A 144,179-nucleotide genomic window follows, 5' to 3' on the forward strand; every position below is an offset into this window, starting at 1 on the left:
TACTATCTATCAAAGCTTATAACTACTTGAAAAATGTAATTTAAACCCTATTTTTTTTTATGGTGGCCTACAAGCGTCATAATTAATCTCCCTTTTCTATTTCTGACATGTGCTTGCTGTCAACAAAAGTTAGTCCATATGGGTACCGTACCTGAAAAATTATATTCACTCATAAGTAAGTTTACTTTTATAAATAAACCCCTCGACAAATTTTCCATTTTTTTTTTTTTTATTCTCTTAAAGAAATACATGAATTTTTGATTTAAAATATTTTATTTCTCCTTAATGGAATGATTTTTTTTATATTTCTAAAATAAAACAACATTGAATGAAATAGAAAAAATTAATGTAAGTGTTCAATATTTACTGGGCCATATTTTCAAAATATGAGGTTCCACTAGGACTAGGATATATAAATCCTAATCCCATTACAAAAGAAAATAATGGAACAAATGGAATTGAAGGAAACAAAAACTCAATTGATGGATAAGATAAACTTTGTTTATTTACTGTTGAAAGAATGAATGCTTTAGATATAACATGTGTTCATGTCCGCGCTTGTGTGTAACCATCGTTTGTTGTGAGACTGGTGGTGTAGAAAGAAAAAGGAAATGTGTGTTCATCTCACGTTCGGGTCACTGTCGTTTGTTCGCGCGTGGGAAGAGAAGTGAGTAATGTAATGGAACGAGAAATGGCAGTCCATCGTGTAGACAAAGAAAAGGATAGAGGGTTGAAATCAGTTAAGCTGTGCGCCATGTTAGCCGTCAGCTACGCAGTGGTGTTCTCTGGCACAAGTAGTAGATAGAGAGAGAAAGAGTGAGAATGAGAAAAAGTCAGTCCAGGCCATGGAGAAAGGAAGCATATAAAGTGTACGTACGGTCTGTTAGCTTTTTTTTCCCACATAGTAGCAAGTGGTGTGAGGCACGCGCTCGAAAGCTGGTCCTAAAAGAAAGGGTTGGAAACAGCTTGTGTCTTCCTTTTATAGGTGTTTCCGGTGTGTCTTTTGCGCATGTGTGGATTTCCTTTGAAAGGGGAAGTGACGTTGTCCTTGTGTGCGTACGTGTGCGCATGTGTGAGTACATGTGTGTACGTTAGCGTGTGTGTATACACATGCGAATGTGAGTGTATGTACGCGAATGTGAGTATATATACGTGTGTGGATGTGCGCGCGTATGTTTGTGTGCGCGTATGTTTGGTGAGGAGGGTGGCTAGTCTCCCTGGAGGATTAAAAGCAAGACCTTCCAAAGGGCGAATGAACTCTTTTTCTGGGTCAACGGCCTACTAGCACCGTGTATATTTGTGTGTGTGTATATGTGTATTGGGGTAGAGAGGGCTCCCGTAAGCCGTGGTGAAGGCAAACTTCTAGGAGAAGCAAATCTCTGATTTAAAAAACCATAAAGCGGAAGACCAGTACCCGCATTAAGCTGGTCTGCAGTTTAATTTGTTGCTGGCTATCTTGCTCTTGCTTGTTGCTGGATCTCAACATTTTGAACCAAGAGAGAAACTTAGCTGTCGTACAAAGCTAAGACTCTTTAACATCATATTTGTATAGATACTCCCTCAGACATTTGGGCTCATGGATTTTAAATGTCTGAGGGAGTGGCACTCGTCTGACAAGACGTTGCAATCAATCATGTATGCGACAAGTAATATAGCTTGAAATGTGACCGTGTTTTTGTGTGAGACTAGGAAATGCTCGCGGACACTTAAAAAATAAAGCAACGTTGTTTTTTAAAAAAAGGTTTTAAACTTTTGACTTTACAGGTAAATTTGCATATAATTATTCCTTTGTTTTTGTTTTAAATTAGATTATTTTATTTATTGGTCTTTTATCTTCAATTTGTGATATATAAAGTTTAGATAAGAAAATTATTTTCATTTTAATAGACATTTCTAAATGGGGGGGGATAAAAAAAACCGTTTGTCTAGAATATTATATTCGGTTTATTGGAAAGAGCATTAAATTTTACATCAAACCTGCAAGTATCGTAAAAATTGAACCAATAGAATAATTTTGATAGATTTTTAAATTGAAAAAAATTTAACTCGTAAAATTCAATTCATTTCATTACGTGGAAAAAATGTCTGCATGTGCGCGCGCATGCACTTTGTAAACACTTTTTTTTTTTTTTAAACTAAAAAATAATATTTCTATTATTTTAAAAAAAAACTTTAATAGTTTATTTTGGAAATATATTCCATAAAGAAATTAAAGAACCCACTTTAAAAAGAGAAATTACGAGTTTTTTATATTTTATTCGGAGTTTCATGTTAGGGGTGTCAAAAATTCCCCCCAAATTATGACACACCTACAAAAAAATTATTATGCTAAATCGGCTTTCAAAACTAGGTCCCCTATCTTTGTCCGCACATTTTTGCCCGTACCTACTTACTGTCTGTTTCGTTACCGGTGTCACGCGATTAAAATGTTATAACTAGAAAGTGAATCCCTTCTTAAAAGTCAATTAATTAATTTATTTTTTTCAAATTCTTCTATTATGATACTTAAGTTTGTAATCTTTGATAATCGTCGGGGGACAAAAAAAACTTAAACACGAAAGGTGAAAACACGCATTTTTACAGGGTGGGCACTCTAGTACAGGTTCGCCAACAAGTTTTTAAGGTAGGTTTTGTGCTGATCTACCAAAGAAACCATAAAGATTGTAAGAAACCGGGGTTTTTTTTCGGCGGTGCACTAAATAGGCATTCACCGGTTTTATTCTGTAGCAGGGACATACTTCTTATAACACCGGCGAATTGAATTTTCCAACTTCAAACCGTTGCATTGCGCCTTCCTATATTTAATCATTAAAAAAGATTTTTTTTTCTTCTAAAACGAATAGAAGTAAGTATTTGCATTTTTTTAAATACATATGTTAACTTGGTTATAGTCAAGATTGTGTTCTCGTTTTAACATCCGATTTTTTTGTGCATATGCATTTATGTTATCGCGCTTCTTTTTTTTTTTAAATCGTATTTTCAAGTTACATTCAATTTGGGTTCGTATTACTGTACACAGATTCGAAAAAGTTGTCAAAAAACAAATATATAACAAATAAATGTTATCAAAAGCAAGATAAGTTAATTTTCTACCTAACTGTATATATTTTTAGTGTTTTTATTTAATGTAACATGTTTATTCAGCTCGAAAAAAAACACAGTATTTATTGATGTATTGGAAAATTAAAAATGGCGCTCGACTCTCTCTTTGACACAGTAAGTTTGGGAAAAGGAGTTAAAAATTAAAAAAAGGACTAGACAAAATACTGTTAGAAACTCGCTCAATATATGTTACCGTGACAGGCTGACATATATTCGCTGGGGCTTTTTACGATATAATTGTGTATTAAATTGTTAGGTGAAAGTACAGAATAGTTACGAAAACACCCTTCCCATCTTAAGAATGGGTTTCTAAATATACACGAGTGAGAACCCTCTAGCGAAATATGCATCGGCTCCGATGTTGCACGCAGCAGGGCGTTCGAGGGAGCGTTCATTATTCAGAAAAGGAAAGAAGTTTGGCGTGTTTTTTTTTTTTTAACTTTCATTTTTGTGTGATTATTGTGTTTTCTTTCTTATATATATATATATATATATATATATATATATATAATTTTTTTTTTTTTTTTTTCTTTTTTTGTAAAATTTTACATTAAGTCCCGTCTCACGAAATATATTGGGTATTTTTTTTTTTTAGATTAGGTTCACCTCAACAATTTTATTTTAAATGACAACTTTTGTAGGTTTGCGACTATTCTGACTACGAAAATTGCATTGAAATTTTGCAGATAATTAGTTATCGAGATATAAAAAGTATGCATTGTATTTTTTGGCGGCCATCTTTTTTATGCGCGTGCAATATCAGTCATAGATGAGTAGATATGTTTATGTCGCACGTGCGTAAAAAGGTGGGGTAGGGGCATTTAAAAAAAAAAAAATTTTTTAAGTGTTTATTGGCTAAAAGGTTTCTTCGATTTCTTTTTCTTATGGGAGGATGGAGTATAGTTATAGGAAAATTGGTGCGGGTCCAGATTTTGTGGCGATAAACAGAAACCGGGTTTGTATTACTGTACACATAGATTCGAAAACGTTGTCACAAAAAAAAAAAATATAATAAATAAATGTTATCAAAGGCAAGATAAATTACTTTTCTACTTAACTGGATACTTTTTTTAATATTTTTATTTAATGTAACATGTTTATTCAGCTCGAAAAACAGTTTTTACCGATGAAATGGAAAATTCAAAATGTCGCCCGACACTCTTGAACACAGTAAGTTTGGGAAAACGAGTTAAAAATAATAAAAAAAAACTATACAAAATACTGTTAGAAATTCGTGTTTTTAACAGTATTTTGTATAGTTTTTAAACTTTTTTTTAACTCATTTTCCCAAACTTACTGTGTTCAAGAGAGTCGGGTGCTAGCAGTGTCAGAAGCCGCCATTAAAAATGCGTGATAAGAACTTGAATAATTCAACTTACTATCTTTCAAAGCTTATAACTACTTGAAAAATGTAATTCAAACCCTAATTTTTTTTCAATTAAAGGAGCAAAGACCAAATTTTAAAAAAGATATGCCCCTTCCCCGCTTCCTATTAAAAGCGGTTGAATACCGCATAGGGTGTATTTTTTTTTTTGGCATTCCGGCAGTTGGAAAGGTTGGACACATTAGTGCTTCCAGACCTTAGAGGTCGCAACAGGGCAACCTGTTTCGAGCCTCAGCAGAAGGAAAATCGCCATACTTTACATCATCAACGCTCTGATCCCCCCGTCTGGCATCAATTAAAATGAATGGCGTTCGTCTTGACAAGCTTCTGGATCTGACCTTTACTCCTGATCTGAAAGGGAACACTTACATGAAATCTGTTTCTAAGCTGGAAAAATGGTACGTTCTACTGCTCCAGTAGATATCTCACTGCTGATGCAATTCTCTACCTGTTAAGAGCCAAGCACATCCAAGGATGGATTGGAGTACTGTTGCCACATTTTGGCAAGAGCTGCTAGAAAGACCTTTTCCTGCCTTGACTTCGTAGCCTAGTGGGGCGTGCCCTTTTCTCTTCCCTGCAACCTCTGTCCCACAGAAGAGATGTTGCAAGTCTGTCTCTACTTTATTTTCATGGCAAGTGCTCGTCTGAGCTCCAATCTATTGTTCCCCTTGCCAAACTTTCATGGAAAACATTTGTCTAGCTGAAGCCATTATCAATAATTTTCTCCACTTTTTATTTGTGCCAAAACCTAAACGTACTTTCCATGAACAAAGTTCTTAGAACTGCACGCCTGTGGAACTCTCTTGCGTTTGCTTGCTGTCAGGCTGACTACAGTTTGGTCGTGTTCAAGTCCAATGTAAAAAATTCTTGATGAGCCGTCTCCTTAAGTACCAATTTATTAAATTTCCACTACTAACGATTACTACGATATTGTCCCATTGACTAATGTACACTCATTAACCGTTATCCTCGAGTGGCCCCCGGGCCTTGGTAAGTAGTGGTTCCTATCAAAAAAAAAAAAAAAAAAAAATCGGTTGAACTTGTTAGTTTCTGAATGTCGCCGTAAAAAGTTTTCATAACTTTTTTTTCTTTACGTGTACAAATATTTTTGTAAATTTTTATGACGTGCCCCAGCATATTATAAACACCCCAACTCTTTCAGAATAAACATCCCCAACCTCGAAAGCCATTCTTAACATGGGGTGGTTGGGGTGTTTATACTACGCTGGGACAGGTCGTAAAAATTGACCAATATTCTTTTTAGAAATTAACTTTAGGCTTTAATCTTTCAAAATAATCAGAAACAAAAATTATGATAAATCGGCAGTACTTGTACAGTTTAATGAAGACGTTAAAAAATCAAAATATCGAAAAAGGGTATCCGTTTTGAACTGAAAATCTCAAAAAAAAAAAAAAAAAAAAAAAAAAAAAGGGGTTTGTATTACTGTACACATAGATTCGAAAAAGTTGTCAAAAAACAAATATATAACAAATAAATGTTATCAAAGGCAAGATAAATTACTTTTCTACCAAACTGGATATAATTTTCGTGTTTTTATTCAATGTAACATGTTTTGTTTACCGATGTATTGGAAAATTCAAAATGGCGCCCGACTCTCACTTTAACACGGTAAGTTCGGGAAAAGGTGTTATAAATAATAAACTAGACAAAATACTATTAAAAAAACACCGAATATATGTCAACTTATGTCACGGTAACATATATTGAGCGAATTTCTAACAGTATTTTGTCTAGTTTATTATTTATTACACCTTTTTCCGAACTTACCGTGTTAAAGAGAGAGTCGGCCGCCATTTTGAATTTTCCTATCGGTAAACACTGTATGCTTTTCGAGCTGAATAAACATGTTAAATTGAATAAAAACACGAAAATTATATCCAGTTTGGTAGAAAAGTAATTTATGTTGCCTTTGATAACACTTATTTGTTATATATTTGTTTTTTGACAACTTTTTCGAATCTGTGTACAGTTAATACAAAGCCCCCCAAAAATTTCGGTAAAACTATACAAACACCGTGACAGCGAATTAACCCTAACCCTAAACCCTAACCCTAAACCCTAACCCTAACCCTAAACCCTAAACCTAAACCCTAACCCTAACCCTAACCCTAACACGGTGTTTGTATAATAATACCAAAATTTCACTTAATTTGATCGAGTAGTTTTTTTTTTTTTTTTTTTTTTACAGCGGAAAAACACGTTTTTATGAGAGTGCATTGAAGGCAGACATCTTGGATTTTTTCTTAATTTTTGTTTGGAGTTTAGAAACGCCACGGAGAGATAACTCCATGTAAAGTGCCGACACTCCCTCCCCATCTTTAATACTAGCTTTTCTTCTAAAAATCCAACCTTTTGCTCGATATCATAAATTGTTTTTTCGCGGTAAAACAAAAACTTGATGAAATTAAGTGATTTTTTTTTTCGGAGAACATCACGGATACGTACAATTTAAACTTTTTTCGATATTTACATTTTTTAATGTCTTCATTAAACTGTACAAATACCAAATCGGCTTTCATGTTCCCCCTTATCATTTTTCCGCCATTAATTCATTTTGTAGATGACAGCTTCGCGCAAAACCTTTGTAGGCACCGTGTGACGAAACTTGAAGATAACACGAAAAAAAAAAAAAAAAAAAAAACCCAAAAAACACAAACATTACTATTAAAAAAAAAAAAAACACTTGGGAGGGATTTTGGGATTTTTTTAGATTAGGTCCACCTCCACAATTTCCTTTTAAATGACGACTTTTATAGGTTTTCGACTATGCTGAATACGCTAGTGCAGAGAGTGATCCGCGCTATTTTTTTTTTTTTTTTTTTTTTTTTTTTTTTTTTTTTACAGTGATCACCATCACCACTTATCAAGACCCGGAAACCACTTAGGGATAAGGGTTATTGCAAGTACATTACGTTAGTGTGGAGATTTGATGAAGTGTTTACTTAAGGCTGCGGTTCATTAGGAATTTGTTAACGTTGGACTTGAAGACATCCAAGTTGTAGTCCGCTGGGAAGCAGGCAGATGGAACAGAGTTCCACAGGCGTGCAGTTCTAAGAAAGAAGCTTTGTTCATGGAATCCACATTTTGATTTAGGCACAGATAAAGAGTGGGGGAAATTTTTCACAGTGGATTCAGCTAGACGAGTGTTTTTCGTGAAAGATTGGCGAGGGGGGACCAGAGATTAGAGTTCAGACGAGCACCTGCCATGGAAATACCGATAAAACAAGGATAGGCTCGCAACGTCTCTTCTGTGGGAGAGAGGTTGCAGGGTAGAGAAAAGGGTATCCCCCACTAAACCACGAAGTCTATTTTGTACTCTGTCAAGGCAGGATAGGCTGTTTTTAGCAGCTCCTGCCCAGATATGGCAACAGTATTCCATCCTTGGACGTACTTGGCTTTTATATAAAAGTATTCCAGGTCGGTTTTTAATGTTGGGAAACTCCAGCTCCCCCAAAAAGGGCCATTCTGAATAGGAACAAAAAATAAAAATTATCCCAGTCTATAAGGATTTCTCCTTCACTGATGGAGATCAGAAAAGGTGAATTGTAGTAATAGATCACATACTACGCTTTGGCTTTTATATAAAAGTATTTCCAAGTTTAATTAAAGTTTTTTATTTATTTTATTTATCCAATTGTAAGGTTGAAGTAGAATAGGTACAAAACACCCTCCCCATGTTAAGTATGGCTTTTAAAATAATAACGTTATTATTTACGTCCGGATCACCCTCTCTGCACTAGTACCCTATGCTGATTATGGAAATCGCATTGAAATTTTGCAGAAATAAGTAGTTATCGAGATATAAAAAGTTGTTTATGCATTGTACTCTTTCGCAGCCATCTTCGTTACGTGCGTAGATTTGTTTATGGCACGCGCGTAACAAAGATGGCCGCGAAAGAATACAATGCATAATACAACTTTTTATATCTCGATAACTACTTATTTCTGCAAAATTTCAATGCGATTTCCGCAATCAGCATAGTCGAAAACCTTTAAAAGTCGTCATTTGGAAGAAAATTGTAGAGGTGAACCTAATCTAAAAATTTACCGGGATTGTCCTCAAATTCTTAAAACTTTAAAAACTTGAGCATGCGCAATACGTTACAAAATGCGCGGCCATTTTTTGTGACGTTGAATTAAAAACTTCCTACAAAAGCAGTTTCTATTTTTAAAAGCAAGTTAATATCAGTAACTTGAAACATGCCAAGAAAAAAAAACAAACTTTCTTTTGGTAGTCAGAATGTTTTATACTTAAAAAAAAAATATATAGAAAATTCTTTATCCGTAACTTAGATGCATAACTTATTTCTGTCCCTTAACATGTCCTGTGACCTGATTAAGTTGTGAGGGACGACACCCTTTTTTGGTAAGTTTTAACATTTCTATATTTGTTGGAAAAATAATTGATCAATGTCGGAATTCTTTACAATGAGGTATTTTAAGGTTTTTAGGGTTGATGAAAATGAATATAACATTTAAAGATGACGCAGAAAAATAGTTGTTTTTTTTTTTTTTTTTTTTTTTTCATGATATGAAGAAATTACTTTTTACCAATATTTTTTTTTTTTTTGGCACACTTGAACGAGACCCCCCCCCCCTCCAATTTGAGCAGTTAATATTTTTTTCCGACCTAACCCAGTTTAGGTAGAAAAGTAACTTATCTTGTTTTTGATATTTATTTCTTATATATTTTTTTTTTTTTTTTGACAACTTTTTCGATTCTTTATTATTTCAGCAAGGTTCGAATTAGCAACAATTAAACAAAGTTTTTGGCCTTTTGGCTAGGATCAAAGTGTAGTATGTGATCTAATACTACAATTCACCTTTTCTGATCTCCATCAGTGAAGGAGAAATCCTTATAGACTGGGATAATTTTTATTTTTTTGTTCCTATTCAGAATGGCCCTTTTTGGGGAGCTGGAGTTTCCCAACATTAAAAACCGACCTTATGTCTAACTCTGCCATTGTGGGGAGGCAAGTAAATGGGAAGAATTATAATAAACAAAAAATTGAAATCAACTTTTGCAATTCCCAATAAAAATAGCACCAAATCAAATACATTTGATCTTTTATTACAAAATAGTTAAAGAAGCCAACGCCCTTCCCATTGTTACTCGTAGAAACAGTTTCTAAAATTAGAAAAACGTTTTGTTAATTCTTACTCACTTTTTTTTTTTGTTTTTTTTTTCTTCCCTCGTCCGGTGTGAGCGGAAAATCACCAATATCGGTGATTATATTTATTTTTGGGTTTGTATTACTGTACACATCGATTCGAAAAAGTTGTCAAAAAAACAGAAAACAAAAAAAACGGTGCTAATCGAGGCCGCCGAGATATTAATGTTAATATCTCTTGCTGATCCGCGCTATTTTTTTTAAATCGTATTTCCAAGTTTAATTAAAGTTTTTGGGTTTGTATTACTGTACACATAGATTCGAAAAAGTTGTCAAAAAACAAATATATAACAAATAAGTTATTAAATTTACCAAATTTTCATTACTAATGATTACTATATTGACCAATTTCTACTGTACACTCTTTAACCCTTATCCTTGAGTGGCCTCTGGGCCTTGATAATGTGGTGACGCCTTTGTAAAAAAAAAAAATAAAAAATAAAAAATAAATGTTATCAAAGGCAAGATAAGTTACTTTTCTACCAAACTGGATATATTTTTTGTGTTTTTATTCAATGTAACATGTTTATTCAGCTCGAAAAACATACAGTGTTTACCGATGTATTGGAACATTCAAAATGGCGCCCAACACTCTCTTTAACACGGTAAGTTAAGGAAAAGATGTTATAAATAATAAACTGGATAAAATACTGTTAAAAACTCGCTCAATATATGTTACCGTGACATAAGTTGACATATATTCGGCGGGTTTTTAATAGTATTTTGTATAGTTTTTTATTTATAACACCTTTTTCCAAACTTACCGTGTTAAAGAGGGTGTGACACGCCATCTTGAATTTACGAATACATCGGTAAACACTGTTTTTCGAGCTGAATAAGCATGTTACATTGAATAAAAACACGAAAAATATATCCAGTTTGGTAGAAAATTAACTTATCTTCCCTTTGATAACATTTATTTGTTATATATTTGTTTTTTGACAACTTTTTCGAATCTGTGTACAGTAATACAAACCAAAACTTTTTTGTTTGTTTTAAATTAGAATATTTTATTTATTGATCTTTTATCTTCAATTTGTGATGTATAAAACTTCGCCGAAGTTTTAACTTCGGTGCGTAAATTATTTAAATTTTAAGACATTTCAAAATGGGGGGGGGGGTGAATTTTAAAAAAAAAAATATTTCTATTATTTTTTTAAACAACTTTAATAGTTTATTTTGAAAGTATATCCCATACAGAAAATCAACAACCCACTTTAAAAAGAGAAATTACGATTTTTTAAATATTTTATTCGCAGTTTTGTGTTAGGGGTATCAAAAATTCATCCAAAATTCTGATACACCTAATGCTTCTTCTTCTCTACATTAAAAACCGCCCTTGTGGGGATGCAAGTAAATAGGAAGTAATATGACGTCTGAAAAAGGTTTTTCGACCACCATGAAAGCATTACAATACATTTAAACCCTGAAGAATTTCCGCCATGCGCACTTGTTGTTCTAAGTTAACAACGAGCCACTACTTGTGTTTCAAACTTTAAAAAAAGGGGGGGGGGAGCTCTTTAAAATAGTAAAAACACTAACAGCTTTTTTCATCTTTGGAAGGGAGGTTTCAGGCGTCCCTATTATCCCAAAGAACCAGCTATTTTTCAATAATTATTTTTTGGGAAAAGGAGTTAAAGAATAAATAAAAAAAATATATACAAAATGCTGTTTCAATAATTATTTTAAAAAAATTCTTTATAATCAATTTTTTTTTTTTAAATTAAATTATTTTCTAAAATAGTTTGTTTATATATGTTTACATTTTGTTTTTAAATAAACTTGAGAAATTAATAAAATAAAAAAATATATATTGTTTATATCCATCTCCATTCAAAAGGGTTACTTTTCGAGAGCCTGTTAACCTAAATTGTCCGAATGTCAGAACGAGGCTTGTCTGCGGGACCTACTTATCTAAGCTTCCCCCATGGCTGCCGTACACGAACGCTACCCCACGAGCGAAATATGCATCGGCTCTGCGGGTGAACGTTGTTCGACTGAGGGGGAAGTTATTTTTACAAGGAAAGAATTTTTGCGTGTGTGACTTAGTTTTTCTTTTTAGGTTTTGTATTTTGGCTTGAAATTTGCGCATGATTTTTGTTTATGAAACTCGCTTAATGTTACGTGACATGGGCGTTTTTTTTTTTTTTTTTTTTTTTTTTTTATTTTTAACCCCTCTTCCCAAACTTACCGTGTCAAAGAGTCGGGTGCCATTTTAAATTTTCCAATATATCGGTAAACACTTTTGTGAGCTGAATAAACATGTTACATAGACACTAATTAACCAGATTATGAAAAAAAAAAAAAAAAAAAAATCATTATTTCGACATTTGAAAGAGGTGCTCACTTTTTAGTTACAACGTTCTGGTAAATCAGTCACCCATTTTGTAACCAATAAAAACGGGTAAATTTATACAAACACCGTGACAGCGAATTAACCCTAACCCTAACCCTAACGCTGTCACGGTGTTTGTATAATAATACCTAAACACCGTGACAGCGAATTAGTAAAATCTTTTACGTAGTATTCTGTTACGTTTCGGTGTGCTGAACACGAATCTGAAAACTGGGTTAGGGTACATTTTTTTCTACTAATTCGCTGTCACGGTATTTGTATAAATTTACCAATTATTTTTTATGTCCCTGTTTTTAAATTAGTTTTTTTTTTTAATTATTGTTTGATATTATATAAAAATCATGTTACGCCGAAAGTTTCACATTCTTGCGAGCAAGGAAATTATTAAAATCTTGCATATAAAAAATATGCGAAATTAAAAAAAAAAAAAAAAAAAAAAATTAAAAAAAAATATTTTTGCTATTATAATTTTTTTTGTGTGAAAATATTACATAAACAATGCTTAATTCAATGGTAATATCGGTAGTTCAAAAAATTCATTTTTCTTCGGGTTGTATCGAATTCATTAATACAGATTTTAGGGCCTTTTTCGTAATGTTCCTGTAAATTTTTTTTTTTATTGTTACAAATTACAGCAAAAATAAATTTGGGTTTTATTATTGTACACATAGATTCGAAAAAGTTGTCAAAAAAACAAATATATAACAAATAAATATTATCAAAGGCAAGATAAGTTACTTTTCTACCAAACAGGATACATTTTTTTGTGTTTTTATTCAATGTAACATGTTTATTCAACTCGAAAAACATGCAGTGCTTACCGATGTATTGGAAAATTCAAAATGGCGCCCGACACTCTCTTTAACACGGTAAGTTTGGGAAAAGGTGTTATAAATAATAAACTAGACAAAATACTATTAAAAAAACACCGAATATGTCAACTTATGTCACAGTAACATATAATGAGCGAATTTCTAACAGTATTTTGTCTAGTTTATTATTTATAACCTCTTTCTCTTTAACACGGTAAGTTAAGGAAGTGTCGGGCCCCATTTGGAATTTTCCAATACCTCGGTAAACACTGTATGCTTTTCGAGCTGAATAAACATGTTACATTGAATAAACACACGAAAAATATATCCAGTTAGGTAGAAAAGTAACTTCTCTTGCCTTTGATAACATTTATTTGTTATATATTTGTTTTTTGACAACTTTTTCGAATCTATGTGTACAGTAATACAAACCCATAAATTTTTGCGTTTTTTATTTACTACTGAAAACCATAACGTTAGTAAAGGTATTTTTTGTTTAAACAAAATAATACATTTGCATTAAGATTTAAATAAAATAATTAGTTTATTATAGGCACCGCCAAAACTGGGGGGGCAGGTCAGTACTTTTTGACGGACCGTCTTTTTAAAAATCTACCAAAAATCAGGTAATTATCCGATCAATACAAAATTTTCAGCGATTATTAGAAGAATGAACTTTATAACAGTGTACTTATTTTTCATAAACGATATTTATATATATATATTTTTTTGCTTACAACCTCCCCCCCCCCCCGTTTTGAAGTGGGAACAAATATGCTTAAAATAATCATCTGAAACTGCACAAAACATTGTGTTGTTGTAAGGGACAGAATTATAGATTAAAAAAAAAAAAAAAAATTGTTTGCATACCTTATTTTGACGTCTGAATATCAGAACTTCGATTATGTTTAATTATCTCGCTTTTGAGTTTTGAAGTGTGAAATTCGGTGAATATGTTAAGTAAAATAATTAATTTAAGTTAAGCAAAACAAAAAAAAAAATTTTTTTTAATATTTATACGAAAAAAGCCATTTTAAAATTTTTGATAAATAAATTAACAATTTTTTTTTAGCGAGCCGAATAATGCATGACCATTATTAAACAGGGCATGCTTTGAATAATCGATACAAAAAAAAAAAAATTCGATAAATATTGTGCCCTTTGTGTTTAAAATAGCATCATTTTTTTCGATCTCGTTTGAAAACGTTTGCCGCCTTTCGACTACGGTGGACCAAACGCGCTGAAATAATTTTTTTTTATTCTGCTTTAAATTGCCCCCCCCCCCTCATTTTGGGGAGCCTGGCCCCCACACACATACACATTAAAAACCAAACTCATACAAATGGTCACCCATCTGGTACTGGCCAGCTAGCAGTGTCAGAAATTTTGTGAAAATAGTGAATAATTCCACCCCATCTTTCCAAGCTTATAACTCCTCGAAAAATTTAATTCAAGCCCTCCTTTTTTTTTTTCAATTAAAGGAGCAAGGACCAAGGTTTTATTAAAAAAAAAACAAAAAAAAAACAATGTGTTTTTTTTTTTTAAAAAGTTTTAAACTTCGGACTTTACAGGTAAATTTCTAAAAAAGCGATTTTTTTTTTGTTTTTTTTTGTTTTAAATTTGAATATATTATTTATTGACCTTTTCTCTTCAATTTGTGATATATAAAACTCCCCGACATAATTATTTACTTTTTAATAGACATTTCAAAATGAGAGGCGTGAATTATTCGACCCCCTGTCTTTCCAAGCTTATAACTCCTCGAAAAATGTAATTCAAGCCCTAATTATTTTTTCAATTAAAGGAGCAAGGACCAAGGTTTCATTAAAAAAAAAAAAAAAGACAAAAAAAAGACAAAAAAAAAACAATGTGTTCTTATAAAATAAGGTTTTAAACTTCGGACTTTACAGGTAAATTTCTAAAAAAGCGATTTTTTTTTTTTTTTTTTTTTTTTTAAATTTGAATATATTATTTATTGACCTTTTCTCTTCAATTTGTGATATATAAAACTCCCCGACATAAATTAATTATTTACTTTTTAATAGACATTTCAAAATGGGTGACACTTGGGGGGGGGGCGTGAATTTAAAAAAAAACGTTTGTCTAAAATATTATATTCGGTTTATTGGAAAGAACATAAAATTTCACATTGACCCTGAAAATATCGTAAAAATAGAATCAATAGAAAAATTTTGATAGATTTTTAAAGTTTAAAAATTGAAGAATATTGAGTTCGGAAAATTCATTACTGTTTAAAAAAAAAAAAAAAAAAAAATATTTCTATTACTTTTAAAACAACTGTAAAAGTTTATTTTGGAAGTATAATCCATAAAGAAAATAAATAAGCCACTTTTAACAGAGAAATTCCGAGATTTTTATATTGTATTCGCAGCTTCGTGTTAGGGGTGTCAAAAATTCCTACAAAAATTCTGATACACCTACTGGCCAGCCTCAGCATTGAAATTTTCGTCACTGAAAAATAAGTTTTTTTGGCCTGTTTGGTCTTCCATAGTTTTCTTCTTATAAAACGCAAACATAAACAGAGTCGATCTAGACTCTACATTGACGCAAAATATCTGGTTACCTATATGAATAAGTGGAATTATTTGAAATTCAGGTACTTATATTATAATATTTTTGCATATTCTTTTAGAAAATCATCCTAAATCTTAGAAAATAAATAAATAAATAATTTCAAAACCCCTTTTTTTTTTTTTTTTTAAATATTTAAGTACGTTTTTTGTGCAAGACAAAAAATGTCAATTGTTAACTTTTTGGGAAAATTTAACATTTAAAATTGAATTAAAAATAGTAGAAAAAGTTTTACATTATTCTGTTTTCTATATGATAAAATTCAGGGTTTTATCTTTCTGGGAAAAAAAAGTTACTCAGAAATAATGGATTTTAATAAATGTAATTTAGTTTTAAAAAACAACTTGATTTTGCGGCCATTTTTGGCGGTGCCTAGTTTATTATATTCCGCTATCATTATTTGATAAATACTGAAAATTCCATTAAAATTGGTTAATTTCCTGATTTTTGGTGAATTTTTCAGTAAAGGGAGGGGTCAAAATGTTTATACATTTTGAGCAGCGGCATTCATTTTGCCCGTACCTAACAGAAAAACATATCCTTCTAAACAAAAAATATCCCCCCCCCTCCCTAAAAAGAAAACATAAAATAATCCGAAAAGTCTAAAGTTCAAACCAAAATAAAAAAAAAATTTCTTTCCTTTTCAAAATAATAATCACTCCTTCGAACAAACTGCGTACAACATCGGAGCCGGTGCATATTTCGCTGTAGGGGCTCTCACTCGTGTACGTCCGGCAAAAAATTTTTTTTTTTTTTTTTTTTAATTGAAGTGCCAAAAAAGTAAGTGCCTTTTCGCTAAGGGGGGGGGGTAAGTTTTTTTTTTTTTTTTTTTCAAATATAAATGGGGTTGGATCTGAAATTAGCGAACATATGCTAAAAAAAAAAAAAAACAATCGTCTATGATCACGATAGAAAATACTTGTTTGGCTATAGATTATAAATGCGAAGATGGATCTTACAATTAGTAACCCCCCCCCCCCCCCACACACACACACACACATACACGCACCTTTTTCTTTGTGTGTGTGTGAAAATATTCTTTCGTTTTAAATTCCCTCTATCTAAAAATCAAAAATAAATAAAAATTTGATCACAAAAATATCATTCCAAAAATCACAAATTGATTAAGTAGTTTTATTTTTAAATAAAATCAAATTTTATGAATAACAAAAGTGCGACTGATTTTATTTTATTTTTTTTCACTGTTTTGAAAACATCTTTTAAAAAAAAAAAGGGGAGGGTAACTCAACAATTCAAATTTGCAAGATTAATGTTGTAATAGGTGTATCAGAATTTTTGTAGGAATTTTTGACACCCCTAACACGAAACTGCAAATAAAATATAAAAAACTAGTAATTTCTCTGTTAAAAGTGGGTTATTTATTTTCTTTATGGATTATACTTCCAAAAGAAACTATTAAAGTTGTATAAAAAGTAATAGAAATATTTTTTTAAAAACAGTAATGAATTTTCAGAACTTAATATTTTTCAATTTTTAAACTTTAAAAATCTATCAATTTTTCTATTGATTCTATTTTTACGATATTTTCAGGATCAATGTGAAATTTTATGCTCTTTCCAATAAACCGAATATAATATTTTAGACAAACGTTTTTTTTTATTCACGCCCCCCCTCCCATTTTCAAGTGTCTATTAAAAAGTAAATAATTAATTTACTCACCAAAGTTTTATATATCACAAATTGAAGAGAAAAGGCCAATAAATAATATATTCAAATTTAAAACAAAAAAAGTAGTGTTTTTTAGAAATTTACCTGTAAAGTCCGAAGTTTAAAACCTTTAAAACAAAAAAACACGTTTGTTTTTTTTTTTTTTTTTTTTTTTTTTAATGAAACCTTGGTCCTTGCCCCTTTAATTGAAAAAAAAAAAAAAAAAAAATTAGGACTTGCATTACATTTTTCGAGTAGTTATAACCTTGGAAAGACGGGGTGGAATTATTCACTATTTTTCACGAAATTTCTGACACACCTAATGTTGTAATGCTTATAAATTCCCAGTAATCGCTTAAAAATGATTTTCTTCATAAAATTAGAACTACTTTATCAATTTACATGATTTTTGTAATATTTTTGTTTTGTCACATTGTGCAAATTTTTCTTTATTTTTGTTTTTTCATGTGTGGCGGGGGGAGGGATGAAACAATAACTGTATTGAAAATTTTATTTAGCTCAAATAATTCTAATATTTATTCTGAAGAAATGCAAGCTATATTAGATATTAACCTGGGTGCCCAGCGTTGCCTGGGTGTTTGGAGGTGTGAGCAAAAAGAAAAAGGTGGCTCAGACCCGTACCGCGAAGGAGGAAAAGAAAGTGAAACAAAAACGTGATGCGTTAGCTGTTGCGCCCATTGCCAAACCGGAAGTGACATAGGTTTAAATCGGGGTTAGACAATCGAAAAGATGCAGTGACTCGCGAAAATATTGACGAAAGAAGCGACCCCTGCCTGTAGAAAAGTGCCCAGTTGAGGGTGAAGGAATTAATAGTTTTGGCCAATTTTTCGATATTTATCGTCCGAAGGGTTGAGCTTCAAAACGATAACAATCTCGTGAGAATCCATTGCCTCTGTGAAAGTTCTTGCGAGATATACATACATACATACATTTAAACAGACAGGTGAGATTTATATTATAGATTAATCTGCAAACTTCTATTAAGTTTTTTTAATTGTATTTTTTAAAATTCATCTTTTGACAAATTATTTCAGATTGTGACACCCAAGTGCAGCGGATTGCAAATGTCTGAGAAGCACGAAGGTAAAGTTAGCAGCACTCTTGGATCCGATTCCATGAAGGTGATTGCTGAATCGATTGGAATTGCTGGCCTTCCTGATGATGCTGCGAGCCAATTGGCTGAAGATGTCGGCTACAGACTGAAACTGCTCATTCAGGTAATATTCGTCGATTTTCATTGCTTTATAAGATCCAGGTTTGTACGGTATAATCACATTGACACGCCTATTCCCGTTGGATCACCAAAGTTAAGCAACATTGAATCTGGTCAATACTAAATGGGTGACCATTTGGGACTTCTAGGTGCTGTATGTGCTCTCTGCTTATCTCGGCATTGTTTCCAATCGTCCTGGACTTCTCCTTGTTACTGGACTCAAGCAATGCCGATTCAGGAGAGGTATGGTTGGTGATTGCGCAACCCTTACCTCACAATTACACGCGCAGCTGCACCTACAGGGGGTATCCTTTGTCTTTCGAGACTGAATGGAGGCATCGGGATTAGACCCAGGTTTACAAACTTTTTTTTTATTTTTTTATTCGCGTCCACCCTTAACAAGGCATATTGCCACTTGGACGTAAGGATCATACCAAGGAAAGATTAACAAGATGTTGGTTTACATTACATTTAAACTTCTGCGTATCAGTACAGCCAGGGAAGCAGGTAGCAGGAAGGGAATTTCAAAGTCTACCTGTTCGAGAGAAGAAACTATTAGAGTAGAAAGCTTTCTGGCATTTAAGGACTTCAGCAATGAAGGGGTGTGATTTTGTTGCTAAGCAGGTTTGTTGGTATATGTACGTCAAGGGAGTACAAAAAAATATTTTTAAAACAGACACTGAGATGCAACATTGCAGCGATGGGACAGGTGTTGGAGCTTAGTTGACAAACTGGGACCTATTAGATTAAAAAAAAAATTTTTTTTTTACCATATCCAAGAGGGAGAGGCTAGTGGTAGCTGTACCAGCCCAGATATGACAACAACGTGTATTGGTGAATGGCGGCATTGTAGAAGTATGGGATACTCTCAAGTAGTTGCCCGAGTGTTTAGAGGTGTGTGTGCTCGGGCGGGGTGTTAATCAAAACATAAGTAAATATTTTAAAACTTTAAAAAATCGAAAAAGCAAAAACTAATGTAACGATGTTAAATGTAAAAATGGGAAAAACAAAAAACGTGAAACAGAAAAACGAACGTTAAAACTTCGTCAAAAAATCTGCCCCCCCCCCCCCCAAAAAAAAACGTGAAAAATGGCTTAAATAACCCTTTTTCAATATTAAAATTTAAAAAATCAGAAGAAAAAAGACATCTCACACCACAATTCGAACCCAAAACGTTTAGATAATTAGGCCGCGCTCTAAGCAACTGAGCTAAGACGACAAAATTGTGTCGCTTTTTCAAATATTTAAAGTAAATCAGGTTATGACGCATGCGTAGAAGTGAACTCGTCATGAAAGGACGGTTTTTGCTGACCCCTCCACCCTGTAGAAAACTACTGATTTAACGTTTTTGGCCAATTTTTCGATATTAGTCGGGTGAAGGTTGGAAGTTTAAAATGATACCGATCTGGCGAAAATCCGTGACTCGTGTCGAAAGTTTTCGCGAGACATACAAACACGCACGCACGCATACATACATACATACATACATACAGACAAACACACTTACATACACACATTTTCACTTTTATATATATATATATATAGAAGACTAGCGAGGGGTACCCGGCGTTGCCCGGTGTTTGGAGGTGTGTGTGGAAACTCCGCGAGTGGGGTGGGGTGTTAAAAAAAAAAAGTAAGTATGAGGATCGAACCCGAACCCTTGAGGCAAAGTTGTAAATTAAAGTGTGAAAAAAAAAAAAAACGTGCGACGTTAACCATTGCCCCACCGCGAGATGCTAACGGAAACACGTTTGAATTTATTTAATTACTTGGATTTGGCAGGTGCCCATTTTAATGAGTTAATGAGGTCAAGTTTGATTGCGGGATAGTATTTTCCCAAGATGTTATAGGAAAAAGACTAACCCACATGCAGCGAGCGACAAATGTTGAATATTTATCTTCCCGAAATCGAGCAAATTAAATAGATAGGCGAGCTTCATTGTTAACTGAGATATTACGATTTATATGTGATATAAAGTTTTAAAAAGTTGTGAAGCGACCGACCGCTTCTCTGACAAAAGCCTTTTGTAGACATACAGAAAAAGCGAACACACATACATACATACATTTTCGCTTTTATATTTATAGATTATTTTTTTCTATCTTTATCTTGTGATTTTTGAATGTTACTATTTACGCCATCACAATTATGTATTTATCACTTGTTTCATTTGAAATTGAATATTTTTTTTTTGTTTGTATAATATAGAAGCGCGAAAAAATTTAAAGATTTTTTTATTAAAATTTTGTAAAATTGTTCTTTTAAAAAACTTTGTTTTTTTTTTTTAATTAAAATTTTTTTTTATATTAACTTAAAATATATATATATATATATATATACACACACACACACACACACATCTACCGGTTCTAAAATTTATTCTTGTTTGCAGGAAGCTGTGAAATTTATGCATCATGGTAAACGCAGCAAACTCTCCATGACTGATTTTGATATGGCTCTAAGAATCAAGAACCTGGAAGTAAGTTGCTTTTTAAGTTAACACAATAATTGTATCAACTTGTCATTGCCCCCTTTGAAAGATAGTGCATATGAGTGCGTGGGAAGATGTCGGCAGTAGCAAAGGATGGCTGGCTGGCTTGCGAGGAGTTTAGCAGCAGCTGCAGTAGCCGGAAAATGTGCATATGCAAATTAGGAAGTGTGTGCGAGAAGGAAAAATGAGAGAAATACAGCATGTGCTCGAGGTTTGGTTGTTTTACGGCATATCAACCCTTTTGAAATTATTTAATGCCGAATCCAGTTATTTTAGAAATAGGATTCATGTTACATCCAGTTAGTTTGGAGAGGGTGTGTTTTAGGAATCCAGTAGGGAAGTAGGTGTGGAAGAAGAAAAGGGGAGGGTGGAAGGGGACTTTTGTTTTTGGGCTTTGCAGAACATGGTCAAGTTGTGCAAAAGAGAAGAAAAAACAATAACATTTATGTGCGGTGCATTTGAGTCGGGAAACCACTGTTTTTCAGACAGCCTGATCTGGTAACACCATTGGATGCAGTTTAACGTCTTACCCATGACAACGTGCTCGAGGAAAAACAAAGTCAGCGTCAAAGAGAATGGACGTGTTAAGACGCAGTCAAGAAATTACTGGCTATGGCTGGCGTGAAGTCGGAGAAAGAAAGTCGGCGTCGTAGAAAATAGACGTGTAAATAGCAAGGGCGAGAATGTGACCAGCATATGCGGTCGAAAGGAAGAGAAACGTGAGTTAGGCTAAAATGGACATGTGGCAGCGAGATACTTTTTAAGTCGTCTTGAAAGAAATGGTAATGCTTTTGGTACTTGTGCAGTTTAATCAAGACATTAAAAAATGAAAATATCTAAAAAGTTTATATTGTACGTATCCGTTATGGAATGAAGTTCTCCAAAAAAAAAAATTTCATTTAATTTCATCAAGTTTTTTTTTTTTTTTTTTTTTTTTTTTTTTTATTGCGAAAAAAAAACAATTTGTTATGATACCGAGCAAAAGGTTTGGTTATTAGGAAGAAAAGTTAGTAATAAAGATAGGGAGGAAGTGTCGGCGCTTTAACTGGGAGTTATCTCCCGTGACGTTTCTAAAATCCAAACAAAAATTAAGAAAAAATTCAAGATGTCTGCCTTTAACGCACTCTGCTAAAAACGGTTTTTCCGCTGTAAAACCAAAACTACTTGATTAAATTAAGTGAAATTTTTTTTTCAGATCTTCAGTTCAAAACGGATATGTACAGTATAACATTTTTCGATATTTTTTAATGTCTTGATTAAACTGTACAGGTACCAATGCTTTTATTAAAAAAGAAAAATGTCGACCCAAACTTTTATTTATTTCTTTCCATGAATTACTAAAGTAAAATGTAAACGGAAGAGATGTATTCCTCAATCGAGGCCCCCTTTTTTTTTTTTTAAACTTTTCAATAATTATTCATGTAATACTAAAAAAATAATTCATTGTATATTTATGAAAGTTACATATCAGCGAGAAACTCGCACAGACAACATGTGTTATTGATGTGCTATGATTCTTAGAAGAAAGTCGAAAAAAAACAGCACAAAAGAACTGTGCTTTTATGTTATAATAATTGAAAAAAAAAAAATTGAATTTCAAGTAAAACAAATGGTACCTACCTCCTTGTCATGTCGCAAATAGTAACATATCCAAAAATTACGGAAACTGATAAGGTAGAAAATTATTAATGAAAAACAATTTAAAGTTCAGATGAATAAAATATTAAAAACTTTAAGCTCGTATAACAAAAACAACCAAACTTAAGGATGATATTGTTACAAAATAATTATATCTTTGCTATCTTTTCATTAATTTTTTTTTTTTAGCCATTGTATGGTTTCCAGTCGAGGGACTTTGTACCCTTTCGCTATACAAGCGGAGGTGGCCGTGAGCTTCATTTCCATGAAGAAAAAGAAATGGATTTGAATGAAATCATAAGCAGCCAATTTCCGAAAATTCCTTTGGATGTTTCTTTGAAAAGTAAGTTGATCCGTTTTTCGAATAGCTTTAAAAAAGAAAAAAAGCACTTAAACTTTTTCTCTTTGCTTTGTACTTAAAAGAAATTTTTTTTTTTTTTTTTACATAGTCATCACCACTTACCAAGACCCAGAGGCCACTTAAGGGTAAGGGTGAAAGAGTGAATTGGACAATCATTAGTAATGGAAATTTGTTAACTTAAGGGGAACAGCTCATCAAGAACTTGTTTACATTGGACTTGAAGGCAATCATATTGTACCTATTTACAATGCCTCCGCACGGGACAGTTAGATACCAGGATCGTTTAATGTGGAGAAAAGCTACAAAAATAAAAATTGTCTCAATCGTGAAAGATTTCTCCTCCACTGAAAGAGAACGAGAAATGGAAGTGCCGCATCTGAAGAACAGATACTACACTTTCATCTTGGCCAAAAGGCAGTGCAGTTCTAAGAAAGGTGCTTTGTTCATGGAATCTACGTTTAGGTTTAGGCACAGATAAAGAGTGGGGGAAATTATTGATAATGGTTTCAGCTAGACGAGTGCTTCTTGTGAAAGTTTGTCGAGGGGGGGGCTTAGATTGGAGCTCAGTCGAGCACTTACCATGAAAATAACGATAAAGCAAAGACAAACTCACAACATCTCTTCTGTGAGAAAGAGGTTGCAGAGAAGAGAAAAGGACATCTACGAGTCTACAAAGTCTATTTTGAACTTTATCAAGGCAGGATAAGTCCTTTCTAGCAGCTCCTGCCCAGATGTGGCAACAGTACTCCATCCTTGAACTTACCTGGCTCTTATATAGATAGAGAATTGCATCAGCAGTGAGATATCTACTGGATCGATAGAAGGATCCCAGCGGTTTTGGGAACGGATTAGATGTATGTGTTCTATTTCAGATCAGGAGTAAAGGTCAAGCCCAGAAGCTTGGAAAACGGAGGACAGTTCCACGAGTTTGTAACATGGTTATTACATTTTTATTTGAACTGAACATGTATGTAGAGACCGTTGCAAAGAAACCAAGGACAGAAATTGGAATTGACTTTTTTTTTTTTTTTTAACAGAGGAAGATCAAATTTAAATAAGTTCAGTCTTTAAACTGTGATAGTTATTTCCCTTGGCATCCCTCTCCTTGTTTGTGAAATAGGTAAGATGGCAAGATAAAATCGATCTCGTTAAAATTTGATTTTCCTATGTAAACCCCCCACCCCAAATCTACTTGATCAAATTAAGTGAAATTTAAGAACTTAATTCTATAACAGATACGTACGATATCATTTTTTTTTTTTCATGTCCTGATTAAACTAAATTAGTCTCTACTTTTTTTTCTCCAAGTTTTAACAAAAGGCATTTATTAAAGAGTTTTCAATGTAAGAAGTCCCACTTTGTCAACTAAGCTCCAACCTCTGTCCCATCACTGCAATTTTGTATCTCTGTACCTGTATCATATCAGAAATATCTTAATGGAATGTGCTCAGATGAACTCTGTGCTCTCTCGACAAATCTGTTTAGCAACAAAATCTCACCCCTTCACTGAAGTCGCTAAATGCCAGAAAGCTTTATACTTTAATAGTTTCTTCCCTAGAACAGCTAGACTTTGGAATTCCCTCCCTGCTTCCCTGATTATACTGATATACACAAATTTAAATATAATGTAGACCAATATCTTGTTAATCTTTCCTAGGCATGCCCCCAAATAGTAGCCTCTTATGTCCAAATTGTGATATGCCTTAATAGGGTGAACGTGAGTAAAAAAAAAAATAAATAAATAGTGGTACTTTCCAGACTCCGCTTGCGTCTTGTTTTTTAAAGTTCATTGTTTCATATAAGTCGATAGTTTTTAAAAAAAAATTTTTTTTATGTGCAACAAGAGCTATAACAATAACAATCTGACACTGCAAACTCCATGTACAACGGATGTAGAATGCAAAATTGCTTTCTGTCTTTTTGTATGTTGATCCCCTGACAAAAAGAGGGTGGACCTATAAATGCACCCTTGTCCGTTGGTCCGTCTGCACTTTTCTCAAAAACTACTACGCCTGGGAATTTTTGGAAATTTTGCACAACCATTAAACATGATATGAGTAAAAAAGTAACAATGGATTTTCTGGGAAAACTGTGGTTGTACCCCCCCCCCCCCATGGGTGCCTTTTCAGGTTAAAATGGCTACAATTTACACTTGTGCTTATTAAAAAAAATTGATGCCTTGGATTTTTATAAACTTTCTGAAAAGTTGTAGCTGATTTCTATATAATTTTGTTTCTATACTTCGATAACTTTTCGGTGTGCCCCAGGGGCTCTTTTAGGGCTTAATACAAACACTCCATTTTTGGGACTATTTTATCATTTGTTTAAAATTTTCTGTGTATGTCTATTTTAGCAGTTTTCCATGGTGCAGAACTCAAATTTAAATATGTTAAGGCCTTGGGGACTTTTGAGGCTAAATGGTGGGGGGGGATACAAATGATGGACTTAGTCATTTTGCATGGTGTAGAACTCAAATTTACATATGTTAAGACCTAAAACTGCATCGTTTGTTCATTTTCACCAGGATTTAACGTCCGCTGGGGGCTAAATGAGGTGGGGGACAAATGCTGAACTTAGTCATATTTTTTCTTTTTTTTAATGCTTCATTCACTCAAAGTGGACCATCAATCTCAGTTCGTTAATTCAAGTCGATGTTATATAGTTCGCTTTGACAATTGATTTGATGGGCCTCATCGGTTTGATGACGTCAACTTACGAAAAGTTCAATAACCAGGACGAATCGTTCTCATTGATTTCTTTTTCCGATTTATTTTGGATTCTCAGTGTTTATAAGTTACAAAAGGGTTTTGCCATCCAAACTTAGGGTTAAGGAGTGGGAGAGGGCTTGCAATCAGATTCAAAAAATTTTCATTTCAGATTTTTTGCCATTGGCCACACATTTGATTTACCAAAAAATTAAAGATGCAACAGAACTTGTCATAGAAAAGAAAATTGGTTAACTGTCCTAAAAAGTTAGTGGCATGGAAATATGGAATGATTTTATGTTAAATCCATATGTGAAACTAAAAAGTTGACTGTTTCTTAGTAACGTGACGCATATTATAATTTCCAAGGCGTTTTACAAAACTTTTCTTCTCCCTCGTTTATACCGTTCCATGTTTTTTTTTTTTCCTCCAGTTCATTGGCTGAGTATTGAAGGTGTACAGCCTGCAATTCCTGAGAACCCTCCACCTGCATCTAAAGAACAGCAACAAAAGGAAAGCTTTGATACGTCGATCAAGGCAGTTATCGACCGATTGCATAAACCGAAACCTCACACGGATTTGGCCAAAGCGAGATTAAAACACAAGAGCGCGAATACTGCCAAGCTGAAAAATCTCATCATTCATGAACTCTCTGTTGTACGTCATCTTTTCTTTTTATATCAGTTGTATGGCATAGTGGATATGCATGTAAACAGACTAATAGAAACTAGCAAGACCTGTGGAAATTCCACAGAATAAGAAGTATCAAAAAATCTGATTGCACAAAAAAAATAGTTTTTAGATAGAAAAACCAATAACACGCAGCAAATGAGTTTTATTAACATTTCTTTAAAAGTAATATTGTGCTACATAGTTCAATACAAATTGTAAGAGAAAAGCTTTAATTCTTTCCTTCAGTCCAGCACTTCTTGCCGGACAATGTTACCCCATTTCTTTTGAATGTTTAGTCTTTTTATGTAATGTTCCACTTTCTTCAGTGAATAACCGCTGCATATTGAAATTATGAGTTCTTTTCTCACACCATTAGAACAATGATCATATATTTTTCTAATTATATTAAAAAATGAGGCTATATCCAAGGGGAGGTCACTCATATTTTTGTCTAGGGTTGCCAGATTGGTCTTCTGATAGCCAAATTTCTCTCTACACTAGTGCCCTCTACTCGTTTGCTCTCCTTACCCCCCCCCCATGCCTTCCACTCTCCTCACTCGAGCCCTCTCTTACCTGTACCACCCTCTTCTCTTTGTGCCCCCCCTCTCTCTCTCATCCTATCAGTTTTGTGGTGTATGGAAAATTTCTTTTAATATCACATGTACTACATCGTTGTTTATTCAGTGGCCCAAGTTAATGTTTTTTAATTCTTCAGTGCTCCAAAGACAAATTCATTTGTAAAAATGAATAAATATAGAGAATTAAAACTGAATACATCATTAAAAATAATTAAGTTAATTCCTAAATTCAACAAACCTCAGGTGAATGGTCAGAGGTTACTTCAGCATGAAAATAACCCAGGTGAGAACTGTAGTCCGAATAAGACTCCATTTAAAAAAATTTCTTTTATTGATTTTGTGACTCTGTTAAATTTTTTTTATTAACTCTGTGACTTTAAATTCTTTTTATTGACTCTGTGACTTTAAATTCTTTTTATTGACTCTGTGACTTTAAATTCTTTTTATTGACTCTGTGACTTTAAATTCTTTTTATTGACTCTGTGACTTTAAATTCTTTTTATTGACTCTGTGACTTTAAATTCTTTTTATTGACTCTGTGACTTTAAATTCTTTTTATTGACTCTGTGACTTTAAATTCTTTTTATTGACTCTGTGACTTTAAATTCTTTTTATTGACTCTGTGACTTTAAATTCTTTTTATTGACTCTGTGATTTTAAATTCTTTTCATTGACTCTGTGACTTTAAATTCTTTTTATTGACTCTGTGACTTTAAATTCTTTTTATTGACTCTGTGACTTTAAATTCTTTTTATTGACTCTGTGATTTTAAATTCTTTTCATTGACTCTGTGACTTTAAATTCTTTTTATTGACTCTGTGACTTAAAATTCTTTTTATTGACTCTGTGACTTTAAATTCTTTTTATTGACTCTGTGACTTTAAATTCTTTTTATTGACTCTGTGACTTTAAATTCTTTTTATTGACTCTGTGACTTTAAATTCTTTTTATTGACTCTGTGACTTTAAATTCTTTTTATTGACTCTGTGACTTTAAATTCTTTTTATTGACTCTGTGACTTTAAATTCTTTTTATTGACTCTGTGACTTAAAATTCTTTTTATTGACTCTGTGACTTTAAATTCTTTTTATTGACTCTGTGACTTTAAATTCTTTTTATTGACTCTGTGACTTTAAATTCTTTTTATTGACTCTGTGACTTTAAATTCTTTTTATTGACTCTGTGACTTTAAATTCTTTTTATTGACTCTGTGACTTTAAATTCTTTTTATTGACTCTGTGACTTTAAATTCTTTTTATTGACTCTGTGACTTTAAATTCTTTTTATTGACTCTGTGACTTTAAATTCTTTTTATTAACTCTGTGACTTTAAATTCTTTTTATTGACTCTGTGACTTTAAATTCTTTTTATTGACTCTGTGACTTTAAATTCTTTTTATTAACTCTGTGACTTTAAATTCTTTTCATTGACTCTGTGACTTTAAATTCTTTTTATTGACTCTGTGACTTTAAATTCTTTTTATTGACTCTGTGACTTTAAATTCTTTTTATTGACTCTGTGACTTTAAATTCTTTTTATTGACTCTGTGACTTTAAATTCTTTTTATTGACTCTGTGACTTTAAATTCTTTTCATTGACTCTGTGACTTTAAATTCTTTTTATTGACTCTGTGACTTTAAATTCTTTTTATTGACTCTGTGACTTTAAATTCTTTTTATTGACTCTGTGACTTTAAATTCTTTTTATTGACTCTGTGATTTTAAATTCTTTTTATTGACTCTGTGACTTTAAATTCTTTTCATTGATTCTGTGACTTTAAATTCTTTTCATTGACTCTGTGACTTTAAATTCTTTTCATTGATTCTGTGACTTTAAATTCTTTTCATTGACTCTGTGACTTTAAATTCTTTTTATTGACTCTGTGACTTTAAATTCTTTTCATTGATTCTGTGACTTTAAATTCTTTTCATTGACTCTGTGACTTTAAATTCTTTTTATTGACTCTGTGACTTTAAATTCTTTTTATTGACTCTGTGACTTTAAATTCTTTTTATTGACTCTGTGACTTTAAATTCTTTTTATTGACTCTGTGACTTTAAATTCTTTTCATTGACTCTGTGACTTTAAATTCTTTTTATTGACTCTGTGACTTTAAATTCTTTTTATTGACTCTGTGACTTTAAATTCTTTTTATTGACTCTGTGACTTTAAATTCTTTTTATTGACTCTGTGATTTTAAATTCTTTTTATTGACTCTGTGACTTTAAATTCTTTTCATTGATTCTGTGACTTTAAATTCTTTTCATTGACTCTGTGACTTTAAATTCTTTTCATTGATTCTGTGACTTTAAATTCTTTTCATTGACTCTGTGACTTTAAATTCTTTTTATTGACTCTGTGACTTTAAATTCTTTTCATTGATTCTGTGACTTTAAATTCTTTTCATTGACTCTGTGACTTTAAATTCTTTTTATTGACTCTGTGACTTTAAATTCTTTTTATTGACTCTGTGACTTTAAATTCTTTTCATTGACTCTGTGACTTTAAATTCTTTTCATTGATTCTGTGACTTTAAATTCTTTTCATTGACTCTGTGACTTTAAATTCTTTTTATTGACTCTGTGACTTTAAATTCTTTTCATTGATTCTGTGACTTTAAATTCTTTTCATTGACTCTGTGACTTTAAATTCTTTTTATTGACTCTGTGACTTTAAATTCTTTTTATTGACTCTGTGACTTTAAATTCTTTTTATTGACTCTGTGACTTTAAATTCTTTTCATTGATTCTGTGACTTTAAATTCTTTTCATTGACTCTGTGACTTTAAATTCTTTTTATTGACTCTGTGACTTTAAATTCTTTTCATTGATTCTGTGACTTTAAATTCTTTTCATTGACTCTGTGACTTTAAATTCTTTTTATTGACTCTGTGACTTTAAATTCTTTTTATTGACTCTGTGACTTTAAATTCTTTTTATTGACTCTGTGACTTTAAATTCTTTTTATTGACTCTGTGACTTTAAATTCTTTTCATTGACTCTGTGACTTTAAATTCTTTTTATTGACTCTGTGACTTTAAATTCTTTTTATTGACTCTGTGACTTTAAATTCTTTTTATTGACTCTGTGACTTTAAATTCTTTTCATTGACTCTGTGACTTTAAATTCTTTTTATTGACTCTGTGACTTTAAATTCTTTTTATTGACTCTGTGACTTTAAATTCTTTTTATTGACTCTGTGACTTTAAATTCTTTTTATTGACTCTGTGACTTTAAATTCTTTTTATTAACTCTGTGACTTTAAATTCTTTTTATTGACTCTGTGACTTTAAATTCTTTTTATTGACTCTGTGACTTTAAATTCTTTTTATTGACTCTGTGACTTTAAATTCTTTTTATTGACTCTGTGACTTTAAATTCTTTTTATTGACTCTGTGACTTTAAATTCTTTTTATTGACTCTGTGACTTTAAATTCTTTTTATTGACTCTGTGACTTTAAATTCTTTTTATTGACTCTGTGACTTTAAATTCTTTTTATTGACTCTGTGACTTTAAATTCTTTTTATTGACTCTGTGACTTTAAATTCTTTTTATTGACTCTGTGATTTTAAATTCTTTTTATTGACTCTGTGACTTTAAATTCTTTTTATTGACTCTGTGATTTTAAATTCTTTTCATTGACTCTGTGATTTTAAATTCTTTTTATTGACTCTGTGACTTTAAATTCTTTTTATTGACTCTGTGACTTTAAATTCTTTTTATTGACTCTGTGACTTTAAATTCTTTTTATTGACTCTGTGACTTTAAATTCTTTTTATTGACTCTGTGACTTTAAATTCTTTTTATTGACTCTGTGACTTTAAATTCTTTTTATTGACTCTGTGACTTTAAATTCTTTTTATTGACTCTGTGACTTTAAATTCTTTTCATTGACTCTGTGACTTTAAATTCTTTTTATTGACTCTGTGACTTTAAATTCTTTTTATTGACTCTGTGACTTTAAATTCTTTTTATTGACTCTGTGACTTTAAATTCTTTTTATTGACTCTGTGACTTTAAATTCTTTTTATTGACTCTGTGACTTTAAATTCTTTTTATTGACTCTGTGACTTTAAATTCTTTTTATTGACTCTGTGACTTTAAATTCTTTTTATTGACTCTGTGACTTTAAATTCTTTTTATTAACTCTGTGACTTTAAATTCTTTTTATTGACTCTGTGACTTTAAATTCTTTTTATTGACTCTGTGACTTTAAATTCTTTTCATTGACTCTGTGACTTTAAATTCTTTTTATTGACTCTGTGACTTTAAATTCTTTTTATTGACTCTGTGACTTTAAATTCTTTTTATTGACTCTGTGACTTTAAATTCTTTTTATTGACTCTGTGACTTTAAATTCTTTTTATTGACTCTGTGACTTTAAATTCTTTTTATTGACTCTGTGACTTTAAATTCTTTTTATTGACTCTGTGACTTTAAATTCTTTTTATTGACTCTGTGACTTTAAATTCTTTTTATTGACTCTGTGACTTTAAATTCTTTTTATTGACTCTGTGACTTTAAATTCTTTTTATTGACTCTGTGACTTTAAATTCTTTTTATTGACTCTGTGACTTTAAATTCTTTTTATTGACTCTGTGACTTTAAATTCTTTTTATTGACTCTGTGACTTTAAATTCTTTTTATTGACTCTGTGACTTTAAATTCTTTTTATTGACTCTGTGACTTTAAATTCTTTTTATTGACTCTGTGACTTTAAATTCTTTTTATTGACTCTGTGACTTTAAATTCTTTTTATTAACTCTGTGACTTTAAATTCTTTTTATTAACTCTGTGACTTTAAATTCTTTTTATTAACTCTGTGACTTTAAATTCTTTTTATTAACTCTGTGACTTTAAATTCTTTTTATTGACTCTGTGACTTTAAATTCTTTTCATTGACTCTGTGACTTTAAATTCTTTTCATTAACTCTGTGACTTTAAATTCTTTTTATTGACTCTGTGACTTTAAATTCTTTTTATTGACTCTGTGACTGTCAAGCCTGATGCGTGATTTCCACTGCTTTGCACAGATGGAAGACAGGATTTGAGTTTTGGTGGTGAGTGGCCGTCGCTTGTTGGTGTCTAGGTGTGTGACCCTCCGTAGCTGCTCACTCATGCTCGTTGAAGGCCATGCTGCTATCACATATGGAGTGCCAAGTGTCTCTGTCCGCTGTCAGTGTCTCCAAATGATTAAAGGGGATATTGCAGTGCTTGAAGGTGACTTTGATGCAGTCTTTATACCGTTTCTTTGGGCAGTCGACATTTCACTGGCCATGAGTGAACTGACCGTAGAGAACTTGTCGGGTAATTTGTTTGAGGGCATCTTGATGATGTGGCCCAATCAGCGAAATTGGCAACTGATAAAGAGTGACTTTAACGTGGCAACTCCAGCTCTCCGGCGACTCTTTGAATAGATCATCTTGTACCACGAATGGAGGCTAAGGATCTGCTTTTGTTGTTTGATGTGAAATAACTCCAATGGCCTGATGTCATATGCAGACTACTGGAGTCTGAATAATACAAATTCAAAAGCATGTGGACCCGATCTCATCCTGCCTGTGCTATTAAAAAAATGCTCTGCTGAAGTAGCTCCAGTTCTCTCCAAACTTTACAAATAATGCCTTAATGAATCTTGCTTTCCTGCTGGAAAACTGCTTCTTTCGTACCAGTTTTCAAGAATTCTGGTGAAAGAACTGACCCACTAAATTATCGCCCCATTAGCCTCCTCCCACTTTTGACAAAAGATTTGAGTCCATAAATAACCAAGCTCTAGTCCATCACCTTACTGATGCTAAACTTCTAACGGACCAACAATATGGATTTAGGCAAGCCCGTTCCACAGCAGACATCCTAACTCTAGTCTCTGAATGTATATACCATTCACTGGACAAAGCGGGGGAGGGTAGAGCGGTAGCTCTAGCTATATCTAGGGCTTTTGACAGGGTATGGCATGAAGGTCTTCTCAGGAAAATTAGATAATACGGTATCACTGGAAAAATATGTAACATAAATAAGAGAAAAATCCAGGTTGTCCTTGATGGTTGTACATATAAACAATGATATGAGTGTGGGAGTGCCTCAAGGGTCTATCCTTGGACCTCTAATATTCATAAATGACCATGACAAAATTGTTAGTGAGATGGGTATATATGCTGATGACACCATGCTCTATAAGAGACATGACAGGAAAACAAATGAACACATATCTAAAGAAATGGCAGAAACACTAGAGGATGACCTCCAATCTGTAGTGGGATTGGGAGAAAAATGGATAGTCACATTCAATGCTGCCAAGACTAAACTTGTTTCCTTCAATAATTACAAGAAATCTTCTCTACCACCAATAGCAATGGCCAATGACTCTTTATCTGAAAGTACATCTTTTAAACTCTTCGGCCTAACGTTCACAGGAAACATGAGTTGGAACAATTACATTGAAAGTATTGCCAGGATCACTGCGAAGCTACTAACTCCTGAAAGTATCCTGTACCTCTATAAGGCCACCATTCGCCCATGTATGGAGTATTGTCATATTTGGGCTGGTGCATCTGCTACTAGCCTCTCGCTCCTGGACAAGGTTCAAAAGAGTCGCCAACCTAATAGGTTCAGAACTGTCATCTTAGCTTCAGCCTCTGTCCCATCAACGAAATGTTGCATGCTTCTGCCTGTTCTACAAATACTTTAATGGTGAATGCTCTGGCGAACTGCAGACACTTGTACCCCCTCAACGTAAATATCCCTGACAGACCCGACAAGCAGCTAAATCCCACCCTCTCACAGAGATCCCTAGATGTAAAAGAGCCTTCTATTCCATTAGTTTTTTCCCCAGAACCACTAAACTTTGGAATTCCCTTCCGGGACCCTGCTTCCCCAACTGTACTGGCATGCAGAACATCATCTTGCTGCTCATCTCCCTACATAGTACCCCTGTAGCTTATGTCCCTGATAGTAGCCCCAAAGTGGCAACGTGCCTTGTTTGGGATGAAAATGTAATAATAATAAAAAAATTATCAATTTTCATTTAAAAAAATTCCGAAGTGTAATAATTGATTTTTATTAAGTGTCAAATAATTTTTTTTTTGTGCCCAATTATTTATTTTTTTGTGTCATCATCTCAAAATTTTCCTGTTTATTTTTAGGAACAACAATTATATTACAAAGAAATTACGGAAGCGTGTGTTGGTGCTGATGAACCACGAAGACAGGTAAGAAATATATTTTTTTATCAAATCCAAAACATTGTATTAGAAGATTAAAATGTTTGAAAATGAAGAAATTGAAAATGCCAAACTTGAGATGTGGTTAACGTTTGTACGAAACCATTGAAAGCGCCTGGAAAACAAAAAAAACAAAAACAATATACAAAATGCAAGATCTCCCCTCCCCTGCCCCAAGAAAAAGAAAACCCATCACCCATGAAATCCATTATATAAAGATTAAACGTGTGTATTTGTCTTGCTAAAACTAATAAAATGTAAATCAAAATGTTGCGGGTTTAGTATTTTGTTGATCAGCATTGCCCCAGTTGTATATTTGAAATTGAGAAAAAATTATTAATGTATTGGGTTTGAAATAGCCAATAGTTCATTATGGAGGTCAGCTTTCATCGTACTTTAATTGGTGCGTTTGATATATGCATGCGTAGATTCCCTTCTAAGAACGGAAAAATTTTGAATGTTTTCTAATGATCGTTGCAATTCGAATGATGGAATGAAAGACTGTATACCTAAACGTTTTGGTTTTGATTTCAAATAATGACGTCCCCTTCATTTTTATATTTTTTGCTTTTAAGACTTTAAAAATAACAAGAAACACATTTTAAAACCTGTAAAGTGGTGACAAGGCAAATCAGTTTGTTTTCTCTCTCGCACTTATATATCTCCTCAGTACATGTACTTTTTTTACGTTTTCTGAATTGTTCTTTTTTGATTTTATTTTGATTTCAATAATTTTATTTTTATACTTTCATAAACATATTTATTATATAAATTCTAAAAAAAGAAATACTTTTAAAATTAAAAAAAATTTTTTTTATAATTTCATTAACATATTTCTTATTAAATTTCAAATAATATAAAAGCTTATTTTTAATTTAAATTTAACTTTTTTTTTACAAGAACACTAGCGAGGGGTACCCAGCGGTGCCCGGGTGTTTGCAGGTGTGTGTGGTTTTGGGTAAATCAAAACTCTGGGGGTGGGGGGTTAAAATAAAAAAAATGTTTTGGTAGGTAAGTAGGAGGATCGAACTGGAACCCTTAAGGCAAAATTGTAAATTAAAGTGTGAATAAAAACCGTGCGACGTTAACCATTGCACCACCGCGACATACCAACGGAAACACGTTTGAATTTATTTAATTACTTAGATTTGGCAGGTGCACGTTTTAATGACTTAATGGGGTCAACTGTTGACTGCGGAGTAGCATTTCATTTACTGCGAAACGCGGGGGTAGGGGGAAACCGGAAAATGCCGCCAGAATTAATTATAGGAAAAGGCTTAATTCACATGCGGCGACCGAAAACTGTTGAATATTTATCTTCCCGAAGTCGAGCAAATTAAATAGACAGGCGAGCTCCGTTGACAACTCTGAGATATTACGATTTACATGTGATATAAAAAGTTTTAAAAAGTTGTTAGGCGAGTGACCGCTTCTCTGAAAAAAGCCTTTTGTAGACATACAGAAAAAGCGAACACACATACATACATTTTCGCTTTTATATTTATAGATAATTTTCGACTGTGCTTTCGGTCTTCTTCGATGTATGTATGTATATATATATATATATACATATATGTATATATCTTGTTTTCTTCTATTCTTGTAATGATTTTATTATTTAAAGTAAAAAAAAAATAAATTCGATAGAGAAAGGAGGGGAAATTTTTCATATGCTTACATCTATTTGCCCCAAATTCAGTGCAATTGGAAACGTTTACATGTTAACAGTACATCATGCCTGTTATTTGATAATATAGTGTAGACAATGCATATCTATTTCATAAATTTTCACTGGAAAAAGAAGGAGTTAACTCATCTTCGTTTCCAATATAATTAATATTAGTATCATGACAACAAAATTTGCTGATAAATCAGCATTAGAAAATTAATTTGCCGATTATCGAACGGGAGATGCTCTTCCCTGCAACATTAACTTTACAATAAATGCCTTAACGAATCTTGCTTTCCCGACTGCTGGAAAACCACCTTTGTGGTACCAGTCTTCAAGAATTCTGGTGAAAGAACTGACCCACTAAATTATCGCCCCATTAGCCTCCTCCCACTTTTCGCCAAAATATTTGAGTCCTTAGTTAATCGAGCCCTAGTCCAGCACCTAACAGCTGCTAAACTCCTGACTGACAAACAATATGGATACAGGCAAGCCCGTTCAACAGCAGATATCTTAACTGTAGTTTCTGAATGTATATACCGTTCACTGGACAAAACAGGGGAGGGTAGAGCGGTGGCCCTTGATATATCTAAGGCTTTTGACAGGGTATGGCACGATGGTCTTCTAAGGAAAATTAGATCATATGGAATCACTGGAAGAATTCATAATGTAATTAAATCCTTCTTAAGTAATAGAAAAATCAAAGTTGTCCTCGACGGTCGTACATCTAAACAATATGGCATAAATGCGGGAGTACCTCAGGGGTCTATCCTTGGACCTCTATTATTCCTGATACTCATAAATGACCTCCCTGATAAAATTGTTTCGGAGATGGGTATATTTGCCGATGACACCACTCTCTATAACAGATATGAGGGGTAAACAAATGAACACATATCCAAGGAAATGGCAGAAACACTAGACGATGACCTCCAATCTGTAGTGGAATGGGGACAAAAATGGTTGGTTACATTCAATGCTGCTAAGACTAAGCTTGTTTCCTTCAATAACTACAAGAAACCTTCTTTACCACCAATAGCAATGGCCCAGAACACATTGCCTGAAAGTACTTCTTTTAAACTCCTCGGCCTAACGTTTACAGGGAATATGAATTGGAATAGATACATTGAGAGCATTGCCAAGGCTGCTGCAAGGAAGGTTGGCTCCCTCTACCGTGCTAGAAAACTACTTACGCCTGACAGTATCCTATACCTCTATAAGGCCACCATTCACCCATGTATGGAGTACTGTTGTCACATCTGGGCTGGTGCATCTGCTGCTTGTCTCTCGCTCCTGGACAGGTTTCAAAAGAGAGTCGCCAACCTGATAGGTCCTGAACTGTCATCTAGGCTTCAGCCTCTGTCCCATCGACGAGATGTTGCATCCCTCTGCCTGTTCTACAAATACTTTAATGGTGAATGCTCTGACGAACTGCAGACACTTGTACCTCCCCAACGTAACTACCCCCGACAAACCACTAAGTCTCATCCCTTTACAGTAGAGATCCCTAGGTGCAAGAAAGCCTTTTACACCAATAGTTTCTTCCCCAGAACTGCGGGTCTTTGGAACTCCCTTCCGAGATTCTGCTTTCCCAACTGCACTGCTATGCAGAAGTTCAAGTGTAATGTTAACAAACATCTTTCTACTCATCTCCCTTCATAATGACCCCGCTAATTAAGTCCCTGATAGTAACCCCCTGCTTCAAAGTGGCACTGTGCCTTGTTTGGGGTGAAAATTGAATTTAAAAAAAAACAAACTTTCGACGAACTGAGTCAAGATCTTGAACATTCTCTAAAACAATAACCACTGATTAACGTTTTGGTATTAGTAACATTTGCTCCGTTTCTTACTTTCTATAGCATTCCTCTAACTAGCCATTCCGCCATTTCACAGACATTCAACCATCAAAATACTGTGCCCCCCCCCCTGATTTGTTTTTCCTCTAATTTGTACATATTTTTCCTGTGCGATACATGACTTTTTTTTTTCTTCCTGACACTATTTCAGCAAGCTCTGCAAAGTTTGGTATCCGACCCTGGACTTCATCAAATGTTGCCTCGCTTCAGTACTTTCATCTCTGAAGGCGTTAAGATCAACGTCGTCCAAAATAACCTTGCCCTTCTTATTTACCTCATGCGAATGGTGAAATCGCTCATTGACAATCCGAATTTATACTTGGAAAAATATGTGAGTCTTTTTCTATTTGATTTTAAATATTCATTTTTATATATATATATAAATATATATATATGTATATTTTTTTTTTTTTTTTTTTTAATCCCATAAAAAGTCTCCACCCTCAAGGATGGGCACTGTTTGTAGTATTATAACTAAGGCAGTCAATGTTCACGACGACTTCTGCTTGTACGAATACGCTAGATTATCTAATGTAATCGGCCAAATTTTTAATTCCCTTCATTCCTGTGGCAATTGTTTGGTAACCCTGGCGTAGAAGCTAGGCAAGTGAATCAAAAAGGTGGCTTTGTGGTTTGGTTCGAATTTCATGACCAGCAAGAATTTTCACACCTACACTGATTGCGTAAGCATGAAACACTATTGTATATAGGTAATACATATAAAGAATAATTATATGTGGACAAGGAACAAACCAAGTAATATGTCCGTCAACGTTTCGTCTTTTTTGTAAGACTTCATCTAGATGAATGAATTTAAAAAAAAAAAAAAAAAAATACCAGTACAATATTTGAAATGATACTTTTTGGAATGAAATGTGTGACTTTGTTCTATTTCAGAACGAAAAAAAGTTGTTAGAAATTGAAAAAGTTATAGCGGTGTGAAGAGAGTAAGATTTTTTTTTTTTTTTTTTTTTTTTTTTAACGTCATATAGCCGTTAATATATTTAAAAAAGATATGATGTAATTTATAATTCTTTTTGGTATAATTATGGCCACTATAATTAAATATGTGGATGTCTAACTGAAATGAAATGAGTGTATTTTGTGTAATTTATTGATTATTTGTATTAATTGTTATTGGTAATGTTTTAAATAAACCGCAACAAAGACTTCTCGAATCGGTGTATACCATAAATTCAAGCACAATTAAACAACGTGGAGGTTTCTATAATTTATCATCAGTAATAAGTAAACTTGTATTAAAAGAAAATAATTTAATTTTAGACACAGGTTAACTCTCTCTCTCACCATAGAAAACATCTTTTTTGCAAGTATAATTTCAAATATTTCAACGACATTTTTCGTTCTGAAATAAAAGTCATACTTTTCATTAGAACAAAATATTTCCAAATATGTATTGGTGTTTTATTTTATTTTCATGCATCCAGAAGAAGTCTTATAGTAAAGATGAAACGTTACTGGACATATAACTTGGTTTATTCCTTTTTCATCTCTCTATCTCGTCAGAATACTGTTTCCATTATTCTCATTACATTGAAGATTTAGCGATTAGAAAGACCAGGCGAGTGAAATTATTTTTAATAAATATTGCTATTTAATAAAATAAAATGGAATTTTTATTTTTCAAATAAATTATTCATCTTCAGGAAATGGGACAGTTTTTTTTTTTTTTCTTATATACCACTAGCCTGGTTGCTCGGTGTTGCCTGGGTGTTTGTAAGTATGTGTTAAGCAAAAAAAAAAAAAAAAAAAGTGGTAGCAGGCAGGCTCAAACCCATACTGCGAAGGAGGAAAAGGTTAAAAAAAAAACAGGTGACGTCTTTGCTGTTGCGTCCATCGCCAAACCGGGAGTGGCGAAGGTTTAAATTAAGGCTAGTCAATCGAAAAGAGAGGATGACTTTAAAAAATATCTATGAAAAAAGCGACCCCTCTTTGTAGAAAAGTGCCCAGTTGAGGGTGAAGGAATTAATGTTTTTAGTCAAGAGTCGAGTGTCAAAATGATATCGATCTTGTGAAAATCCAACGCCTCTGTCGAAAATTTTAGGCAGACATAAAAACATACATACATACATTTAAACAGACAGGTGAGATTTATATTATAGATGGTTGTGGTAATCCCTGGCATGACTTGATGTTTTGTTAAATCAAAATGATTATATGTCAGTTTTTGGCGTCTGTCAAACACATGTAAAAAAATAACAAAAGAGGAATAAACAGAAGAAAATAAAACAAAAAAACAAACTGTCCAATTTCTTGAAGATGAATATTTTATTATTCAAAAAAAAAAAAATAATAATAATCAGATTAAAAAATGGTAAAAATTATACAAACATTCACAATAGGAATGTATGAATACATGGCTGGTGTAGGGGGTGGGGGATAAAACCCAACCTCCATCTCATCACCAAAATATGGCATCCCTGTGTCTGTTTTACAAGTACTTTAATGGTAAGTGATTGGGCGAATTGAAAGCACTAGTACTGTTACATATATGAATCGGCTATGATCTTCAAGTTCTCATGGTTGTATAAACAAAAAGCTATTTCGTGTTAAAATGAATACGAGACACATTTTTGTTTTCAATACAGATTTTATTTACACTTTTACACTTCAAAGTGAAGGTGATAACTAACATTGGAGCTTGGAGAAGGTGGGTCGCAGAACTCTGTTGACCTGTATTTTCGCTTTGTGTCTCCTCTCTTTTCTCTCTGCTCTTTTATTTATATCACTTTGACCTGTTGACCTTTTTCTCGCCAACTTGTTTAATGTTTTGCAAGTTTTTGGGGTCAGAGTTCCTGTTGATTGACCTGGTTTACCTTATTTTCATCAGCTTTTGTTGTACTTTTTGCTGGTTTTGGTCTCACCCATTTTTAGTATCGGTTAGCTTTCCTGGCTGATTGACCTAATATTTACGCATTCCCTGGCATCATGAATATAGGTTGCTTTGAATCCAAGGTTTTCTCATTGTGTTCTTTTGATTGCCTGGACACACCTCCGTAACACTATTACAAGTCACATTTCCTGGGATTGACTTAATGTGTTCTTTGATTGCCCAGACACCTCTCCATAACAGTAACCCCGTCGATGTAAGTACGTCCAAATAACCAAACAAGCAGCAGAATCCCACCCCTACCCTGTAGAGATCCCTAGATGCTGTAAAGCTTTCTACTCTGTTTCTTTTGTCAAAATGCTAGACTTTGGAATTCTCTTCCTGTTTCCTGCTTCTCTGACTGTACTGACATTCAAAAGTTCACGTGTAATATGAACCCAACTCCTTACTTGATATCCTAACACAGCCGGTCCCTATTAGTAACTCCTTACAACTTAGTGGCACTGTGCCCTGTTTGGAGTGAAAGAAAACTAAAATAATAAAAATAAAAAAAATAGGTTTTTCATGTCATTTACCTTTTCTTCTTCCAGCTTCATGAAATTGTTCCTGCTGTAACAACCTGCATTGTCAGCAAGCAGCTCTGCTTACGACCTGATCTTGATAATCATTGGGCACTTCGCGATTTTGCCGCCAGACTTATGAATAATATTTGCAGGTAATTTCTGGTTGAAGATAATCAGTGCTTATTTAAAATTATACTTATTTAGAAAACTTGCTAAATTTTCACAAAAACACTCGACTAGCTACCACCACTATATTTGATTTCCCTCACTCTCTGTGTCTAAATCTTAACTCAAATTTCATGAACAAAGCTTTTTTTTCCAAAACTGCTTGCTTATGGAACACTGTTCCACTGGCCTGCTTTCCAGTTGAATACAACATGGTTGCCTTCAAATCCAATGTAAACAAGTTCTTGCTGAGCGATTCCTAGAAATAATCAGCCTACCAAATTCATACCATGATTGATTACTACACCACCACCTTACATTCATTAACCGTTATCCTTGAGTGGCCTTTGGCCATTGATAAGTGATGCCCCCCCCCCAAAAAAAAAAACTTGTGGTGTAATCTGTCACAGCATGTTACATTCCAAAAATCATAAAAATTGATCAAGTAGTTTTATTTATAAAAAAAAAAAAAAAGAAATATCAAAATTTACGATTTTTAATTAAGTATTTTTAGCAGCCATTGTTGTGGGTTAAAAGGGAGGTAACCATGGATGAATTTTGAATCAAATATGGTGGCAAGTTATAACATTTGGTTTTCTTAACTAAAGAAAAAACTGCTTGATCAAATTTCATTTCATGATTTTTGGAATACGCCATCTTTGTTCTATAATGGGTACATACATCATAAGGACTTTTCTGCATTTTTTTTGCTTATAATTTACATTGTACACGGAATGATAAAGTTGCTGGCCTAGAGAAAACAACACTACAGCTTTATTTTAAAACTTTTATTGAAAAAACCAATTCAGGTAACTTGATTATGAAATAGAGCTGACATCTGTTCAATGTAGCCGCCTTCAACCTCAATCACTGCCTCAATACGGGTCCGGAACTGGGTACATGCCTTTTTCACAAGCACTGGCAGGAGCTCGGCTAATACTCATCAATCAGGCTGGCTTTGGTGTTGTGGGAGGTCGTGTTGGTGATCTTCTTGATGTATGACCAAACTAAGTAGTTCAGGGGAGGAGGAGGGGGGCAGTGAGAGAAGGGTACCAAGTCATAGCACTCCTTCTGAAGCAAAATCTGGAAAAAGAAAAAAGGAAATTGTAAAAATTAAACATTCCTTAAACATCACCTACCCAGAAGTAAGGAAAAAGTCAGTAACAGCTAAATATTCCGAAATAACAAAAAAGAATACTCCCAACAGAAATAAACACAACGACAATTATTGCACAACAAACCTTGATATTAAAATCCAAAACCTCACCAACCAAATCAAAATATTGATAAATACAATTGAAGAAAGGAAGAAAACCTCACTGGAACCAAAAATCCAAGTGTCACACCCAGTAAACCAGAAACAAATCCAAAAAAACAAACCAGAACCAAACTTAACTAAATAAAAACTACAAATAAACCCACAAATTCCACTCTCCAATAGCTTTAAGACATTGGAGATTGAGAACTCTGAGGAGCAGAATACCAACAATAAGGAGAGTCCCTTAATCCCCCACAAGAGTTCTAATATAAAAACAGATAACAACAAGCAAAAAAATAAAGATTCTCCAAAAACATCCGAACAGACAAGAACAATAAATGGGAAAAATTCCTCAAAAAAAAAAAAAAAAAAAAAAAACAGCCCCACAAAAACCAAACCACGATCTCGCTCAACGTCTAAACCCAGAGATAAATGAAGCATAAAAGCTAACAAACCAATTGAACACAAAGAACCAGAAGCCATGGAAACAGAAACCGAATCTACCAATGATAAAAAGCTCACAAGTGCTCAAACGCACATGAAACAGTCCAATGATTCAAATACAAGAACTACAGACCAAAATAAATTTAAAACCTCCTTGGAAACAACGGAAATAGAAGACAAAACTTCTAAACCCCCCCCCCCTAAAAAAGAACCCCCCACCCCTATTCTCAAGACAAAAGGAAATCAAATACATAAAATTTAAACTATGGCCAACAAAATAATCCAATGGAATTGCAGAGGTATAAAAGCCAACTGGAATGAATTACTTCTACTAATATCTGATCTATGTCCCACAATAATATGCCTACAAGAAACCTTTTTAAAACCATCTGAAAATATCAATCTCCAAAGTTTTACTGAATACAACTACACAACAAATAACCCAAATAGAGCTTCTGGAGGAACATCTGTTCTCATTAACAAAAACACGGCACAAAGCCAAATAAATCTACAAACTAACTTACAGGCAATTGCTGTCACAGCCACCCTACATAGAACGGTCACAATTTGCTCCATTTTTCTGCCTTCAAACGACCGCATAGATGAAACTGAAATAGAAAAACTCATCAACCAACTCCCTTGCCCCTTATTATTAGGCGACTTTAATAGTCATAATGTTAGTTGGGGATGCTCAGACACAGACAGAAAAGTAATCACTATAGAAAATATTATCAACAACAACAACCTATGCATATATAACAACAAAAAGCCCAACCTTTATTCACTTCGCTACAAACTTGTTCTTGGCAATTGACCTCTCTATAAGTGATCCTAGTATCTTTATAGATTACAATTGGACAGTACATATGGATACCTGTGGAAGTGACCACTTCCCAATAATATTAGAACACTTTAGTCCTGAAATAATCTCAAAAATTCCTCGCTGGAACCTTAAAAAAGCTAACTGGAATAAATTCAAATTACTATGCAAACACAAACTCCTACCTGGAAAACATGAGAAAGACCCAATCACTCACTTTACAGATACCATTATCTCAATAGCAGAAGAATGTATTCCTAAAACAAAATCATCAACCAAGTATAATCGTCCCTGGTTTAATAATGACTGTAAAAAGGCTATCAGGCTACAATGTGCTGCATTAAGAAAATTCAACAATCAACCAACTACTCAGAATTTAAACAACTTTAAAATATGCAGGGCTAAAGCACGCCGAACAATAAACGAAGCGAAAAGGGAATCATGGAAGAATTGTGTCTAAAATCAATAACACCACGAAAGACAAAACTGTATGGAATATGATTCAGAAAAAATCAGGAAAAAACACCAGTTCCCCTGTCAACCACCTGTATAAACAATAATAAAATAATTAAAAAAAGAGGACTTGGCAAACCTGCTTGCAGATACTATTGCAAATAATTCATCTTTTAAAAATTACGATAAAAAATTCCAGATCATTAAACAGAAATCAGAAAAAAACAAACTGAACTTTAAAAGTAATAATGAGGAAGAATACAACAAACCTTTTACCGTCCATGAACTAAAGGATTCATTAAAAAAAAAAGCCAACAACACGGCTGAGGGACCTGATAAAATGACATGAATTTCTAAAACAACTACCAGATGAATCATTAAAGTATTTACTTTCTATTTATAATGACATCTGGCTCAATGGCAATCTTCCAGCCATATGGAAACAAGCCACAGTCATTCCTATACCAAAACCAGGAAAGGATGCATCTGACCCCTCCAATTATCGCCCCATAACTCTAACAAGCTGTGTGTGTAAGATCCTGGAGAGAATGGTTAACACCAGGTTAATTTGGTTTCTGGAAATAAATAAAATAACAAATTTTCAATGTGGCTTCCAAAAACATCAAGCTCTTGAAAAGGCGTACGATACCACATGGAGGTACGCTATCATGAAAGATCTCAAAGAAGTTGGAGTAAAAGGAAGACTACCCATCTTCATCAACAACTTTATCAACAATAGATTATTCAATGTCTGTGTAGGAACATGCCTCTCGGACATCAAGGAACAGGAAATGGGAGTCCCACAGGGAAGTATTTCGTCGGTAACATTATTCAGCCTAAAAATTAACAGTATTGTTGGATGCGTAAACCAAGGCGTGGATTGCTCTCTATATATTGATTTTTTTATTGCATACAGCTCGAGACGTATCCATATAATTGAGCGTCAACTTCAACAATGCATTGACAAAATAAAAAAATGGACAAGTAAGAATGGCTTCAAATTTTCCATTAACAAAACAAAATGTATGCACTTTTATTAACTAAGAAAATTGCACCCAGATCCTCTTTTAAAACTAAATGATATTCCGATTCCTGTTGTAAATGAACATAAATTCTTAGGGTTAATACTAGACAAAAAAACTTACATTCAACCCTCACAAAAAACACCTAAAAAGTAAATGTAATAAAACTCTCCAGCTAATGCGGGTCATTGCCCACACAGACAAACCCTATTAAAGTTATATAGATCACTAGTGCGATCGAAATTAGACTATGGCAGCTTCATTTACGGTGCCACCAGAAAGTCTTACATAAAGATATTGGACACCGTTCAACATCAGGGCCTCAGGCTTGCGCTGGGAGCCTTCCGAACTTCCCCCCATTGATAGTCTCTATGCAGAAGCCAATAACCCCCATTATCAATTCGATGCGACAAACTAGCCTTGCAATACCTGACCAAAGTTCTCTCTTGCCCAGACAATCCTGCTTACGACTGCATTGCAAACTCACTAGATTACTCACTCTATGATAGGAAAAAATCACAACCAAAAAATCCAACCTCTAACTGTACCTTCAATCCAAATTACCAAAATCTATATGACCAAAAAGTAAAAGCTATAAAACCTTTTGGGCTCCGTACAAAACCACTAGTAGAAGATGCAGGTATCACAATCACCATGATGTCAACCAACTAAGCTTTCCACCCTGGCTACTAAAACAACCTGAAATTATCTTTGAATTAAATAATCTCCCAAAACAATCAAACCCATCCACTAACCTATCAAGAAAAACTCCTTATCATTCAGGAAAAATACCCAAACCATCAGTACATATACACAGATGGGTCCAAAGACAGCAACAAAACCGGATGCGGAGTCATATCCACTAACATTACCTTACAGAAGTGATTACCAGACCATGCCTCAATTTTTAGTGCCGAAGTCACAGCTTTAGATATGGCACTAGACCTCATCACTAACCTTACCCACAACAAATTTATAATTTTTTTCAGACTTCCTATCGGTACTCGAATCCTTAAAGAATAAAAATTTAAATAACCCACTACTCCTCAAACTGCTACAAAAAATACACACTCTTTCACAAAACAAAAGTATCAAATTCTGCTGGATCCCCAGTCGTTCTGGAATTCAGGGCAATGAAAAAGCTGACATAGCTGCCAAAAATGCTTTAAAACTCATTAAAAGCAATATAAAAATTCCACATTCTGACTACAAACAACAAATAATCTCATTATGAAGAAATGGCAAGAAAGATGGAATAACTGTCCAAATAATAAACTTTTCAAGATCAAACCCACAATAGAAGAACAATTACCAGATGCCAGAAGATCACGTATAGAGGAAGTGATTTTGTCCCGTATTCACATAGGACACACACACATCACCCACTCCTTCCTGCTAAAAAAAAAAAAAAAAAAAGACCCTCCAGAATGTTTTGCATGCCAAGAACCTTTTACAGTAAAACACTTTCTTTTGAATTGTGGCGATCTCGCGCATATCAGGCAAAATTATTACAATGTCAACAATATGAAAGAGCTATTTAAAAAAATAAATTCCTACAAAATACTAACATTTCTGAAAAAAGTAAATCCATATAAAAGAATATAACTTTAATTCAATCCAACTCTACCCCCCCCCCCCCCCCCAAAAAAAAGCACATCACCTAATGACGCAAAATGTCTGATTTGACTTGCTGATTAAATTGAAATATCTAATCCACAAAAAAAAAAAAAATGGAACTCTGCATTAAATAAGCAAAAAAAAAATAAAAGGTTGGTATGCCGTAAAACCAAATGATTACCATGTTGTCATCTTCAAGTCCAAAGTAAACAAGTTCTTGATGAACTGTTCCCTTAAGTAATCTAATTTACCAAATTTCCACTACGTATGATTACTACACTATTATCCCATTGACTACTGTACACTCATTAACTCTTATCCTCGAGTGGCCTCAGGGCCTTGATAAGTGATGCCTTTGGTAAAAAATAAAATGTTCTGCTTGCATAATTAGACAATTACACCATCTTTGATGTCAGAAGTCGAGCTATATTATTGCTTGGTATATTCTTTATTTGTTCAAATCTGTATATTCTAAATTCTTCGAGCTGCATTTATAGCAAGCCATTCAAATTGATTACATTGATTTTGTAGAAGTAGTTCTTTTGATAAAGAAAAAAAATATTAAAAAAAAAATGATTGGAACAAATACAGTGAAGACAATGCCATGGTTGTCGCAAAGTCGAGGGGGCTATCTCTACAAGGCCACCATTTGCCCATGCATGGATCATTGCCACACCTGGTGCATCCACTACTAATCTCTCACTCTTCGCCCAAAGAAACTCTCCAACCTAATTTGTCCTGCATTGTCAACCAATCTCCAACCCCTGTCCCATCACTGAAATGTTGAACACCTTTGCCTGTTTTACAAGTATTTTAATGGAATCTGCTCCAATCAACTCATAGTACTTGTGCTCCTTTGCCGATGAGCAGAAGAATCTTACTTCCTTTAATACTGAGGTCCATTGATGGCGAATAGCCTTCTGCTCTAATAGTTTCTACCTTCAAACTGCGAGACTTAAGAATTTTCTTCCGATCTGCTTTCCTGACTGTATTGACACACACAAATTGTAATATAAACATATCTCGATGCTCAACTCCCTGCACAAAGTTTCTGTAGATATTAGTGATGGGACGATTCCAATATTTTTCCCCGGTTCTAATTCTTTACAAAACTCTGTTTAACTATTAAGTTTTTTTTTTTTTTTTTTTTTTTTTTTTTCTTTCTTCAGGATTACCATAAAAACACAAGATATTTTCTCAAACGTAAAAATACGCTTGTGAGAGACGATCTACAGATTTTAATTCTACTGGTAGTTTAAAATCAATAAATATTGATTATTTTATCATCTATATTATAAATCTTGCCTGTCTGTTTAAATGTATGTATGTATGTATGTATGTATGTATGTATGTATGTCTAAAACTTTCAACAGAGGCGACAGATTTTCATGATAGGTATCGTTTTGAAGCTCGACCCTTTGGACGACAAATAGTGATAAATTTGTTATAAACATTTATTCCTTCACCCTCAACTTGGCACTTTTCTACAAGGAGGGGTCGCTTTTTTCACCGATATTTTCGAAAGTCCTCCTCTCTTTTTGATTGACTAGTTTTAATTTAAACCTCCGCCACTTCCGGTTTGGCAATGGACGCAACAGCAAAGGCGTCTCAGGCTCCCCCCCCCCAATCAACACCCAGGCAACACAATAATATATACCAGCAGTAGGAAAGTTTTTTTTTTTTTTAACAAACTCAAATAAAAAAGACAATTATTTTTGCTATCGGGGAAATAAGCAAAAAATTTCCCGGTACCACCAAAAACCTCTAATTTTTCTGATTCTGATTAATCGTCCCAGCACTAGTAGATATTGTCCCAAATACTATCCCTGTTATGTCCGAGTAGCAAAATCCCACCACTTTCACTGTTGAGGTCCTTAGATGCCAGAAAGCCTTCTAGCTTCTTCCTTAAAACTACTAGATTTTAGAATTTTCTTGCAATTTGCTTTCCTGACTGTACTGACACTAAGAAACTAATGTAAACAGACATCTCGCTGCTCAACTTGCTACATAATGTTTCTGTAGATATGATCCGAAATAGGATCCCTGTTATGTCCAAGTGGCAATATGCCTTGTTCACTGTTGAGGTTTCTAAATTCCAGAAAGCCTTCCACTCTAATAGTTTCTTAGACTTCAGAATTCTGTTTCCTGCTTATCTTGACTGTAATGACCCGCAGAAGTTTAAATGTAATATAAACCAACATCCTTTTATGTTTGAGATAAAAAGCGTAATTTTTTTTTTATATTCTAAATGCATTTGTTTTGTTGTAGGACGTTCAACACTTGCCGTAACAATTTACAGACAAGGGTAACAAAATTATTTAGTAAGGCATTGCAGGCAGAAAAGATTCCGTTGTCCACCCAATACGGTGCACTTGTTGGGCTTGGAGAGCAAGGACAAGAGGTAAGATGATTCTCTGAGATAAATGCTTTTTTGAGAGAACTAGCACGCCACTTGGCGTTGCCCGTTTGTATGATACGCTTGAATATGTATTCATTTATATTGTGGGCTGTTATCTTAATCTTCATAGTTGTTGTTCACCACGTTTAGGCCAACTCATCCTCTGACCTTCTTCAGGTAGCTAACAGTTACGGGATAGGGATGCTGAATCTTGTAACTGTATCCGTAGTAATTACTGTCTTCCATAGATGTTATCTCGCCACGTTTTTGGCCAACTAATCCTCTGACCTGCTTCAGGAAGGATTGAATGAATATACAAACTCTGAAGCCTCATCTCCAAACTGACATTTCCATAATGCCAGTTTCTTGTGGATGTTGATTTTTTTGGATTCCTCGGAGCATTTTTATGGTTAAACAATGTTGATGACGTTTGATTTTTGTAAGCATCTGTCCTGAGATAAGGATTTGAAAATGCCTTGAATTTTGTCATGAAAAGGCCTTGCTTGTATTATTACCTTGAAAAGGCCTTGAGAATCATTCTTTATATTCAGTAAAAATTTGTCAGAATATTAAAAATAAAATCAAAATAAATACTATTAAAATCTTTATAACTATTAAAATATTTTTTATTATTAAAAATAAAATAAAAATACATTCTGAAATTGCATCATTATTTTTGGTATTCTCAATGCAAGAGTTAGTCTCCTTTATCACAAAACTATCTAATTTTATTCATATATTTTACAAATGTAACCAAAGTGAAATTCAAAATAAATACTATTAAAATATTTTTTAAGTATTAATTAAAATATCATTAAAATATGTTTTTACATATTCATATATTTTACAAATGTAGCCAAAGTGAAAATCATATTCAAAATAAATACTATTAAAATATTTTACAATTTTAAAATGCTAATAGATTTTTGGTTTATTATATATCATTCTTTATATATCAAATTTTGTTTATAAAACTTGAATTTCCTCTGGAAAACGGCTGGAAAAGCCTTGAAAAGACATTGAAAATCTGTATAAACTCTGCCAAAATCTTTCCTATATTGCCACTGCGCCAGAAGAACCGATTTTTTGGCAAAGTACACCTTGTTTTTTTTTCTTTCTTTTTTTTTTATCCGCTGTTGAATAGTATAACTTCCAGTTTAATCCGAATTGATGATTAAAAAATCTCCAGGGCTGCTACCCCCCCCCCCCAACCCGAATAATATAAACACAATTTTGAAATGAAAAAGAATAGGGTGCTATTTTCTTGCCAAAACTCTTGACAGTTGGTGGAAATACTTATAAAATGCGTCCATTTACCTTGATATTGAATATCCAAGATGAAGGAATTTTTCTACTTTCTTTGTCATATTGATTCCTTTCTATACAGGATGGAACGATAAAATTGTCACGCTAGAAAAGACATGATTCCATTTCCATTTGATGAAAACCGGTTTTCTTTTTTTTTTTTCTTTTTTTTTTCTTTTTTTTTTTCTTTTTTTTTTCTTTTTTTCTTTTTTTTCTTTTTTTTTTTCTTTTTTTTTTCTTTTTTTTTTCTTTTTTTTTTTCTTTTTTTTCTTTTTTTTCTTTCTTTTTTTTCTTTTTTTTTTCTTTTTTTTCTTTCTTTTTTTTTCTTTTTTCTTTTCTTTTTTTCTTTTTTTTCTTTTTTTTTCTTTTTTTTCTTTTTTTTTCTTTTTTTTTCTTTTTTTTTTCTTTTTTTTTTTTTTTCCTTTTTTCTTTTTTTTTCTTTTTTCTTTTTTTTTTTTCTTTTTATTTTTATTGCAGAATGTCCACTAGTTGGCTAGTAGTGTACAAATCCTAAGAGCGGTAGGAGCCCTCTAACATGTCTGAAAGTGACACAATGTTTAACGAGTGAGATTAGAGATGTGCTGCTGTACAATTCATGCTCTCTGTTGATATCCACATTCTGACAATAAGACCATTGCCAGCATCCTTAAAATGCAAATCTGGATGGTTTAACGCTTGTGGGCACAGCTTAATGAAACTTCCTGCCAGTGTTATGGTCTTTGGTGTGTTTTCGAGTGAGGGCCACATCATACCACCTCACATCTTCATAGCTGGCTTGAAAGTTAACGCCAAAGTGTACCTGGATGTGCTGAAGAGTGTGGTGATCCCCAAGAATTAATAATTCGTATTATTTAAATTCTTCAGATTAGTGTTTGCTTTTCCGCAAGTGACACAACACTTGATAAAATTTACTGCTAGTTCTTTCAAAAACTTGTAATTAAATCGAACAGCAGTTGGTCAGCTTATTTTTCTGTTTACATAGAAAAATAAAGATGAGGACAGCAGTTTGAAGAATCCAGATAATGCAAACTTTCTTTTTTTTTTTTTTTTTTTTTTTTTTTTTTTTTTTTTTTTTTTCCCATGTTCGCATCCAATATTGATAGAATTATACGTTTTTTGGTCCCCAGACTCCAGAGAGATTGGACCTAGTAATTTGCTCCCATTTATTTGCACTTTTTTCAATAATACGCCTTGGATTTTTAAATTGCACAAACATTAGTCATGGTGAAAGTAAGTTTTTGCATGCTCAGCTTGATTTTTGTTTAACAATTGAGCTTGTTTTGTTTGTCACTATTTGATTAAATAATAAAATGTTAATGTCTAACGTTAATATTAGTTTTTCAATCCTAATAATAAAAAAGATGACTCCTTTTTGTTTTCTTCACCCCAGGTTGTGAAAGCATTTATTGTTCCTCATTTAAAAATTCTTGGTGATCGTTTAAAGGCTGTTATCGACAGTCCGGTTGTTAACAGTTTGGATAAACTTGCTGTTGATCACGTAAAAAAGATTTTATTGGTAAGTATATATATATTATTATTATTATATTTTTTTAATTTTTTTTTTTTACTTTGATTTTACTTAGTCCATTTGTGGCCAGTGTCAATCAAGGCGACATGCTTTCAGACGTGTGTATGATGTGATGATATATTGAAATGAAATCAGTTAAGGATATGCGTTGTATGAAAAGAAATAATAGAATTGATAGACGTGCAGTGTGAGTTTTATAGAGAGGCTTACTTGTGATGAACTGAAAATTTAAATCTGGGACAATATGTTCCGTAGTTGATCGTGTATATAAACACTGTCTATTTAATGGATGCCTCTTAAACGTTGTGACGTGTCAATATTTGTATAATTATAAAACTCTGTGGACCGCCCGGGCATCCTTGCTTGCTTGAATCTTGTCAATCAAAAACATTGTTGTCATGGAAATCAGGTGGTCTTTAATAAAATTCACACTCCTTTCTACAGTGCAACCACCCATCCATCCAGCACGGCCATAGCAGAGATTGAACTCCCTACACGAGTTTGTAGTGTAATTCAAATCTTGTCTGTAGCTGAACACTTGATGCTTCGCCAGGGCTATCAAGGGTATTTTTTATCGTGACGCCATCACTAAATGGGGTGCCTACCACAACTTAAGAGAGTCCCATCCACCCTCGAAGGATAGACCGCGCCAGTTTCTCAACCTGGTATTTTATGTTGCGCTACAAACAGTGCCTCGCCTTCCCAAATATTCACTCACCTAGTATTGGCCAGGCTCAACGTTGCTTAACTTTGGTGATCTGGCGAGAACTGGTGTGTCAAAGCGCAACCGTATTGAGTACAAAAAAACTTATCTGATGTAGAATTTTCTATTATGAACCTGTATTTAAAAAAACAACTTTTTTGTTTCTTGCTTTGTAAGGTGAGAATTTTTAACTAAGACATTAAAAAAATGAAAATATGGAAAAAATTTATATTGCACGTATCTGTTATGGAACAAAGTTCTCCGGAAAAAAATTTCACTTAATTTCATTAAGTAGTTTTTGTTTTACAGCGAAAAAACAATTTGTTATGATACCGAACAAAAGGTTCGATGTTTAGGAAGAAAAGCTAGTTTTAAAGATGGGGAGGGAGTGTCAGCACTTTAACTTGATTTATCTCCCCGTGGCGTGTTCAATAAATTTCATAATGGCTGACTTCAACACGCTCTCATAACATGTTTTTCTGCTGTAAAAATAACAAAAAACAAAAAAATCTACTCGATCAAGTTAAGTGAAATTTTTTTTTTTTTTTTCAGGGAACTTCATTCCATAATGGATACGTACAATATAACCTTTTTTTTTTTTTTTTTTTTTTTTTTTTTCTCTCGATATTTTCATTTTTAATGTCTTGATTAAACTGTACAAGTACTGATTCTTCAGATTATTGATCGCATTTTGAATCTCATTTTCGCAAGTGGTGCAACGGATAAAGTATATGTTAAAATTTAGTGGTGGTTCTTTCAAAAACTTGTAATTAGATCAAACAGCAGTTGGTCAGCTTATTTTTCCAATTATATTGAACCAGTTGCAGAGAAGTTTTAAATGAAAGACTAAACAACTGATATTTATTATATCTATTCTTCATCATGTGTGCCATTCTCATCTAATTAGATTTTCTCTCTGGTGTTCATTTTTATTTATTTTTTATTTTCTAGGAGTTTCGTAAAAATTGTCCAATAATTAAAAAATATTTTCATTTTTCAATTAATTTTCCAGCATTTATGCAAAAAAATAAAAATAAATAAATAAAAGATAGGAAACTTTTGTTCTGCACTTTCCAGCATTTCCCATAAACTGCCCGGACGATTCCAATGATTACATGTTCCTTGCACTGCATAAGTACCATAATCGAGTTAATGGGTTACTGGTGGTCTAGTATTGATTAAAATTGTTTTTAATTTTGTTCAGATCCGTCACAAATTGTCCTTTTCAGAAAGTGGTTCCGCCAGTGTTGAAGAACATGAAAACTGGAAACGACACAATAGAAGACTTTATAAAAGAATATGGATACTTGGGTCAGCCACTTCATGCGGCTGTTCTTCAAGAGCGACAGATTCCGATATCGTTGCCCAGTTTGACACCTGCTATCACCACAACGATGACGACCAGTGTAAGTCAGATTTTCGTCATCCATTCTGAAAATAGACAAATTACCCAACTCTCTTGTTTTTATAGAAAAATGTTACTGAAACAAAATTTCTAAAAAAAAAAAAAAAAAAAAGGAACTTTGTGAGTTCTTTTCTTAGGGACTTGAAAACGCCTGAGCTGATTTTTATGAAATTTCACACAAAGGTACTTTACGTGCCTGGCAGTGTTCCTAGATAAGGTTTTCTAACTGGATGTTTTCTATAAATATCGAAATAATCTAATGAATAAAATTAAATAATCTAATGAATAATCGAAATAATCTAATGAAAAAAGGAACAGGTGATTGTGACTAAAGTTAATATTTTACACAGTTAAACGTCACAAGTGCATTTGAGAAGTGTTATCACCACACAAGCAGAAAGGTCCGACCTAAAATAAACAATAGGTTCTTTGATATGACAGGGGCAGGTTTGAAATGTTTCCATTTAAAGCACAATTGCACCATGATCCTTGACTTTTTCATTTTAAACTTTATTTCAAGCCATTATCACCGCACAAGCACTAAAGCCAGGCATATAAAATCAACAATAGGTTCTTTGATATGGAGCACAATTGAAGCATGATACTTGACTTTTGCGTTTTAAACTTTAATTCAAGCCATTATATATAAAAACTAATCATAGATTCTCTACAGTGCAATGTAGTATAATATATTGTGGACTATGTCACTGCAGGGAGACAAAACTTCTTCCTGATGCACTGCGATGGGTCCCCATTCATTTGGTTGAAAAATAGGTGATTGCATTGATAATAAAAATATGGGAGTGTGAAATATTCGTTGATCATCATTCGATTCCAGGCAACATCGAGTGTCCCTGTTTATATATCTCATAATTTAGTAACTTAAATTTTATGATTTGAAGCGGTTAAATTTCAAATCTAGAATTTTTATTATATGCAAGAGAATAATAAAAATTCTATATTTGAAATTTAACCGTTTCAAATCATAAAATTTATGTTACTAAATTATGATTTATTTGCTCTATCTCGTATATTGAGCAATTTTCATTTAGCTGGGATTATCTTTATAAAATATTACATCCAATAATATTTTGTAATACTGATAATCACTGGATTTGCATACCAGTAGGTTTATGGCATTACATTATTCTGAAGTGTGTGTATAGGTCTGTGTGCTAGAACATTTTCATCCTAAAGTCTACGCAATTATGCACAATGTAAAAACTATGCATTAAAAAAATTAAGCATAATTGTTTAATGAAACCGATCATCTAATTAATGCTTGTTTTTTTTTTTTTTTCTTTTTCTTTTCTTTTTTTTTTTTCAAAGAATATGCAAATTAGTTAACCTTCATGTAGCCACTCGCATGCCCATAACTGACTGAGGATATTAAAGTTTGTTTCAATTTTTTAATACAAATTTCAGCGCAAGAAAAACTTAACTTTATAGGTGTGTGTATATATAAATATATATATATATGCACACACAGGCAGCTATAAAGTTGAGTTTTTTTTTTTTTTTTTTTTTTTTTTTTGATTTACATTAAAAGCCTATTTTATCTATTAAGACATGTTTGCTGCAAAGCTATAAATTAAAACACAAACCAATAGCTATTATGTTACGCATGCATATTCGTAATACGCATGCGTAATCGTTGTTTCACCTTCATCTGGCAAATTACATTTTTTTATTTTTTTATTTTTATACTTTAATAAATAATTGCAAATAAAGACTGATTATTTTTTCATCTGTACAATTTTAATTTTTATTGTATATTTTTCAATAATGTCGTTTCCTTATATTTTGTTTCAATAAATCATTTCACAATAGAAAAACTGAAAAACAATAGAAATAAAGGAACTGATTTGTCTTGTCATTGCTTTCAGTATCGCTATGCTGGGAGCTCGGAAGTATTTTAGCTGATTGTAATCAACCTTGGATATAGTACATCAAAGAAAATCATAAGGAGTTCGTCAAAATGAAAAGAAAATTGTAGTTGCATTTAAAAATAGTGACCTTTTGCTAACTTACTGAAATTCTACCTTTTTAGGTAATTTTAGAATCGGAACCCTGAATTTGGAACGGAATCATTAATTGTATTGGAATTTGTGGAAAATGTTGAAATCCTCCCATCATTAATATATTAGGCTAGCCTTGTCTGTGACGAAAGTGATTTTTTTTTTTTTTCTTTTTTTTTCTCTAGGGAAGACAACCCATACTTATCCAGTCAGGGTGTTCAACACAAACCACGATGTGTACAAGCAGTACGAGCACTCGTTTGGTCACGCCTTCAAATAGTATGGTGCGTACACAAACTCCAAGTCAAAACAAGTTGGTCATTGTCACTCCGCAAAACAGACCCACTGTATCGGTATCTTCAACGGCCACTTTCAGCAGCACGGGGAGCAATACTTCACAACCAACCATCGTCAAACTAGTGACCACTCACAGTACCAGCACCACAAGTTCTGTCGTTGGAGCACCCCCGCAGAAGATTGTTGTAGTCTCCCTGCCTTCAGGCGCCAGTGCCACCACACAAGTGTGTACCTCCGTAATGCAAACGAGCAGTACGAGTACGACACCGGCAATATCTACGGCATCGCTTGGCATGGGAATGAAAAGTGTTTTTAGCTCGACAGCAGCGCCAGTAAAGAAAGACACGCCACCCCCTTGATCCTGAGATACTTCTTTTAATAGATCTGGCTTAATAAGTGTTGTGAAAAGCATTTACACTGAAACATCTATGATGTCGACTTTGCGGAAAGAAGAAACACAAGATGTGCGCAGACCTGTATGTAACTGGTAACCTGGTAATGCCCGGGAATCTTTTTATTTTATTTATTTTTTTTTTTTAATCAGTTTTTGACCTGTTATTAATAATAATCAAGCTGAATTGTCTTTTTTTATTATCAGCTATGGTCAATTAATTAATAATCAAACTGAATTATGTAATATTTCCTTTTTTTTATTTAAAAGAAATTTTTATTATCGGCTATGGTCAATTAATTAATAATCAAACTGAATTATGTAATATTTCCTTTTTTTTATTATTTAAAAGAAATTTTTATTATCGGCTATGGTCAATCAATTCAGGCTGAATTATGTAATATTTCCTTTTTTTTTATCAGCTTTGGTCAATCAATTAATAATCAAGCTGAAGTATCCACCCTTTTTTTATATACTATAATTTATCAGCCTATTCTTACCTAACTGATGGTCAGGTATTCCTCAACTTTTGCTCTGTGTGAGCCTTAGGATTAGTAACCTAATCTAATTGTGACATATGCCATTGGTTTTTTTTTTTTTTTTTTTTTAAGTGAGCATTAATTATTTGCATTATTTGATTTCTTCGGACAACTGTTCTCTTTAATGCTGCCTTCGTAACATTTCGGTCAAGGTAAACCTCCCTTGGAATTTCTTAAGGTGTATTTGGGCAAACTGTGGAATTTGCATTGAATTGTGAAAAGAACCGTTTCTTTAATCCATGTAGGTAGCATTCATATTTTTAGTTATAAAAGTCAATTTTAATAAAAGGTACACAAGAGTAAAAATCAATATAGATATAGAGCCTACACGGCAGGAAACGTGAAAGTAGATGAAATAAATACAGAATAAGAGGTGTGTTCGGAGAATAGTTAAAATTTCTTATCTATCCTTGCTTTCGGAAAGTTTTTCTTTACATTGAAACCACCAATCAAAGGCTTAGGGCACAACATTTTTTGGATTTATCACTTTATGAAGACAATTTGCTTATCGACAGGTTTATTGAAAATAGAAGGTAAAAACTGAAAAGGACAGAAAAAAAAAAAAAGAAATACAGTGACAGTTTGCTAAGAAGCAGGAAACACTTAAAAGTCCAAAACAATGAAAATGTGAATCCAAATAACAATGTGAAGAAATTGAAAGTCAATAAATTCTGTCAAAAAAAACAAACAAAAGTATTTGTTTCTTTGACGGTGCACTATAGCTAATTTACTGGTGACAAAGCAAAAAACTTGTCCCTTTGAAAAATAGAATTTTTTGCTGGTTGTGGGTTTTGTAAAATTGTTTTGTCAGTTTTCACGGGTGCGAGTGGAAAAAAGATAAAACAAATCTAACAAAACCAATGGAACGAAATAACTTTTTATTAACTTTAAATAAAAAAAAAAATTTAAAAACAAAACTAAAACAAATGTAATGAATTAAAAATATAAAAACAGAATTTTTAATTTTAAAAGAAAAAATAATATTGTGGATAGAATTGCTTTCTTTACTGACGTTGTTGCTGTTATATCTCTGATTTATGCCTAAAAATATTAATGAAAAATAAAATAAATTCAACTTTGTGAGCATGTACCACCCCATCTCCGCGTGGAAGTTGTTGTTCTCCTCTGGTCGAGTGGTCAGCGTTGATCGTCTTTGGCGTTGACTCGTCGACAATCGTCCACCGGTCTGCCTTCGCCGTCCACAACGCAGGCGCCAGACAGCTCGAGTTCCTCCAGTGAAGTGACTATACACTGCCCCACCCCACGTTGTGTTTCTTTAAGTGATAAGGCAGCAACGTCTCACCCCTGCAAGGAAAAGGTTAAACACACGGACGACCGGAGACACTGGCACACTTGTAAAATAAAACAGAACACTGTTTTCTATCTATAGATAATAAAAGTCTTTATCCTGTTTCCAATGTTCAAAATAACTGCACAGTCAAGCGAAGTGAGTGAGTGTCTAACTGGTAATATGGCGACTTGGCTGTGGTTCCGATATCAGGGCAGCTTATCTTCGGGAATGATCGGCAACGATTAGGATGGTGAATTCGTTTTTTCAATCTAACCGACCGGGAGGCTGGCTGACCAGTTTGAAAGTGTGCGCAGATCCGAAAAACGGTTTGTTTAAATAAGAAAACCCTGCCTGGTAATTCCTTTCCGATGTCATTTTCTTGCCAAATTACATTACTCAGGGCTCTTATCGTATAGATCTGCTTAGGTAACCAAAACGCTCGGTACGGGGGGAAATTCCCTCTTAATGTCTATTTACGTCATAACCCTAGGGGCGGTCCCCTCACCTCCAACTACCCTGGAGTCGATCCTCTTACTATCACCGGTGACGTATGCTAGGGGCTGGTCCTGGTTCTCCAACCACCTTGGAATTAATCCTCTCACTATTCCCAGTGACGTCACCCTGGCGATTCTCTATTTCCACCCTAGATCCTCGGATCGTGTGGGCGAACAGGCGGGGTCTATATTAATACTAATTAATATTTCCTTATCTGATTTCTACAGGGAAATACAGTTCCCCCAAACAACATTATTCGGTGGCCGACATATGGCCATTACCTGTCAACACGCGTCTGCCGACGAATCTTTTTCCAAAATATCTTTCCAAAATAACATTATTGCAATGACTGCCCTCTGGCCATTAATTATATCAACACGGGAACATATGTCCCAAGAAGAATGAAAAAGACCTTTTTCAAAACAGTCATTATCCATAACTTTGGCTACCTCAGCATCTGTCTCGTCAAATTCCATTTCCTCGGCCATTCATCTCAATTTTCTTATCTTATTTACCCAGGATTGGCAATGACTACCGCCATCCAAATTCTGTTCTGAACCTAGTCACCCAGCCAAGTAATTACTGTCTGTTAACTCTTCCAGACCAGGGTCCTACCCTAATATTGTCACGTCACTCCTTCATTTTTGTCAATTGGCCATAATTGACACAGCAATCAAATTACAATATTAGTCAATATCCAATTCATGCAAAAAAGTTCTCAATGAGTAATTGTCCTGTATATTTTTCCAAAACAATGTCTCCACATGCAAGATCAGAGGCTCTCAACACCTCTTACCAATTATTGCAACTGTTCGCCACTCATTTTCTGTCTCCTTTAGTTGTTTTCTCTTTTTCAATTGTCTTTTTCGAATCAGGGGTGGTCACAATTCCACCCGAAGATTTAATTTCCACTTCTTCTGCATTCTTTTCAAATAGAACACCAATTGGCTCCCCTGTTCCACCCAGGAGAGTACTCGTTATTGTCCTGCGTTTTACCATTAATTCTCTACGCTTCATTAGTGCTCGTACCACTAATATTACCAGGATTATAATAATCAAGGTCCCAATCACGGTCGACCAACTCAACAAGATATGGTACCACTAATCCAGCCTATACTGGTTTTTCCTACAGTATTCAATTTATCTCTTAATTGTTCAAATCCCATCTTCTCTATAGGCTTCAGTATTTCGGGAATCTTACTCAATGTTACATCAGAGAATCTTTTTACTATCGGTTCCCACAATCCTGCCCAATCACTGAGATTATTTTCCATTAATTTCCCAAAGGACTTTTTCCTTTCAAACTTCTCCTCAGCTTGGTAATAAGGTGGGAGGGACATTGACGTTCCAAATGCGGAACAACCTAATGGCAACTCTACCATTGTTAATGGGGGCATTGCCCTTATTGTTGTCGTAGTCTTACTCTCACAAACCATCGATAATTCTATTTCTCCCTGGGTTGCTACCGCCCAGACTCCATCCGATACACTAATTGCTTGTGGTAATACTACATCAGCCAAGATTTCCACTTGACAATTCCTCCTAATACCCTCCTTATCCCCTTTAAACAGTTCTAACACACATAATTCATAATTATCAGCCACATAGATAGGGCTGGTAGAAGTACAAGTCTTCTATGCATCAGCCCTGCATGGGCTTGCTTCTCTCTCAGGTAACATCATGAACTTAGTTCTTGCCAAATTCAAAGCTATTTACTCAGTTTCCAACCTATACCTTGCCACAGCCCCCAGCTTCTGGTCTGCTTTAGGATAGGGAATAGGAAGGTTTATGATCTGATATATTTCGAATGTACTATCTCTATCCAATAATGGAACTGACATTACTATTATTAGCTTCTCGTTTTCTATCAGTCACACAACCCAATGCATTATAGTATTTCCATAACTCCTCTGTAGGATCTACAGGTAAACGTAAATGATGAGGTAGTTTGGTCTGTATTTTTATCAATATTGCCTTCAGATAGCTTGGGGTCACTATACTAGGTGATAGATGTCCCAAGGATAGTGAATCTAGCTGGGCTCTAACATGCTCTAATAGGGTTATCAATGATTGACTAGTTTGTCGCGCCCTAGCTGTAATTGACAACAATTGGAAATACTGCTGCATAAAACTGCTTACCTCTTGCAATTCAGATTTCATTGACTCGGTAATATTAGATACTTCTACTTGTAACTCTTGTAGATTTCTCGTTAGCTAATTTATACAGGGTGTTCCAAAAGAAACAGTGCAGTAGGAATATGCTAATAACCCAAAGAAACAAAACTCACAGAAACATACTATTTATTGCAAATACTCACAAATCCAATACTTTATCAACTAAAGTACGATTGAGGATTGACTCGTGCAGTAAGATATGATCTACAATAACTGTTGAAAGTGTGCGCCATTCACCTGCAGACATAAACGAGCGCAACGCTGCATGTTTTGAAAAACACACTCAAGTTCATCAGGTTTGATGTTTTGAATAACACTTGTTATTCTCTGCTTCAGTTCATCCGTAGTTCGAGGATTGTCTGTATACACTGAGCCTTTGAATTTGCCCCACAAATAAAAGTCAGGAGGTGTTAAATCCGGTGATCGAGGTGGCCACAAACCACGAGAGATCACACGATCCCCAAAGACATCACCAACTGCAGCCATACTGACACGAGCCGTATGTGCAGTTGCACCATCTTGCTGGAACCAGCCTTGTTGCTTTTCTTGCTCCGTCAGTTGATCAAAAAATGGCTCCAGGATGTTATGAATGTAACACTCAGATGTGATGGTGTTTTCAAAAAAGATAGGTCCAATTATACGCCGCCTTGACAAAGCACACCAAACACCAACTTTTTGATCGTGGAGTGGCTTCTGAAACAGAGCATGAGGATTTATTGTAGACCACACTCTAGAGTTCTGACTGTTCATGTACCCGGACAAATGGAACCATGCTTCATCACTGAAGAATGTATGGTTTAAAATGTTTTCACCTTTCTCTAGAATAAAATTTTCAAACCACCGACAGAAGAGTACGCGTTTTTCTGAATCCTGAGGCTTCAGTTCATGAACAGTGCACTGTTTCTTTTGGCACACAAATATCCTTTCTTGTGTTCAGTGCACTGTTTCTTTTGGAACACCCTGTATTTACTTGGTTTTTGGCTAATTCCATTCTTGTGACATTTAATATCGATACGCTCTCTCTAGCCATCTGAGTTAAAGTTTTCTGATTCCTTTCCACATCAAGTAACTTTCGCCTGATAATTTTCACATCATCCTCGGATACTGTGCCGAACAACACACTTAACGCTTTTCCCACTATAGGAATTACTGCCCTCTTTGATCTAGCTTGTAACAGCCCAATGCTTTTTAGATACAAATTCATCTCCTTCCATTGATATTCCATAACCCTAGCTTCTTGCTCTAAGGAAGATAATAGCTTCATGTACCCTTCCTCCTGTACATAGTTACTGGCTACTCGTGCTCTGGCCTTACCCAATGCAACGATCTCATCTTTTAACCAATCCAACAGCATTCTGTAAGGTTTAAGGTCCACCACTAAGGTAATTAGCCACTTCGACCTGGTAATTATGACTTCACTAACTTTCTTAAAGATAGTATTTCGTTCATTCCTCCACGCATTTGCCGAGCAAATCGCAATCACAATCATCAGCAAAATTCTTCGGTCCATTTCTGCAACGAGATGCAAGAACAATTCATTCTTCATTTGTGTACACCTTTTTATTAAGTATTTATCTTTCCCTAGCCGGCTAAAATTCTCTATAACACAGTTAATTTATTTTGAGACATAGTCAAGGACCAGATGAGATCCACCACACCCGAAGCAAAATGAATGGAGGGGCCCTTCTCCACCCACCAGCCTATCCGAGCATCGCCAACCCCAACCGATCCAAGACGCGTCTACTTTGCAATACCTCACTCACTCAATCTAATCTTGGGGCTCAGCATTCTTGGCTCCCCTCAACCGATATTTAATGGGTATCTCCCCTGTTTCAGGGATCCCTTTTTCTTTCTGCCACCTCTCACGAAGTTGGGCAAGAGGTATCTCATCCTCTGACTCTCAATCACTTCCACAGGTTCTATTTCCAGTATTTGACATCGGCGGCTGTTCATCGACTTCTTGATCTCCAGGCTTTATCACTTTATCTCCTTGTTCCGTTACTTCGAAGACTCGTGGGTCTTCTATCAGGTTATAATCACTTTCCTCGCCTGATTCTTCCTCCTCAGAATCTGCTAAAGTGACCGTTCTCCTTTTTCGTCGTGTTGGCTTTAACTCTGGTCCTTCCCAAGTATCTATTCTAGCCAACTTTAACTCATTTGCATGGGCTCGTTTCACCTTCCCTGAAACTTGGTCCCATATCACAAACGTGACCGGTCCGGTCTGATCTACTATTCTATAATAAGGCTCCCATCTAGCACTCAATTTGCCCTGTCGCAGATTAACCTTATAATACACTGGGTCTCCAATTCCCAGCTTTACGTCCTCTCTTCCTTTATTAATTCTGGCATTACGCCTTTTCTGAGCACGGGCGAAGAATCGCCTCGCTTGCAGGAATATTCTATGCTGCTTCTCAATTATCAATTTATGGTGATCCTCACCCATGTACTTTCGTTGTGGCTTTAGCAAATTGTCCACTGGCAGCACTACATCTCGCCCAAATATCATATAGTATGGCGAGAATTTTGTAGTTTCATTTTCACAAAATCTCACTGCAGCTAGTGCCTGAGTCAAATATAAATCCCAATTCTCCTCATTGTCCTTCACCAATTTGGACAATACATCAGCTAAGGTTTTATGGAATCTCTCCACCTTAGCGTTACTCTGCGGGTGATATGGAGATGTCGTCACATGCTCCACCCTCAAACTCTCCAATGCCTCACGCATTATTCTATTTACATTCTCGGGTCCATTGTCTGTGACTAATTGCACAGGTGACCCATAGCGAGGGAAGATTTCAGTTAAAATCACATCTGACACGGTCTGTGCCTTTTTATCAGGGAGGGCATATGCTTCTGGCCAATTAGTTAGCCAATCTACAAAACTCACTATATATTGATTTCCCCTGGGGGTCTCTCCATATGGACCTGATATGTCCATACTGACTTTTTCAAACGGAAAATTCGGTATGTCAGTCTCCCTCAAGGGGGCCAATCACTGCCTCCTACCCTGGACTTGACATACCTGACAGCCATTCACATACTCTGTGACTTCTACATACAATTTTGGCCAGTAGTACTTTCGGCCGATTAATTCATGGGTCTTATCAATTCCCATGTGTCCCATCCTCTCATGACACTGTACGAGGATTTCCCTTCTAAGCGCTCTCGGGACAACCATTCTCAGTCTGGGCTCTTCCTCAGCCCCAGATAGGTAATACAACACATCGCCATGCACTATCAACTTCCTTGCTTTTCCAGCCTCCGCATCTTTCCTCAAGGTAGTATCTCTTCATCCCTCTGACTATTCTCGATTACTTCCTTCCAGTGTGGGTCACTGACAATCACTGAACTACCTGTTTCATCTTCCTCTAACTCAGGTCTACCCTTCAAGGTATGCGCATTTAAGACATTCACCTGGTAAGCCCTATTTTCTTTTGTTTAGGTATTCGGGATAATAAGTCAGCACAAGTATTATCCTTACCCGCCAAGTACTCAATTTTACAGTTATAGCCACTCAACTTCAGCGCCTATTGCTGAATCTTCTTGTTCATCCATTCTGCCTCCAGCAGATATTTCAAGGGTTTATGATCAGTTTTGATCGTGAACACGGCTCCACTAAGGTAGTAGTCTAATTTTTGTACTGCGTACATAATTGCATACGCTTCTTTTTCTATCACTGGCCATCTCTGCTGTGTCTCCGAGAGCTGATGTGACAAGAAATACACAGGGACCTCCTCCGGTATATTTGGCACCGGCCCGTCCCTGTCTGGACAAGGTTGTGTTAATACCGCACCTATGCATCTATCACTGGCATCAGTGTATAAGACTAAGGTCTGCTCAAATCTGGGTAAGTCAAAAGTGGAATCGCTGTTAACTGTTCCCTGAGACAAACAAAGGCTTGCTGACAATCCTCCGTCCACCTGAATCTAGCACATTTCTTGGTGAGAGCTATCAGCGGTCCGGCCAATCGCGAGAAGGCAGGGATAAACCTTCTATAGTACCCAATGGCACCTATAAATCCCCTCACTTCTCTAACACTCTTGGGCGCAGGCATTGTCCTGATTATTTCTACTTTATCCAAATCAGGTTTTATCCCTTCCTTATCGATTATAAATCCCAAATACGTAGTCTCGTCTTTCATAAATTGACACTTTGGCAATTTTACTTTCAGGTTGTGTTCTCTCAACCTCTCCATCACCTTCTCTAAATGCTTAATGTGCTCGTCAGGTGTTTTGGAGAACACCAACACATCATCCAGATAGGCCATAGCAAAGCCCTCTAATCCTTCTAAAACAATAGACATCAATTGGGTGAATATCCCTGGAGCATTAGATAAGCCAAAGGGCATCACCCTAAAATTGAACAGCCCTAAGTGACAGGTAAAGGCTCCCTTCTCCCTGTCTACTTCGTCTAAGGCCACTTGCCAGTAACCGGATCTCAAATCCAATGTTGAGAAACAGACTGACTTGTCCAACAATGCCAATATATCGTCAATTAAAGGCAGGGGAACGGCCACAGGTTTAGTGATAGCGTTTAATTTCCTAAAATCTACGCAGAACCTAAGTCCCCCGTCCTTCTTTTCCACTACCACTATCGGGAAATTCCAAGGCGATTTGGACCTCTCAATTATACCTGCCTCTAACATATCATTTACGGCTTCTTCCACCACTTCTCTCTTATGAATGGGAGTCCTATAAGGCTTTAACCTTATGGGCTGATTATTACCAGTATCGATTTTCATTGAGACAGTCTGAGTCTGTCCCAATTCTCTATCATCATTAGCCACCACATCCCGATTTCTTTTTAACAGATCTCTCACTCTATTTCGATATCTCTCAGGTACTAGTATCTCCTCTTCCCTAAGTTCTGTCAATTCTTTTCTTCCCTTCCGGTCCCACCGTATTTGACTAACGTTACGTAGTGGTAAAGCGTACTCCATCTCCTCACCCTTCAGTATCTTTACGGTTTTACCGGACGTATTATCTAACAGCACAGGGATTATCTCCTCCCCCTGCACCACCGATTCACACAGCATTATTCCTTCTTCATTATCACTGTATTTATCTACGGGTATTATTTGATGGGTCTCACCATCCAACCCATACCCCTTATCTGACCTTCACAGGATACCACCACCCTCGGGGGTATCTTTGTATCTCTGTTCGCTACTACCACCAGAGTACCATTTTCCTGTCCTCCCAAAGGAACTTCTATCTTATCCAAGATTAGCTTCGCTGGTTCAAACTCCAGCCGAGCCGGTCGGGCTTTCAACCAATACTCTCCTAGGATTAGTTCTTCACAAACATCTGGAGCCACATACAGGGTGTGATCAACTTTCACACCCCCTACCTTTATGGGACATATTATCCTCCCAATCTAGCCTCATCTGGTTGCCATCGGCCTGGCTAACATCCAGATCAGGTTGTAACAGAGTTCGTTTAACTCTCAACCTCTTTATCACCTCACTATTCACTAGCGAGACTGAAGCGCCCGTATTAATCAAGGCCTTTACTCTAAGACTTTGAACATAGGCTTCACAACTTAATTCGCTCAGCTTTGTCAGTGTCGAATAGACCGTTGCTCTATTCTTCCTTTTCCTATATTTCCATACACGTGACATAGGAGCTGGCAATAAGAATTTCCCAATTTTCTTTTGCACGGCAAGTCTTTTTCAGGTGACCCACTCCTCGACATTGCCAACATCTCTTTTCTCTGCAAACTCTGGCTACGTGGTCAGTCTGACCACAAGACCAACACTTTCTGACTATATTACACTGGGCTACCCTCGCTTCTAGTTCTGGGGAGGCAGCCCCTTCCCGTTTCCCTGGTTTCTCTGTTTAGAGAGGGGCTTAATTGAGGAAGGTTCTCTCCTTCTCTCAGGTTGTCTATTTACTAATCTTCCTCCTCCATTGTTCCTCGATGGACACTCCATGGAGCGATGACCCTCTCCCCGACACTGCCAACATATCAGTCCGGAGCATCTCTAGGGTGGATCATGGAACCCACGCCATCTTGACCAATTCTGGCACCTTGGGTCAGCCTCTTCCTCCCAATTTACTGCCGCCTATATCCTACCCGCTTCCTTACTGGAGGTTTGTAAACTCTCTGCCTATCTTTTGGGGTTTTCCTTGCCCCCGAACCCCCATCACGTGCCCTCTCTATCACACTCACACTCTGTCTGGCCATCTGCACACGTCTGGCCACATCGTCAGGTCTATCTTTTAAGACTTCACTCCTGATGTCCTCATCTAAGAGGGCATCTATGAAACAGTCAGCCATCCGGGTTTGAATCCAGTACATCACGTTACCAAAGAAATTGCGTGTAACTTTTCGACGAGGGTAGCTGCTAAAGTTGGCCGAGCTAGTACCTCCTCTCATGGCTCTAAGTTTTACCTTACTAGTGCTCCAGGCCCCTTCAATTGTATTTGTGTGGACTGTCGGATCATTCGGATCCACAAAAGTATATTTGTGTTCCAGCACAAAGTGGTTAGGAAGGGCATTATACGCTCGCCAACGATCCGTTATTATGCGTGTTCCAGGTAAAACATACTGTTGAATGATTGGCAACAGAGTTCCCGCATCTCTAGATTCTACTGGTACCATCATTGTTAGGTTTGTTCCACGTTCAACCATACCCAGAACCCATTGTCCTTGTCTGTATCGTTCACGGTGATATTTTCTATGCATATATTTGCTTTCATCGATTTCAACTGTCCGAAATATGACGCGCGCGCGCGTAGAAAAACTTTCCTTCGTCTAATGTCTGGTGGTTCTGAAAAATAATTTCATGCATCTCATGTCATGCGTCATGCAGAAGGAAAAATATTAAAATACAAACACATGTATGGTATTATATATATATTTATTATACTATAATATTGCAATTACAATAATAATTCCAATAATAGTAATAATAATAGAAAGGACAGACATTAGATAGGAAAAAGTTTTTTGGCGGCCATGACACCTTAGACTTAGACCATAGATGGATTTCTTTTTTATCAGTCAGTCTGTCAGCAATTCTTCGCAGTACATTACCAATGTCTGCAAGGATTTTGTTTGTTTGTGCGTTATGTGTATGCGTGTGTGCAGTTCCCTGTCCCGTATTAAAGTGAATTCGTTGATGTTCTTTTTTTTTTTTTTCGTCGTTGTTTTCTTTATCGTCGTCGCTGTCAGTTATTATTATGAGGTCTTTATTGTCAGTGTCTGGTGGCGCTGACGGTGAGTTGCTAGGTGTCATAAGTTCTTCTAGGTCTGAGTCTGTGAAAGGTAATATTGTATCGGATTCGTTCGGTGGTGTTGGACAGTTTATGGGGTGTCCGTGTGTCAGACATACCTGGGCTGGTTGGTTAGGGCCTAGTTCGCAGTGATTGTTCATCTCTGGCAGTAAGTTTCGACGTACGTCAGGTACCCGTAGTTTTTTGGACGGACTGTGCTCGTCCTCCTCGTCTCACGTGTACCTACTGGATGGTTTCGGTTGTACGGTCGTCTTGCCTGCCTTCGGGATGTATCCGTCACGCTGGTATTCAGTGATGTGTTTGCGCCATATAGTCAGCCACATCAGCGGGTTCAGTTCCAGCGTACCCCATCCTTTGAGGTCGTCCATAGCTGTCCGAGTAGTAAACAGGAACATTCTGTTGATCATGGCCTGCTTTTCGTTGGCCACGTGTCGCCATGGCTCGTCGTTGCTGGTGGACAAGCAGGGCGTGCGTTTTAGGATCCGCTCGCTCTGATGTTTCACGTTCACGTAAGTGTCGGTTCCCTCGAGGATACATTTTGCTTCCTCGACGTTCTGTGGCGTGAACCACATTTCCTCTGTGAATATGAGACTCTTGTCCACACAGCTGCCGAAAGTGAAGTTATCACTTGCCTGGCATCGCATTCGCCCGGCGTTCATCAGACCGTTCCTGATGCTTCTTAGGATGTACGATTTGCCCGAATTGGATGGTCCCGTGATTTGCAGTGCGTTCTTTTTTGGTCGTATCTTATGACAAACCTCGAACGTTCCCGTAGCCAACTCGTCTGCGTCTATCTGGTGGTACTCTAGCCATTCGTCGTATATGTCTAGTGACTTTTGTACCGGCCAGTATTGGTGAGTCATTGCCGAGAACAGCTCGTGTTTTTCTCGTATCTGTTCGTGGATCGGCGTGACTCTGCTTTGTATCTGTACGTCGGTAGCGGCTGCCGCGATGATGTTTGCGAGGTTTGCCGTGTTCTTGTGAATACAGTGATGATCATATTTATTGGCACGGTAAAATAAAAGTTAAATTTTGTCTAATAAATTCTAAAAAAGGGATTAAATTAAAGAAAATAACAAAGTATATTATGTATTTTTAACTGGCCTTTCCGATGCAGCAATCGGATTTTAGAAAAAATAAATAACAAAGGAACAACAAACATAATTGCAAAAAACCCTTGTTCAAAATTATTGGCACGATTTATTTAATAATCAATTGTATAGCCTTTGGCCTTGATTACCTTCCTCAGTCGCTTTTCCTAGTTTACAACCAAGTTGTTGCACTCTTCAGTAGTAATTTTAGCCCACTCTTCCTGACAATAATCCTCCAATTGAATAAGATTCTTAGGCTTCCTTTGCATTACCCTGAATTTTAATGTTCTCCATAAATTTTCAATTGGATTAAGGTCTGGGCTTTGTGATGGCCACTCCAAAACATTAATATGATTGTCCTCAAGCCATTTCTTAGTCAGTTTAGCCGAATGCTTTGGGTCATTATCTTGCATGAACCACCAACGACGATCAAGTGAGAGCTCTTTAGCAGAGTCTTTCAGGTTTTCATCCAATATTTTAACATAATCTTCCTTTTTTATGCTACCTGTGACCTTAACAAGTCGCCCTGGTCCAGAGGCAGCAAAGGATCCCCAAAACATCAAACTGCCTCCACCGTGCTTCACTGTGGGTATGGTGTTCTTAGGCAGGAAAGCTTCGCCAGATTTTCTGTAAATATAAGACACTTTATTATGGCCAAATAACTCTATTTTCGTTTCGTCAGTCCATAGAACACGTTTCCAGAATGCAACATCTTTATCAATATGACGTTTTGCAAAGGCTAGCCTTGCTTTCAGGTGCATAGGCTTCAATAAGGGAGTCTTTCTCGGACGACATGCTTTTAAACCAGCTCTCTTCAAAACTCTACCAACTGTATGTCGAGATACATTCACTCCAGAGGTGCTCTGTTCATCAACAATCTCCCCAACAGAGATCCTTGGGTTTTGTTTTACTTGTCGAACAATTTTCCGTTCATCTCTTGGGGAAAGAATCCTTTTTCTCCCTCTACCCTCTAAACTCATAACGTGGCCTTGCGATTTGAACTTGTTTATTATGGCTCTAACAGTGGATTTGGGAAGGTTTAGCTTCTTTGAAATCTTATCATAGCTCTCCCCATTGGTATGGCATGCTACAACAAGCTTCCTGACGTCTTCGCTGTGTTCCTTAGTTTTAACCATGGCGATTGAAAATTATAATTTAGTCACTTATAATAGTTTAAATAAATCGCTATCTAAAAATTATCTGAAAAAAATTATTCACTGAATTAGCGTTAAACAAGCATAATATGGCTATAAAAAAGTTCAGAAAGCACGTAAACCGGAAATTGATTGATATTATACTGATACTAAAAGAAAAACAAAGCCGTGCCAATAATTTTGAACAAGGGTTTTTTGCAATTATGTTTGTTGTTCCTTTGTTATTTATTTTTTCTAAAATCCGATTGCTGCATCGGAAAGGCCAGTTAAAAATACATAATATACTTTGTTATTTTCTTTAATTTAATCCCTTTTTTAGAATTTATTAGACAAAATTTAACTTTTATTTTACCGTGCCAATAAATATGATCATCACTGTACTTGCCCAGGTCTGTCTCGTCGATGGTTTTGCTGTTTTTGCACAGTAGATCATTAGGTCCCCGACGTCCGTAGAATTAGCTTTTTTCATGATTTTGGTCAAGAAGTCGTATTTTTGACCACGGAGACTGTCAGATTTGTTTGCCAAACGAGACTCCTCTAATTCTGGACTCGGTTCTCTGATGGTCTTGTCCGTCAGCTGACGCAACATTGCCAGTTGTCTGTCTGTTGTCAGGTTCCCTGCCGATAGAACCGATCGAATGTTTGGATCTGTCGTTAAGTAAGTACACAGCCCGTAAGGACTGTATACTTTTGGACAAGTCATGGTATACGGCTGTTCACCACGGTCCTGCAGTGTTTTCTTTAGTTGACTGAAGCCATATTCGCTGGTAGGATGCTCGAAGTGCCAACTGATAACGTGAAAGTGGTCCACGTCCGAACAGTTCTTCAGTCAGCTTGGTCCGGCCTTGTGGTATACCACAATGTTCGGTCGTTGGTCGAGCAGGTTCGCTAGTAAGGAATTTTCTCGATCGTTCTCATCGAAGGTGCATGATTTTCGGAAGGGAGGAATGTGCTGCTGTTCTGGCTTTACGACGAAGGAGTTGGTCCGTCTCCATCTGTACACCCAAGTGTACGGTGTTAGTTTTCGTCCGACGTGGGTGTCGGATAGGACGTAGTCGTTGAAGCGGGCCTTCTCCTCGTGTTGTGTTGGTGCGTCCATCGTCGCTGTCTGCGGAGCCGGTTCCAAGCCGTCCTATTTATAATGATTTTTCCCTTAGGTTTGCACATTTTTGTGGGATCCGATTTCGCTGATGTGGCATATGGTGTAAGTGTGGCGTAAATGAGATTTTGCTGACTCTTTATAATTTTTAACCAAGTCAGCACTTTTAGGGAACGCCTCCTGAAGGGCGTGTCCTATTATTTGTTCACAAACCTTCCGTGGTTGTAACCAATCGTGACACCCGTGTGGGTGTCCTTTGCAATGTATGTGCCATGTCCATGCAGCATCCCTTTGGGGATCTGTCCGTGCAGATGCCTGTTCGGTGCGACTATGTTGTGTAATTCGTAGTGCCAGTCGTCGTCCACCCCTATTTGCGCACAGTTGTGGTCGTTTACAGGAAGTTTGCTCGGGTGTTTGTACGATTCGTACCAAATTTCTAATTCCAACATGTATGTGAGTTCGTACATAAAGTACAGGGCAGGATTGCAGTTTACAGGGAAATCAAGGGACGCAACTCCTGCCAAACTAAAAAGGACGCAAACAGAATCACCGGGGGGGGGGGGGCACCTGTTTCAATTTTTCTTTTTCTTGTTAATTTAAATGAACTGTTTGAATAAGTTATTTTTTTAACAAAGGAAGAACATAGAACTTTATAAAACAGTTATAAATTATTTTAAGAAAGAATTATTTTAATAACATAGAATTATTTGAAGAACATAGAATTTTATTAAACAGTTAATTTTTAAAACGAAAAACAGTTATGAATTATTTTAAGAAAGAATTATTTGAAGAACATAGAATTATTTTAAGAACATGGAACTTTATTAAACAGTTAATTTTTAAAACGAATACTGTTCGCGGATGCATCTGATGATTCGTGGAAAACATTCACCCTTCTCTCTTTTTCGCCATAAAAATTCCATCAGATGCAAGCCGAACATATTTTGTCGATTCCCGAACTTTCGTATATGTTTTTTGGCGTGTGACCATAGTCCTTCAATAGTCTGTGTGTGCACTGAAGGGTCCAACGGATCAACGAAGTTGTCTTCGTGGACGACAGTGTCGTGCTCATAAATTCCTTGAGCGAGTCGATCAAGTCCTTGGTAAGCCGCCCAACCGTCAGAAATAATTCTTGTTCCTGGCAGGCACCATGAATTTATGATTGGAAACAGGGTATCTCGATCCCTATTTTCCACTATTGCGAAATTGCACAAATTCGAGCCTCTTTCCACTGCGCCAAAAAGCCAAACGCCCTTCCTCACACGTCCCCTATTATACTTTCGTCGGAAAAAATATGACTCATCCACCTCCACTTCTTTAGGTGTCGAATGTTCGTCTCTCCCACCTAACATGATTGGATGGTCCAGCATGTCCTGTTCACAGACTTCTCTTATGAATGACATCCAATCTACGATTGTATGGTTACTCACACTTGCTTCCTGTTTAATTTTAATCTGCGGCATCTCCATGCTCCAACTGAGCAAAATAACTAAAATCTGCTTTATTGTCAGATGACTTCTCTGTAAGAAGGAACCCATCCTTGGCAAACCACCCTTCTTACAGACAGGACACTTCCACGCAAAACCATCCCCTTTGGCTCCGTTTTTATAGAGAATTCGATCTCTCTCACACGAGCTGCAGAAACTCCTATTCGGTATGAGTCCCACTGAGGCCGCTGTTTGTAACTGTACCTCGTTATTTGGTGGCAGCAAATTATACAAATGCTCATAGGTCCACTTCTGCTCTTCCACTTCAGTCGTAGACATAACGTGGTCAACGATAGTAGTTCTCATTTTGGTAAAAAAAATAAAAACGTAAAGAATAAAAGTATAATAAAAGATTGTAAAAACAAAAAATTAAAGAAGAAAATAATTTAGAAGTAAAACGAATAAAAAACAAAGGAATTAGAAAGAAATGAACTATTCAAAAGAAATCTTAAAACTTGTTATATTATTCCACGTGTAGTAGGTTCGGTTAAAATTCGTAATTTAAAAATTGAAACAGGTGCCCCCCGGTGATTCTGTTTGCGTCCTTTTTAGTTTGGCAGGATTTGCGTCCCTTGATTTCCCTGTAAACTGCAATCCTGCCCTTTTTTCTTCCCCATGATGATCAGAACCTGTGGACAAAGAAACTTTTTTAATCTATTTATATTGACATCGAAAAAGGTATTCATTCAATTGAAACATCTTGAAATAACTACAAGACAAAGATTACAAGGGGTAGCACATTAATAGGAAGTAAAAAGAATGGGGTTGATCATAAAAGTACATTTTTGTTTAGGTACTGGCAGGGGTATGATTGATCTGAACATGTGCAAAACATAACTTTGGTCCCTATCTATTATTATGAAAATAAGGTTTAGCCAACTCACATGTGGATTTATGAGCAATAACAAGTAGACAAAAGATACAAAGGAAGTACCATCATAATACCTTTCAGAAATGAATAATCAAAACAAGAAATTTTTTTTGTATGGGGTATTAATAATTTTGAGGACAACTGTATTATTTATAACAATGCAAAAGAACTTATTTAAATTTAGTCAATGGTAGCAAATAGAAACACAATTCTTCCTGAAAATAAAAAGTAATAAGTTGAAAATTCATGGCCAATAGTGGAGAACTTCTTCTAAATACTTAATTTCATCATTATTTATGGTTTCTTCTTGACTATAAAGATTATCAATGTTGTGTAGCTGTATCATTTTAGTTGTGCATATAAAGTCTTTGCAACAAATTCCATTATATAAAAGGTAAGAACGAACTCTTACAATAGCATCCAGTACTTTACTTTGCATTCTGTTACGAGGTTTTGTTCTGATAGCAGTAACTAAAGAAAACATTCTTTCAACAGTTGCATTACTTGCGGGGGTTAATAGGCATGTTAAAGCATATGCTGCAAGTTCCTTAAAATGATCATGTTTAGCCACACCTTGCCAGAATTTAAGAGAATCTGGGGGGGGGGGGGCATTCTCTGCAAAATACGGTTCTTCACACCATTCTACCAAACAAACCTTTCTGTATTGTGCCTCAATAATAGAATTATTTTCCATAATATGTTGAAATGGCAAATCTTCAAACTTTGCTCTTAATCTTTGATTAAGAACTTTGTCCGGGTTTAAAAATGAGAGCCCTTTAAATAGGTTGACAGCGTCAGGAAGTCTTTTTTCTACTTGATGTAAGGCTTCTTGTAACATAGCTTGACATCTCAATTTCACTTCTTTTAGTTTTGAGTTTTTGTCCACTTGTGTGCCAGCAGTTAATGTAAAGTTATTAATTTCTTGAATGAACTTGGCACCAAAATCAACATTTTCTAATGTTTTATATGTTCCATCTTTGTTCAAAAGCCTTTCGTATAAACTCTGGTGATGCATCATCAATTCTTTTGACAGTTCATGTGGATCACTGTTTTCTTGTTGAAATGTTGAATTTATCATTTCAAATTCCTGGACAAAAGGAGTTGCAAACAAAAAAATAAAAATAATTTATCCTATCTGCCAGCATTTCTTTTAAGAGACGACATTTGTATTTTGCACTAATACTTAACTTTGCTTCACAAGTGCTAAAATAACCTAATAATTCCTCCCAGTTCATCAAAATGTTATATAAAACTTTGCCTCTTACTAGCCATCTTGTTTTAGATAAAGTTTGAAATGGAAGAGAAACATTTCCTTCGTTTACAGGATTCATTATTTTAAATAAACTCTTGAATTCTTCTCGTCTAATGGCACTATTACTGAACCATAATGGCACTTCAGTTAAAAGAAAACCAACATTAGCAGGCAACTTTGAGAATGCATGTTCGATGCAAAGACTCAAAGAATGACAGATGCATTTCATCTGAATACGATCTGGTGATTCAGTCTTAATTCGTGACCACACTGAATTTTTACTGCCAACCATAGAAGCTGCACCATCACTAGCAAATCCTATACAGTTTTTAAGAATTTGGCCAAAATCAGTTATTTCTTCAACTATTTTGTCAAACAAAACATGTGCAGTAGTTTCAATTACTGGTACAATAGACAGAAAAGCTGTTTGAATTTTTTCGTTCTTATTACAATAAAATTTAACAAGAATACATAAATGTTTTTGCGTCGCTACATCAGTCGATTCATCCACAAGTAAAATATATTTTTTGTCTTTCAAATCATTTTTTAGTTCATCTTTTAGTGCAGCTGAAATCACATTTTTAATTATTGTAGTGCACTTAGTTCTATGCACGTTTATATTTTCTAGAACACTTTTTTCACCATATTTTTTCACAATCTCGCCAATATGGTCAATTGAACTAATTGAAGAATGGCAAGCTATACTTAAACTAAGTTTTATTTCTGCTTCCTTTTCTTGATCATTTAATTTGGTACGTATAAAATTATCAAGAGAACGTTGAGAAATATTCCTGTTTGGTGTTTTATCTTGATGTTTTTTTGTTTTTTCGTGTGCTAAAATACTGCATTGCTTTGGTAAAACTGTCACTTTGCACAACACACATTATGCTCGCCGACCATCATCGGCACTTTTGAGCCATGGATATGATTTTTCCCAGGCTTTTTTGTATTTACGTCCAGTATCATAACTATTTTTCCACTTGGGCATTTTGAAGAGATAACGAAGACAAGAAATTAATATTGGTCCTCTGTCCAATTTAAAGGCTATACTTATATGTGTGTGTGTGTGTGTGTGTGTTTGGCACTAACCTTTGTTGCTGATAGTAGTAGTAACTGGCTTCTTTTTGAGTTGATGTTAGCAACTGTTGACTTTAAGTAGTGGCAACTCCAGTGAGTAAAAACTCAACTCTGTCATATTTGGTCAGCTAGCTGTTGTTTATATCAGAATCAGCTGAATTCAAAAGAATAACAGACCAGCCATTTTCATTGGTTAAGTATTCATGATTTCACACCTAAATGTTAAATCCTGAAGTGGATACACCATGCTGTGATCTGGTTGAAAACTATGTATCTGTGTGCCCCTAATATGGTCTACTTGAAAAGGAAAAGGGAAGAGCAAGCTTAAGAATGAGAAAGAAAGAGGGTAGTAATAGCTATAAAACCATTTTATCAGATCACATTTGACTAATTTTTTCTTTTTTTGCAAGTATGGACTTCAAAAATTGTATTTGGCCTTTTATTATTATTGGACTATTATTTATAGAATTAAAATAATTAAGTTTTCAGTTTTCCATTATATTTTTTTCATTTCAATAAATATTCGATTAATAATATATATATATATATGGCTTGAGGCATTTGGTGGTCTAGCCACACTGATGAGCTGTAAATAGCGAAACAGTACCATATGTGGATGAGATGACACACACACACACACACACACACACACACACACATATATATATGAGGGTGCTCAGTAAAAATGGTACTTGTAAAAATGGCAAAAGTGAATAAAACCACCGACAGAAGAGTACGCGTTTTTCTGAATCCTGAGGCTTCAGTTCATGAACAACATGTACTTTATATGGAAAGAATTTAAGTTGATGCACTGCTCGGTGAGTTGATGTTAGAGATATCCTAGTTTCTTGAGACAAACGCCTCAAAGACTTTCGTGGGCTCCTCTGAAGTTTGTTGGTAACATTCTGTAATAATGTATCTGTAACGACTTTTGGGCGGCCACTTTTGGGTTTGTCTTGAACACTTCAAGTTTCTTTGAACTTATGCAACAAAGCGGAAACACAATTTCGATGCGGCAAACGTTTCTGCACCAAATTTTTCTTGAAATGACTCTTGCACTTCTTTTGTGAATTTGCCACCATCTCGGAAAACATTTTCAATAATAAATATCCTTTCTTGTAAGGTAAGCACCATTTTCAAAGAGTCCCTGAAACAAAAGAATATTTAATATAAGCGGACTATATTTAAACATTTTATATATTTAAACACCATTTAAACATTTTCAATGTATAAATATCCTTTCTTGTGTTCAGTGCACTGTTTCTTTTGGAACACCCTGTATAATGTAATGTTTACTGCGGATTTCCTTTATTTCACCATGATATTTTTCAACTGCACCATCTATTTCCCAGTAATGTGAAATACTTCAGGATTCAGGTATTCCTAAAAGAATCCCCTGTAATGACATTAGTTGGTCAGTCGATATATGCGGAAGTGCCTGCTGCAGTGTGTCACTTGAATAGTTCTGTTTGAAAAAGAAAAAAAAGTTATTAAATAAAGCAATAAATAATTCAAAAACAATAGAAAAAATTCCAAATTTCTGCTAAAGAATTAAAAAAAGCAAAAATACTTAGACTGAGTCCTAATAAGATTCTCCGGGCGCCTTCTATATTGGGCTTCATTTGATGAGTTCCTCTTCCCTGCTCTAGCAAGGATTTCTGTTGATGTAGCAACACGTTTTTTTATGGCATCGACATAATCATTTTTGCCATGGGGAATTGCCAGCTTCAATACTCGCCGAAATAACATTTGTTTTTCTCCATCAATAATGAGCTTCAGTACGCCATGACGTGACCCCCATCATTAACGTTAATGATCGGGGGTCACGTCATCTGTTTTTTTTTAACTGGTAATTTTTAAATAGAATAGAATTACAGTGCATGGGTCTGAGCCCTGATGCGGTAAGTGCCACGGCCTAATATCATAGCCATTGCTTATATATAGATTTCGGTGTGACCTACTTACCTGTGACCTTGACCTAGTTTGTTGACCTACTTTTATACTTTTCCCTCGTCGCTGACGCTGATTCTATGATGACGATTTTAAAATCTTTTACGGTCGCAGGTCTGATGATCGATCTGAAATAGAATATCAAACATGCAACTAATAACATACCATTCCAAGATTCAATAACGATTTAAGTTTAGTGTATATATATATATATATATATAATTTATACAATCAGAAAAAACAACACCTTTTATTTAGTAGTACACAATTTTTGTTTTTATTATTTTTTTATGACATGTTATTATATATTTTTTCTTAGTCTGACAGCTGTTTCGAAGGGTAAAAGGACAAACGGTTGTTTTAATTATAACATACCGAATTTTCATTATTTACCGTTCTCTTCGGAGACAATTAAAATCAATTAATTACAGTCAAAAAATTGTTTTTAAAACTCACATGGGGATGGAATTTTTTTATCGAGGTTGCCATCTTTAAAAATTTTCCATGGGTTTTTATATATATATATATATATATATATATAGTTTATTTACAAAGTACATCAGTGTCAGTGTTGTAGAAGAATATGTACAACGCATGCATATCAGGGAACCAGTGACATCGAACGGAAAGTTTTTAATCGGAATCGCTGAGCGTCTCCTCACACTCGAGAAAGAGTTGGGTTGTCAGCCCGCGTCCGTGTATCTGTCTGTAATGTAATAGTTTTTTTGTTTTTTTTTTATAGGTGTGACGAAGTCGTCAGGCTCCTCCGTCTCGGAATCGCTAATCGTAATGATTCCCGTCAGTGGTGTGTCGTCGACGGGGGTGTCCTGTGTTAACTCTGGGCCACTCGGACTTTGTTGTGGAGTTCTAGGCGGGCACTTGTGTGCCTTACACCAGTGAGTTTTGCAGTATTGGGTCGGCTGTATCGTGTCGATTTCGCATTGCTGGGCCATCCAGTCCCCAACGTCGGAGTCGATGGGAATGTTGCTGACCTCCTCTCCCTCCGTCAGATCCTTGAAAAATTGTTTTCTGGCCTTGCAGTACCCAGCCTGCTTGTCTGGCGATAGGCCCTCTACTGCTTGCACCATGAACCGGCGCGATGCTGCAGGTTCCTGTACGTCCTCTTCCTCCTGGAATTGGTAGCTTTAGTTTGTATAATCCATGACGTGTTGGCGCCACACCGTCAGCCACATCGTAGGATTCAACCTGCGCACTCCCCATCCTTTTAGTTGCGGCATGGGTCTCTTGGTCTCATACAGGAACATCCGGTTGAACATCGCCGTTCGTTCCTGCGGCACGTGTCTCCAGGGATCGTCGTTTGACATCGATAGGCATGGCGTGCGTTCCAGGTATCGTTCTGCCTGGTGTTTAACGTTCACGGCTGTAGTCGTCCCCTCTAATATACACTTCCCCTCCTCCACGTTCTGTGGCGTGAACCAAGGTTTTATCTATGCAGGACCCGAAGGTGAAGTGTCAGATGCCTGGCACCTCATCCTTCCACAGTTCATGAGTCCATTGCGAACGGAACGCAGCACGTACGATTTTCCGGAGTTGCTCGGACCTGTAATATGGAACCTGTTTTTTTTCGCGCGTATCATATGACACACCTCGAAAAGGTTCCTCCCAAACTCCACCGGATCAAAGTTGTGGAAATCTGCCCACGCGTCGTAAATGTCCAGTGATTTTTGGACTGACCAGTACCTGTTTCCGTCCATGCTGAACAGGTCCTTTTTCTGCCTTATCTGTTCGAAGATCGGCATCACCTTTGTCTGTATTTGGAGGTCACTTGTTGCTGCCTGCATGATTGGCTGTATGTTCTGTGTGTTAGTGTTTAAAGAAAAGTTTATGAATTATAGGAATTAGTGATCAGCGTCATTGATCAGAAAGTTTTTTAGTCGGAATCACTGAGCACTTCCTCACATTCTAAAAATAGCTGTGAAGTAGGCCCTCCTCCGTTTACCTGTCGCAAGTACAGTGCTAGTGTGTAATTTTTTTTTTTTTTTTTTTTTTTTTGTGAAACAAAAAAAATTAAAAATATGTCCATTCATTGTTATAAAAAACAATTTCATAAAAAACAAACATCGCGAGTTGAACAACACCCCCGTAATTTTTTTCACCGATAGTTTTAATTAAATCTTTCGCTGGATTTATATTGTTTACACACTAATCTATCAGATTATGAGAAAAAAAAAAAAATATCGATGGTTACAAAATGGGTGACCGGTTTACCAGAACGTTGTAACTAAAAAGTGAGCACCCCTTCCAAATGTCGAAATAATGATAAATTTTTTTTTTTTTTTTTTTTCATAATCTATTAGATTAGTGTGTAATCAATGAAAATCCAGCAAAAGAATTTAATGAAACTATCGGTAAAAAAAATTACAGGGGGGGTGTGAGTTGTTCAACTCGACCAACAAAACAAATTTTGGCCGAAAAACACTTCTTAAAACTTACAAAAACTAAAGTATTGTTTTTTACACTGTTTTGAGTTTTTTAAGCAAAAATAATGTTTTCTAAATGGGCGCCGTTGGCGGCTTCACACTCTTCGGCTCTTTTTAAAACATTTTCCATAACAGTTTGCAACATCTGAGGACTTATGGCTCTTATTTCTGCTTCAGTATTTGCTTTCAGTTCCTCAATATTGTTTGGTTTATTAGCATAAACCTTTTCTTTGAGGTAACCCCATAAGAAGTCAGGAGCTGTAAGGTCGGGTGATCGTGGAGGCCATTGAATTTCGCAACTGCGAGAGATAATCTGATTTCCAAATATGCCCTGTAAAAGTGTAAGGGAATCTCTCGCAGTGTGTGCTTTGGCTCCATCCTGTTGGAACCACATCCTGTCAGGTTTGGCGGCAACCCACGGTTGCAAGAAATTTTGCAGCATTTCTCGGTAGTGGTCATCCGTTACTGTTACCTGATTTCCGGCATCGTCTTCAAAGAAATAGGGGCCAATTATCTCTTCAGCAGTAACGCCACACCACACCGTGCACTTGAGTGGATGTAATGTGTGCTGCTGAATTATCCTTGGGTTCTCCGTACCCCATATTCGGCAATTTTGTTTATTGATGAACCAATCAACATGAAAATGGGCTTCATCCGACATTATTAGTTTTTTGAGAAAATCGGGATCATCATTGGCCAAATCCTGGAGTCGCATAGCGTACTTAAGTCTTTTTTCATTATCTCGAAGTTGAAGTTCTTGAACTAGCTGCACTTTATATGGAAAATATCCTCTTTCTCTTAGCATTCTCCGAAGTGAGGTTCGAGAAATGCCAAGTTCTTTTGATCTCCTCCTTGTGGATGTGGATGCATCCTCCTCCAAACTTCTCTCCAATTCCTCGAAATTTTGAGCTGTTCGTACAGTACGAGGCCTACCACTTCTCGCCATGTCGGATATTCCTTGTTGGTCCCTAAAACGAGCAATAATTCCTCGGATTGCTTTTGCCGAAGGAGAGTTTCTGGTGTTGTAATGACGCCGATAGATGAGTTGAGTCTCCGAAATCGACTCGTTGGATTTAAAGTACCACTCTATTATGAAGGTACGTTCCTTAGGGCTAACACGGCTAATGCTTGCTTCGGAAGGGGTCCTTTACTTATTCTGAAAAAAAAAAATCAATAAATAAAAAAGTTATGACTTTTTAAAAATAGGACCCTTTTTTTGGCCCACCCTGTACATTCTTGCTTTGAAATTCGGTTCTTCAGCGGGGATAGTTAACCATGGGTCTGTGTCGGAAGTGCTTAAGCATGGTGTTCTGCGCATTAGTCTCTCGGGATTGTTTTTTACATTTATGTGTGCTGTACCTCCTTCTAGAATAACTTTCGCTTGGTCTACATTGTGACTCTAGAATTGTAGTTCGGCTGTGTAAATTAAAGCCCAGTCTACGCATGTGAACGCGTCCTATCATTGCAACGCATACCACCATAGTTTACAATTCCCTCTCTCATGGAACTAATGATGTACGTTTTCCCCGCATTTGCTGGTCCTTGCAGGTGGAAGGCATTAATCTTTGGCAGTACTTTATGACATAAGTCGAACAGTTGTTTCGCTATGTATTTTTTATTCCATTACCATTGGTGCATGTAACAGAAGTAGCGGTGGTGGTTCTTCAGCTGTGAATATTTCGTCGTTAAGTATGTTTTTTCCTATTTTTTTTTTCGGACCTGGCTCTCCGTCCGGTTTCCAAATAAGTGGGGAATTTGAAGCCAAGTCTGACCGTTCAGTGAGATGTATGTCCACGTCATGTTTTCTCATTGCTTTTCGAGTGTCCTCGTGATTTAATTGTTCATAACAATCCTCCCAATTTGTGTATAATTGTTTGGATCCTGTCGAGATATCCAATCCTTCGTCCCAACCGTTTGTCACCCCAGTTTCCTGCTGATGGTAATGCTACCCAGCCATTAGAGGTTGTTCTGGTGCTCGGGAGTATCCATTTTTTTATTATTAGGAACGTTTCCCCGATTTCGACAGTCTACCACTGCCTGGTTGTGGTTGCATTGCTCCGACCCACGCTCTATAGCACCAAACACCCACACACCATCTCTTATTCGACCTCTATTATACTTTCTTTTAAAAATATAAGACTCATCTATCTCTACCTCTTTCGGCAGATTTTTCTCATCGATCCCACCTAACGTTATTGGATGGTTATTAAATCTTGTTCGCAGACCTCTCTTATAAACTGCATCCAGTCTACGTTGGTGTATTCTGCAACCTCAATTTGATCTTGTATCATAGCCGGGTTATTCCAGCCCAATTCATCCAGCCCCGACACACCCCCTCTTGGATTTTTTTCATATTTACACCATACAAACTTTGGGTTAAAACTAAGAGAAATCTGCAATTTCAGCCCAGTTGGATTTCAGGAACATATTTTTTTTCACAGTTGGTTTCGGCCTGGAAATCAAAAATTGCTATCTCATGACGTAGAATTTTCGACTCCCGGCGTTTTACAAAATTTGCATTTTTGTTGCAAAAAATAAAGCTCTGGAGCTAAATATTCACACATATAAGGTTTTGAGGGCAAGGAATCCAAAAATCATGGTTAGAAAGATGGCAAATGAGAGGAAGTACCTTATTTTTACCATTTTAGGTGGTGCCGCAGCACTTTTTTAGAGCTTGTTTGGGGCAATATTTTATTGAGAAAAAAACATAACTGTGGTGCTTTGCCAGACTTCTCCTTTGGATTTTTAAAGTGACAATGGGTTGGAAATTACAAAAATCAAATAAAACCTTTCGGCATATTTGACATTTCCAGACACTAAAGCCTCAAAATTGGCATTTTTATAAAAATTTAAGGATTTTTTGGTGAATTTGGCAACAATCTAATCTTAAGTTATGATCAATATCTAGAGCTGAAAAAAGACTTGGATCGGCTCATTATAGCCCATTTTCATAATATAATGTCAAATTACATCATATAAAAGGATATGGACCCCTACTTCACAGTCAAAATGGACAAAAAAATAGTCGAAAATAAAAGACTGATGCATAATCTAGTTTATCATAAGAAAAACTGTCAAACAAATATAAAACAGACATTTGTTATAACTCCAACTATCGACTTAATCTGTCAAAATAGTTCTGAGTCTTATTTTTCTCCTCCTTGGTGATGAAATATGTTCTACCATTCACTGAAATACTTGGGGTCTGCACTCTCATAACGACCTTGCTTAGTGGAATATAGCCTCTATCCCTATTAGTTGGCCAGTGGAATTGATGTGATGGTCCATGTGGATGCAGGAATTTGCAAGTAAGATCTTTCTCTTCCCTGTTGACACTCTCAATCAATGCTAACCACCAATACCCATCAAAAATGCAAGTAATGTAGTCATTGCATTTGAGCAACTCCAGAGTTTCATCTAGCGGCGTAGGCATGTCCAGGAAAGAATGGTCGATAAAGATCGTTGTGTCAGCACTCAGTTGCTTGCCCTGAATAGTAAACTGAGAAGTTGGTTTGAAATAGTGACAGCTCCTTGTACCAGGCACAGTATCTCCCAGTTTATATCTCATTTGAAGTTTCTCTCGAACTGAAACCATGTCTTCTTTGTCGATCTTTAGAAACATGATACCAGTGATCGATGATCTGCAAAAGTCTGCAACAGCATGAAAAGTGAGTATTTGGTCTTTTATTGGCCTTTGCAAGCTGGCACGGAGAACTTTGCGTTTGACAGCCCCACCAATTCCATCACAGGGTGATTTGCCATGGCTAGTTGCAAAAAATGCCCAAGTTGCATCAATTCCAAAATCTGATGAGTGATGGCAAAGGTTAATAAATGCTTTGAAGTTTTTATATTGGGCAGCACAGCCATCGCTGAAGTACTCTACACTCTTGATCCAGGGAAATTTCTCTTTGATGTACAACATCACCATTCTTTGCAGTTCATGCACAAAACAGGTGTCATGCTCAAGGTCATCTGAAATGATGCATAATGAGATCTGTTGAAGTTTACCATTGTTATCTTTGTAATAAATTACCACTGGATGTATGGTACACTGGTCTTTGTTCCAGTGATATCCCTGGATCTCATCTTGCACCACGTAGTGATAATTTTCCGCAAAGTCCAAGAGAAGTATACATTCGGTCTCAGTTATTTCTTCTCTTCTCTTTTTTAGATACTGCGCTTGGCTCTTTGCTGTGAAGGAATGGGTCGTTAGATTATCAACATTGTATACTAATATCTCTATGAAGTAATCTACATCAGCCATCTGTGTCCGTAGCATTGTCCTATCCACACTCTCCCACTGACTATATGACATCTCACTGTCAATTTCCAATTCAGTAAATTTATCTCTGATATACTTCTCTAGAGCAGGGAAACCTGGGCATTTAGGACAACGGTGGACCATACATTCAAGACTATTGGTGTCGCAAACTACCAAGGCCATCAAATCTTTGTAAGTGATATTAAAATTGGGATTTTCAGTTGGTACATTAGCAGCACTCTCATCTCTGGATTCTTCAGCTTTCCTTCTGAGCTGAGTCTTGACAGTTGAAACAAAGCAGTCAACAAGCAATTTGGTATTTTGATGGTGGGTGCAAACACAAACTGAATGAGAACCTGATGTCAAGACGGTGACGCACCATTTTGGACGGAGCTCACAGAACTTTGAAAGACCTATTTTGTGTTCAGGATAGCTTTCTTTGTAAGCTACATAAAGCTCCTTAAGATTGCATAATAGGAGCCGTTTCTGGACATGAACTTTATTACCAATGCTCACAAAATCTTTCCCTCCAGGCATTAACCGTGAAAATTCATTGTCCTCATAGAAAGCCAAGACAGAATTGATAACCTCTTTTGAGAGACCTCTCCCCTTCTTTTTCTGTGGCAATGAAAGAATACCTCGATCCTTTTTCAGTTGCCGTGCTTCACGTACTATATATTCAGAGACATTGAAATATTCAGACACCTCTTTTCGAGACCAACTTTCCGGAGCTAAAGTCATCAACTGGATCCTCTCACTGGTTTTCATTTCTTTATTCTCAAGTTTGTCCTTCATTGCATCCAACAAACAATCATAATCTTTTGCCTTTGCCACTAAATCCGTTTGACTCGTTTGGCTGCTAATAGGGCTTCCTAATTCAGGGCTAGAGATGTTAAGGACTTTGGCAGCTGCCTCTACTTGCATTTCATAGTTTCTTTCTAATTTCTCTCTGACAATATTGATTTTTGTGTGCTTCTGCATTCTACCGGTTTTTATAGGGGATATATCAAACATCATTAGACTGTCATTCAGTTTCTCTCTCTTTTGTTCAATTTGCGACTCATTTTCAAGGTCTTGGTTGTCACTTCCTTCTGTTTCACTTGTATCTTCTAACTTCTTGGCAGCTACTTCACAGTGACGGCAAAGCTTCCAGCCAGGAACAACATGGTAGCCCTTCTGCTTTAGCATCTCAGCCATGTCTAACTTGATAGCACGATCACCCTTTACCTTTCTTTTGTGCTTCAAAAAGATGTTGCAGCACTTTGTATATTTTTTCTCAAAGTAATGCCCCAAATGAAATTCGTGATACCTGCAAATGTTAGCAACGGTTTCATCAGTGAGTGTGACACCAGCTCTTAATTTGAGCACAGTTCTTACATCATGCTCTAATGCAGTTATTGGTGTTGAAGATGGCTTCAGATTGCGGTGACATGCACTCTTCATTAGTAATCCAAAAGAACATTGAGGAGCACTTGTCATCAATGATGTATCTCCTCCCTCTCGTTTCCTTGGTTCAGAAGACATTCTTAATTTATTGCTCTGGAAGAAAGATGTGAAATAATAATTCACAATGAGCAGAATATGCAATACTCAACTGAATCAGAACTTTTTGAGATATTGGAATCAGAAAAATTTTAACCTAATTTCTGATTCCAAAAACAATTCTTTTAATATCATTTTAAACTTAATTTTCCACTGCTGGTACTGATAAACGTTGGTGTATTCTGCAACCTCAATTTGATCTTGTATCATAGCCTGCTTCAATTCAATACTCCAACAAAACAAGAGTCTTATGATTTGTTTGATATAGAGATGGCTTCTTGATGTGACCTTACACGACCTTAAACCTCTGATCGCGGCCCAGTTATGATCTGCAACCTGGTCGGTACAGTTATGATCTTAACCTTGGTCGATGCCCAATTATGACTATCCTAGTCACCGGGTAATTAATTATGTCGACTGGGCAACCAGGTCTGCCAACCATTGGTATGTCGCGTCACCCAGTGAGTTCTCGTCAAGGCATTGGAGGACTCTTCTCGGTTGCACGGTCCTCAAGGCCTGTTCTTCTTGATCGTCTAGTTGGTCGTCCTGTTGACTGGGTGTTCGTTGGCGGGAACGGGGTCACAAGTGGCAAGGAAAAGAGATAAAGTTACATGGAACAACAGCACATCCGCAAACAAACTCCGGAGGTTGGTTGATATATAATGTATTTAGGAAATTCATAAATGATTATCTACAGACGTATGTACAATTGAAGATTAAATGGAAGCAAGCAATTAGATTTGTGAATAGGCTTCTTGTTGTTGAAATACTCGGTCGGAGTCGCGGACCGTTGTAATTATCGTTAAGGTGTTCTGGCTGGTCTCTTCCTAGGTCCTCTGAATTCTATTAAGTTGCAAATTGAGCTCTCTGGCGACCAGCGAGGGGGAGAGAGAAGTTGGGTGGCTGGATTCCTCTACCGAGACCTTTATCTCTGTCTCTCCAAAGATCTCTCTCTGTCTTCTCTCTTCTTCTATCTGATTAAATCGAGTTTTACAGATCTTATATAGTAAAACCCTTGAATAATGACGACGCCTACGTTCGTCTTCGACCAATCAAATTGATTGATAACAATCCACCTAATTCCTTCTCATTGGTCAATTTGGCTTGTGGCAGGTATTATTTTTCCGCCCCCAATTTCCAAAATCAAATTGACTCCTCCCCAACTTGCCTGACCCCACCTTCTCAATAATGTTTTTTTTTCATATTATCAACTGATAATCAGAGGAAATATTATTTTTAGCTTGTAATAGATCACCAGATTTCATCTATTTAAAAATATCCGTTTGATCTCCTTTCCTCTTTGAATTATTTGTTTTGTAAAAACATCCGTGTGATTTTTAAAAAAAATATTCTTTACATGTCAGAATTCCCCTTAGCGCCCAAAACAATTTGCCAAATGACATTTTTAGATAAGTCATAATTGGAAATAAACACTGGCTTGCTTTTGAAGTCCTTTGTGCATCGGCAGGTTGAGTATTTCCCCAAAATATTCTATTTACACCCAAAACATATCATTCTGAAGTTTCTCAGATAATACATATTAAAAAACAATTCATGTCGAACCTTTGGCTGACGTCATTAATTCTTTTATCAGGCCCAATCTGTTTCGTGTGTGTGTTTCTCAGATCAAAAACGATCCGACATTTCACCTGTCAAACACCACATTCCAAGCCGACCGACATTTCAAATCTCTGTTTCGGAATATTATTGTGTTGGCTCGTTTAGTTCAAACGCGAGCGTATTTTGGTTTAAAAATGTTTTAAGTAATCTTTCGCTTTGAAGTTTAGCATGCGATTTCTATTTTTATCCCCCGACCGTATGGTATTTCAACAAGATTTTGACACAAAAATATTAACTAAAAAAAAAATTTTTTTTTTTTTCTGTAACCGGCGTTCGCCCGGGATTGAATATTACATTTAACACAAAAAAACATCACATCGACCCTACTGATCTGATGTGGCCCCTCTTTGGTGTTACATTGATAGGAACGACCAATCCCGAATACTGCATACGGATTTACAGGACTTGCATTTCTACATGCACCTGTCTATCTTAGATGAATTTTTATAGCAGCACATGGGTATTTGGCTTCACATGTTTTTGTGTTGCGTCTTAGGCCTATTGATGCTGCCATATGGACTTTCTTAACAATCTCTCCATAACGGTAAACAAATTCCATTTAACATCATGTATTGCCTGCGGCATTAATATCTGATCGGCAATCTGTCGACGACTTCCTTGCCTTTTCGATTTTTTTTTGGAAATCTCATTATTTTTGTTAATTTTTAAAATAAAGTTCACTATAAAGAGGCAATCAAATTGTGTTACTTAGATGTTGTTTCGTTTAACGCGGCATCTCTGCTGTTGTTTCATCCAGTGTAGTCAGGTTGATTCTGTGCTAACCTGTTACTTTGGTCCATATTTATAGCGATTTTTCAATTTTCTAGAATGTTCTATTTCGATAATTTCATCATTATTAAAAAACATTTCTCATTAATGGTAAAAGAATGATGATTAAGACTTGTTTGTCGTGAAAAGTTTGGGTAGCATGCAGTGGTTAGGATGGTCTTTCAACAGAAATGACGTTGTGTGTCCTTGTGCAGGCTCCTCGTCTTGCCATTATGGTTCATCCAATGGTTCAGAATCCTCTGCAGTTGATCGCTTTTCAATTCATGTGGTTCCCATTTGTCAAGCTTCTTTACCTTTCTGATGTACTAACAATATCTTAACTCTAAATATACTACCAACTATGAGACTGCTAGGTGTGTCAATCTAGATGTAAACTCTCAAAAAAATTATAATCTGCATTTATGGTACTTATATCAGTATCCTAGTCTGTCATGCGTTCGCAAGTCAGCTTTCTGTAGTTATGAGGTATTTAACTTTACGTATTCAGCCAGCTTATGTTTTGTTCATAAGTTTATCCTAGCCACAAGTAGTTTGTGGTCAGAATGACCTAACTGGTGGACTGTGGGACAAGATATTGTGGCTGGTCTCTTCCTCTATAAAGAACTGGCACCAGCTGGGAACCGTAAAGACAGTTTTCTAGTTGCAGGGTGGATGGGGAACGTGACCCAGCCTCCTGCTTCGGGTCTTGTTTCTGCCCTTTTAAAAACCAAATGTTTCCATTTAAAAAATCAACACGAATACAGGATTAAAATCAATTAATCCTTTAATTTAAAAAATTTTTAATTTGTCACAATTTTTTGAAAATAAATTGATTTTAAAGTTTTGATCCCAAACAAAAAATTTTTTTTTTTTTTTTAAATTAAAAAAAAACAGGAAATTTTTATTTTCTTTTAAAAACAATTTTTTGTTTCAATCGAAGCCACAAACGACAAATATTTTCTGTCGACATAAAACAAATGTCGAAAGTTTTGAAGAATTCGTAAAAGAAAAAAATCAAATTCAGTTCGAATTTCTCTTTTTTTTTTAAATTGAGTCGAAACTATTAGTGATTTCTTGCTTCCCTTCAGTCTGATGAGGAGACCGGATTTTTCCTCTTCAGTGACGGCTGCAACTCTTGGTTTTTGGTGGGAGCCACGTGGTGAACCTGTGAGAGTCTGCTTACATTGTGCTCCAGGGGCTGCTCAATTATTGTGGAGGGAGTCTTTGCCGGTTTTGCCAACTTTTTTACAACATTACTCCAGCCCTTGCTTGGTGATTGTGTGACACAACACCAGCAACACGCCAGCGGGCAAACCCTGATCATATGACTGGACTGTCCGCACAACCAACAATACAGGGGTCTTTTCATCCCACGAGTTGCCTGCCCTCTCATTCTGTGTCTGCGTTACTTTTCTCAGTATCGTAGTCTGTCGTGCATTCGACAGCATGCGTCTAATGCATTTAAATGTGTAGTAAAAGGACCACAATAATTAGTTCCAGGAAAGTGCGTCCCTCACCTCGAGCTCGTTTAGTAGTTTAGCATGTCAATATTTCAGATCCTCGTACTTGTCGCATCGTTCATGTTCCAGTTTATTATCGCCCTCTAGTGTTTTGTTGCATAGAAGATTACTTGTTCCAGTTGAATCACTGTTCGTAACAATATCAGTTTTGTCACTTTCAAGCAAAGGTGGTGGTCAATTTGGAGTCATAAGTTGAGGAATTGTTTGACAGTCGTGTGTTGCCTGTTTCTGTCATTGTGTCAAATATGTGTAAATGAATCCCCTTGCCGTATGTTTAACATCCGACATTTCTCTCCAATCCTGTAAAATGAATCATCTTCATGTCGGTAGTAAGGTTATAGGCCGTAATCCTTAAGTACTTTGTTAATGAGATATATTGGAGCAATGCAACTGTACGTCAGGGTCGATTTTTAACTTTTTTCGAAAACTCAAAATCCTTAATGAACCGAAAGTTGTGTCTATACCTATTGAATACTCATACCAAAAATTAGATCCGAGTCTTCAACGTTTTTTTTGCAAATTTTACAGAAAAGATGTTTAATAAATGTTTCTGCCCTTTTAAAAACTAAATCTTTCCATTTAAAAAATCAACACGAATACAGGATTAAAATCATTTAATCCTTTAAGTTTAAAAATTTTTAATTTGTCACAATTTTTTGAAAATAAATTGATTTTAAAGTTTTGATCCCAAAGAATTTTCTTTCTTTTTTTTTTCTTTTTCCCCACAAAAAGAAATCAAATTTATTTTCGTTTAAAAAAAATGGAAATATTGAAAAAAAATTTTATTGTATGTACCTGTTATAGACTAAAGTTCTCCGAAAAAAATTTCACTTCATTTGATCAAGTAGTTTTTTTTTTTTTTTTTTTTTAACAGCGAAAAACAATTATTTATCACGGCTACGTCAACGTGGCCATTTTGGAAATGTTATTGCAGCGCCCAGGAATTCGCCAAAGGCAGGTAACTGCCATATGTAGCTGAATACCTCCATTTTAGGCCAATCTAGCCCTTTTTTTTTTTCCACCAGAATGAGATTTTTTTTTTTTTTTTTTTTTTTTTTTTTGCGAAGACAGATGCCATTTTTGGGGTGTTTTTCTTTTTTTTAATTTGTAACAGAAGAAAATAAAAAGAATAAAATATTCTTTTTTATTAAATATTATCATAAAATAGAAAATTAGAAAAAATAGAAATTCAGAAAAATTAGAAATATGCAACCGAAATTTTCGAATTAAAAAATTTTTTTTTCTTCTTCTGTACTTTAACCTAAATAAAAAAAACAAACTTATTTATTAAACTTTAATTAAACTTGGAAATACAATTAAAAATTAAATTAAAGCTAATTGAAATGTTGGTGCTAGTGCATTTATTGAACCACGCTATGCTTAGATAGTATTTTTCAGTTTTGGGTCCTTATCCATTGGACCAAGTTCAATTATGTCGTCAACATTATCTGCAACCAGTTGCATATATCCACTTCCATAATATTAAAATGGATACATTTCAGCTATTTGCTGAAAAAGACTTGCTAGGGGGGGGGGTCAGCAAATTTCTGCCGCCACATAAACTCGGCCAGGTATGTTTTTTTTTTTTTTTTTTTTTTTTTTTTTTTACGCACTGATCACCACTTATCAAGGCCCGGAAGCCACTCAGGGGTAAGGTATGAATTCATCATGTGAGTATGAGTACCACACTCATGCATATTTCTTCGTTTTGCCTCTTTCCACATTCTCTCGACGTGGTTTGTGGTGACACCTGTTATAGGGTTTACAAAATTATAACGATGGTTGACACGCAAATGATTGTAGCCTGCGTTCCCCAGCCTATCATAGGCACGCCAACAATCGGATACAATTGTTGTACCTGGCCGAATATATCTCCTTATTATCGGTAATAATGTGGCGGCGTCCCTCTTTGGTACTGCCACCAGAAAACCAGATTTTGTGGCATGCTCGTAACCACCAAATACCCACTGTTGTCGTACCATGCGACCAACATGATTTTTTTCTCTGCGATAAAAGACTTTCGTCAATTTCAACAACTCTGCCTTCTCCGCCAAGTATTTGGGGATGCCGTAAAAAGTGTTCCACATTCGTCAGTCAGCAATTGTGCTGAACGAGTCCATGAGGCATTCGCTTTTGCACCACTCATAAGTGGCTGTATTACGAGCCCATAAATACAAAAATTTAACTGTTTTTCAAGGAGATATGCGATTTAAAAAAAAAAAAAAGCTCCCTTTTCTGATTGATATCTTTTTTTTGCATCTGTAATTGTAGCAGACCCAAATAAACCCATCCTGGTTATCATGGGGACGAAATTTCATTTCTTGTCAGCAACGACATATTTTTGTTCCGGAAATTAAATTTTGGGACTGTAGAAAGTCAACAGCTGTGGCATTTGTGCGCAACAAATAGCATATATCCTCCAAGTTTAAACTATTAACATCCATATCAAAATCTGCTGAAAGAAAATTTGAAGTGGTAAGCGCGCGAAAAAAATTCGAAGTTATCCATGCGTGTCCAACTGCGCATGTTTCAAAAATAATCTTGTAAAAATACTTTTCAATTCTTTGCATTCTTCAATTTCTTTACATATTCAATATGTATTCTGCTTTAAAAAAATTGCAGATTTAAGAAAAAAACAAACCGGAAAAAAATTGCAGATGTGATGTGCACATCTCATTCTGGCGAAGAAAGAAAAAAAAAAAAAAAAAAGGCTAGATTGCGAAATTTGGCCTAAAATGGAGGTATTCTGCTAAGTACATTTCCAAAATGGCCACGTTGACGTCGTGATAAATAACACTGGGCTGCATTAGGAAAAAAAAAATTTGCAACAGAAATGTTAACATTTTTCATTGCAGTTTCGCATAGTAAACGCATAAAGCATACCCATTTTTTTAAGGAGGTTCTCATTTTTTTGTAACAGTTGGCACAATATTTATCAGATTCATTGTAAAGAATGCATCCAATTTGAAGTTAGAAAGCAGCTATTCCCCTTGAAATGCACACTTTCGCGACATTCTCTTGTGTGCTGGCCTTGCAGGAGAAGTCCAGCTTCTTTGAAGAGACCAGCAGAAATCAGCCATCATGGTCACACTCCAATTGCCTTGATAGCGGCGCTCCATATCGGATATATCCTGATGGAACCTCTCTCCCTGTTCCTCACTGTATTCACCCAAATTAGCAGGAAAGTAGTCAAGGTGACTGTGCAGGAAATGTATTTTGATGCTCATGCGTGTGCCAGCAGTCTCGTATGCTTGAAGCATATTCTCAACCCGTTCCTTGTAGTCATCAGATTTTCTGTTTCCTAAAAACCCTGTCACAACTAACTTCAAACATTCCCAAGCTCTTCTTTCACGAGGTGTCAGTGCTTCATTAAATCCGGTATCAGACATAAATTCACGAATCTGTGGTCCAACAAATATGCCAGCTTGTACTTTAGCATCACTGACAAGAGGGAATTTATTGGAAAGGTATTTAAACCCTTCTCCATCTTTCGCAAGTGATTTCACAAAATTTTTCATCAACCCCAGCTTTATGTGAAGGGGAGGCAGAAGCACCTTCTCTGGTGGTACAAGTGGTAGTGTTTTGACGTTATGGCGGCCAGGAACAAATTCCGTCCGTTGTGGCCATTCCCTTTGTCGGTAATGTACGGAATCTGCACGGCTGTCCCACAAGCACAAAAAGCATGGGTATTTTGTGTAGCCCCCCTGCATTCATGGTCAGAACTTTTAGGTCACCACAGAGAAGCCAGTTGTGATCTTGATATTGTCTTGATATTGTATGTTGTTAAGAAGAAATGACATGGTATCATAGGTTTCTTTCAGGGTAACAGAATGAGCGATGGGCAATGATGCTACGTTTTTATCATTAAAAAGTAGCAAAGCTTTTAGACTTCTGGTGGAGGAATCTATAAAGAGCCTCCATTCTTCACGATGGTATTCTTTACCCATGTGTTCTACAAGACCTGAAACATCGTGGCAATATACCATGTCATCGGACTTGGTAAAGTACTGCACGAATTCCTGCTCTCGATGCCGATACCGTGCAAAGTGTGTATTACGTACCAAAAGATTTTTCTCTTTTAACCTTGAACCTAACAACTGTGCAGATTCTTTTGACAGACCAAGATCTCGTACAAGGTCATCTAGCTCACTCTGTTCAAATAACTGAGGGCTTTTCTCAGAGGTCCCACTGATATCTTCATAAACATCCTGATTTTCACTGTCATCACATGTAGAGTCACTTCACTGGTACGTTCTAGAATCTCAGGAGGTCTTGGCACAGGAACAACATCACTATGTGGTACTGGTTGCGTAACTGACGGAATGTTTGGGTATTTAATGTATTTCAAACTTATACCATTCCTTCCCAGTGGTTTCACCATACAAAAATAGCAGTCATCATGGTGATTCATAGGTTCCCGCCAAACCACTGGTATTCCAAATGGCATTGATTTTCGGTTTCCTTTATTCCAGTGGCATAAACCAGTGAAACACTTCACACAAGCAATGTGTGGCGCCCATGGTTTATCCTGATGTCCAAGTTCGATGCCAAAGTAGGCACGATAGAGTTGTTTCACTGTAAAAGTGATTTTGCGCTTCTGTCTTGAAAGTGTGTAATTTCCGCAGATGTAGCAAAATGAGTTGGGGTGGTTTTTGCAAGTCCGTGCCATTCTTTAATTGATCTGCAACAAAAAAGGTATATTAATATACGACGCAGTATATGACGCTGTAACACATAAACTAGAACCTTACGAGTGGTCTAGAAGAGGATATTGTCATGGATGTTGCATTTTTGATGCAGCCCAGTGTAATTGTTTTTCGCTGTAAAAAAAAAAAAAAAAAAAAAAAAAAAACTACTTTATCAAATGAAGTGAAATTTTTTTTCGGAGAACTTCAGTCTATAACAGGTATGTACAATAAATATTTTTTTTCAATATTTCCACTTTATAATGTTGTCACTAAACTGTATAAGTGTTATATAGGGGTTTCATTAAAAGAGTCTTAGAGTTTTATTAAGAGGGATGTTGTTGTAAGAGAGACTCAGAGAGATTGTTGCGTTCTGTGTTCGTGTTATGAAGGGATTCATATATATTAAAAATATGTTCATTACTTAGAAGTGTTGATATGAGAAAGCTCTTAGAGTGAGGAGATAGTGTTCAGACAGTCTTAGTGTAGATATGAGGTGTGTATGTCATGACATTTTATAACACAGACATATAGACATATAATAACAATTCACTTTACCTTTTGCTGGAATCAACACAAAGACGACATTTACAAAAACACCTGATGGTTTTATTTCTTCTCACGACCGGCCGTGGTTTTCATCATCAAGAATTCAAAGCTTCACATATTAAGTTTCAAAGTGACCGTCTCGCTTCTAGACGTTCGAATCCTCCGACTCTCTGAGTTTCTCCCGCTTCTGTCTGCCTAACTCTAAAGTTTTTCTAACTATTTCTAGAACTTTCTATTTTCCATGACGTCATACACATGTTAAAACATGTGCCTTCTTTCACGTGTTCTGGACATGCGTATCCAAAACTTTTCCTTTTTTTACAAAAGGAATTTTAACCTATACTCAGTAACCTATATTTCCAATATGTTAAAAACATGTTTATTAAATTATCTTATAGCTGCATTCTTTCGAAGAAGGAGCCTTTCCTGACAGTGGCTGTGGATTTGCAAGAATCTGAGGGACAATTCCACACATATCCATCAGAAGTTTTTGACCGTTTATGCAGAACCCTACCATTGTTGCAACTTTGGCATATGCTGGTATTCCGTATCAAGCCTAAAGAAGCTGCAGCGTGTAGCCGGTCAGTTCCAATGACTTCGGTAAACTTTGCAAATGTCCAACTCGTTTCATGTATTTCGACAATTGTTAACACACGGTTAACAATTTCTGTTCTCATATTGAACAGATAAATAAAAATAAATAAATAATATAAAGATAAATAAATTAATTAATTTGTAATAACTAGAAAGAACTTAAAAAAAATTAAAACGTAAAAATTGAAAATAAATTAAATAATTGTGTATTTGTAATAACTTGAAATAACTTTAACGTGCGTTTAAAAAAAAAAACGTGCAAATTTATCGAAACTTTAATGAAAAAGCGACCGCGTGCTTTTAGACGGTGTATTTTATTCAACTTCGTTTGCATAAAATCAAATTAATATGAACGCGCACCTGCTTAGACGGTGTTATAGTAAATTGTGAACCGCCAAGAGTTTTATCGAACATTTTTGGGACAGAGTACAACACTGCCATAGGATTCTAAATTTTCCTCTGCTCTTGTTGCAATAGTTCCTTATTTTGATGCTGTTGATACGTCTAGTCGTGCGTCCCAGGCACTTGGTGTCCCACCAGTTATAGATGACTGTAGTATGTTTGGATTAGATATCATTGCCCCTTGAATGACGTAGTTACCTTGTGTCATTACGTTTATTATCGGGTTTTCTTAGTAGACTATGATTATGCCAGATATGCGTGAATGTGTCTCCTTGTTTTAGTTTAGTGTGTGGCATTTCTCTCCAGTCGTGGGAGTTGATCATGTTAGTGTCTGTCAATAGATTATGTGCATCCATTGCTGTTGTATTTGGTAACTTGTTTAGCACAGCGGTTCTCAACCTTTTTTGACCCATGGACCCCTTTTCCCTTCTTTTTTTTTTCTTGGTGGACCCCCTTATAATTTTTGGTCATAAAACAATATTCTATTTCTCAATATAATTTTTTGAGCTTTTAATAAACAAATAAATATTATATAATTAAACTTTATTTTTAAATGAAAACTAATTTAATGCAAATAAAGTATTTTACAACAATTATAATAATGAAAACTTGATTAACGCTAACTGTTTTTTGTGTTTTTGTTTTTGTAAATTCACGTAATGGAATGAATGAATGAATGTGTGTGTGTGGTTTTGGTACTTAAGCAGGATACGGGCCGTGCTATTATGTAGATAGGATTTTTAAGTTATACTAAATTTTTACGGTATGTTTTGTTCCATTAAATTGTTAGGTGAATGTACATACATCTCAACCTTTTCCCGGCTATTGCCCGCAAAAGCTATTTTTGACTTAAGTTAATTCATAATCGCCTCCAAGAATAAATAATAACAAATATTGTAATTATGACTAACCAACACTAGAAACATTTTGTACATGCAAATGGAAAACAAATTAATTAAAAAATAATTTTATTGCAAATTTACAAGAAATGTAGAGAGTCTAACTAGTGTGAGCCCTGAGATTGGTGATGTTTCGCTAAAAATTCAATGTCAGGTTTAATATTACTCAAGCAGATACGAATATCTCCACGAGAAATAATGTCAAATCTGTTTCGTTCCTTCTGTAAAATGTGATTCACAGCGCTGAATCCAGTTTCGACAAGATATGATGTTGGGAAACACAAAAGGATTTTCGACATTTGTGACCACAAATTTGGATACAGTGATTTTACAGTGTTTGATTGCCAAAATGCACACAAACTTTCTCTTTTGAACTTGATTTGCAATTCATCATTGTATTTTATCTGAATGATTTCGTCCTGGATATTTTCGTGTGCACTGAGAGGATCACAATCGAATGGGTCAATCATCCATGGCTCAATAGTGAAGTCAAATAAATCAGAAAATTTGATTTCTAGATCATTTTTCATGGCTGACAGATGGTTTCAATAAATAACAATGTCATTTTCACATAAGTCGATTTCTGCTAGTTCGGGTATATTATCAAATTGCCTTCGTTTTAAATTAATTTGAAACATATTAAGTTTTTCAACAAAAGCTCTCATCACTCGTTTACAGTCTATCAGGGTTATCATTTTTCCTTGCAGCAGAGAGACTTCATTTAACTTACGGAAGATCCAACTAAGATAGTGTATATTTTTCTTTTGAGCTTGAATTTCGATAGCTAAGTCTGACTGTCCTTCTGTTTCCAAAGTTTCGCACTAATAGTTGAGCTACGCGTTTATAATTTCAAAAAATTAAAAAAATTTACTGGTAAAGATGTCAAAATTTTTCACAGATAAAATTGATTGAAAATCGCCCCCCAAAATTTGATTTTCGCCCACTAGGGGGCGCGATTCGCTCCTGGTTGAGAACCGCTGGTTTAGCAAATGTTGTAAGAATTTCTCTTACTCGTTTTTGCCTTTGGCAGAATGAAAGAGACACTCAGAAAAGCAACAAAGGCTCACCTTAAATTCCAAGAATATTTTATTTACAAGAGAGGTAAAATGAGTCCATATTTGCAAAAGAGTGCAACTCTTTAGCTTCGGCCAAATGGCGGGTAGTTTATGCCTCGAAAGGTGTAGGTAGTTTTCTTCTGTGGAAGATGCTGGTTGAATTCGGCCGCTTGTAGAAGTGGTTGAGGGTTCTTCGAAATCCTTCCAGACTGGTCAAATAAGAACAATGCACATTGCGATCGATGTTCCATAATAAAGGATGCCCTCCTGCGGGCAATGATGATGGATGCAATTAGTCCATAAAACATTTTTGCCTCAGGCTGGTATCCGCATTTAAGTGAGCGGAGATAACAAATAGAATAGAACTCTGCCTTAGTTCATTTGGCACGGAGCGAGACACCACGCGTCTGCTTTGCTCGACACGGAATGGAAATCTATTTGAAGAAACACAATATTCCCGCCAATTCCTGAATCCTCTGCAGCAACTGAAACAATGCAATTTCATTGGTCAAAATAATCGCGTGATTGGAACAATCTAGCAGTTATCGCCCTTGCATTCTGAAATTTCTAACACACTGCCAAAGGAAGGAAGAGAAAGAAATGGATTACTCATTTCTTTCTTTTTTTTATCGGGAAATTAATGATTGTCGCCTATTTGGACAAGTTATTACAATGAAATTCTGTCTCAAAGGACTTAATATTAACACAATAATAGCAATTAAATTCAATGTGTGTCTGTTGTCAATCTGAACTTATAACGATCTCTCCATGGCAAACAGAGAATTTATTAGTAATAAAAGGTATGACTCTACTGATGAGTCTATAAAAGGAATGTACAATTATTAACTTGGTGTTTGGTCCGCATAATCCGGACACACCCAATCTTCAACGGTAACTTGTTGGTCGACCCCGACACAACCAAAATGGTACCACTCATTGCACGAGTCGCAACACACCATAGGTGTTGTTCCGTCGTTGGCGACTGAACATGTAGGGCAAAAGAAGGGGCCTCCTTCTTCCGCAAATTCAGCTAATGCAGGTTCAGGGTTATGTTTTATCTCTAAAGGATAAATATTTTTTAAGGAATGAATTTGGACACACCCGTCTTTCAGCACTGAGGCTGAACGAACCCTGTTGTCCTTTCCAACCAATAATTTTACTACCTTACCCAACCCCCAGAAGGGCCAGGACTTATTAGGAACTTTGATAAGAACAATTTCACCCTCTGATATTTTAGAGGTTTCATTTTCTGTAATGTGGGCGTCTACTTCTATAATTGAGAGCAAGTAGTCATTATGCCAACTACGTTTAAATTTACTGACAAATTCATCCCTCATTTCAAGGGAATGTAAGAGCGAATTTCTATTTGGAGGTTCAGGACAAGGGTCCTCTGAACCGCTAACATTGATAAGCAGGCGGGGATGATATCCTGTCTGCAAAAAATGGTTGGGAGTCAACCCATCAAGGCCTCTATCAGAAGCTGAAATAAATCTCGTCCAAGAAAGTGGGATTATCCTCACACATCCTGACGAACTGTTCGCAAAACTGAGACCTGCGATCAGGATCATCCTCAAGAAGTTCGTGAATTAGGCGCGGAATGTATGGTCTCATGTGGAGTTTCGTGAGTATTTTATGTAGAGAGGTTCGTTTGATACCAATTTCTGCACTAGCACGGCGAAGTGATTTCTTTTGGCTTCTGCCATATGCCTCAGCAACTGTAGCCAAATTTTGTTCAGTGCACACACTTGGCCGACCAGAACGCGGAGCATCAGCAACTGAGCCAGTATCATCTAATTTGTCTCGAAGTTTATAAATAGCCAAACGTGTTGGAGGATCTGTATTAAAATAATGATTCCAATCACGAATTACATCCTGTGCGTTTTCTGTTTTCCAATATCGCTTCAAAATAAATTTGCGCTCTTCCAAAGTTAGTTTGCGTGGCATGCTTGATTAAATAAACCTGTAAAAAAAATAAATATTAACTATTAATACAAATATAATACAATAAAACAATAAGACTGTATAGTAACTTTACGGACACCCTGTATGATGCGGCATCTCTGCTAGTCCTACAGATGGCTTTTTGTCCTGAAATGTGTTGTTGGGTATGCTGGTTAGTCCCTCTAGGTTTCCGTATCCGATGTATTGGCCTTTGTCTATGTATATTTGGAACCAAGGTTGAGGATTTTGCACGAATACCTCCTTGTTGTTCTTTGTGAGGAATTCTCCGCGGATGACATTGTCTAATTCGAAGCCGATGCTTTTCACTCTGTATGCTGTTGCTGTATTCATCATTGCCTCCCATTGGTTTTGTCGTACCCATGTAAGTATGGTACTATGTAGTCTTTTGATACCGGTTGTGCCCAAGCGTAATCTCCTACGTTTTCATACTTTCTGTTTGACTCGTATTTGTGGAATGTTGCTTTGCAGTCGTTCATGTTGCTGGTTCTAATTAGGTTCCTGAATGTTCTTTTGACTATATGTTCTCTGGATGTTCCCCGTAGCTGTTTGCAGGTGCGGGCCGATGTGGATCTCCTCATATCCGTTAGATCCCGATTCCGAAGTCTCATCACTAGTACTTTCGTCCATTTGCGGCCTAGGTATACCGTCAGTGCTATCAGCAGCACCCACGGCGGGATTATTTCTGAAATACTTGTCCAGTCCAAGTGCGTGTTTGGGTTTAATAGCGAGCGAGACCTCCGACGAATCCAGTACCCTCGCTATTTTTTATGAATTCTGCATCTGCCTCCTCCGTAGATTTATTTGGGTCGCCGTAGGCGATGTCGTGAAGTTTTGCTGCTAGGTCTAGTTTGTTTTTTGGTGTGTATTTAAATTTTTTAGGGTCTGTACCTGGTCCTAGAAATTCGTAACCCGGAACAGTGGATTCTACTTTCGTGCGTGTCATAATTGCACTCCAGACCTTAGACCCATCGGCGTTTCCCGAGGCCGTTCTTATGCGGGCTGTATCCTGGTAAACAATAAATGGCACTTTCTGAGTGTGGACCCAAGCAAAAATTTTTTTTTTGCTTAAGTACGCATGCGCGCAATCGTAAGTCTGCGGCCAAAAAAAAAGTCAAATACACATTGAACACAACAGCGATTTTCTGTAGATGTACCAACAAGTTGAGATTTTTTTTTATCCAAAAAGTGAAAGAAATGTGAAATGAAATTTTTACAAGTCAAATTTTATTTTAAACAATATACCACTGCGATATATGCAGCAACACATTGTCAAAAGCGTCTTTGCCACTTTTTCCTTAAACCTCCCTCCATAAAAATTCGTCCAAATGGGACTCCACTGTACTGGAGTGCACCCCCATCATTGTTTTGAATTTCGTTTTTGCGTTCTTCCAAAAACATTCCACCTTGTTGGTGTGCACGCCTGATACTGGATCGACGAAGTGTTGCGAATGGTTCACTTGTTTGTGGATGTACCTGGGGTGGAGATTTATCTGGTCAATTGGAGTATATGCTCTCCAACTGTCAGAATGTATGGTAGTTCCTGGTTTTATGTATTTTTTTATCAGTGGTATCAAGGTGTCGGAGGAGCGATCACTGACAAAAACCAAAAATCCGATTTTATCCTCTGTATCCCACCCACCGAAAACCCACCTTTGCTCTGGTACTCTACCGCGGTTATATTTCCGTTTACAGATCAAAGACTCATCAATTTGTACCACGTGGCCAGGTCCACCTATTTGGTATGGGTTCATCACCATATGATGGCTTGTGGCGTCACGTAAATACTGGTACCATGAACAAATGGTCTTCCCGCTTACCTCGCACATTTCAGAGGCGACAACACCAGTTATCTGTCTAGACCAGACATATGCAATTCGGATGAATTCTTGCAATGTTATTTTGGAGTCTTGCAAAAATGAACCCTTTTTTATCGATGCCTTCTGGTTCTTATGGGCTTTGCATCGGAAAACTTTAGTGTCGCGATTTTTGATAAGAGACATCTGCTGTTGACAAACACTGCATACCATTTTTTCTGCAAGGATTTTCCTCTCTTTGAGGAAAGTATCAGCGGAGTCAAAATCTTTCGTCCACTCAAAGAGTTGTGTGAGCATTTTTTGAAATGTGAAATAAACTTTTTAAAAGTTCCGAGAGATAAAATCGCTGTTGAGGTCAATGTGTTCAATGTGTATTTGACTTTTTTTTTTGGCCGCAGACTTATTTGGCGAGTTCCGAGAGATAAAATCGCTGTTGAGGTCAATGTGTTCAATGTGTATTTGACTTTTTTTTTTTGGCCGCAGACTTACGATTGCGCGCATGCGTACTTAAGCAAAAAAAAAATTTTTGCTTGGGTTCACACTCAGTAAAAAGTGCCCAATAAATTTATAATCTGTGTCCGCGTTACTTTTCTCAGTATCATAGTCTAAGTCATGCGTTCGACAGCATGCGTCTAATGCATTTAAATCTGTAGTAAAAGGACCACAATAATTAGTTCCAGGAAAGTGCATCACTCACCTCGAGCTCGTTTAGTAGTTTAGCATGTCAATATTTCAGATCCTCGTACTTGTCGCATCGTTCATGTTCCAGTTTATTATCGCCCTCTAGTGTTTTGTTGCATAGAAGATTACTTGTTCCAGTTGAATCACTGTTCGTAACAATATCAGTTTTGTCACTTTCAAGCAAAGGTGGTGGTCAATTTGGAGTCATAAGTTGAGGAATTGTTTGACAGTCGTGTGTTGCCTGTTTCTGTCATTGTGTCAAATATGTGTAAATGAATCCCCTTGCCGTATGTTTAACATCCGACATTTCTCTCCAATCCTGTAAAATGAATCATCTTCATGTCGGTAGCAAGGTTATAGGCCGTAATCCTTAAGTACTTTGTTAATGAGATATATTGGAGCAGTGCAACTGTACGTTAGGGTCGATTTTTAACTTTTTTCGAAAACTCAAAATCCTTAATGAACCGAAAGTTGTGTCTATACCTATTGAATACTCATACCAAAAATTAGATCCGAGTCTTCAACGTTTTTTTTGCAAATTTTACAGAAAAGATGTTTAATAAATGTTTCTGCCCTTTTAAAAACCAAATCTTTCCATTTAAAAAATCAACACGAATACAGGAATAAAATTATTTAATCTTTTAGGTTGAAAAATTTTTAATTTGTCACAATTTTTTGAAAATAAATTGATTTTAAAGTTTTGATCCCAAATAAATTTTTTTTTTTTTTTTTTATCTCTGTAGTTTGGCTTCTGTACCTGTCATGGGTTAGATTTCCGTAAAGTTTTTATTTGGAATACTTGTGTTACCATAACGGATGTATTGTCCACGATTGATGTATATGTAGAAGTACGGTTCAGGGTTTGGAACAAACACCTCGTTATTTTTTTGTGAGCAATTCTCCATATAGTATGTTACTTATCGTAAAGCCCGATGCGCTTTACATGATATGAGGTAGCAGATTGTATTGTCGATTCCCATTTAAGCATAGTTACCAATGCCAATAAAAAGTATGGTACAATATAATCTTTTATCTCTCGTTTGGTCCAACAAAAATGGCTTACATTGTGAATGCCGCTTAAGGTTGATCCCACATACTTGGTGAAGTGACCGCTGACGTTGTTCATATCTGTAGTTTTAACGATATTTTTAATCTACGTTTTAGCATGTAGCTTCAGATTTTGTTTCCAGATTCCTGAGGGAGTTGTCCTCCAATGTCCATCCGTTACTGTTCCTCGGATCAGACGTGCCGACCATTGACGGCGATAGGTCACCCATCGTCTCTGCACTATATATCCCAATATAATCAGGAGCGCTATCCAAGGAGGTATTGTCCCTGATAGTAGCGCCGAATCCAAGTGCATGATGCAACATACAAAAGTGCATGATGCGACATAAAAATAAATTTATTTAATCGAAGGTATGGTATTTAGAAGAATTAGTATAGGTACGACACCATTTTATTGTCTATGTTGAAGGTATGATATACTATTTATGTGGTATTAGTAGACATCTGCTCAAATGTAATACAATACCCAGACGTATGATAATGACACATATAAATAGTACACCATACCTTCAACATCGAGAATAAAATGGTGTAGTGACTATACTAATTTGGTACTTGTACAGTTTAATCAAGACATTAAAAAATGAAATATCGGAAAAAAGAAAAAAAGTTTTATGTATCCGTTATGGGAGAAAGTTCTGACAAAAAAAAAAATTCCACTTAATTTCATCAGGTTGTTTTTTTAGAGTGCAAAAACAATTTATGATGCTGAGCAAAAGATTCGACTTAAAGGAAGAAAAGCTAGTATTAAAGATGAGGAGGGAGTGTTGGTGCTTTAAATTATCTCCCCGTGGCGTTTCTAAAAATCCAAACAAAAATTTTAAAAATTCAAAGATGTCTACCTTCAACGTGCTGTCATGAAAACATGTTTTTCCGCTGTAAAAAAAAAAAATCAAAAAAAAAAAACTACTTGATCCAATTGAGTGAAATTTTTTTCCGGAGATCTTCAGTTCAAAACGGATATATATAACCTTTTTCTTTTCTATATTTTCTTTTTTTAATGTCTTGATTAAACTGTACAAGTATCACTAATTCTTCTAAATACCATATCTTCGATTAAATAAAAGATTTTGATTGGGCCACCCTATATGCTAGACTCATCTGCCTTGCCCTTATTAGAGTGGAGCGTTGGCTCTACTCGACAGAGAAGTCTCTAATACTAGCTTCAGCGTTAACCTACCACTTCTTCCCAGTTACCACCCCACTGAAACCCTCTTGATATGCTCCATTAGCTTAACCTGCAAGTCAGCTATCTGTAGTAATGAGGTATTTAATTTCCAGTATGCGGCCAACATGCTTTGTTTCTATCCTAGCTACAAGTAGTTTGTGGTCAGAATGACCTAACTGGTGGACTGTGGGACAAGATATTGTGGCTGGTCTCTTCCTCTATAAAGAACTGGCACCAGCTGGGAACCGTAAAGACAGTTTTCTAGTTGCAGGGTGGATGGGGAACGGAACCCAGCCTCCTGCTTCGGGTCTTGTTTCTGCCCTTTTGAAAACCAAATCTTTCCATTTAAAAAATCAACACGAATACAGGATTAAAATCAATTAGTCCTTTAATTTAAAAAATTTTAATTTGTCACAATTTTTTGAAAATAAATTGATTTTAAAGTTTTGATCTCAAACAAAAATTTTTTTTTTTTTTTTTTTAAATTAAAAAAGACGGGAAATTTTTTTATTTTCTTTTAAAAACAATTTTTTGTTTCAATCGGAGCCACAAACGACAAATATTTTCTGTCGAAATAAAACAAATGTTTGAAGTTATATAAAATTTCTAAAAGAAAAAAATTAAAAATTCAGTTCGAATTTCGCTTTTTTTTTTTCATTTCAGTCGAAATATTTAGTGATTTTTTTTTTTTTTTTTTTTTGCTTCCCTTCAGAGTCTGATGAGACTGGCGATAAAGAATTGGTATCAGCTGGGAACTGTAACGACAGTTTTCTAGTTGGACGGGGAACGGGACCCAGTCTCCTTCTTCGGGTCTTGTTTCTGCCCTTCTAAAAACCAAATGTTTCCATTTAAAAAATCAACACGAATACAGGATTAAAATCAATTAATCCTTTAATTTAAAAATTTTTTAATTTGTCACAATTTTTTGAAAATAAATTGATTTTAAAGTTTTGATCCCAAACAAAAATTTTTTTTTTTATTTCACAAAATTTATTTTTCTTTCAAAAAAAAAATTAATTAAAAAAACGGGAATTTTTTTTTTCTTTTTAAAACAATTTTTTGTTTCAATCGAAGCCACAAATGACAAATATTTTCTGTCGACATAAAACAAATGTCGAAAGTTTTGAAGAATTCGTAAAAGAAAAAAATCAAATTCAGTTCGAATTTCTCTTTTTTTTCAATTGAGTCGAAACTATTAGTGATTTCTTGCTTCCCTTCAGTCTGATGAGGAGAGCGGATTTTTCCTCTTCAGTGACGGCTGCAACTCTTGGTTTTTGGTGGGAGCCACGTGGTGAACCTGTGAGAGCCTGCTTACATTGTGCTCCAGGGGCTGCTCAATTATTGTGGAGGGAGTCTTTGCCGGTTTTGCCAACTTTTTTACAACATTACTCCAGCCCTTGCTTGGTGATTGTGTGACACAACACCAGCAACACGCCAGCGGGCAAACCCTGATCATATGACTGGACTGTCCGCACAACCAACAATACAGGGGTCTTTTCATCCCACGAGTTGCCTGCCCTCTCATTCTGTGTCTGCGTTACTTTTCTCAGTATCGTAGTCTGTCGTGCATTCGACAGCATGCGTCTAATGCATTTAAATGTGTAGTAAAAGGACCACAATAATTAGTTCCAGGAAAGTGCGTCCCTCACCTCGAGCTCGTTTAGTAGTTTAGCATGTCAATATTTCAGATCCTCGTACTTGTCGCATCGTTCATGTTCCAGTTTATTATCGCCCTCTAGTGTTTTGTTGCATAGAAGATTACTTGTTCCAGTTGAATCACTGTTCGTAACAATATCAGTTTTGTCACTTTCAAGCAAAGGTGGTGGTCAATTTGGAGTCATAAGTTGAGGAATTGTTTGACAGTCGTGTGTTGCCTGTTTCTGTCATTGTGTCAAATATGTGTAAATGAATCCCCTTGCCGTATGTTTAACATCCGACATTTCTCTCCAATCCTGTAAAATGAATCATCTTCATGTCGGTAGTAAGGTTATAGGCCGTAATCCTTAAGTACTTTGTTAATGAGATATATTGGAGCAATGCAACTGTACGTCAGGGTCGATTTTTAACTTTTTTCGAAAACTCAAAATCCTTAATGAACCGAAAGTTGTGTCTATACCTATTGAATACTCATACCAAAAATTAGATCCGAGTCTTCAACGTTTTTTTTGCAAATTTTACAGAAAAGATGTTTAATAAATGTTTCTGCCCTTTTAAAAACTAAATCTTTCCATTTAAAAAATCAACACGAATACAGGATTAAAATCATTTAATCCTTTAAGTTTAAAAATTTTTAATTTGTCACAATTTTTTGAAAATAAATTGATTTTAAAGTTTTGATCCCAAAGAATTTTCTTTCTTTTTTTTTTCTTTTTCCCCACAAAAAGAAATCAAATTTATTTTCGTTTAAAAAAAATGGAAATATTGAAAAAAAATTTTATTGTATGTACCTGTTATAGACTAAAGTTCTCCGAAAAAAATTTCACTTCATTTGATCAAGTAGTTTTTTTTTTTTTTTTTTTAACAGCGAAAAACAATTATTTATCACGGCTACGTCAACGTGGCCATTTTGGAAATGTTATTGCAGCGCCCAGGAATTCGCCAAAGGCAGGTAACTGCCATATGTAGCTGAATACCTCCATTTTAGGCCAATCTAGCCCTTTTTTTTTTTCCACCAGAATGAGATTTTTTTTTTTTTTTTTTTTTTTTTTTTGCGAAGACAGATGCCATTTTTGGGGTGTTTTTCTTTTTTTTAATTTGTAACAGAAGAAAATAAAAAGAATAAAATATTCTTTTTTATTAAATATTATCATAAAATAGAAAATTAGAAAAAATAGAAATTCAGAAAAATTAGAAATATGCAACCGAAATTTTCGAATTAAAAAATTTTTTTTTCTTCTTCTGTACTTTAACCTAAATAAAAAAAACAAACTTATTTATTAAACTTTAATTAAACTTGGAAATACAATTAAAAATTAAATTAAAGCTAATTGAAATGTTGGTGCTAGTGCATTTATTGAACCACGCTATGCTTAGATAGTATTTTTCAGTTTTGGGTCCTTATCCATTGGACCAAGTTCAATTATGTCGTCAACATTATCTGCAACCAGTTGCATATATCCACTTCCATAATATTAAAATGGATACATTTCAGCTATTTGCTGAAAAAGACTTGCTAGGGGGGGGGGGGTCAGCAAATTTCTGCCGCCACATAAACTCGGCCAGGTATGTTTTTTTTTTTTTTTTTTTTTTTTTTTTTACGCACTGATCACCACTTATCAAGGCCCGGAAGCCACTCAGGGGTAAGGTATGAATTCATCATGTGAGTATGAGTACCACACTCATGCATATTTCTTCGTTTTGCCTCTTTCCACATTCTCTCGACGTGGTTTGTGGTGACACCTGTTATAGGGTTTACAAAATTATAACGATGGTTGACACGCAAATGATTGTAGCCTGCGTTCCCCAGCCTATCATAGGCACGCCAACAATCGGATACAATTGTTGTACCTGGCCGAATATATCTCCTTATTATCGGTAATAATGTGGCGGCGTCCCTCTTTGGTACTGCCACCAGAAAACCAGATTTTGTGGCATGCTCGTAACCACCAAATACCCACTGTTGTCGTACCATGCGACCAACATGATTTTTTTCTCTGCGATAAAAGACTTTCGCCAATTTCAACAACTCTGCCTTCTCCGCCAAGTATTTGGGGATGCCGTAAAAAGTGTTCCACATTCGCCAGTCAGCAATTGTGCTGAACGAGTCCATGAGGCATTCGCTTTTGCACCACTCATAAGTGGCTGTATTACGAGCCCATAAATACAAAAATTTAACTGTTTTTCAAGGAGATATGCGATTTAAAAAAAAAAAAAAGCTCCCTTTTCTGATTGATATCTTTTTTTTGCATCTGTAATTGTAGCAGACCCAAATAAACCCATCCTGGTTATCATGGGGACGAAATTTCATTTCTTGTCAGCAACGACATATTTTTGTTCCGGAAATTAAATTTTGGGACTGTAGAAAGTCAACAGCTGTGGCATTTGTGCGCAACAAATAGCATATATCCTCCAAGTTTAAATTATTAACATCCATATCAAAATCTGCTGAAAGAAAATTTGAAGTGGTAAGCGCGCGAAAAAAATTCGAAGTTATCCATGCGTGTCCAACTGCGCATGTTTCAAAAATAATCTTGTAAAAATACTTTTCAATTCTTTGCATTCTTCAATTTCTTTACATATTCAATATGTATTCTGCTTTAAAAAAATTGCAGATTTAAGAAAAATCAAACCGGAAAAAAATTGCAGATGTGATGTGCACATCTCATTCTGGCGAAGAAAGAAAAAAAAAAAAAAAAAAGGCTAGATTGCGAAATTTGGCCTAAAATGGAGGTATTCTGCTAAGTACATTTCCAAAATGGCCACGTTGACGTCGTGATAAATAACACTGGGCTGCATTAGGAAAAAAAAAATTTGCAACAGAAATGTTAACATTTTTCATTGCAGTTTCGCATAGTAAACGCATAAAGCATACCCATTTTTTTAAGGAGGTTCTCATTTTTTTGTAACAGTTGGCACAATATTTATCAGATTCATTGTAAAGAATGCATCCAATTTGAAGATAGAAAGCAGCTATTCCCCTTGAAATGCACACTTTCGCGACATTCTCTTGTGTGCTGGCCTTGCAGGAGAAGTCCAGCTTCTTTGAAGAGACCAGCAGAAATCAGCCATCATGGTCACACTCCAATTGCCTTGATAGCGGCGCTCCATATCGGATATATCCTGATGGAACCTCTCTCCCTGTTCCTCACTGTATTCACCCAAATTAGCAGGAAAGTAGTCAAGGTGACTGTGCAGGAAATGTATTTTGATGCTCATGCGTGTGCCAGCAGTCTCGTATGCTTGAAGCATATTCTCAACCCGTTCCTTGTAGTCATCAGATTTTCTGTTTCCTAAAAACCCTGTCACAACTAACTTCAAACATTCCCAAGCTCTTCTTTCACGAGGTGTCAGTGCTTCATTAAATCCGGTATCAGACATAAATTCACGAATCTGTGGTCCAACAAATATGCCAGCTTGTACTTTAGCATCACTGACAAGAGGGAATTTATTGGAAAGGTATTTAAACCCTTCTCCATCTTTCGCAAGTGATTTCACAAAATTTTTCATCAACCCCAGCTTTATGTGAAGGGGAGGCAGAAGCACCTTCTCTGGTGGTACAAGTGGTAGTGTTTTGACGTTATGGCGGCCAGGAACAAATTCCGTCCGTTGTGGCCATTCCCTTTGTCGGTAATGTACGGAATCTGCACGGCTGTCCCACAAGCACAAAAAGCATGGGTATTTTGTGTAGCCCCCCTGCATTCATGGTCAGAACTTTTAGGTCACCACAGAGAAGCCAGTTGTGATCTTGATATTGTCTTGATATTGTATGTTGTTAAGAAGAAATGACATGGTATCATAGGTTTCTTTCAGGGTAACAGAATGAGCGATGGGCAATGATGCTACGTTTTTATCATTAAAAAGTAGCAAAGCTTTTAGACTTCTGGTGGAGGAATCTATAAAGAGCCTCCATTCTTCACGATGGTATTCTTTACCCATGTGTTCTACAAGACCTGAAACATCGTGGCAATATACCATGTCATCGGACTTGGTAAAGTACTGCACGAATTCCTGCTCTCGATGCCGATACCGTGCAAAGTGTGTATTACGTACCAAAAGATTTTTCTCTTTTAACCTTGAACCTAACAACTGTGCAGATTCTTTTGACAGACCAAGATCTCGTACAAGGTCATCTAGCTCACTCTGTTCAAATAACTGAGGGCTTTTCTCAGAGGTCCCACTGATATCTTCATAAACATCCTGATTTTCACTGTCATCACATGTAGAGTCACTTCACTGGTACGTTCTAGAATCTCAGGAGGTCTTGGCACAGGAACAACATCACTATGTGGTACTGGTTGCGTAACTGACGGAATGTTTGGGTATTTAATGTATTTCAAACTTATACCATTCCTTCCCAGTGGTTTCACCATACAAAAATAGCAGTCATCATGGTGATTCATAGGTTCCCGCCAAACCACTGGTATTCCAAATGGCATTGATTTTCGGTTTCCTTTATTCCAGTGGCATAAACCAGTGAAACACTTCACACAAGCAATGTGTGGCGCCCATGGTTTATCCTGATGTCCAAGTTCGATGCCAAAGTAGGCACGATAGAGTTGTTTCACTGTAGAAGTGATTTTGCGCTTCTGTCTTGAAAGTGTGTAATTTCCGCAGATGTAGCAAAATGAGTTGGGGTGGTTTTTGCAAGTCCGTGCCATTCTTTAATTGATCTGCAACAAAAAAGGTATATTAATATACGACGCAGTATATGACGCTGTAACACATAAACTAGAACCTTACGAGTGGTCTAGAAGAGGATATTGTCATGGATGTTGCATTTTTGATGCAGCCCAGTGTAATTGTTTTTCGCTGTAAAAAAAAAAAAAAAAAAAAAAAAAAAACTACTTTATCAAATGAAGTGAAATTTTTTTTCGGAGAACTTCAGTCTATAACAGGTATGTACAATAAATATTTTTTTTCAATATTTCCACTTTATAATGTTGTCACTAAACTGTATAAGTGTTATATAGGGGTTTCATTAAAAGAGTCTTAGAGTTTTATTAAGAGGGATGTTGTTGTAAGAGAGACTCAGAGAGATTGTTGCGTTCTGTGTTCGTGTTATGAAGGGATTCATATATATTAAAAATATGTTCATTACTTAGAAGTGTTGATATGAGAAAGCTCTTAGAGTGAGGAGATAGTGTTCAGACAGTCTTAGTGTAGATATGAGGTGTGTATGTCATGACATTTTATAACACAGACATATAGACATATAATAACAATTCACTTTACCTTTTGCTGGAATCAACACAAAGACGACATTTACAAAAACACCTGATGGTTTTATTTCTTCTCACGACCGGCCGTGGTTTTCATCATCAAGAATTCAAAGCTTCACATATTAAGTTTCAAAGTGACCGTCTCGCTTCTAGACGTTCGAATCCTCCGACTCTCTGAGTTTCTCCCGCTTCTGTCTGCCTAACTCTAAAGTTTTTCTAACTATTTCTAGAACTTTCTATTTTCCATGACGTCATACACATGTTAAAACATGTGCCTTCTTTCACGTGTTCTGGACATGCGTATCCAAAACTTTTCCTTTTTTTACAAAAGGAATTTTAACCTATACTCAGTAACCTATATTTCCAATATGTTAAAAACATGTTTATTAAATTATCTTATAGCTGCATTCTTTCGAAGAAGGAGCCTTTCCTGACAGTGGCTGTGGATTTGCAAGAATCTGAGGGACAATTCCACACATATCCATCAGAAGTTTTTGACCGTTTATGCAGAACCCTACCATTGTTGCAACTTTGGCATATGCTGGTATTCCGTATCAAGCCTAAAGAAGCTGCAGCGTGTAGCCGGTCAGTTCCAATGACTTCGGTAAACTTTGCAAATGTCCAACTCGTTTCATGTATTTCGACAATTGTTAACACACGGTTAACAATTTCTGTTCTCATATTGAACAGATAAATAAAAATAAATAAATAATATAAAGATAAATAAATTAATTAATTTGTAATAACTAGAAAGAACTTAAAAAAAATTAAAACGTAAAAATTGAAAATAAATTAATTAAATAATTGTGTATTTGTAATAACTTGAAATAACTTTAACGTGCGTTTAAAAAAAAAAACGTGCAAATTTATCGAAACTTTAATGAAAAAGCGACCGCGTGCTTTTAGACGGTGTATTTTATTCAACTTCGTTTGCATAAAATCAAATTAATATGAACGCGCACCTGCTTAGACGGTGTTATAGTAAATTGTGAACCGCCAAGAGTTTTATCGAACATTTTTGGGACAGAGTACAACACTGCCATAGGATTCTAAATTTTCCTCTGCTCTTGTTGCAATAGTTCCTTATTTTGATGCTGTTGATACGTCTAGTCGTGCGTCCCAGGCACTTGGTGTCCCACCAGTTATAGATGACTGTAGTATGTTTGGATTAGATATCATTGCCCCTTGAATGACGTAGTTACGTTGTGTCATTACGTTTATTATCGGGTTTTCTTAGTAGACTATGATTATGCCAGATATGCGTGAATGTGTCTCCTTGTTTTAGTTTAGTGTGTGGCATTTCTCTCCAGTCGTGGGAGTTGATCATGTTAGTGTCTGTCAATAGATTATGTGCATCCATTGCTGTTGTATTTGGTAACTTGTTTAGCACAGCGGTTCTCAACCTTTTTTGACCCATGGACCCCTTTTCCCTTCTTTTTTTTTTCTTGGTGGACCCCCTTATAATTTTTGGTCATAAAACAATATTCTATTTCTCAATATAATTTTTTGAGCTTTTAATAAACAAATAAATATTATATAATTAAACTTTATTTTTAAATGAAAACTAATTTAATGCAAATAAAGTATTTTACAACAATTATAATAATGAAAACTTGATTAACGCTAACTGTTTTTTGTGTTTTTGTTTTTGTAAATTCACGTAATGGAATGAATGAATGTGTGTGTGTGGTTTTGGTACTTAAGCAGGATACGGGCCGTGCTATTTTGTAGATAAGATTTTTAAGTTATACTCAATTTTTACGGTATGTTTTGTTCCATTAAATTGTTAGGTGAATGTACATACATCTCAACCTTTTCCCGGCTATCGCCCCCAAAAGCTATTTTTGACTTAAGTTAATTCATAATCGCCTCCAAGAATAAATAATAACAAATATTGTAATTATGACTAACCAACACTAGAAACATTTTGTACATGCAAATGGAAAACAAATTAATTAAAAAATAATTTTATTGCAAATTTACAAGAAATGTAGAGAGTCTAACTAGTGTGAGCCCTGAGATTGGTGATGTTTCGCTAAAAATTCAATGTCAGGTTTAATATTACTCAAGCAGATACGAATATCTCCACGAGAAATAATGTCAAATCTGTTTCGTTCCTTCTGTAAAATGTGATTCACAGCGCTGAATCCAGTTTCGACAAGATATGATGTTGGGAAACACAAAAGGATTTTCGACATTTGTGACCACAAATTTGGATACAGTGATTTTACAGTGTTTGATTGCCGAAATGCACACAAAGTTTCTCTTTTGAACTTGATTTGCAATTCATCATTGCATTTTATCTCGATGATTTCCTCCTGGATATTTTTGTGTGCACTGAGAGGATCACAATCGAATGGGTCAATCATCCATGGCTCAATAGTGAAGTCAAATAAATCGGAAAATTTGATTTCTAGATCATTTTTCATGGCTGACAGATGGTTACAATAAATAACAATGTCATTTTCACATAAGTCGATTTCTGCTAGTTCGGGTATATTATCAAATTGCCTTCGTTTTAAATTAATTTGAAACATATTAAGTTTTTCAACAAAAGCTCTCATCACTCGTTTACAGTCTATCAGGGTTATCATTTTTCCTTGCAGCAGAGAGACTTCATTTAACTTACGGAAGATCCAACTAAGATAGTGTATATTTTTCTTTTGAGCTTGAATTTCGATAGCTAAGTCTGACTGTCCTTCTGTTTCCAAAGTTTCGCACTAATAGTTGAGCTACGCGTTTATAATTTCAAAAAATTTAAAAAATTTACTGGCAAAGATGTCAAAATTTTTCACAGATAAAATTGATTGAAAATCGCCCCCCAAAATTTGATTTTCGCCCACTAGGGGGCGCGATTCGCTCCTGGTTGAGAACCGCTGGTTTAGCAAATGTTGTAAGAATTTCTCTTACTCGTTTTTGCCTTTGGCAGAATGAAAGAGACACTCAGAAAAGCAACAAAGGCTCACCTTAAATTCCAAGAATATTTTATTTACAAGAGAGGTAAAATGAGTCCATATTTGCAAAAGAGTGCAACTCTTTAGCTTCGGCCAAATGGCGGGTAGTTTATGCCTCGAAAGGTGTAGGTAGTTTTCTTCTGTGGAAAATGCTGGTTGAATTCGGCCGCTTGTAGAAGTGGTTGAGGGTTCTTCGAAATCCTTCCAGACTGGTCAAATAAGAACAATGCACATTGCGATCGATGTTCCATAATAAAGGATGCCCTCCTGCGGGCAATGATGATGGATGCAATTAGTCCATAAAACATTTTTGCCTCAGGCTGGTATCCGCATTTAAGTGAGCGGAGATAACAAATAGAATAGAACCCTGCCTTAGTTCATTTGGCACGGAGCGAGACACCACGCGTCTGCTTTGCTCGACACGGAATGGAAATCTATTTGAAGAAACACAATATTCCCGCCAATTCCTGAATCCTCTGCAGCAACTGAAACAATGCAATTTCATTGGTCAAAATAATCGCGTGATTGGAACAATCTAGCAGTTATCGCCCTTGCATTCTGAAATTTCTAACACACTGCCAAAGGAAGGAAGAGAAAGAAATGGATTACTCATTTCTTTCTTTTTTTTATCGGGAAATTAATGATTGTCGCCTATTTGGACAAGTTATTACAATGAAATTCTGTCTCAAAGGACTTAATATTAACACAATAATAGCAATTAAATTCAATGTGTGTCTGTTGTCAATCTGAACTTATAACGATCTCTCCATGGCAAACAGAGAATTTATTAGTAATAAAAGGTATGACTCTACTGATGAGTCTATAAAAGGAATGTACAATTATTAACTTGGTGTTTGGTCCGCATAATCCGGACACACCCAATCTTCAACGGTAACTTGTTGGTCGACCCCGACACAACCAAAATGGTACCACTCATTGCACGAGTCGCAACACACCATAGGTGTTGTTCCGTCGTTGGCGACTGAACATGTAGGGCAAAAGAAGGGGCCTCCTTCTTCCGCAAATTCAGCTAATGCAGGTTCAGGGTTATGTTTTATCTCTAAAGGATAAATATTTTTTAAGGAATGAATTTGGACACACCCGTCTTTCAGCACTGAGGCTGAACGAACCCTGTTGTCCTTTCCGACCAATAATTTTACTACCTTACCCAACCCCCAGAAGGGCCGGGACTTATTAGGAGCTTTGATAAGAACAATTTCACCCTCTGATATTTTAGAGGTTTCATTTTCTGTAATGTGGGCGTCTACTTCTATAATTGAGAGCAAGTAGTCATTATGCCAACTACGTTTAAATTTACTGACAAATTCATCCCTCATTTCAAGGGAATGTAAGAGCGAATTTCTATTTGGAGGTTCAGGACAAGGGTCCTCTGAACCGCTAACATTGATAAGCAGGCGGGGATGATATCCTGTCTGCAAAAAATGGTTGGGAGTCAACCCATCAAGGCCTCTATCAGAAGCTGAAATAAATCTCGTCCAAGAAAGTGGGATTATCCTCACACATCCTGACGAACTGTTCGCAAAACTGAGACCTGCGATCAGGATCATCCTCAAGAAGTTCGTGAATTAGGCGCGGAATGTATGGTCTCATGTGGAGTTTCGTGAGTATTTTATGTAGAGAGGTTCGTTTGATACCAATTTCTGCACTAGCACGGCGAAGTGATTTCTTTTGGCTTCTGCCATATGCCTCAGCAACTGTAGCCAAATTTTGTTCAGTGCACACACTTGGCCGACCAGAACGCGGAGCATCAGCAACTGAGCCAGTATCATCTAATTTGTCTCGAAGTTTATAAATAGCCAAACGTGTTGGAGGATCTGTATTAAAATAATGATTCCAATCACGAATTACATCCTGTGCGTTTTCTGTTTTCCAATATCGCTTCAAAATAAATTTGCGCTCTTCCAAAGTTAGTTTGCGTGGCATGCTTGATTAAATAAACCTGTAAAAAAAATAAATATTAACTATTAATACAAATATAATACAATAAAACAATAAGACTGTATAGTAACTTTACGGACACCCTGTATGATGCGGCATCTCTGCTAGTCCTACAGATGGCTTTTTGTCCTGAAATGTGTTGTTGGGTATGCTGGTTAGTCCCTCTAGGTTTCCGTATCCGATGTATTGGCCTTTGTCTATGTATATTTGGAACCAAGGTTGAGGATTTTGCACGAATACCTCCTTGTTGTTCTTTGTGAGGAATTCTCCGCGGATGACATTGTCTAATTCGAAGCCGATGCTTTTCACTCTGTATGCTGTTGCTGTATTCATCATTGCCTCCCATTGGTTTTGTCGTACCCATGTAAGTATGGTACTATGTAGTCTTTTGATACCGGTTGTGCCCAAGCGTAATCTCCTACGTTTTCATACTTTCTGTTTGACTCGTATTTGTGGAATGTTGCTTTGCAGTCGTTCATGTTGCTGGTTCTAATTAGGTTCCTGAATGTTCTTTTGACTATATGTTCTCTGGATGTTCCCCGTAGCTGTTTGCAGGTGCGGGCCGATGTGGATCTCCTCATATCCGTTAGATCCCGATTCCGAAGTCTCATCACTAGTACTTTCGTCCATTTGCGGCCTAGGTATACCGTCAGTGCTATCAGCAGCACCCACGGCGGGATTATTTCTGAAATACTTGTCCAGTCCAAGTGCGTGTTTGGGTTTAATAGCGAGCGAGACCTCCGACGAATCCAGTACCCTCGCTATTTTTTATGAATTCTGCATCTGCCTCCTCCGTAGATTTATTTGGGTCGCCGTAGGCGATGTCGTGAAGTTTTGCTGCTAGGTCTAGTTTGTTTTTTGGTGTGTATTTAAATTTTTTAGGGTCTGTACCTGGTCCTAGAAATTCGTAACCCGGAACAGTGGATTCTACTTTCGTGCGTGTCATAATTGCACTCCAGACCTTAGACCCATCGGCGTTTCCCGAGGCCGTTCTTATGCGGGCTGTATCCTGGTAAACAATAAATGGCACTTTTTACTGAGTGTGGACCCAAGCAAAAATTTTTTTTTTGCTTAAGTACGCATGCGCGCAATCGTAAGTCTGCGGCCAAAAAAAAAGTCAAATACACATTGAACACATTGACCTCAACAGCGATTTTCTTTAGATGTACCAACAAGTTGAGATTTTTTTTTATCCAAAAAGTGAAAGAAATGTGAAATGAAATTTTTACAAGTCAAATTTTATTTTAAACAATATACCACTGCGATATATGCAGCAACACATTGTCAAAAGCGTCTTTGCCACTTTTTCCTTAAACCTCCCTCCATAAAAATTCGTCCAAATGGGACTCCACTGTACTGGAGTGCACCCCCATCATTGTTTTGAATTTCGTTTTTGCGTTCTTCCAAAAACATTCCACCTTGTTGGTGTGCACGCCTGATACTGGATCGACGAAGTGTTGCGAATGGTTCACTTGTTTGTGGATGTACCTGGGGTGGAGATTTATCTGGTCAATTGGAGTATATGCTCTCCAACTGTCAGAATGTATGGTAGTTCCTGGTTTTATGTATTTTTTTATCAGTGGTATCAAGGTGTCGGAGGAGCGATCACTGACAAAAACCAAAAATCCGATTTTATCCTCTGTATCCCACCCACCGAAAACCCACCTTTGCTCTGGTACTCTACCGCGGTTATATTTCCGTTTACAGATCAAAGACTCATCAATTTGTACCACGTGGCCAGGTCCACCTATTTGGTATGGGTTCATCACCATATGATGGCTTGTGGCGTCACGTAAATACTGGTACCATGAACAAATGGTCTTCCCGCTTACCTCGCACATGTCAGAGGCGACAACACCAGTTATCTGTCTAGACCAGACATATGCAATTCGGATGAATTCTTGCAATGTTATTTTGGAGTCTTGCAAAAATGAACCCTTTTTTATCGATGCCTTCTGGTTCTTATGGGCTTTGCATCGGAAAACTTTAGTGTCGCGATTTTTGATAAGAGACATCTGCTGTTGACAAACACTGCATACCATTTTTTCTGCAAGGATTTTCCTCTCTTTGAGGAAAGTATCAGCGGAGTCAAAATCTTTCGTCCACTCAAAGAGTTGTGTGAGCATTTTTTGAAATGTGAAATAAACTTTTTAAAAGTTCCGAGAGATAAAATCGCTGTTGAGGTCAATGTGTTCAATGTGTATTTGACTTTTTTTTTGGCCGCAGACTTATTTGGCGAGTTCCGAGAGATAAAATCGCTGTTGAGGTCAATGTGTTCAATGTGTATTTGACTTTTTTTTTTGGCCGCAGACTTACGATTGCGCGCATGCGTACTTAAGCAAAAAAAAAAATTTTGCTTGGGTTCACACTCAGTAAAAAGTGCCCAATAAATTTATAATCTGTGTCCGCGTTACTTTTCTCAGTATCATAGTCTAAGTCATGCGTTCGACAGCATGCGTCTAATGCATTTAAATCTGTAGTAAAAGGACCACAATAATTAGTTCCAGGAAAGTGCGTCACTCACCTCGAGCTCGTTTAGTAGTTTAGCATGTCAATATTTCAGTTCCTCGTACTTGTCGCATCGTTCATGTTCCAGTTTATTATCGCCCTCTAGTGTTTTGTTGCATAGAAGATTACTTGTTCCAGTTGAATCACTGTTCGTAACAATATCAGTTTTGTCACTTTCAAGCGAAGGTGGTGGTCAATTTGGAGTCATAAGTTGAGGAATTGTTTGACAGTCGTGTGTTGCCTGTTTCTGTCATTGTGTCAAATATGTGTAAATGAATCCCCTTGCCGTATGTTTAACATCCGACATTTCTCTCCAATCCTGTAAAATCAATCATCTTCATGTTGGACGCAGTGTCTGTCTTGTGCTCGACTGTCCCACATGCAGAGGTGACAATGGAAACTTGGTGAAACCTTTCTGTTGACCAAGAAGGAAGTTTACCATTGTCAAGTCTACACAAATGATCCAGTTGTGCTCACGATATATTAAGAAGTTCATGACCATTCTGATGTCATCATAGTCTTCCCGCAGATGAACTGAATGACCGACAGGCACTGCCCCGTAAACATTGCCATTATACAAAAGAACACACTTGAGACTGCGCTTAGAACTGTCTAAAAAGAGCCGCCATTCAGTTGGATCATAGTGAGGAACACCCAGTTCTTTGAGAAAACCTGGGCTATCATGGCAGTAAACAAACTGTCTGTCTTCTGAAAAGAAGGTCACAAAAAGCTGGTCACGCTTTCTGTAATATGATACTTTAACAGTGTGAACAAGATTTTTGCCTTGTAATCTTGATGCCAAAAGCTCAGCTGCTTTCTTTGAAAGACCTAAATCCCGAACTAAGTCATTCAGTTCAGTCTGGTGAAGAGGCTTGGGGACGGGGGGGGAGATTCAGTTTCTGAAGAACATTCGTCGGGTTGTTCCCACTCAGTTTCTGGTAATTCATTGTCACAACTGTCTTCCTCGTCCATGTCATGTCCAATGTCTTTATCGTTTAATGAAGGCAAACCTTTGAAAACTGGAACAGGAACTTCAGAGTGCGGAGCAGGCCGAATAACTGAGGAAATGTTCAGATATACGATTTTATGTCTGTTTTTCTTGGTCACACCTGCTGTGTTTACCATGCAGAAGTAGCAATCAGTTACATGGTTGGTGGGTTCTCGCCAAATGCAATTTATACCGTGTTGATAAGATTTGTATGAAATTAAATGTACTCTTTAAAATGTCGCAATAAATTAGTGTAAGTAATTCAACCAGTTTTGTATGAAGAAATATTAACTTACCTAATGGTCAAAATTCTTTTAATTCCCTCTTCTCTTACTTCAAGTTCATCTGATTTTACCATAGAAAATAAAATATTTTCTGGTAGTAATGCAAAAGCATTATACTGAATGTTTTTAAGTGTAATTTTTTTTAAATTTCAGTTGGTTGCTTCTGTATTCTCTGAATCATATTATAAATGTACATTTGTAGGGATGTGACAAAAATTTTCAAAAATAATTCATCACATTTTCTAATACCACATTAAAGTGCATTTAAAAAGCTTTCGAATGATGTATAGATTATTGTTCTATGACAAATAATAAGGAAATAATGGAATTTTTAATTACGGAAATATGAGGAGATTTTCTGTCTCTAATTACACAGTTAAGTCAATGGAGATCTGTGACCTAGTTCTATATTCGTCCAGTTTAAACTATCATAACTTTCTTAATTTTTGGCAGATCTTAAAAAGTAAGGTACCACTAGAAAGCTTTTGAAATTCTTAATAAGAACAGAAAACACAAACAAAGATTCAAAGTAATTGACTGATTTTTATTATAATACGAATATTGATTTGGCATTGGTACTTGCTACAATTACTCGGAAATCGTCACCCTGACTTGGCTCTTAAATATTGGTAATGGTTACACTGACAAAATTGACTATTATAGTAAGATTGTCTCCATCACAATACATAGAATACTTTTAAAATGTGAATAAGCATTTAAAATTTTGCCCATTTATGACATAGTAAGGTCTTCACATAGCATATCAGCTGCCAGAGCATACTTGTTCAAATCAAAATCAATTGCATCATCTGAACTCTCATTCTCAGCCCAGTAACTAACAACATATGTTCCACCAGCCTTTTTCTTCAACTTGTCAATTTTTCCATTGTACCAAGTCTTATCACCTGTCTCTTCATCATACCAAATATGACAAACTAACTTCCCCACAACTTTCCCTGACAATATATCCTCAACGTTACTCAATATATTATCATCTAATTCACAAAACTCTTTCCTAAGAACAAACTCTTCACTTTTTAACCTCATTTCTAGCTTATTTCTGTCATAAGTCTTTTCTGCATCTTTTTAGATATCCGCCATCAAATTTCTTCTTTGATTTCTACGCTCCTTTTCCTTCCTACCTTGCGTTGATTTCTTGCCAAACCTACCGATAACATTATCAATCTTTCTCTTTTTACACGTTCAAGTGAGTCAAGATATGAGCCAATCTTATTTTTCTTAGCCCTGATCTTTGAGGATATAAAACTCGGTGTAGCATTAGGGGCTCGATCTTTTGCTGCAAAAAACATTCCCATTACTTCCTCTGCGTCAATATTATGACACCTTGCTGATTCAGTTTCCTTCTTCAGTTCTTCAGTTACAGATATATTGAAATAGCGTTTGTACTGTCTTTCCAAAACTACAACAATTTGAGAGAGGCACTGTGTCATCATAGAAGAGAATAGAAAGGCATCATCATCTTAAGTAACATCAGTATCTAAATCCTCATTGAAAAAGTTTACAGTCATTTCCAGTAACTCCAGTGGTCTATCAACTAAATTTTTTATACGCTCTACTACACTTTTAACAACCGATATACCCTCTACATGTCCAACAGTTTGAGATGTAGAGGAAGTATAAAATTTTGACATCCACAGCCCTGACAAAAATTTTCCTATCAAGCCTAAAACCTGCAATTCTAAGACGCCTACTGGAGAGGTGAAGTCTTTGAGGATGGCAGACTGTAATCCACCACATGAAACTGTGCCTGTAGAGAAAAATTCTGAGAATGTTTCATAATGAACTACTAATTTTTGAGAAATGTCAAATAATATATGTAATCTGTTTCCTCTATATCTTGGCAGAAACCCCTTTGGTAAGCCAGACTTCTCTAAAAATGAGATAAATCCCTTTGGATCTCCCTTACTGTCCTTATATCTGAATTTATTGATGGCCAATACAATGTTGCCAGCTACACAATCATTTCCTAACAAATGGCCCTTATCAGTTTCAACAGCTTTAAGTGCAGAACGTGTCCCACTGGCAATACTTTCCAATGGATGTAAATGACAATTCAGTTTATTTAAAGATACATTCCATGTCTCCTCTAGACGGGAAATTGTAGCGAAGTTGACAACCACCCTATCAGTGAGAGTATTACTGATCCTTGAAACCACACTCTTCCTGGTTGTCTCAAAATCACAATGAAAAAAACTGACAATAAGCATTAACCATACGATTGATAGAATATAAAACATGGTTTTCATAGTCTTCAGCTGTACCGCCAGGCAGATGATCAATAGATATGACAATTGGAAGGTGATGTTATATGCATCTCATTGACATGGACACCTTCCTGAGTAGTGGCATCAAAGCATAATGTAAGGTTTTCATTGCTTAAAATATACTCAGCAACCTGAAAGTCTGAAATGGCCCCCAACTCCCTTACCATCATCTCTACAGTCGATCTACGTGGTATATTTTCTATGCTATATCAACACCTACCTAGGAAGCTTTTTATCAAGTTAGGAACATTTATAGTTGGAACATTGTTCAAAATGCAGTCGTACACAAACATTCTTATGTCCAGTGAAAAAGTCTTCCCTTCCTTTTGAATAAATTTTGTTTGATTATCCACCTGTTCCTCTAGAATGAACTTGTCATTCTCTAACTCCGATATTATAACATCTTTTTCTTTCAGTTTATTTTCAAGGACAGTCACAACATCCTTGTCAGCATTAGTGACACTGTCCACCTGACTCTCTCGCTTTCCACTGTTTAACTGACTGTATTTGTTCTTTTGCTTCCTGAGTTCATGCTCAAGTCGTTGGAAGGCTTCTATATTTGCATTTTTTAAAAATTTTTTGAGATCCTTCCTCAACAAAGTGATAATCGCCCTCTGTTTAGAGATCACTGTCTTTTTCCTCATTAAGTCCTGGTTCGAGTATTTGACCTTCATCCCATGTGTTGACTCGATATTAGCTTTCAGTCCTTGCATAGATGTCTTGTATTTTTGTTGCATAACCTGCTTTGATTTAGAAACAAAATCAAGTCTCTTCTTCATTAATTTGCACCTTGGTGTTAACGGCTTTCTTGATGTTCTCTCGGAGGAGGTTGTTGGTGTAGCAGGAATTGGTACAGCTAATGGAGTTGAAGAAGTGGACGGTGTTGGGCTGCATTCATTCCCTTGGCTAGTCTTTGTTTCAATATCAACAGGAGGATTGTCTGACTGGACTTTATAGAAAGTAAACACCTCATCACACAAGTGCCTGAATTTCTTCAAGTCATTCTCTCTTGATAAGTTGGTGTATTTTCTTATTGTACAGTCCAACAATTTTTTTATTTGCCAACGAAGAAAACATTTTAAAAGGGTTTCGATATTTTCTCCGGAGAGCAGAAAAAAATCCGAACCTTTCAGTTCAGAAATATTTTCCAATCTGATAAAATTTGTTAATTTAGCTTAAAACGAAAACTGTTTTTCTTTTGTTTACATCACGTGACACAAAACGGCAAATGAGAAAGCTCCAAAAAGTCGTCTGCTGAATTCAAATAAACCGCTCAAATTCACAAATATTGGAAAAAATCTTAAATTCGTTTTAAAATAAATTTTACAATTTTTTCTGTTTTATTTTTTATTTAAAAATAAAATTCTCAAAGCATTCATTAGGAACATTCTGTTTTCCATGGCCTCTCGTTAGCTACGTGTCGACGTTGCTTGTCAACAGGCATGGAGTTCGCTTCAGTATCCTCTCACTCTGGTGTTTTACGTTGACGTACGTATCCATGCCTTCCAGGATACACTTTGCCTCCTCGACGTTCTGCGGTGTGAATCACATTTCCTCTGAAGATGCGGCTTTTATCCACGCAGCTGTCGAATGTGAAATTGTCACTTGCCTGGCAGCGCATTCGCCCTGCGTTCATCAGGCTGTTGCGGATGCTTCTGAGGATATATGATTTGCCTGAGTTTGATGGACCCGTTATGTGTAGGGCGTTTTTTTTTTGTATGTTTTCAGCCCCTACAAATCCTGGATCAGTGATCATCTGGCCGATTGCAGTCTGTGTTTTTTGTGTGGACTTAGGTAGTCCATTTCATCGGATGTGTATTTTTCCGCTGCGGATGGTTCATGGCCGTTGTCAGTAATGTATCTGATGGCTGCGTGGTTTTCTATATGTTCTTAACATACCGTCAGCCACATGAGTGGGTTCAGTTCTACAACTCCCCATTGTCACAGGGCCTCCATCGGTTGACAAGTTTTGTTATTGAATACTCGATTCTGCATGGCATCTCTTTCTGCCATTATGTGGCGCCAAGGATTGTCCTTCAAAGTGCTCAGACATAGTGTGTGCTTAAGAATGCGTTCCTCTTGGTGTTTAACGTTCACATACGTCTCTGCACCTTCCAGTATGCATTTCGTTTCCTCGATATTTTGTGGTGTGAACCACATTTCTTCTGTAAATAATAGAGATTTATCTACGCAGCTTCCGAACGTAAAGTTATTAGACGCTTAGCACCTCATACGTCCGCAGTTTATGAGGCCATTCTTTATGCAGCGCAGCACTTGGCTCTTTCCACTGTTTTTGGCCCTGTGATGTGTAGTCTATTTACCTTCAGCCGAATCTGGTGGCATACCTCAAACTTTGTTCGACTTGTAGGGGATCTACAGGGGTTGGAGAAAATAATGGAAACACCTTGAAAAATCAAAGAAATTTATTTTAATATGGTGTAGGTCCACCTTTTGAAGCAAGTACAGCATTAATTCTTCTAGGTATTGATTCATACAAATTCTGAATGGTTTTCAAAGGAATTTTTGGCCATTCTTCCGTTAGAACAGCCTCCAGTTCTTTTAAAGACGATGGCGGTGGAAATCTACTTCTTAGTTGAACCTCTAAAATCCGCCATAAAGGCTCGATAATGTTGAGGTCTGGGGATTGTGCTGGCCAGATAAGATGTTCTAGTTCATCAGAGTGCTCATCGTGCCATTGTTTAACAATTCTAGCTGTATGAATTGGGGCATTATCATCTTGGAAAAAGGCATCTCCATCAGGAAACAGTTCCCTAACCATAGGATGGACTTGGTCAGTCAAAATTCTCAAATAGTCGTGGCTGTTAATTCTTCCATGAAGGGAGATCATTGGCCCTGCAGATTTCCGAGAAATGGCTCCCCAGATCATCACAGAACCACCGCTATGCTTGACGGTTGGGAGAAGGCAAGTTGGATCATAAGCTTCTTTGGGTTGTCTCCAAACGTACACACGGCCAGATGTCGGAAATAATGTAAAAGAGGATTCGTCAGAGAAGATCATTTTTCTACTGTTCTATTGACCATTTCTGGAGGTTTCTACACCACTCTAGGCGTTTTGAAACCTTGGTTTTTGACAGAAGAGGTTTTCTGATTGCAGCTCTTCCATGGAATCCAGCCATGTGCAGCTCCCTGTGAACTGTTTTTGTAGAAACTGGGTTCTGCAGGTGCTCATTGAGTTGAGGAGTGATTTTAGGGGCAGTAGTCTTGCGATCTACTCCCACAGTTCGGTTTAAAGCTCGACGGTCTCTTTCAGACTGCTTTCTCTTCCTACCAGAATTTTGCTTGGCCGAGGAAGTTTTCCCTTCTTTTTTAAAAGCAGTCATCACTTTTGATACGGTACTTCTTGAAACACTAAGCATTTGAGCAGTTTCTGTTACACTAGCGCCTGCCATACGAGCTCCAACAATTTGTCCTCTTTGAAAATCCGAAAGGTCTCCCATTTCTGTATATTATGATAATACCTGTAAAAAGAAACAGCTATTTTAAATACTAGCTTCACTAGAAAGCATCATAAAATAAAACACACAAAAATATTTCATTTTTTAATTGTTCAAATCATATTAGAAAATTTCAAGTCAAAATGTCAGGTGTTTCCATTATTTTGTCCAACCCCTGTATGTTGTGGTGGTTGCACCACGCCTCGTAGATCTTTTGTATTAGTTAGTATTGGTTAATATTATTAGATCTTTTGTATTAGTATTGGTTAATATTATGGGTGAACACGTCCTCCTTTTGACGCAACTGTTCATGGTGGAATCCAGGTTTAGCATTACAAATTCCAGAGAATTATTTGAGGATGGTCACTATTACCAAGCGAATTATTTTGTGCTAAATAGTATTTTTTGTTTAAAAAATTAACCGTTGTAAGCATAGAACAAAATATTGTTTACCTTATCGCCATCATGTAAATTGAAAAATAAGTTTCAGCACTCTTTCTGCGCTTTCTAACCATGAGGGAGAACACCATTGCGCAAGAGGATTTGAATATGTCGTGATACGAAGAAAAGTAAATTCTTCGTCTTTACTAAATTCGATTATTGATTGATTTTCCCAAACACAAAGAAAATAGTTAAATGTTACTTTCAGCTGTAACAGAACACCGACCATTCAAGCCTTTTTTTTTTTTTTTTTTTTTTTTTTTTTGTTTGTTTTGAGGCCGCTGAAAACTCGCCAGACATTTAAACCCGTCGTAAATTTACCATTCTGTCGCTTTTGAAGACTTGTTTCTGCAGGGTGCGGAATCGGAATTTAGAATTATCAAAGATGGAAATAAAACAAGCATCGCAACTGATAGACAAAATCGGCATATATTTTTTAAACAAATATCATTCAGGAAGGTTGGAATAGTAACTATTCGAAGTGTCCGCCTTCTACATCAATCACTGCCTCCACACAGCGCCTTGCAGGACTTGACAAGGTAGTCTTCCGGCATATTTTTCCAGGTTCTCATGATGGACTGCTTCAAGGCTTCAACACTGCTGTGAGGAGTCTTGCAGGTCTCTGCGTCCACAACGATCCAAACAGAATAATCAAGGACATTTAGATGAGGTGAACAGGATGGCCAGAAGGAGGTTGGCAAAAACTTTGCAAAGCTGTTGGCAGAGAAATTTTGGACTTGGGTAGCCTTATGACACGGTGTAGAGTCCTGGATGAAGACGTAGTTGTTCTCTGGGTAATTAGCCTTCAAAAGTGGGAGGACACAGTATCAGATTAGGCTGTAATAGTCCTTGGCCTCAATCTTTTCATAATGTTGAAAAAAGTGCAGAAAACACTTTCTGTATAAGGCCATGAAACCAAAGGCCATTACCGTGACCAGGTTTTTGGTCCTCATGACTGGCGTGACATTGTTGCGGGTAGTTGCGATCATTGTTAACAGTCTGGTCCCCGGTAAAAAGCTTTTCATTACTGAAGATTTTCATCTTTAGTGCATTCGCTAATGATGATCGTTAACTTGTCAGGGCTGTCAGGTGATGCATTCAGGGAGTTTGTCTGCATCATCATCGCCTCTAAGACAATATCCGTAAACGGTAATGTCTCAGTGTCTTCGTTAGGCGGTATCGGACAGTTGATAGGTTGTCCGTGTTGTTTACACACATAGTTTTTGTGTTCGTATGTGTGTATATGTTTCGAGACTTGCCCATCCTTTTAGTTCTTCCATAGCATGTCTTGTACGATAAAGGAACATACGATTTTCCATGGCCTGGCGTTCGTTAGCTACATGACGCCATGGGTCGTCGTTGCTTGTTGATAGACTGGGTGTTCATTTCAGGATACGTTCACTCTGATGCTTGACGTTAACATAGGTGTTAATCCCTTCCAGGATAAATTTAGCTTTCTTTACGTTTTGCAGCGTGAACCACATCTCCTCAGTGAAGATGAGGCTTTTGTCCAAGCAGCTGCCGAACGTGAAGTTGTCACTGGCTTGACAACGCATTCTGCCGGCGTTCATTAACCCGTTTCGGATACTCCGTAGGATGTACGATTTCCCGGAATTGGACGGTCCTGTTATGTGTAATGCGTTTTTTTTTGTTGTAATTTCGATTTCATGTTCCTATTCCCAGTGATAGATCCAAGTGTACGGTGTAAATTTTTTGCCGTCCTTGATATCGTTGAGGATGTAGTCGTTCCATTCCATTTTTTCTTGGAGCTGAGTGGTCCCGGTCCAAAACTGACTTTCGCTCCCCCAGAATTTAAAGGAAGAGAAGAAAGGGGGGTTGTGGGGGTCTCCTCCACATTATTGCCAAATATTTCAAAGTTGTTGATCGTCGTGTTAACTGGAGTCATTCAAATTTGGCTTTTTTCTGATAATTTTATATAAATATTTATTAAATATAGATTATTAAAGAAAAATTTACAATAAAGTATTTGTTGTATATGTTGTAAGATACGATGTTGTAAGATACGAAACGACGGCTTAAATTAAATACATGAGATATTTCTTCCATTACATCCGGTCACGTGTCATATCTCAGTCCTGGTCGGCCATTTTGGGTACTCTCGTCTAGGTCGACTGCTCTGGTGTTATTATTCTTACGTCCCATCTATCTAATGAGAGTTTATTATAGTCTGGTCTAAAATTAGCCATGACGATAACATGTGGTTTCTCGAAACTTTTTGTGCAGCCCATGTATTTTGTAGATACTAGGTATCCATTTTTTATTCCCTCGAGTAGTCCGTAATTAACATATGTTTCCATTGATCTGGTATAATCAAATAAGACTATTTTTTCTCCGTTATATATGTACGCGATATCTGCCGTTTTTCCGTTCATTAATACTTTTGCTCCTTTGGAACGTAAGTATTCACAGAGGAATGTTTTCCCTTTGTTCCCCTCATCGTCATAATACCAGATAATTTTTCTATCATCTGGTTTTCTTTGCACTTCTTGAATGAGTCGAAATTGCCAAGGTTTCCATATTGTTTTTTCAAACATAGCGCTTATTTCTTTATCATTTTTTCATTTATTTTGTCTGCTATTAAGACGTCTATGCCCGCCTTGTGTGTTGTATATACGCTTAACATGGATCTGTATCTAACATATCTCATTGGATTTTTGTATCCATTTTCGACGATCTCGTGTATTTTTTCTTCCACTTTACTCCCTCCTTTTTCGTCAGTGTTGCTAGATTCACATTCGCCCTCCTCGTGTATAATTTTTCCTTCTTTCGAACAGTATCTTTTGTTTTCTCTTTCTGTTCCTCTCGCGATCTCCAGATGTGCCGTTGGTACCATCCGTTTTAGTTTTGAGAAGTACATTCTGTTATTGAATCGTACATATCCTTGATAATGTATCCTTTGAGTAGTTGGACAAGTCTCTTCTCCTACTATCATGTAATTGATAGGGTTTCCACCGAATATGTTTTTCCAATCTCTTTCTTCTTCTCCCTCCTTGAAAATGGTAAAGCACCATCTTCTTGCGCGTTGCATCGTAGCAATAAAATATTAAAGCGGACGTTCGCTTTAGTATTACCAAGCGAACTGTCCCGTGTCCCGTTCTTCATACACATATATACATGTCATCAGCAGCAGCTTCTCTTTCTCTCTCTGACTTTGTCTCTCTCTTCTCCATTGTTGTGGATCGTCACGCGCTCTAGCAGGCAACGGAAGAGGAGGAAAAAAAAATAGTTTGCTCTTCAATTTCTCCTTTCTCTTTCCCCTCCTTTTTCTTTAAAAGTCTTATTTTTTTTTTTTCAAATTTTCAGTGTTCTTTCCTTTTTCTTCAACCGTGTGTTACTTCTTAAAGTGTCTTCTTTTTTCTTTTTTTTTGAGCTCACTGTACGGTTTTCTCTTCTTACTTAAAACTTATTTCCTTTCTTCATCCGTCACTATCTGTCTCCTATTATAAAATCTTTTTAAACCTACGTTAAGATAAAAATTAAATTTCTACATGATCCTGGGAACTTCTCTATCAATTCTATCCACAACCTCCTTATACAGCTCCATACCCAATCACTATTCTGGGCAAGGTCCACGGCCTCGCTTAGCTTAACGGGGTTAGACTTCAACATGTCCGCCTGTATGTCTCGATCAAGAAGGGCTTCACCCAAGACGTCTGCCAGCAATGCCTGAATTGGTCCACCGTCTGGGACCGACTGGTCCAGAATGGCACATATGGCCAGTTATATTTGCTCGGCCAGAGTATCTATCTCCTCTTCGGTCCGCTTGCATGAGTTGCCAATGCCAAATAGACCACCAAGCCAGTAGAGATGAGACTGACATGCTCTGTTAACTTCATATGGCATGTCATAGCCAAGCATGACTTTTATCGCTATCTCAAAGTTGTTACCACCTCTGGATTGTGAGAGGCCAATACTCTCTGGTTGAGCCAGTTTATTTAGGGCTGGTTGATGTTTAAATTTTTCAATCATAAAGAAAAAATGTGATCATCTTTTTCACTTATTAAAATTGACATAAGATTAAGTATTTTCTGTTATATTTGTTGTCTGTGTTACAGGATCTACAAAGTTAGGCTGTGGTTCACCAGTAAATGGTGATATACCCTCTCCTCCCACTTTGCTGTAAGCCCACTAACAGTCTGATACGACTGTGGTCTGCGACAGAATGTATTTTCTTATTAGTAGAAGGAGGGTTTCAGCATTCCTATTTGGTACGCTTTTCCTTACAATGATCCACATTCATGGACTGAGTTTTTTTGATACCCCAGTATTTTAGTTTGGGCATTGGATTTTTGAGTTTATGGTAATGCATTCGTGCTTTTAAATTTGGTTCTTCTCCAGGTATAGTCAACCACGGGTCTGTGTTTGACATGCTCAGGCAGAGTGTTCGTCTCATTAATCTTTCAGGATTATTCTTTACGTTCACATGCGTGGTTCCTCCTAATATGACTTTCGCCTGGTCGACTTTGTGTGAATAAAATTGCATTTCGTCGGTGTAGATTAGTGCTCTGTCTACACAGTTCGTGAATGTGAAAGCGTCTTGGTCTCTGCATCGCATTTGTCCGTAGTTGACTATGCCCTCACGGATAGAACTGATTATGTTTCCCCTGCGTTTGCCGGTCCTTGTAGATAAAATGCATTTATTTTGGGTAACATTTTGTGGCAAACATCGAAGAGTTCTTTAGCTATCGTCTGTTGGTTTAATCTATGATGTTCGCACCAAACCTCATATATTCTGAGGCTCTCCTTCAGTGGCCAGTAGTAATTTCCTTCCAGGTTTCGGAAGTAATCAGTTTTGTTTTTGATTTCCATATCGGTATGTTGATTTCCTTTATGTTCACCTCTGTGAATACTTGTATTGTTGATGTGTTATATAGTGGGGTGTCATAAAGGAGATTGTATCATAAAGGGAATAGTGTCAAGAAGGAGATTCGTGTACGTGATCGTCTAGTTTCTAATCTTATTGTTCATGTCTTCGTGGGTGTGTGTTTGTGTACATGCATTTCTTAACATACCTTTTCATTCATGTGTCGTCGGTTGTTCCTCTGGTGTTCATTGTCTCTTGGAGGGGAGCTGGCCTGTTGGATGAAGAATTCACTCCAAGATGATAATTAAGGTTTTATGTTTTTATTCACCTTCCAAAGGTCGACACAGAATGGAGGTGAACCTTGCTTGCTTGATGGTACCGTCAGCGTCCTCCCCAGCCCAGGGGGGGGGGCAGCTGAAAAGCCGTCTGTCTTCTTCAACACCCGAAACCAAACTGCCAAGAAAGAATCAGCTAACCTCATCACATGACACCACGTCATCTGGTCAGCTGACCCTTCTTCTGCAAACGTGTCCACTGTCCACGTTATTCACCTCTCTCTCTTTCCCTCCCTCTCCCTCGCTCTATTCTCTAATAGAGACACAGAGAGAGAAAATAGAAAGAGTAAGAAAGCCAGAGAGGGGGGGAGAGATGCTCATTAACAGATGGACTGCGTGTTTTCTATGATGTATTGGAAGTCCCGTTGATATTGGGCTCCCGCTCCATCATAGAAGTGTACCAGGTCGGATATGTCTTGTCCTGGACAGTGCTCTAACTGTATCTATATTCTTTAGTCCGCTTGTTTGTGGTCGTCTGGTTATTGTATGTTGGTTGTCGTTTAAAATGTCGAACCACATTTTTTGTGCCTCGGTGGTAATGTTATTAATTGAAACTAATTGTTTTCCTGCGTTTGCTTGTGGGATCCTGCATATCCGTATGGGGTTTTTGCACTTTCTGCTTTCGTATAAGTGGCGATCGCGTCATGATCACCTGCTTCCATTAGTCCTTTTTTCAATTCTTTGAAGGCGTAAAGTTCGGACGGGTGTCTATCATGGAAGCTTACTATATGGAAATGTTGTCGTCCTTGTATCTTTTGGCATCAGCTGTCGTATATGATTATACATGGGTGCCCGTTTAGTATGTTCATTAGATGTTTATTATTACTGTCGGGATGTTCACATCTTAGTACTTCGCTTGGTTTTAATTCGAGGTTTGGGAAGTCCCAATGATATTCGTTTTCGTAACGAAACCTGTATACCCAGTTGTATTCTTTCAAGCTGGTCTGTTGCAGTGCTGTCTGATCTGTGTTAAATTGTTGGTACTTGGGCTCTTAGCTTTGGTCATCAATTCGGAATGTTGTTAGTCTGGTTGTCATTTTGGTTGACGTGGAGTCTCTGCCGTGTTGAATGTTCTGGTGTCCGTTGGTTTTTTGTCTGTTTATATGTGTATGTCCTTTGTTTGACGTCAGTGTTGGACAGGTTAAGTGCCACATTACCTGTCTGTTTATCCGTTGATGTATAGTGAAGTCGTCTGATCTAGCATTATTCCTGCGTCCTTCTGAAAGTTGGATGTGGTTGCGTGCACTCGACGTTTAACATTTGTCCCGGTTAAGTGCCCGTTCGGTTGTGTTAGTAAGTTAATTGGCATCCTTTCGTTCTTCATTGTCATCGTTTAAGTGCTGTGTTTTGTTTGCGGATGGTCAAATTGTTCGTACAGTAAGTGGACGTCCATTTCATAAGTGATGTTGAATGTGAAGAAGTTTGGCCTTGAACCTTCGGCTTCTGTTACCATCGGTGCGTGTACTTACTAATGGCCTGTATTGTAGACTTTTATTTTTCCATTCGAAGTTATATAAGTCTCTTTGCCTTAGTTCGTGAAAATTTGGACTCCTCCACATTCGTCTCCAGTCCTGAAGTTCTTTTGCGTCTAAACTGAAGTCTTCTTTTCCGGGCGAAATGTCTTTTTCAAAGATGTCCTTTGCTAATCCCGCTGGCATCCAATATCGGTTGGTAGTTTTACGGCCTCGTATTCTACAGGTTTGCATTCTACCCAGTTTCTATTTGGTATATGTGAAATATCTAATAAATTCCCGAAGCCGACAAATTTTCCGTAGTCTTCGTATAAATAAAACTTTGGTGATGGAATATATCTTTTCTCTCCTTTGCTGTCTGATGGCCAAAGTTAACCATCTTGCCTGATGTATAGACCCAATTTTCCAAGCAGCAAATTTAGGATCAAGTTTTCCTCTAGAAATGCCAAGTGCATATTCAAATAAGTCTCTGGTCAGAGGTTAGTTTACTTATTTCCTCAGCCGTAAAACAAATATTTAGAGGACAACCAACTGGTGTAAATATTTTTTTTTTTTTTTATTCAGGAAAATTATGTAACATTTCCAATAGCAATAATCTTATATGTTTATTAATATTATTACATAAAGCAGTGGCTGAGTCCAATTTTTGTTTCAGTTTATCTATCGCTGTTGTCATTGTTGTCGTCATCGAAGCGCAGACGTTTGATAGCAGAACCAGTCCATCTACATCGTCCATCTGATCCGTTTCGTTTTGTTGGTGCGGTAGGTTGAGTAAGTGTTGTAGATTCTCCTTTCTTTAGTGTAGATGTTGTAGTTTTCTCATATTCATCTAAAAAAGATGAGATAGCAATATCCGAATCAGAGGAAGTATCTTCCGACAGGACATACTCCTCAAACAATGAATTCCACAGAGCCGGATTAAGAGGTTTCTTTGCTTTAGCCAAGAAATCACTAGCTATGATAAAGTGGTACTTAATGTATCTAGATTTAAATGCCTGTCTTTCAATGTACTGTGCGTGTTGATCAAATTCATGATTACTTTTAATGATTAAAGGTATGCTTTTTATCGTCTGATCTGCTCCGTATTTAATGCTTACCTCTGTATCAACCCCCTCCGCTATGTTTTTGAATGTTTGGAGAGTTTCCATTGTCATATTTGGCTCCTCAATTAGACCTACCTCAACATTAACCAAACTCATGGAAGGAAAACTTGCTGTACTTTGTACAGTAGCTGAATGTTGAAACAGATCTACTACTGATTGAGCGATGGTAGATTTACCACTATCAGGTACACCCTGTAATACTAACAGGATTTTCTTTGGAAACTTTTGATTTAAAATATTCCAAACATCATTAACGAATTTGGATATATCAATATTTTGTTTTCTTAACAATAATCTGAATAACCTAAGAGAAATATCTGATAGATATGAAGTATTGTTTAAATATAGGTTCCAATCTTTTTTGTTGTATTTGTCTATGAAAGATTGGTTTATGAGTTTAATTCTATCACAATCAATAACTTTTTTTATTATTGTATTGTACTGTGGATGAGAGATAGCCCTCATAAAATTATTATTGGGATTATGTGAACGGCCTATCCAATCACCTTTCGGTACTTTTGCACTTAGCGAACCAGACGTAACTCAGAAATCGCTCGGATTTGTCCGGCGCATGATGTCAACAGCCGGATAAAACCGAGCGTTGCCGATTAAATAAAAACAATGCTACAACAAAATAACTGTACAATGAAATTGTAAAATGTAGAAACATAAATTTAAATAAATAAAAAGCAAAAACCTACCGTTCATTTATGTTTTTTTATTAATAATTTAATTTTTTTTTTTTTTTTTTTTTTTTTTAATTGTTTTCTGTTATCAAAAAAAAATAAATAAATAAGTTTTTTTAATTATAAAAAAATCTCTATGTAGGGTGCCCCCCTCCACCATTAAACGTTTAATGGTGGAGGGGGGCACCCTACATAGAGATTTTTTTATTTTCTCTGACAGGTTTTGAATAAAATAGAATACGGGAGAATTGGACTTATCTAAGTTGCCACTTAGTGCCATGCTCTAATACCTTACCTTATAGAGTTTATAGAAATATAACGCGCGCGCGTAGAAAAACTTTCATTCATCTAATGTCTGGTGGTTCTGAAAAATAATTTCATGCATCTCATGTCATGCGTCATGCAGAAGGAAAAATATTAAAATACAAACACATGTATGGTATTATATATATATTTATTATACTATAATATTGCAATTACAATAATAATTCCAATAATAGTAATAATAATAGAAAGGACAGACATTAGATAGGAAAAAGTTTTTTGGCGGCCATGACACCTTAGACTTAGACCATAGATGGATTTCTTTTTTATCAGTCAGAGTCTGTCAGTAATTCCTCGCAGTACATTACCAATGTCTGCAAGGATTTTGTTTGTTTGTGCGTTATGTGTATGCGTGTGCAGTTCTCTGTCCCGTATTAGTGTGAACTCGTTGATGTTTTTTTTTTTTTGTTTTTTTCGGCGCTGTTTTCTTTGTCGTCGTCGCTGTCAGTTATTATGATTAAGTCTGTACTGTCTGTGTCTGGTGGCGCCGACGGCGAATTACTATTTGTCATCATTTCCTCTAAGTCGGAGTCCGTAAACGGTACTGTCATGTCGGAGTCGTTTGGTGGCGTCGGACAGTTTATGGGATGTCCGTGTGTCAGACATACCTGGGCTGGCTGGTTTGGATCTAATTCGCACTGTTCGTTCATTTCAGGCAGTAAGTTGCGCCGTACGTCTCGTACCCGTAGTTTTTTCGAAGGACTGTGTTCGTCCTCCTCCTTCCACGTGTACCTGCTTGGTTTTGGTTGTGCGGTCAATTTTCCTGCCTTCGGGATGTAACCGTCTCGCTGGTAATCCGTGATGTGTTTGCGCCATATTGTCAGCCACATCAGCGGGTTGAGTTCTAAAGTTCCCCATCCCTTTAGGTCGTCCATCGCCGTTCGGGTTGTAAACAGGAACATCCTGTTGATCATGGCCTGCTTTTCGTTGGCCACGTGTCGCCATGGTTCGTCGTTGCTGGTGGACAAGCAGGGCGTGCGTTTTAGGATTCGCTCGCTCTGGTGTTTCACGTTCACGTAGGTGTCCGTTCCCTCCAGGATGCACTTGGCTTCCTCGACGTTCTGTGGCGTGAACCACATTTCCTCCGTGAATATGAGACTCTTGTCTACGCAGCTGCCGAAAGTGAAGTTGTCACTCGCCTGGCATCTCATTCTTTCTGCGTTCATCAGACCGTTTCTGATGCTGCGAAGGATGTAAGATTTTCCCGAATTCGATGGTCCGGTGATGTGTAGTGCGTTTTTCTTTGGACGTATCTTGTGGCAAACCTCGAACGTCCCTGTTGCGAACTCGTCGGCGTCGATCTGGTGGTACTCCAGCCATTCGTCGTAGATGTCTAGCGACTTTTGTACCGGCCAGTATTGGTGAGTCATAGCCGAGAACAGCTCGTGTTTTTCTCGAATCTGTTCGTGGATAGGCGTGACTCGGCTTTGTATTTGGACGTCTGTAGCTGCAGCGGCGATGATGTTCGATAGGTTTGCCGTGTTTTTATGTATGCTCGTCCAGGTCTGTCTCGTCGATGGTTTTGCTGTCCTAGCGCAGTAGATCATCAAGTCTCCGACGTCCGTGGAATTGGCCTTTTTCATGATCTTTGTGAGAAAGTCGTATTTCTGACCTCTCAGGCTGTCGGATTTGTTAGCAAGGCGCGATTCCTCGAGTTCCGGACTTGGTTCCCTGATGGTTTTCTCCGTTAATTGACGTAGCATAGCCAGTTGTCTTTCTGTGGTCAGGTTCCCTGCCGATAGCACCGTTCTGATGGTCGGATCTGTCGTTAAGTAAGTGCAAAGCCCGTATGGACTGTATACCTTTGGACAAGTCATGGTATACGGCTGTTCCCCACGGTCCTGCAGCGTCCTCTTTAATCGGCTGAATCCGTATTCGCTGGTCGGATGCTCGAAATGCCAACTAATGACGTGAAAGTGGTCCACATCCGAGCAGTTCTTTAGTCGGCTTGGTCTGGCCTTGTGATACACCACAATGTTCGGACGTTGGTCGAGCAGGTTCGCCAGCAGTGAGTTTTCTCGATCGGTTTCGTCGAAGGTGCAAGCCTTTCGGAAGGGCGGTATGTGTTGTTGTTCTGGCTTTACGTCAAATGAGTTGGTCCGTCGCCATCTGTACACCCAAGTGTATGGTGTTAGTTTGCGTCCGGCGTGGGTGTCGGAGAGGATGTAGTCGTTGAAGCGGGCCTTCTCCTCGTGTTGTGTCGCTGCCTCCATCATCGCTGTCTGAGGATCCGTTCCCATGCCGTCTTATTTATAATGGTTTTTCCCTTAGGTCTGCACATTCCTGCAGGATCAGATTTCGCTGACTTTGCGAATGGGATATGTGTGGCGTAAATGAAATTTTGCTGACGCAGTTTAAATTTTAGCGAAGTCAGCGTTTTTTAGTCCACGCCTCCTGTAGGGCGTGTCCTGTTATTTGTTCACGAACTTGCCGTGATTGTAGCCAATGGTGTTTCATGGGGATTTTAACTAATTCTGTCTCCAATTGCTTCGGTATCCTAGACAACAGATCCACGCAGGTGTTATCCTTACCCGCCAAGTACTCTATCTTACACTGGTACCCGCTAAGCTTTAAGGCCCACTTCTGTATCCTTTTGTTCGTCCAATCAGCTTCCAACAGGTGCTTGAGAGGTTTATGGTCCGTTTTTACAGTAAAAACAGCACTACTCAGGTAAGAGTCCGATTTCTGTACAGCATACATAATTGCAAATGCCGCCTTCTCTATCACTGGCCACCTCTGCTGGGTCTCCGACCGCCGATGTGATAGAAAATACACTGGCACTTCCTCGGGTATTCCTGGTACTGGTCCATCTTTCTCTGGACAGGGTTGAGTCAACACTGCACCTATCACTAGCATCGGTGTACAACACCATCGGTCTGCCCAAATCGGGGTAGGTCAGAAGTGGCACTCTGGTCAGTTGTTCCTTAAGAGCGTCAAAAGCCCTTTGACAATCCTCCGTCCACTTGAACCAGGCATATTTCTTTGTTAGTGCTACTAAGGGTCCTGCTAATCGGCTGAAGGCGGGCACAAAACGCCGGTAATAACCGATTGCTCCTATAAATCCTCGGACTTGCCTTACTTTTTCAGGTTCTGGCATGGCCCGAATGACCTCAACCTTGACCATGTTTGGACGAATCCCATCCTTATCTATTATGAATCCCAAGTATTTCGTCTTATTCTTCAAGAACTGGCACTTGGTCAGTTTCAATTTTAACCCGTGGTTCTGTAGTCTATCAAACACCTTCTGCAATTGCCCGAAGTGTTCCTCTATATCTCTATAGAATCTGGTCTCCTTGTCGCTCAGGCCATCTACGAATGTGTCGATCAAAATCGTCTGGATGGCATCACTGCTCCTGGTCATCTCATCCGGAAATGCCAGTACTGCCAGTCTCTCTACGCGTTCTGTCAGCTCGTCAATACCATCCTTGTCTGACATTCTCAGCCGTGTCAACTTCCGGACTGCCTGAATAGCCGTCCATTCATTGGCATATTGTTTCACCAGTAATCTACGCAATTCCGACCAAGTGATCGTTTGATTGTCGGCGTATATTGTCCCAATGAATTTTGAGACTGGTCTCGCGGCACTGTCTAAAGTTAGAAGAACCATCTCGTAATCACCCTCTTCTTTTCTATTACTGCCAGCCATTCTTGCAGTCTGGCAGGGTCGCCCACATAGGAAGGAATTCTTATCCCCCCCCCCATGGGCTTATCCATTTTTCTTGTTCCCCCGAGAGGCCCCTCACCTATTGTACTGACCCCTTCTAGATCATTTATTTCCCCTTCATCTGAGGTGGCCATTATTATAGCAATGTGTCTCTCCCTTTCTGTTCTCTTTTTCTTTTTTTTTTTTCTTACAACCTATCGCTAGCAAGGCCACGAAACAAGGAAACCCCCCTCAAAAAAGAAAGAAACCCACAGACAACAAGCACCTGTAAAAAAAAAAATCAACGAGCGAAGCAATAAGGGCCAAACTTTTGTCCTACCTCTTCTGCTGTTGTCGTTTTCTCTGCCTCTCACTGCACCTCTTCTGCAATTGACGGTCTGCTTTTGACCGACTGGTCTTAGCTATGCCCTAAAAGTTCTGTTTGGGTTTATTATATTTTCTAAATTCTTTTTCTGATCCTTCTCCTGTTTTCTGCCGCTAGGTGGCTGTTTACGTGAGCTGGCCCAGACCTTAAAGTCGATTGACTACAGTCCGTGGTCTGGCTATGCTCTCAGAGTCTCTTAAAAAAAAAATAGGAACTGTGTACTTTTCTTCCGTTTTCTTTTTTTTTTTCTTTCAATTTTCCTTTCTCTCACAGTGAGATTTTGTTTTCCTGAGAGGGGAGGAAAAAAAAAATTGTGTGCCCATGGAATTTCATTCGCACGTCTCTTAACAAAACGAGATCTCCTGGATCATCGGCACCATTAATGTAACCCTAACACCCTCTCTTGTCTGAGGGCCAGGCTGCATCCGTCGCTATCCTGGTTCATGGAAGCATACTTGAGATGTACTCTTGGCCGTGTTCATCGCTCCCAGCTCACAGGACCATAGATGCAACCCAGCAGGGCTACATTCTTACTTGTCTAGTGGTGGACCCCTCAAGGGTGACCAGACTTTCACCGATCACTGGAAAATATCTTCTGCTGCTCCGAGCATGCAAAATTTGCATGACCCTAAGTCCGTGTGGCAACATTGTCGATTTTGGCTGTCACTCTGGCTTTGTGCTGGATCCAGTCTGTCTCCTTGATCATCTGGCATCAGGACATACTTGAAATAAACTGCATCTTCATTCAGGCCGTCAATCGAGAAAGAAAGAAAAACTCTGGTTCATTTTCGTAAAAACCAACAAAATAATTATTCATAAATCGTTCTACACTTGTTTGAAGTCGAGTTCCTTGATCCGAGCTTCATGATGCAGGTTGTATAACTTAAGTTCCTCTAATTAATTTCCCAGCTAAGAACAAGAGCCTTTCAACTTAGCTCTTATGAAGGTTTCACCCACCCCTCACCCCCCTTAGGCGAGGTGAGAGCGATGTGAACGCCTCGATGCCAGCCAGTAAAAGAACCCTAACTCTAAAAAACCAATAATTGTTATCAAATCAGAAATTCCTCCCTCTACCTTTTTGGAGTTATTCTTTCTCTTTCCCATTATTTTATATTCTTTTCATTTCCTCTTTTCTTGTGAACATCTTCTTCCTCTTTCATGACCATATCTCCCCCCAGCTTCAATTGTATTTATCTGTGCAACTAACTTATCACTGGCTTGGTGGCCTTGTAGTTAAATACAACAGGTGGACCTAAATGAGAACATCTCCCAGACACCAAAGCAGACCCTTTGAACCCAAGTCATTGTACCTGTCTCACTCAATTAGTAGTTAAAATTCATTTTTTTACCAAATCCAACTAGAAAAACAATCTCTTGTTCCACGAATCCTATTATCAGATTTTATATTTTCTTCTCATTGAAAAAGGTACTATTTCTTCTCTGGTGGACAGAAATCTCATAAACATCTGTTTTTCCTCGACCAAGTGTCTGCTTGAACCCCCCCCCCCAACCATACCTCATCCTCTCCCATCTTCATCTAGCTGTTTAGGATACCTGGCACTGCCTGGGATCCCGTTACAAAATGAAATAATGACAGATGACGTTTTAAAATGATTGTATTTTATTTTATCATTTAAAAATAACATTGAACAATATGTTGGTTTGTATTCGAAAACAAATAATGAAAGATGAAATTAACTATTGATTAAACGTCTTTAAAATGTGTTTTATTTTATGATTTAATTATTTAATTTTATATTTGAAAACATTGAACAATACAAATAAGATTTTGGTTTGATATTACATTTTATATTTTACTGTAAATATTGTTCTCAGATATGATGATACGCAGAAACGCTTCTTCCTTGTTCCTGCGTCTTCACAAGAATTCTATCATATGCATCCCAAAATTACTTTTTGATGCCACCCTCCCAAGTTTATTCTTGAAATGTGCCCATAAACCTTCTATGGTTTGTGTGTGTGTCATTGGATCTTGTGGATCCACAAAGTTTTCTTTGTGGATCACATCATTATCATATACGCCATGATCGAAATGATCAAAGCCTTGATATGCTGCAAAGCCGTCTGAAATTATTTGTGCATCGGGACGAATCCACGTTTTAATTATTGGGAATAGTGTGTCCCGATCCCGACTATCAACCGCTGTTAAGTTCGAACCACGTTCGACAGCTCCAAAGACCCATCTGCCGTTCTTCATTCTTCCCTTGTGTTTTCTTTTTAAAAAAAATAGAATTCGTCCACTTCGACTACTTTGGGTTTTTTGTAGTTTACTCAATGCCACCTAGCATGATGGGATGATTTAGCAGATCTTCCTCACACACTTCTCGGACGAAATGCATCCAATCCACCACTGCATATGTGCCTGCACCCAATTCCTTCTTTATAACTGTTTGTGCTGCCTCGATGCTCCAACAGAATAATAAAATAAGAATGTTTTTTATTCTTAAGTGTCTTTTTTCAAAAAAAGATCCTTTCCTAATAGAACAGGACGATTTTCAATACTTACATCTCCAGATGGAACCACTTCTTAACTTGTATAATTTTTGCAATTTTGTGCAATCATTGCAATAACTGCTATTTATTATTAGCCCGAAACGGGCTGCTATTTCGATCTCCTCAGTAATCAAATATATGACAAATTCCATTTGATTTTTTAATTTCTTGAATTGTAAAAACGTGATTAATGATGGTTGTTTTGCTGCTAATATCCATTTTCCAAAATTAAAAATAAAGTGACCACACGTGGGTAATTTAAATTTAAATTAAATTTTAATTTTAATCACATTAAATTTTCAATAATCATGTGATTAAATTAAAGACGTTTAATCAATAGTTAACTTCATCTTTCATTATTCCTTTTCGAGAACAAACCAACATATTGTGCAATGTTATTTTTAAATGATGAAATAAAACACAATCATTTTAAAACGTCATCTGTCATTATTTCATTTTATTTGTTAAACAACGTCGTTAATTTGAATTATATCTTAATCACAGGATTACGCTTTCATTTTCACTAATCACGTAAATATAAACAACTTGGTATTCCGGCATAAAGCTCGAGACAATAGTCTCTAACCCCCTTTCACAACAAAAGGAACTAACTTCCCTATACACCGCTTTTGGTTACTATGGGAACAGCTAATTTTTGTGATGATTCGATTTTTAATAATAAACACATTTTATTATTTTAAATATTAATATTTATTTTTAATAATAAACACATTTTATTTTAAATATTAATATTTATTCTTAATAATAAACACATTTTATTTTATTTTAAACAATATACAGGACATTTTAAAAGTAAAACAATATTTGTTTAATAGTAATAATTTGGAGTATGCTGAAAACGAATATCATTTAAATTTGTCCGAAAAAAGTAGTTTCCGGGATATTAATCAATGTAGTTCTTTATGTTATAAGTGGTGGGCATTCCTATACACGCAAGAACGAGCATGTTTTTGACGCCCACCCCCCACCACCACTGATAACATGAAGAACTATATTGATTAATATCCCAAAAACTACTTTTTTGTGACAAATTTAAATGCGCTTGCTTACATGTATAGAAATGGCCACCACCGATAACAAAGAATTACATTGCTTAATATCTGAAGAACTCGTTTGCGGCAAAAATATGCGCGCTCACGCGTACAGAAATGGTCACCATTGATAGCATAAGCCATTACATGTATATATATTTCAATGTCCTCGTGTCTTTATTGAAAGATGAAATAAAAAAAGACGAACGTTTTAGTCAAAACAGGAAAAAAATGCCCCCCCCTCCATCACTAGGTGGCCAGAAAGTGGGTGCTCATTTTACGTTAAATTTATATAGAAAAGTGGTACCCGACTTTTTGAAAAAGTAATTTCTTCATATCATAAAAACTATTCATTTCTGGCGGAAACGGTTAGCACATTCGTGTTTAGCACGACGAAATCTACAAGAAAAATATATTTTTTTTCTTCTAGTGTGAGACGGGTCTTAAAGTAAAATTTTACCGTTTTTTTTTTATTTTTTTTTATTTTCCAAATTATGAAAAAAATGTAATAAATTGCAAAATTAAATAAAATTTAAACGGCATAATAATGTCGAATCCAGTACATCATGT

General features: G+C 36.4%; 5 protein-coding genes across 9 annotated transcripts; 1 reads left to right on the plus strand and 4 right to left on the minus strand.

The window, feature by feature from the left end:
* Positions 1-2,723: 2,723 nt before the first annotated feature.
* LOC145287741 (transcription initiation factor TFIID subunit 6-like) lies at positions 2,724-106,485 on the plus strand. Of its 5 annotated transcripts, none has more exons than XR_013869188.1 (13): positions 2,724-2,845; positions 18,163-18,345; positions 20,735-20,821; positions 22,661-22,814; positions 25,971-26,194; positions 33,930-33,995; positions 37,684-37,863; positions 40,974-41,098; positions 48,994-49,126; positions 51,819-51,944; positions 53,889-54,065; positions 56,268-56,855; positions 106,231-106,485. XR_013869188.1 is itself a non-coding variant. In XM_080135506.1 (12 exons), the coding sequence occupies exons 2-12, from the start codon at positions 18,193-18,195 to the stop codon at positions 56,736-56,738; spliced, it is 1,896 nt and encodes a 631-aa protein (XP_079991632.1). In that variant the 5' UTR covers positions 2,724-2,845; positions 18,163-18,192; the 3' UTR covers positions 56,739-56,883. The 5 variants fall into 5 exon arrangements, 2 of the variants coding, with proteins under 2 accessions (XP_079991632.1, XP_079991631.1); XR_013869186.1 differs by lacking the exon at positions 2,724-2,845 and adding an exon at positions 7,507-8,874; XR_013869187.1 differs by lacking the exons at positions 2,724-2,845; positions 106,231-106,485 and adding exons at positions 7,507-8,874; positions 96,274-96,404.
* Positions 102,083-102,898, minus strand: LOC145288259 (uncharacterized). The gene has a single exon (XM_080136296.1). The coding sequence runs from the start codon at positions 102,896-102,898 to the stop codon at positions 102,083-102,085; it is 816 nt and encodes a 271-aa protein (XP_079992422.1).
* A 10,915-nt stretch (positions 106,486-117,400) lies between the features above and the next one.
* LOC145288261 (uncharacterized) lies at positions 117,401-124,995 on the minus strand. Its single transcript, XM_080136299.1, has 2 exons — positions 124,844-124,995; positions 117,401-124,526 (listed from the first exon to the last, which is right to left on the minus strand). The coding sequence occupies exons 1-2, from the start codon at positions 124,993-124,995 to the stop codon at positions 123,584-123,586; spliced, it is 1,095 nt and encodes a 364-aa protein (XP_079992425.1). The 3' UTR covers positions 117,401-123,583.
* Positions 118,620-119,435, minus strand: LOC145288260 (uncharacterized). Its single transcript, XM_080136298.1, has one exon. It carries the CDS (start codon positions 119,433-119,435, stop codon positions 118,620-118,622), a length of 816 nt encoding a protein of 271 aa, XP_079992424.1.
* Positions 124,996-126,397: 1,402 nt separating the features above from the next.
* Positions 126,398-126,832, minus strand: LOC145288262 (uncharacterized). Its single transcript, XM_080136300.1, has one exon. The coding sequence runs from the start codon at positions 126,830-126,832 to the stop codon at positions 126,398-126,400; it is 435 nt and encodes a 144-aa protein (XP_079992426.1).
* Between the last annotated feature and the right edge of the window lie 17,347 nt (positions 126,833-144,179).

This window comes from Euprymna scolopes, chromosome 11, assembly GCF_053919585.1.
Source record: "Euprymna scolopes isolate OS-2025 chromosome 11, ASM5391958v1, whole genome shotgun sequence".
NCBI lineage: Eukaryota > Metazoa > Mollusca > Cephalopoda > Sepiida > Sepiolidae > Euprymna > Euprymna scolopes.

What these genes read in the sequence shown, in the direction of transcription:
- LOC145287741 (XM_080135506.1), top strand. Translation starts at nt 18,193, where the DNA reads ATGTCTGAGAAGCACGAAGGTAAAGTTAGCAGCACTCTTGGATCCGAT. An exon ending in CTGATGAACCACGAAGACAG is followed by an intron (nt 33,996 to 37,683) that starts GTAAGAAATATA and finishes ACACTATTTCAG; the next exon opens with CAAGCTCTGCAAAGTTTGGT. An exon ending in TTGGAGAGCAAGGACAAGAG is followed by an intron (nt 49,127 to 51,818) that starts GTAAGATGATTC and finishes TCTTCACCCCAG; the next exon opens with GTTGTGAAAGCATTTATTGT.
- LOC145288259 (XM_080136296.1), bottom strand. Translation starts at nt 102,898, where the DNA reads ATGCTCACACAACTCTTTGAGTGGACGAAAGATTTTGACTCCGCTGAT.
- LOC145288260 (XM_080136298.1), bottom strand. Translation starts at nt 119,435, where the DNA reads ATGCTCACACAACTCTTTGAGTGGACGAAAGATTTTGACTCCGCTGAT.
- LOC145288261 (XM_080136299.1), bottom strand. Translation starts at nt 124,995, where the DNA reads ATGCGCTGCCAGGCAAGTGACAATTTCACATTCGACAGCTGCGTGGAT. An exon ending in CGTCAACGTAAAACACCAGA is followed by an intron (nt 124,527 to 124,843) that starts GTGAGAGGATAC and finishes AAATTTTATCAG; the next exon opens with ATTGGAAAATATTTCTGAAC.
- LOC145288262 (XM_080136300.1), bottom strand. Translation starts at nt 126,832, where the DNA reads ATGGGAGACCTTTCGGATTTTCAAAGAGGACAAATTGTTGGAGCTCGT.